General features: G+C 41.8%; 3 protein-coding genes across 5 annotated transcripts in view; 2 read left to right on the forward strand and 1 right to left on the reverse strand.

The window, feature by feature from the left end:
- Positions 1 to 8,628, forward strand: part of egfl7 (EGF-like-domain, multiple 7) — a 12,588-nt gene extending 3,960 nt beyond the window's left edge. Inside the window, exons 2-9 of the mRNA XM_073478084.1 lie at positions 1,154 to 1,418; positions 2,697 to 2,819; positions 3,752 to 3,864; positions 4,242 to 4,337; positions 4,431 to 4,637; positions 6,430 to 6,506; positions 6,812 to 6,974; positions 8,141 to 8,628. Of these exons, the coding sequence (XP_073334185.1) occupies positions 1,339 to 1,418; positions 2,697 to 2,819; positions 3,752 to 3,864; positions 4,242 to 4,337; positions 4,431 to 4,637; positions 6,430 to 6,506; positions 6,812 to 6,974; positions 8,141 to 8,160 (879 nt within the window). The 5' untranslated portion in view covers positions 1,154 to 1,338 and the 3' untranslated portion in view covers positions 8,161 to 8,628. The remainder of the gene's footprint in view (positions 1 to 1,153; positions 1,419 to 2,696; positions 2,820 to 3,751; positions 3,865 to 4,241; positions 4,338 to 4,430; positions 4,638 to 6,429; positions 6,507 to 6,811; positions 6,975 to 8,140) is intronic.
- Positions 8,629 to 12,241: 3,613 nt separating this feature from the next.
- agpat2 (1-acylglycerol-3-phosphate O-acyltransferase 2 (lysophosphatidic acid acyltransferase, beta)) lies at positions 12,242 to 28,943 on the reverse strand. The gene is made up of 6 exons (XM_073478079.1): positions 28,571 to 28,943; positions 20,544 to 20,677; positions 16,525 to 16,700; positions 16,214 to 16,309; positions 13,955 to 14,027; positions 12,242 to 13,817 (listed from the first exon to the last, which is right to left on the reverse strand). Exons 1-6 carry the CDS (start codon positions 28,756 to 28,758, stop codon positions 13,660 to 13,662), a joined length of 825 nt encoding a protein of 274 aa, XP_073334180.1. The 5' UTR covers positions 28,759 to 28,943; the 3' UTR covers positions 12,242 to 13,659.
- A 7,050-nt stretch (positions 28,944 to 35,993) lies between these two features.
- fnbp1b (formin binding protein 1b) lies at positions 35,994 to 105,677 on the forward strand. Of its 3 annotated transcripts, XM_073477691.1 has the most exons (18): positions 57,668 to 57,709; positions 58,993 to 59,108; positions 64,048 to 64,104; positions 64,436 to 64,583; positions 72,785 to 72,847; positions 75,310 to 75,414; positions 80,878 to 81,006; positions 82,332 to 82,478; positions 84,723 to 84,914; positions 86,477 to 86,665; positions 92,039 to 92,053; positions 92,337 to 92,372; positions 96,660 to 96,769; positions 97,500 to 97,632; positions 98,021 to 98,142; positions 98,271 to 98,443; positions 98,721 to 98,879; positions 101,752 to 105,677. In XM_073477691.1, the coding sequence occupies exons 1-18, from the start codon at positions 57,668 to 57,670 to the stop codon at positions 101,757 to 101,759; spliced, it is 1,944 nt and encodes a 647-aa protein (XP_073333792.1). In that variant the 3' UTR covers positions 101,760 to 105,677. The 3 variants fall into 3 exon arrangements, with proteins under 3 accessions (XP_073333794.1, XP_073333792.1, XP_073333793.1); XM_073477693.1 differs by lacking the exons at positions 57,668 to 57,709; positions 86,477 to 86,665; positions 92,039 to 92,053; positions 92,337 to 92,372 and adding an exon at positions 35,994 to 36,540; XM_073477692.1 differs by lacking the exons at positions 86,477 to 86,665; positions 92,039 to 92,053; positions 92,337 to 92,372; positions 101,752 to 105,677 and having other exon boundaries at positions 98,721 to 99,673.
- Positions 105,678 to 144,179: the final 38,502 nt, after the last annotated feature.

A 144,179-nucleotide genomic window follows, 5' to 3' on the forward strand; every position in this document is an offset into this window, starting at 1 on the left:
CGACTTTTTAATATTTTAATAAACTTTCATACCAACATAATAAAAAGCTATTAATCAGGCATTTTTGTGGGGGACACTGCTTCACCACACCCAACTAATATAAACTTCTTGGACATGCTGCTTCACCCTGCAGCACCTTCCTCAATGCCAATGTAATGATGCTGGATTGTGCTCTACACACACACACACACACAGACACACACACACACACTGTGTTTAAAGTGGCCCCCTGCTGTGCTGCGAGTCATAGTGATTTGTGAATGAACACACAGGCTACAGATGTGCGTGTCCTGTCTCCGGGCGTCGAGCCAGCAGGGGATCAGAGAGACATGCGAGCTGTCAGCCGAGGATAACCGAAGGCTCTGCTGCAGGCCCTTAACCTGCGATCGCACCCGGCTTGCTTTAACACCCTTGTTAAGAGGTTTCACCAAAGGGTTTAGTATCTGGTCTGCAGGTCCAAGCTGACTGTCATGCACTCTGGAGACGGATGGCTCAGTCCTGTTTTAATCCTGTGCAGTATGTAATAATCCAACATGGTGTGAGGGGATAAGTGAACAGTGCTGTGAAGGGACATTCTTTGTCTTTTTTTGCCCCGTTCTTTGTCTTGCAAGTCTCAGAGTCCGTTGCAGGTGGAGGTTAGAGAGAGTTTAACGTAATGCACGGATGCCTACAGATGTGGCCGGTTGTGTGCTCGCGTGTTGCTCGGTTAGGTCAGAAGTTGGGCTTGGCGGTTGTGCCAGTAGCCGGGCCGAAAGGATCGTTTAGACGTGTAGAAATCTGCCGATCAACAAGTTTCTGCTTCTCTCAAAAAGGCTTTTCTGTGTCATTTCACATGGACAGTCGAGTGTCTACACTTGAGATTCCCACGCAAACGAACCCTTGAGTTAAAAGCACAAACAAAACATCGGTGGAATAACTTTAGAGGACGTTATGTGCCTAAAAATGCAACATCTGGACCCTTTACTGCACTCTGACCTCTGACTTCTTCCTCTTTCTGACCTGGGAAAGGAAAAATTAACAGTTTAGAAACAAAAAAATGTCTCCCAGAACTATCATATAAATCATTTGTTGGCAGACATTTTAATTAAAGTCACTGTAATGCAACAACAGTGCTGAATCTCTGCTTTAATCTCACATGTCCTCTCTGTTACAGGTAGCTGGAGTCGCCCTCCTGCAGGAGAACGAACACTCTCAGCGTGAGGAGGACTTTGGCTCGGATCCACCACCCCCTCGCGCCCCTTCCTCCTCCCCTCCCTTCATCCTCCTCCTCTCCTCTTCCCTCCGACTGGCACAGTGTGTGAGAGCCCGAGCGAGGGGAACGTGGGAAAGAGGAAGACGATGTACCAAACGCTGCTTCTCTCCTCCTCCCTCTTCATCCTTCACGTGATGGGCAGTCCGCAGTTCCTCGCTCACCACGGGTAACGGCTCACTCGATGCTCTTTCCTGTGTTTATTATGGTCTGTCATCTGCTCATCTGACACATCTCCTCCCCGGCCGTCATTCAGACCTGTTTGTTTTCGCGACCTCCTTCGACATTCTCGCCCACTCTCGGATGTGTACAAATTGGGGGAATGACACTTAAGCATTTGCAGCGTGCACTCTCTCAGGAACCCAAGCGCTCCCCTTCAGTCCTGAGAGTCTGCAGCCTCACCTTGTCACTTTCAGTTGGTTTTGCACAAAGACAAAAATAAACCGAAAGCCAAACGAAGAGGTCAAGAGGTCAAAGATCGGCTCTTAACTCTGACACATTCGGGAGTGATTACACGGGTCGGTCAGTAGCAATTAGGCCGCACGCCAACTTTTTGGTGACAAACAGAAAGCATGAGGCTTTTAATCTGGAGTTGTTCAAGCTTTCTCAACTAGACTGGAGCCACTTAAGACCTATAAATATCTCTTATGAGCACTAAAAACTTCTCAGCTAAAATTAGCACAGCTTCCGGTGCTCTTTGAAGCCCAAAGTCTGTATTTCAGGTCACTTTTTAAAGGATAAGTTCACACAAGCGGTTGGAGTTTTGTGGTCTGCCGAAACATTTCTGAAGCTTTGCAACAAAACAGAAGTAGACGGGCACTTTGTTTTAAAACAAGTAAAAAAAAAAAAGGTTGGTGCTGAGATCCCAAAATAGATTTTAAAAGACAATATTCACACCCTGAACGCTCGGTCGAGCTCGTGCACGCAGGGTGGGTGACTTTCCATCGGCATGTTAATTAGTGTAATGTAGAGGTGCTGGATGTCTGTCTGTCGTCTTAAGCTAGGCTAAGACAACTGTCTCCTAGCTGTTATTTAACTTTCAGATACAAGTGTATTATCTCTCAACAACCAAGCTAGCTCTTGACCCCATTTCCAGTCTAAAGCTAGGCTAAGCTAACTGTCTCCTGGCTTTAACTTCATATTTAACTTTATTTTAGTAAAGATTTAGCTCTTAAAAGGTTGTACGTCTTTTCTAATCAATTTGGGATCTCTGGGCTTCTGGAGACTTGGATTACAAAGGACGAGCTGTATTGAGCCACTTAATAATTTTTTTCGGTTGTTTTTGTAGTCCTTATCTACTTTAGTTTTTAGGAGAACGCTGCAAGAAATGTTTTGTGGACTACGCAACTTTCCATCCGCATGAGGTTGAATAGATAATGACTAAATTTTTTTAATTTTTGGGTGAACTTGTCCTTTAACGTCCAATCACATGTCTCCCTTTTCTCAGGAGGAGGGTGTGCGGCCGAGACCACCGTCACAACGTTGTCACGGCAACAGAGTCGTACGTCCAGCCGGTGCACAAGCCCTACATCACCCTGTGTCACGGACATCGCCTCTGCAGCACATACAAGTGAGTCACAACAACGCACTCCTCAATGAATGACAATAACGCCAGCTGAACTGTACAGTCCGGCTTTAAAGCCAGGACTCGGGTCAGTGCGGTGTCAAAAAGTGTTTATTTCACGAAGGGGTAAACAATGCTCGACATGTTTAGGAAGGGAAATGGTCAGACGTGCAGTTGTAAATAGATAAAATAGACATTCACTCCCCCTGCATGCGCACACGTACACAAAAATACATGTTTTACACAGAACTGGGTCATGGTGGCACATATTTGGGTGGAATCTAAATATCGAGCACTTTGTGTAACTACGGGAAATGAACTGCCTGCCCGCAGAGACCGCGGTCATGTTTATTTTGGACTGCGTCTCCCTCCATACTTACACACTCTCCATCTCTCTCCAGCTCTGATGCTTTCGGGTCGTCCCCCCCCCCTTACATTCCCTCCATTTTAATCTTTTGTTTTAACTCTTCCCTCGCTGCCAAAATTCGGTTTCACTTTGGGATTTGTGTTGCTCATTTTGTGGGCAGACCTCAGACAACAACAGGCCTCTAATCCCATCCTGATTTTGATTGAATTACTTGTCACTTTTACTTTGTTTTTCAAGCCTTTGCTTCAGTTTTATCACCTTGTATCTCTCCATGCACAAACCAAACAAACCAGACTCTCAGCAGGCTCCAGCCTGGATCTTTGCATCTCTTATCCTGCCCCTCGCTCCCTCCCTCCCTCCCTATCTCATCTCTGACACACTCTTGGACGTCAGTGGTCTGTGGTTTTCGATATTCGACCACATTCCCATCCTCTCATCAGCGTTCTCTCTCTCTGACAGAACATGGAAAAGGCCGGATGGGCTCAACCACACACAAGATGGTGATGACAGCATTATGAATAATCAGGAAAACCAGACTGTAACTGTGTGTGTCTGTGTTTTGTCTCCACAGGACTGTGTACTCGGTGGCGTACCGGCAGGTGAGCAGGGCGGCACCTCCCTCGCATTTCTACCCAGAGTGCTGCCCCGGCTGGCAGAGGTTTCACTCTCACAACTGCAACCAAGGTAACCTGCAGGGGCGTGCGACGGCCTTTTGTGTTGATCCGTTACCTGTATTACCTCCATCTGTAATGTGGAAAGTGGACAAGGAATACTTTAATAATTAATTAATTCTGTTGCAGAGAGTTAAATGAGCAAATCGACACCACCATAGCAAGGAGATTGTTAGCTTAGCTTAGCATAAAGACTGAAAGCAGGGCAGAATTCTGGCTAAAGGTTCAAAAAAGGGCTTTAAAAAAGAAAAGAAAGGACAAAATGACAAAAAACAAAATGCATGTTGTTTTATGGCTGGTTTTGTGCTGGACTATTTATTTTCCATGAAGTCACCGTGCCAAGAAATAGTCCCGTAAACCGCTTAAACAAATGAAACATGTGCCTTGCAGCCGTGTGTGGACAGCCCTGTGTGAACGGAGGTACCTGCTTAAGACCCAACCAGTGTGCTTGTCCGCTTGGCTGGACGGGGCCCCGATGCCAAACAGGTGAGCCACACAAACACACACATCTACCTGCACACCCTCACAAGTCTCTGCGAGCATGTAAAACCAACTGCTTTGTCCTTTCTCGTCTGTCAGATGTGGACGAGTGCAGCGAGCGGCGGCCGTGCAGCCAGGAGTGTGTGAACACAGCTGGCAGCTATCGATGCACTTGCAGAGACGGCTTCAGGCTCACCGGAGATGGCCATTCCTGTCAAAGCCTCTCTCCTCCTCCTCTTCCTCCTCCTCCTCCTCCTACTCCTCCCTCTCCCACCCAGGCAACAGTGGGTGGTCACACGGATGCGGGTAAATGAGCAGTGTAGGAGCGTGTGTGTGCTTTCACATGGTGTAACTTTGTGTCTTGCAGCAGCAAAGTGTCTGGAGAGCAGAAGGAAAAAAGAACATAACCAGCTTCGCGGTCCATTATTACTTTTGGTACGCGCTATGCCACTCTCAACTCGTACCGTGAGTAATAATGCACTGCGACTGGTGCCGACTCCAGACAGACGTCTTGTGGTCCGGGCCTCATGCGGTGAGACTGGGACCACTTGGTCCTTGATAATGACTCGGGTTTAGTCCTGTGAGTATGGCAGAACATCTGAATCCAATAGAGCTCCCATGCTAATACAGACATATTTTTATCCCCGCACACTCCATTAGTCCCCTTAAAAAATGTTGCAATGTTGTCTCTCACCATGAAAAAAGTCCACTTTCGTATGTGTGTGCTTCCTGTATCTTAGCAACAAAACAATACCCCCCCCTCAATGTCTACAAACTCAGTAGTTGACCTCAGTTCAGTCCTTTTCTCTGTCAGCGTTATTGCTTTTTGGGGAATTAATGCAACGTGAAACCTTAAAGAAGACCTCCCTTTTCCTGATTTCTCCCAAATCTTTTCCACTTTTGGGGGATTTTTTTTTTGTGAGTCACCAAACTGTAAATCTGAAGCGGGATACAGTCTCATGTCTGGCCGCCTCCAAGATGAAATATCTCCATGTAAATGTGAGATTGCCAAAATGTTCTCAGGGCTCCGCTCCAAACTCGCTCCTATTTATCAGCGTTTTCTGTCGGGAAGCGAGACCCGAATTCACATCTAAATTGAGACGTTCGCCCCCGTGACTCCGCGTGAGACTCCTGCAAGTGTTGCACAGTCAGCAGAAAGATGGAAAAACACATGAAGAGAAAGGGAGGATGAGTAGCCAAAGTATGACGGATCTTTTCTGCGTGGTGAAAGCGACACGGGGGTTTATTTTGAGGAGCGTCCTCAGTTTCACCGAGATGCAAAAAAATGCAAGGCCAGCAGAGATGTTCTGCTTGAACTTGCATTCCTTTATCTGTGCACATGTTGATGGAGATCACAAATATAAACACCGCTCAAAAAGAGCAGACCTCCGCTCGGGCTCTGCCAAGCTGCTCTTGGAGGAGTGTTGGACTGCATTTCTGGATCTCCATCTCACTCCTTTTTTTTTTCCCCCTCCACGTCTTGGCCAACGCTTGTGTTCTCATTCCAGCTCCATCAACCCTGTCTGCTGGGGGTCATAGCCAGTCCCTCCCCCTCCTCCTCCTCACCCTCCTCCTCCTCCTCACCCTCTTTCTCAACTCATTCTTGTCTCAGTAATGGACCACATCTGGGAGAGATTGAGCCGCTTTAGGTCTGTCTGCTAAAGCAAGCAGCGAGAAAGCAGGGGGTCCCCAATTTTTGCATCCCAGCCTTCTCCGGGGACATTCCCGTCTGGCGGAGCCGGGCCGGACACTTCCCCAGCAAACGATTGCATTTTCACAGAGCGCTCGGCTATTTCTGGTGACCTCTCTTTCAGCCATCCGTTCCCATATCCACGATTCCCCCCTGTGCCCTAAATTCCCCGCTCCTCTTCCTGGTCGGTAGTTTTTAGAGAAGCTGCTGCGGCCATGAATCATTGGAGGCCGCTCGGAGGAATCTTCCGAGATATAAACTTTGGATCTGAGAGAGAGGATTAAGCATCGTTCCCGCCTTTGATCTGTGCCCTAACCCCCTCTCTCCCTGCCCCTCCTCACTCGGGGTTTCCTCAAATCCAATCGCCATCCTCTGATGTATGTTTCTGTGTTTGTCTGGTTCCCGCAGGTGGAAGGCTCGGCCTGGCGGAGAACGTGACGGAGGAGGTGCAGAGCCTGAGGAACAGGGTTGAGCTCCTGGAAAAGGTACACACATGTTCAAATAAAAGCCCCCCGACCCCGATACCTCCCAGCCTCGCTCACCAGGAGCACCGCTGGTATGAAATAAAATCCGAGTTGCTTTTTTTAATCCCCAAAGATTCTTTGAAATGCCAGACCCTCAAGATGGGTTTTATTAGACGTGAACCTGTGTTTATTAAAGCGAGCAGAAAGGGTAAATGTAGATTAGCTGCTGCAGTATAGTTTGGCTGCATTGATTTTTGTTTACGAGGTGAGTAATAGTCCCAATTTTTCCTCATTTCCCGCCCTCTCCTCCGCCTCCCTCTGTGCAGAAGTTGCAGTTGGCGTTGGCCCCCTTCAACAGCTTCTTCCCGCTGTCGCTGGACGAGGGTTTGTCCGAGAAAACCACCTTGCTGTCCCACTCCTTCCAGCAACTGGACCGCATCGACTCCCTCAGCGAGCAGATCGGCTTCCTGGAGGAGCGACTCGGCACATGTGAGTGACCACAGGGCTGACCCTTGATTGTTCGGAGCCGAAAACAAAAGCACTTAGAGGGAAAATCCCATTTTTAGTCGAGCACCACTGGAACTTTGTGTCCCAGGACACAAAGGCAGGAACATTTTTTTTAGACTTCTCCAAAAAGATCAGTGTTAAAGCCCAAATGTAACAAGTGTCCATAATGTAATAAAATAAAATGTATAAATAAAAAAATCCAATCACATAATAAAATCTTCTGTCTGTAACGTAATACACGTTCTGACTTTGACATATGAAGTTCAATAAAAACAATAAAGTGAAATGAAACCTGAAGACATTCATGATGACGGCCACGCTAGCAGCTCTGTGAGGCTGTACCTGACCCCAGTGTTGCTTTGAGGACTTGTTAGCATGCTGATGTTAGCATTTAGCTCAAAACAACACTGGGGTTCGGTAGCCGAGCTGCTAAAATAGCTGTAGAGTCTTAGTTGTGTCATGTAATCAAAAATGTTTCCATTAGGTTAAAAATTTAAGAGCAAATAAAAGATAACTCCACTAATTTTACACATTAAAGTTGTAAAGTTGCCTCCCATGATGTCACTTAGTGGCTTAGATGCATTATGGGTAACGTAGGCAAGGAAGAAAAGAAGATGTGGGGAATAATCTCTCTGGTTCTGCTGTATTGACTCACAGTGTTGTAATAGTGCAACGCTAGACCAATGGACTACACTACCCACAATGCAATACAAGGCTTCCTCTGGAGCCACAAAAGGCTTTATGCAGCTTTTTTCCACATATGCGATATTACTCCCCAACACCTGTAAACACACTTTAAATTAATTATAATATAATGATAAAAAATCTTGATATTTTGAAATCTCCTTAAAAGCAGTTCGCACGTGGAAACCTGACTCTAACTTTGAGAAACTCCACGTTGGAGATTTTTATTGTGTAAGGAGCTTTTATCACATTTACTTTATTACATTATGGCAAATTATTACATTCTGGGACTTCAGATTATGAAGCTCCAGCTATGAAAACATCAAACCAACTTTCTTTAATTCACACATTCCTCTCAGTTAGGATCACAGCAGGTATCATGAGATCAAAGCGTTGTGTAACGTATATAATACATCACATTACAGTATATCGTGGTAACTCTCTCTGTTTCTTCTCCTCTGTAGGTTCTTGCCAGGAGAATTAGCCACAGAACCTGGCCCGCTACACTTCCAGTTAATAATGACACAAACATGCCAGAGATTGTACGCACCGAGATGGCTGATGTTTGTAAGAAACGGGACGGCAGAGAGCACAAATCATCTGTGATTGTGGTTCACTGTTCCCAACGGCTTCATTTACTTTTCTTGTTGGATTACAGTCAGATTCTTGATTCTTGTAACACTACCTGTAAGCAGGGTCCGTTTGAGCATTACATCATCCCTGTACCATCTGAATCGAACCCTCCTGAGGGTCAAAGGTCACGTCGGCCACTTTTGTTTCTGTGTTTGTTTTACATCAGTGCAGCTGTGTCCTCCGTCTCAGCCCCGAGGCTGACGTGGACATCTGTATTTATCTATTTAAATTATGATTACGTTTAGTTATTTCTCAGTGCTCCAATAGACATTTTTACATAGTTTTGTAACATTTTGTAATAAAAACTCCTAATCAAAAACACCTTGCGTGCTCTCTTGTATGAAAACATTGCTGAATAATGATGTGCATTGAGTCATTGTGACTTGTTTCGATGACTTGCAGCTTGACTTGACAGAAAATAAACAAACGACTTGGCCTTGGAAGTTACAGAAGTCATTATCATACTTATAACATACTCTTTATAATTACAGAATACTGCAGGTAAGCCTTTTGTATCTTGAAGGCGAAAAGGTGACTTCACTGACTCTGGCTTGTCCAAGAAAAATTACTTACCACTTGCTTGAGACTTGGACCCAAATGACTCGAGTCACATGTCTGTTACATTTTTAAAATGCTCCATTACAAGTAAATGAAGTCATTTTGCAGGAAGTTCCTTTTCAGAGTGTTTTAGTATAAAATCTGTTGATTTTTTAAAAAAGATTAAGGAAGTGTTTTAGGATTTAGGAATCATTGTTTTCTTTGAGTTAGAATGAGCATCTTTTACCTACAGAGGGAGCAGTTAGCCACGTTGCTACAGTCGTCAAGAGCGTACAAACCAAACACCGTCTCCAGAGAGGGCTGTTCACGTTTATTCATTTATTTGTGTTTTTAGCGCCCACTGTAGGGAAGGAGGGGGAGATATGAGGCTGTTTGCAATCTGCAACTTCACTGCTAGATGCCAGTAAAATCCTACGTATTAAACCTTTAAAACCTGTTAGCAGGATCGTAATGTCAGCTGATCGAGCTGGAGAGGATTTGAACTTTCTATGTTTATTTCTTAAAATTTGTTAAAGAGCATCTGCTAAATTTGACAGAACTCAACTTTGTTTCAGTGACATTTTAGAAATGAGTTTGAGAATCTTGAAAAGACGACCCGTTGTTTTCACCTGCTTAAAAAAACAAAAGACGACTTTTAGGACTCAAATAATAGACACAAAATACTTGGTAAAATTATTTGCATGATGCAAAAATATTTATATACAAATGAGCAATCAGAAATGCATGTAGTGGAGTAAAAAAAGTACATTACTCCCTGAAACGTAGTGACGTATATGTATTATAAAAATGTAATACAGAGTAACTGCAATATAAATATCACAGATGAGGCATTTCAGTGCAACTTAAGAAAAAAAAGAATGAATGTTTATTTATTCTTTTGCAAGGCATTCACGTTTACCCAGAATACTACACCATCGATGTTAACCAGGTACTATAATGGGCGTCTATACCATGTCTGTATATTCACACACACACACGCACACACATACAGTATGAGACCACACACACACACACACAAGGCTCTGCAGGATGTCAGCTCTGTTTCTCGTATCCGTCCAACGCTACCGACAATTACACTTTAATAGCTTCGGTGAAAATCAGAGAAAAAAAGTCCTTTCTTTTTATTTTTCCACCCAAACTCAGCATGAAAAGTGCTTTATTAAGGTTCAGAATACTTTGAATCTTTTACAATATCTTACATTACATGAGTTCGTAAACAACTGCACCCCCCCCCCCTCCCGAAAATAAAAAGAAAAGAAAAAGTCAACCATCAGGGTTGTTGCAGAGCCGGTGAGCCTCCAGTTCAAGCTCGTGACACAAAGCTTACAAATCACACATTTGGATTATTACAAAATAACAGGAAATAAATGGATAAAACACTCCATTAGCAAAAATGTTTATGGTATAGTTCATATTTTTTTTGGAAGAAATCAATTTGGTAGACTACTTTATAACATTCAATAGGTAAAATCGGCTCTTAAAGATCAGAAAAAAAGTCAATAAATATATTCAAAAAATACAGAATTTGATTAATTATAATTAGTAGGGGCATATATTCCATACTGGCCTTGAGTATTAATGAAACCTCGACCATCACGTGCCCACCAGGTGTGACTAAAACTACTGTTGCACTCAACTATGAACAGCGGTGTACAGGCTGAGTAACAAAGTATTAATAAATCCATCAACTAGATGATCTCTCCTCACAAGGTTTGTCTAAATTTAACATTTAATGGTCAAATAAATACATTTCTTAGATGTGATGCTGAGACAACATCCCACTTTTAATACAATAACGTCATAAAATAAATTAAGATGCAATATCCTGAATGCCTGAATACATTCTGAGATGGTGTTTGATGGGCAAAAGAGAATAAAAGAAAATAAAAGTGATTTTGCGAACAGTGTAAAGGCAGTGAGCAAAGTGAAAGTTAAGACCTGGATGTAAACAAAAATAAAAAAAACAACACACAACAACAGCTCAGTCAGTTCTACCTGGTTTAAAGTCGTCGCCCGCACGTGTTCGATCAAACTTAAGGCCAAAACGTCCACAACTTTTTAAATAATCTAATATTCTCCTGTGAGTTTAGGCAATAATCAGAACATCTCAACTAAAACAAAGTTATTCACTTTCATATCAATTAAAAACAAAAAAGTGGGACAACCCTTAAACTCTTCTGAGATGTCGACTTTTGAGAATTGATTTGAGAATCTTCAAGTTAATCCGGACAAATAAAAATCAGTCACAGTTCTTCTGTCAGTCGTCCAACAGCAACGTTACCTTCTATTATTGGTCGTTACCGCTGCAGAGATAAACTGAATACAAGTTATCGGTCAGTGAGTTGAAAGAAAGTTAACCGTTGTCTATTTTGGTAATCAATCGTTTAAAGGGAAAGTTCACCCAAAAATGAGAATTCAGTCATTATCTCTTCGTTCCCATGCGGAGTCCCGTAGTTCATAAAACACTTCACAACTGAAGTGGAACATAAAAACCAGGCGTGTCACGATTCTCCCAACCCACACTTCGGTTTGACTTTTGATAGGGCTGTTTTTACAACAACAGTTTGACTTCATCCTGGCGGCTTCTCGCAGGTTAGCGTCAAATAATATTCGATAAAAACAAAGATTCCAGAGTTCAACAAAACATGCCACCCGTCAGTGGTTCAGCAATAAAAACAACGAAAGATTGAAATTCAGTTTGTTACAAAAGTTTGGTTTCTCAAATCTGTCCAAAATAAATGTACTGTGCGGAGTGAGCCCTCTTCTCAAAGACGGGTTCAGATTAGATTTTAAATGGGAGTCGTGACACCACTAATAAAAACACAACCAAAAGAAAAACACAACATAAAATGGCTCTGCACATCGATGTAATCCTAGTCTCCTGAAACCCAGAGATCCCAGATTGATTTTAAAAGGAATTTATTTACACCCTTTTTTTTTTAAAGCAGAAATCCTTACCGTCACCGCTAAGCTAAAAGTGTTAGTGCTGTGTCGTCGGTATAAATCACGTCTTTTCCACTTAGTTTGAGATCTCATGGCTTCTGGAGACTTGGACTGCAGCGAACAAATCGTATGGAGCCATTTTATGGTTTGTTTTTGTTTCTTTTTCAGTTTAAAAAAGTCTCCATTTACTTCAGTTGTTCAGGAGAAGGCTGCAACGATATTTTGCTGTGAAGCTCCAGAAGTGTTTTGTGGACTAAAAAACTTGACCCGACTTTCCATCGACACGAGGGCGAGTAGATAATGACGTAATTTTTCAAGCAGCTATTTGAAAGATTTGCTGGTTCCTGCTTCTTAAACGTGAGGATTTGCTGCTGTTCTTTGTCTTTGATGTCATTAAATGAAGAGTCTTTGGGTTTTTGGATTTTTTTTGGACAAAACAAGCAATTTGGCTTTGGACTCTGGGAAACTGTGATGAGCATTTCTCAGATTTTTTTGACATTTTATAGACTAAACAATTAATAGTGAAAATAATCGCTGATTAATAAATAATGAAAATAATGGCTATCGCAGCTCTGTTGGTGAAGGGAAAGTGAAATCGGTCAGTGGATGACTGATAACAGTCATGGTGACATAACAACAGGCTCACATTGGAAAACTTCCCAAAAACACTCGGTCATGGCACAGCAGGTAGCTTGCACTTTGGAGCAGTAATAAAACAGTTTGACATTGCACAATATGAAATCACCCTTTTGACACGTCTTTAAATAGGTTCGCTTGTGAGTTCCTGTCTGAGGAGCAAAAAAAAAAATCTCTTTGAAAAAACAAAAACAAAACTCAAGATTAACCGATGTAGAAATAAATAGAAAACAAAAATACAGAGTAAAGCGAGAAGACACTTGCTGCTTGATGCTGCACGCAGGTTATTTCTAATCTTTTTGGAGAGACGTACCGAAAGAATGCACAATGATACACCAACAATGCACAACATTGAAAACTGATCAGTCCGCTTAAGTCCATTAAATCAGTACAGATGGGTGCTATCGTTACACACTCTATCTTGTAACCTTGAATTCCTTGCTTTCTGACATCATGAAGCATGTCATGGAGCGATTAGTCATTGAGCTGAAGAGCCAACATGGATATAGAGTTGAATTCGTAGCGACAGAATCAAAGAAGTCCGTGGCCGACCTGCGTCGACCTCTCACCTCCGCACACTCCACCGCTCGTGGAGACCCCGCTCCGTTTGTCTTTAGGCAAGAGACTGGAATGCAGAAAAGGGGGAGAGAGCACGGAAAGGAAAGGAAGAAGATGGGGGAACTCTGAATGTGTGTGTGCATGTGTGTGTCTAAAACAAAGGCAACATGAGAGGAACGCGAAAATAAAGAGATTTATGAGCGAAACGGATGGCAAACGGAGAAAAAAGGAGCAAAAAAAGGCCAAAATAAGAGTACAGAATGGTGATAAAGTAAGACAAAAATAAAGCCAGGCTTTCCGAAGCCAGAGAACAAAGCAACGATGCAGGTGGACAGAGCCATCCAAAAAGGCATGCATGAAGAACAACACACATCCATACTGTTCGGCTTGCCGTCCGTCACTCCGCTCACGGCGTGCAGAGCAGCGCTGCTGCTGCCGGTGCTGCTGCAGACACAGTGAGGGTCGGGACTGACTGTGCTGTATGGTCGGGCCAGAGGCGGACTGGACCAGGCGTCAACTAGACAAGAAGAGATTTCATGACAAGAGACCTGTGTCATGTTGTTTCCTGGCCAGGGGAGAGCGGGGAGGTCTGGGGGAGGAACGGGTCTCAGACAGGGACATAGGAGAAAGTAGAGGTGGGAGTGTGGTAAAATGTTCAGTGCCTCAACGGCCCGTTGCTCTGGGTTACCGAGTCAGAGATGTTCAAGTAGGCAGAGCGCATCAGGTTGAAGGATTTGTCAGAGAGGGATGTTATATCGTCTGTCGTCATCCCCTTTGTCTCGATCTTTGGGAGGATCTTCAATCTGATGGTCCCTGCGGAGGCAGAACAGAACTTCACAGTCAGAAGTTAACAGAACATCAAGCAGCCTCTTGCAGACAGATAAGGATGGAAATAGGACTGCTAGCAAATTACAAAAATGAGGAAAAAAAAAAAATCCAGGACCATTTACCTGATTTGAACTGCTTTTCTTTCCGTAGGTAGAAGTTGCTGTAGGAGGAGAAGACGACAGGTATGATGGGTACCTGAAAAACAAAGAGAGGAAAGGCGATCAAACACACCATCCAAAATATTATCATCACTAGTGATGGGTATTAAAATCTCATATCAGACACCACAATAAAACTAAAAGCTTTCTGTATGGCATCTAACTGTTTAGCTTATCAGCCACAAATCTTAAGTTTTGGCAAATTCTTGCAAGTTTAGCTGCTGGCTGAGACGCACCAGTCCCTCATCCCTCTACCAGCGGTACCAGCAGGCAGTGATACCGATACTGACTGATGTCTGTGTTCTTCATCCTCTCTAAAACAAAGTATTTTGTCAAGAATATCAGTTATTTTTAGGACATATTACAGTTGACTCCAGTGAGTTTGTAAACAGCGTTGCTGCTCTAGAAAACTTTATTAAAAACATTCATTTCTACTCCTGTTGTGTCATTATTCTTTTTGAAAATAATTAATTTTTACCTTCGCCAAGGGGGTTATGTTTTGCCCGTGTCTTTTTGTTGGTTACTACAAACTACAAAGATTTTGACAAAACTCGGCCCAGAATAGACCCCATTAACTTTTGGTGTGGATCCGGATAAAGGGATGGATCCAGGAATATTTCCTTACTTTCTTTAACATTGCAAGAAGACATTTTCATTAAGTTCTCAGGCAGTATTTCATGGATCTTGATGAAAAAAATCTGGCGTATTCAGGTGGCTGGTATTTATGAGGGAGTACAATTTGGTCCGAATAAAATAGCCAAATAAAAATCTGCATCTAACAGATTTCAGTATTTTTTATATATACTGGATTACAGCTGTTGGGTCTTGGCGGAGGTATGCCCTCTACTGAGAGCCATTCTATCTTAAAAACCAATTATTTAGTAATGAAAAAGAACAGATAAGAGTATCAAATTTCCATGTCCAGCATACAAACAAAGGCAAGCTGACCCTTCAACTTTCTCCTGAGAGAACCAAAAGATATGAAACAAACCGACAGAATTGCTCGACTGAACCGACATCGCATTTTCTCTCTCACACACACAATCGGCACGACACTAGCTATCTCCATCTCTTCCGCTGCTGCTAATAGAGGCCGAGTTGCTCTCTCGAGGCTCCCCCGAGTGGCCCTTCATTGGGACTGGCTGAGCCAAACGTGGCTCCCCCTGGGGGCTGTCCTGTTTCTACTCAATCTGGCTGGCTGGGCACAAATGGAAAAGGCTGCGCTGGAGCTCGGCAGAAGCAAACACAGAGAGATAGAAATAGTCCACGCTCACGCAGGAATGGTCTCGAGTGTAAAGCTACAGGGCCAACGGGGACAACAAAAACACAGATTGTATTATCCAGACCTCAAATGAAGTTACTCTGCAAACGTCACGCCAAAACACGCACAACAACTCTATCTGTATATCATATAAGCAGCCTCTGAACCGCAGAGCTAATACAGCCCCTATAGAAAAAGTACAGTATGAATGTGTTTGTTAATAAGGAGCAGCAGGGATTTATTTTTGTAGCCCCTGTGCCTCGTTGCATATCTGACCCAAACTGATATCAATCTCTGGCAGCCTGAGGTGAACCACGTTGCCGTTTCTCGCCAGATTCTCATTCAGCAATAATGTTTTTTTAATTCATTCCACCTGTCTGACCCGAGTGTGTGCTGCGAAACATCAGCTCGGGGAACAGAGACCTCCCACCTGCACGCACGCGGAGATAAAAAGCTCATAAACGCACACAGCTGAGGTGAAGATTACTCCGGAGTCGTTCTGTGTCGGGAGCAGCGAGGAGATTGGGGAGAAGTTACATCATGCTGAGCACAACCGAGGACAGTTTGAGAGAAGACCGAAAACAGAAATATCACGATTACTATTCTGACCACTTCTAAGCATTCCTTAGCAGAAGCTGTGGCTGATTCAGTGCCGTCTGTGCATGTCATCATCTGTGTATTGGATATGGTTGAATCATAATGTTACCTTGTGCCTCATAAGGTTGCTAGCTCCCCCATGTGTCTAGAATCAGCAACATTACCCCCTCTCTCTCTCTTTTAGGACACAAAAAGTTAGCAGAAGTCTCCAGTAGCATCTCAGCCCCTTTTTGTCAGCATTGAGAAGTGAACAAACTGCATGAGGGTGTACATGGCAGTACATGAAATGTTGACTAAACTCACATGTATTGATAGGAAACAGAGGCGATAGGTTACATTTGCTCTATGAGTGAAAAAGGACTCACTTGTGCCTGCACTGCCAGGTGGAAAGCTCCTTTTTTGAAGGGCAGCAGGTCGCCTCTCTGGTTTCTCGTTCCCTCTGGGAACACCCACAGACGAATCTGTAGAGGTCAAAGGACAAGAGTTGGAAGATTTAATCATCCCATGTCGTCCCTAATGTGTCAGCAGTGCATTTTGACAGGTTAAGTGCAAAAACAAAAACAAGGAAAGAGTCAACTTGCTCTGACATATAATCTCCCTTTAAAAACCAAACAGCCTGAAGTACAAGCTCTTTCTTAAACACTATAAACCATTCTGACTACACGAGCCGCATTACCTGGTCGTCCAACATGGTTTTGGCAGCGTCGGTCATGACACTCTTCGCATCGCTCGTCTTCTTGCGGTTGATGAAGACGATGCCACCCAGCCAGCAAATGAGACCCACCGTGCCGGCGTAGATCAACTCCTTCTTGGCGATCATGGTGCAGCGGTCCGGTAAGATCTCCATCAGGCCTGAGGAAGAGAGGATAAGAAGCTCACTCATTAGTATACAATGCCATATTTATTTTAATATGCCATAACTGAGAACTACAAAGGTCAAACACTTCAGAGTTAAGATGTTTTCTAATACCTCGTCTCTATGTAAAGTCACGTCTGTCACTCAAGCCTGAGTCTGTGCGGTATGTGACCATGACCACGAGACATAAGACTCGATTAATGAAAAAGCTTTGGGTTTTTTTTTAGCAGACTAATTAAAAAGGTAGCAGCAAAGGAAAGACATCAAAGCGCTATTTAATGAAAGATTATCCCAAATTTCTCACTTTAATCAAAAAATTCCTAAATAACAAACACAAATCTAGAAACACTGACTGACGTAGTGATTAAAAATAGAGCTGTAAACAAATGGGACGCACTTTATTGGAGATTACTTTCAGCGCCAACGTTAATGTTCTCTGCAGAGACGTATGAATGGATTATCCATATTAATATTTTAAACCTTGTAATAGTTTTAAATTCAACTCAGGAAATCAAAATATGAATGACAAGCAAACCTGTAGTTTTGTTAACATAAGCAGTATTAAGGACAGGACGTGGTGTTTTTGTGTCCGACTGCCGATAAAATAAGTTAAGTTAAAAAAACGCTACTTTTCTTTCTCTGTCTGTAGTCACTCAATGTCCCGCCCACTACACCATCTGATTGGTAAGATGCCACAAGTAATCTGCAAAAGTAACTAGTAACTAAAGTCATCAAATTAATGTAGGTGTGCAATAATAAGTGGCAAAAAGGAAATACAGAAGTAAAGTATCTCAAAATTGTACTCAAGTACAGTTACTGAGTAAATTGTACTTTACATTCCATCACTGGCAAATGTGTGTCAGTTTCTCTATCCTAATAGTCAGTTTGCTTGCTTTATCCTCGGCTGTGAAGCCTGAATTATACAATAATTAGTGTTTTTTTCTAAATTTAAAGCATGAAACACTTTTCACATCTGTTACCTCGAGATACGGTGTCTCTAAGGGGGTGTGTTAAAAGATGTCTCCAACATATGCCGGAGTAGAGCCGGACCAAACACAATTTTTGGGCCCAATGATGATATTATGGAGTAAAAGATACAGAGAGATATATTGGACCTTATTTCTGTGCAATGATCCCTCAAATGTGATTTTTTTAAAACAAATGTGACAAAGATATGCAAGAAAGAAAGGCTGTTTTACAATTTAATTATTCAACAGTCAGACTCACTGGGTATAGAGGTGTAAGGTAAAGGTATAAAGTCTGCTGACGTAATACTGATGCTGGAAAAGACATCAGACTTTGTTGATTGGCGTTATCTCCATGAATAGCGCTTACATTATGAGTCAGACACGTTTGATTAACCTACGTGCAAAGGCAGGTGGTGCAGAAGATGCGGCAGTGCAGGACATCAAACACACAAAATATTACAGACAGGAAGTCAAAGTGTGAGACATAAAAGGTATACACACATAAAGTAGATGTGTTCCTACGATGGAGATGAAACAAAGCGGACAAAAGCAAAGTTACACAAGAGAGACGGTGCTTGAAACCGAGCTGTGGAGGGGAGGGATCCTCGTTCCTTATCGTATCACATCAGCTCCGGGATGAGCAGCTATTAATGGCTGGGTGTAGCAGTTGGCATGGCAACTTGGACGCTATATCAGACTCATGCTGAGTTTTCGGAGGACTAATTAGGTGCCTTGCTCTCCCCCTGCTGTCACTACCCTGGCCTGGAGCCTGCCCTCATCACTCAGCAGCACTGAAAAACACTCTCTCCCTGGTACTGATGGAGAGAAAACATACCTCTGTTAAATATGAGTCCGCAACACTCACGTTTAGGAGCAGGATAAAATCAGACAATGCTAAAAAGACTCACCCACACGAGCTGAATCATATGCAAACACAACACAACACACTCTCAACTCAGTCTACATCGACTTTGAAATGGTATCCAGTACATTTATAAAACAGCTTTTAAATCAGAGTGGCTCCTGCGAGGCCAGTGATGTTTGATTTTCTTTTTATTGCCACATGCATTGATCAACGTGTTCTTGTTTGTTTGTCGGTGCCAAATCAAAACAAAATAGGTTAAAATTACATCTGTGACTGCATGGTAATTCATTCTCCCTTTAGTCAAACAGTCCTTGTCACCACAAAGCTGCTATAGTCTTACATTTGTCCTAGTTTAGCAGGACCATTACCTAACGTACACTGCAATCTGTCTCGGCAACAGAAACAAGGAAAGGTGGTTCTTCCACGAATAAGTTATTCAAGAGGCATTTTGTTATATTTTTGTAGAAAATCTCTTTACATCCCGACAATCAATAAATCAAATGTTCTGACAAACAAACAAACAAAAAAAGGAAGAAATGTGGTGCCTGTAGCCTCGTCCAATCGTCTCATTTGGATCCTATGTACCTGCCTGTGCACTCAGCTCGGCTTGGTGCAAATATTGCCAAAGCTAAGCGAGCTGGTTGCACAAGAATGGCAGAGAATGTGCAGCCAAAATGTCCCAGTACTAACACGCTTGCTAGACAGCAGTGAGTACTAATAATGTCATGTTTGTGGTTTACATTGATTATGATTATGTTACGTGCCTTTTCTAGGGATGTACAGATTAACCTATGTGAATCGGCAATCGTTGTTTTAACATTACAGGTGCCAGTGCATCGATGTGCGGGCCCCAGTTAGCGCACTGCTTCAGTTGCTATTGGATCCATGCTCGTGAGGTACAAACAAAAGCAACATGTCTGACAACGCTGACACGGTCTGCAGTTTGGAAGACGTGGATTTTAAAAGAAAGAAGGAAGACTGACACATAGGTCTGTTCGTCTGTAGAACAGATGTGTATCAGATATAGTTAATAAAAGACCAGGGAACCCAAAGTACATGTAAACTGTGTTTCTCTGCATTAGTTGACTTCATTAGGACATCTGAGGTTGGAGCAGGTCAGGGGTGTGTGTGTGTGTGTGTGTGTGCGGGCCTATCAACCCTACAGTAAAATAAATTCAGGTCATCAGCCAGTTGTCAATTGTCTACAGTGTGAGGGGACGGTTTCCTGTGTCAACGGTGTCAGTGAGCTCGCCCAGGTCAGCAGTCAGCGCGCTCAAAGCAGGCACAGTATTTCAGCAGTTCTTTGTCTTTTAAAATACTCCATGTCATGGTAACAGAGTGTAGACCGTGCCGATTATCTGGTCAGCCAGGTGTCGCAACATCTTGCTCACACAAGCTTGAAGTTGGATGTCAACATTGATGAGAATAAAAGTCAGCTGACATCTCACAAATGTCACTTTGACACATCCAATCACATCAAGGCAGATTCTACCTCCCCTTGTTTTCTCTGATAGCTCTGAAAACTTTTCCATTTTATTGGACAGGGAGCGAAAACACGCCGCATGTATACTCAGGAGCAGATTCAGAAGTCCCCACTGTCGGAGCTTAACCAGCTCAACAGCATACTTCTTTTATCTGTGACTCCTGCATCTGCTGCAGAGGATTGCTGCTCCCTTCAACTAAAATGTTCAAAAAAAGACTCCCTGTGTGCGTCAAATCGGGTGTCAAATTGCTCAGGGTGAAGTGCTCAAAGTACAACACCTCTTCCCCAGTAAATCTGTTCTTATTCGAGTCCCAGAAGACAACGGATAAACAAACTAGAAAAAGTCAGTGCTGAGGAAAAGCTGCCAATTGCACAACCATCTTGCATCATTATTAGTATGAACACACAAAATACAGACAGTAGACAGTATCGAAGAATAGATATGTGGTATTTCCTAACCTCTCAACATTTTCACAGTATCAGCCTCATTTTTAAACCACAATATATGTAGTAAAGTACCTACCCAACACATCCAGGGAGCTCTGGTGGTTGGAGATGATGACGTAGGGTCCCTGTGTCTGCAGATGCTCCCAGCCGCTCACTTGAAACCGAAGACCCAGGAAGTACTTCACATGACGAACCAGAGAGCGGATAATCCTGAGGGGGCAAAAAAGGTTGATTACTGAATAAGCATAGGTTACAATCACAGTCATGTGAGCTTAGCATGTAGGCTGCATACCATTAACCAGAGCTCTACATGGTAAGGTGGGAGGTGGTATGTATGAAGCCTTTTAAATACTAGGGTACTGAAAGGATGCCAGCTCTGATAGTTAAATGCGACCTGAATCAGAACATATAGACTTGACTATCCTCAAAATACATGATATAAGGTGTATAAATAGCCCTGTTTGTTCCTTGGTGGGTTAAATAATTGCCTGTAATAAGTACAATGCTCCAATAAGCTTCTAGAAAGACTGTCCTACCATCTGTCTGCCTGTCTGCAGGCAAAAAAAACACTAAATCAATGTTATGGCATCCGAATACAATTTCATGCCATCAACGTGGGTATTTATGAAATCTAATCAATACTGGGACTTTCTATACTCTTTAAAGCAGAGTGACGGTCATGGTTTCTTGCTTTGGGCACTTTCAGCTGAGTGGAGACAAAACTGTTCAAATAAATATGTTCTGTATCAAATTTTAACCCTCGACAATGTTTAATCTGCCAGTTACTGTCACGATTCATTGTTTTGTCAAAAAATGTCAGAAAAATAGTGGAAAAGCGTCTTATAATTTTTAATAGTCTGCCATTTATGAGCACCTCGAGGTGATGTCTTCAGACTTCTTTTATTTAACCAACAGTGAAACTCCAAGCATCAAAACCTCACATCTGAGAGGAATATTTGGTATTCTTGCTCGTAAAAAAGAAATTAAAATCAATATTGTTACAAACGTATTCTGTCTATCAACTAATCAACTAAATAAACAAACATAATTTTACAGGGGAAAATATTAAAGCTGCACTACTATTTTTTGACATCTAGAGGGCAGAAAAAACACACAGACTCCCCTACTATTATTATTATTATTATTATTATTATTATTATTATTATTATTATGGCTAACGTGTTGGCAAACAATCGCCTACTTTTGCATTTAGCAGCCATAAAGCAACATTAGCATTAACTTGCCCTATCCATACTGCCCTGATGAAGGCCTTAATGGCTGAAATGCGTAGGCATGTCTTTACTGTGAATCAACAGCCATGATTAATTAAAGGCTTTTTAACTCATTACCCTTTTGAGTGCCTCAGACTTTTCTATTAGCATTCACTTGTTGCACTTCCAGCCACTTGGCACATATTGATCTTCTAGCTCTGGTTAAGTCTCCATCACCGCCTGAGAGAAAATATGTCTTAAGCTTGTTGCTCAATGTTCAACTCTTCACTAGAGAGTTTCTAACTTTCTGTGCCGATTGCACTTTGGCATTAACTGTGTTCAGGTTTATGTTAAATATTTCTCAACATGATCAACATAAAAACACATTTCCACACTGATATTTCCTCTTTCCACCGTCTCTCTTCAGGGGTTTATCTTCGGGGACTTAACCTCGACCTTTGTGAAGACAAAGAAGATAACAGCTGTGAACTCTGAAGACATATTCAAGGTAACATCTTGTCACACTTGGAAGAGTTTCAATGCGTTTCTAAACAACCAGCTCTGCAGCGAGAAACATGTCACAATCTGATAATGCAGGTTCACATGCTTTTACTCCCATCAGATGAGATCCTTTCTGACATAGCACTATCAAAAGCCTACCCTGTCCTCAATCAACACCATTTCTCACCTCAGACACACTGAGCATGGCTGCCAGTTTCAACTGCATCTAAAATCTGGTGTTCATGTGAGAGGCTGGAGAGAGAGCCTTGATATTTTATGTGCAGGCCAGCTCCACTCTACAATCAGCTACTTATCTCTCCATTCCTAGCTGTTATCTAATCATCATTCGATCAGGACTAACCTCTTTTCCCTGTTGGAGCCAAAGACAGAGGCAGTATGACAGCAACAAAATTCAATTTGCGCAAAACTGCTGCTAAACTGGCGTCGCCCACAGTGTTTTATCAGTAAATATAAGTGAAAAATAAAGGACTATCTGAACTGTGAGAAAAGGGGAATTACGTCAATGAAGATCTGCAAGTGTTTTCTAGAAGCAAGAATTTGACTGTGCAAAACTGGACCACAAACTTTGGATTTAAAAAAACAGCTGTTTTTCTTGTGCAACACACTGAAGCTGGCTACTGTTACATCTCCAACTTGAATGACCTTCCCTGTCAGGGAAAACAACAGAGTCACTCCCCATCTTCTGTCAGCGCCAGAGAAATCATCGCTCTAAAAACACCTCGTGTCCCTTTCTCATCAGTGACTCATATCCCCTCTCCAACTTCTTCTTCCTTTTGTTCTTAAGTGCCTTCGTCCGTTCTCCTTGTAATGTAGAGTTTATCCTTTTAGACTTTGCTTTGAAGCTTTGTTACGTCAGTGTTTCCCCATGTGATTTATTATTAAATAAGTCTGTATATAAGTTGCTCCACAGCAAATATTTTACCGTCTCTCTTATTTGCTTGCTCAAAGCACTGGTACCATAACAGCACGAATACACGTGCATCAAAGTCCAAGCTTCCCGGCTCGCTTGACCACCCTTTGGAAATGACTGCTCCCTTGACTCCAGTTAGCCTTACTAGCTTGGCTCCAAACAAACTCGCTAATAGCCAACTTCAACAGTTGGTCTCCAAGATTGACAGCAGTGTTAAAATCAAGTGTGGGAAGCACTGAGTCACTGCAACCTTGCAGTTATCTGAAGTTAAATACACCTCGAAAGGTACATGCTTATGACTTGCAAATCAAATATTTCCAGTTTTAGCCCACAAAGCATGCCGCTGGCTTTTTGTTGACAGTGTGCAACAGTAAATGACACAAAAACCAAACATTTCCAATCATCATTTTTCAATATCCTGTTCCAGAAAGAAGGGAATTAAATGATCAAGGCTCCTGCTGTGGTAATTCTCTGTGGCTACGCTCACTGTTATTATGGGACTGAGCACAGCAAAGCCACTTAGTACATTATAATAGCCTTAATTTCCCCCTGATGCCAGAGCTGATTATTTTTTTTACACCCAGTCACTTGAGGATGGAAAAACCAAAAAGCATTTTTTTGGACGCACACTTGTTTGGAAAGGCAGCTGACCTGCTGTAAATGAGGAGTTTTATCTGCCACTGTTTGATCGTACGAGTCTGATCCGTCACAAGTGAACAAATCTCTCATGGATTACTTTAACTCAGTTTTGTTTTGATCTGAAACAGTTGATGCCTTAGGGATGCTGTGGTTTGATTACTACAGACTTGATCAGGATATAATCCAAATCCTTTTAGACTCTGAACTCATGGTACATAATCATGGTACATAATCATGGTACTCGCCCACAGACAAAGTTGTTGCTCCACATTCCAGTCAGGAGTGAATGCGGCACAATGTAATTACGGTGCACCTTATACATTAAATAATCTGCAGAAGGCCCTAAACTTGGACTCTTTGCCACCACTAAGGCAGCTCAAAGCCCCATTTCAGATCCTGTGAGATTTGATTGTAACTGCTTTTAACTATACTGTAATTTCATCCAGCCATCACTCTTGTATTTACTTTTTTTCAGTCTACTTTACACTTGATTGTTGTTATTTTCCTAGTGGTATTTACTCCACAGCATGTTGATCCTGTATTTTAACTTTTAGCCCTCTTACATTGTTGTTTCTGTTGTTTTGCTCCACATCTCAACACTGTTGTAAATGAGAATACGCCTTCATGTCTGATTGTTTGTAATGTCCAATGGAGCGCATCGCTGAAGATGTACTGACCACCATATCTGAGCAATTAAGCTGGGAAGTAATATGTTGTCATAATTGATTATACTGATAATAACTTGTTGTTGAAGATACTGCCTGCACAGAACTTGATTTTTGGGGGCTGATACAGATATTAGGAAGTAAAACATGTATATCTGCAGATGTTCACACATTTTTTCTGCAATGATCCCTTTTAATGTGGTTATAAAACACTTGTGAAGTTGGATATTTCACAGTTTAACAATAAAATGTATTGTCTAAAATTATGACTGAAACAGTTAACTTACTGGGAATTGAACAATAATAAATTATAACACCTTTTTGTGCATTAGGAAGTTTTTCTGTAGGCGCTATCGGGCCGCATACACTGTATATCATTATATCTGTTATAGGTCAATATTAGTCAACTGATCTATCACTGGCGCTTACTGAAAATAATAAAGTCCTCCTAAATCTGACATTATGTACACCAGAGTTTAATTCCTTATATGATATAACCCTACTAACTCTTGCCACGCTTTAGCTTTCTCAGTATTTGTACGTTAGGCTGGATCATGATGAACCGGCATACATCGTACCTTGTGGTAATCAAATCAATGTGATTTTAATTACTACATCAAAAAGGGTTAAAGTTCACGGTGTCGTAATAATCAAAGACACGAGAAAGCTCTTGAACTCATCGCTTGTGTTCATTATCTTGTGACTCTAATGCAATCATCTCTCAGCGATGGCTCACTTGAAGCTCAGCTTGCCTTTGCACATGGGAGTACAATGCACGTTTGACTGGTTTACTACAGTAAAATAACTTTAACCTTTGAACTGGAATGCACTCTTTGGGTTATCTTTCAACCCAGCAGTACAGTGATAACACAACGGGTTATGCAATGGGCTCAGCCAGTGTTGCAGCGATTGTAAGATTGTTCGAGGGGAATGAATCGGCCTTGGTTGGATTCTTTTTATGGCCAATTCTCTCAGATTTTGCTTTGGTTCATTTCATTTTCAATCTCTGAATAAGTTCCTTCCGTGCCTACAGGGCATAATGACATTTAGGCTGATCTGTCACCAGCATAGATTCAATACAACCTGGCTGGTCAGGTGAGCTCGACCTCTAATCCCTATTGTACCAACAAACAAAGATACCAGTGCTGGAGCTAATTCAGGTGCTAAAGGTCAGAGGGCTGTTCAAGACAGGGACATGGTCAGTGGCACAGCAGAGGATTCATTCATTCAGAAAAGGCATGAAGAGTTTAAACTATATAGGCTTTAAAAGGTCAGTCAGTCCCCGAGTGGTCTGAGTGACAACATTACCGCAGCTTAGTCAAACAAGACAGCGTCGCTGGTGGTCTCCCACCGCTGTGAAAAACTGTTACACAGCATGTAACCTGAGCTCAAGCAATTGTGAGGGAGGAAACTAGGCCTCCGTCCTTTATCTGTTGTCATGAGATCCTTCCTGATAATTAAAGTTCGAGCCGGAGCCAAAGTAGCCATTCACAGAAGTGACAGGCAGGGCTGTGGGCGGTTAGTCGATTAAACGTTGTAGGGCTGGAAAATAAACTGAGATTAAACAATTATTGTGATATGAGACACTACACAAGAGCTTAGAATTTGGATGTTGTTACATTATAATGGATTAATGTTGTCTTCTTCTGGTTTTAAAGGCTGTATTACAGTAAAGTGATGTCATTTTCTTCTACTTGACAGACTTTTCTACTTGTTCAAATACTTTCCTTTACCAGTTAAGTCATTATATCCACATTACTGATGATTATTTATCAATAATCTCAATATTGATCGACCTAATGACTTATGATTACCTTATTGAGCAATTTAAATGCATTACATGAGTAGATTGTCACATGACATGTAAAATGAGACCTTTCCGGTCTCTTTGGGTTGTCAATACGAGCCTGTGGAAGATTTGTTTAGGTAGTTTAATGCTACTGGAATGTGGATTTCTTTGTGTATGACTCGGGTCAAAGGATGTGAGTTTATGCATCACTTCAGTGCCTCTCTCTGCTCTGCTAACAGAGAGCTAACGTTAGTTTATGTTAGCGGACTCCCTTTAATGGTTTCAATTGGCTCTCAAACAGATTTCTGACAATGTTACAGATTAAATTCTGCTCAATTTTGACTCATTTCTTACTTTTGAACTAGTTTACTCGCCCAAGTTTAAACTTCCTTATAAACGTCAGGGATATTAGTCGTTGGGGACGTCACCAGTCTGTAGACACGAACCCAACAAGAGTGTTTCAGGAAACGCAAGCAGAACATTAACAGTAACTTGAGTTGCGTGGATGCTTTTGACTTAGGAGGCCTGTTTGTGCCCACCATAGTTCACTGTTACATTCAAGTCCTGCAAGTCAGCTGTGAAGCAAGCAGTCAAGCCTCGAAATCAGGCCTTTGTGTACCCGTCAGACAGCAAATGTCTGTGACAGACTGCTCTGTCCTTGATGAATCACTGAGCTCTTTCTGCCAGAGCTGGCTGGTGTGTAAAATGTGCATCCAAAACTCTATTCACTGCCGGTGCAAAGTCTGACCCCGATTGAGTCCCTTTGTCACAGTCAACAGGTCCAGATAACCTTTGAGCTGACAGAACGGTACACTGGTGCAACATGACACCACCGACACAGCTAACGTGACTTCGAAACAGTTATTCCTAGAGCAGCCAGGCAGTGAGAATCTGCTGTTGTAACTGACCGGGCTCGCTGTCAGATCAAGGCCATGTGAGGTTGCAATGAGGATGGGCCTCATAACTATTCAGCAACCCGACTCTAATCAGGGGGAAACTTGCCATCTGGCATCCTTCTCTTCAAGGTAATTACTGGAATGCAGTCATTTGTGTCAAGCGATCCATCCTCACTAGCTAGATTTAACCACTACAACAAAAATCCCCCCCTCCTTGCTACAAAGCGGACACTGACACTGATAGGCGTACAAGATTTCAGGTATCAGTTGACCTGGTCAGCCTGTGTGTCCAGTATGAAATGGCATATTACCTCCAGCGGGTAAGGTCAAGGGGTCATTCCTATAGAGAGCTGGAGCTGTTGTTAGTGGTGCTGCATTAAAAGGGGCTCAGAAATGTAATATTAATGAGGTAGTAATACATTTATTTCTTCCATAACTGAATAAACAAGCTGTTCTTGGAGGAAAATAAGGTCCCCAGAACACTGTTTACATGTGGCGGACCCTGCCACCGCCCTAGCTTCAAACAAAGTTAAACCAAAAAACCCAAAACTACATAGTGCACCTTTAAATGTTAACTTCTTAGTTGTAATATTCAGTCATCACCTTTGAGCGTAACATTCATACAACTATGGCCTCGAATCAGACACTTCCAACTTAAAACTAAAAGGTAAAACACTTAAAGGTAGGATTTATTGCAGGGGCTATTACACATTGACAGTGCACATGTGTACCTTAAAACAGCCCCACACTGACAGCTCAGTAGATACAGCCTCCCTTGTATTATCAGAACTGATTTAGCACGCCTCATATTTTACCATTTCTCCCCAAAAAACCCAGCTCTGGCTCCACAGCCAGCTAGCAAAAACAATGATAGCCTTGTGTGATTATACTTGTGTGCTCCCCCCTCCACATACTCATGCAACTTAGCTAATGTCTGGCATTTGCCTGGAGGGAAAGGAAGTTAGCACATTCCTACACTGAATATAATAAAGATAATTAGCGTTATCAGAGGCTGGTGTTGTTTAACACACAGCTGGGACAGTCACAACATGTCCTGACTCGGTGTGCTAAGAGCTAACCGAGAGCGTACCGTTAAATGTTAGCATTCTTGTTTTCAGCTAACACGCTCCTACAGCCAATGTGTCAAGGGGGGGGGGGCTAACGTTAGCATGTGTGATTAAAAATGCATATGTATTTATTAATTTGTCTTTCTTTTAAAAATGTCGGACAAAGTGGTTCACTCCCCCGAACAGTCAGGGTGTTGTTAACGTTAACACAACCCCGAGCCGGCGGTGGTAAAACCGGGCGGCGTTGCTAGCAAGCGTAATCTGAATGTTTAATATGAACTAACGGCTGCTAGCCTAGCCTAGCCTAGCCTAGCCGAGCCGAGCTAGCATGCTAACGCTGGCTAGCTGTCAAGACGAGCGACATTTATTATGCAAACAACAACAAAAAAAAAACAACAACTCACCTCATGTTTTCAACGTCTCTGCCGCCGCTTTTCAGTATGCACAGGGGGATCGCGATGAGGGCCAGGCACATCATCCAGGCGACGTAAAAGCACTTTTTGAAATAAAAAACAAACGTGCTGCTGGTCCACATCAGGAGTGGGAGCAGCAGCAGCAGCAGCAGCAGCGGTACCATCCATAGCGCATCCATAGCAAGAAAACTCACCGCCGGCAGTAACACACACGCGGTTCGGCGGTGGTGGTGCTGCTGGTGGGGAGGAGGGGGGGGATGTAAAAAAAACAAAACAAAAAAAAAAACGGTGCCCAGCTTTTTACGGTGCGAGAGAGACGGGAAGCACCGCGACCCCGACACACATTACACAGTCAGGAAGTGGTCCTTCAGGGGCACCCTGGCGATGCTACCTGCTCGTCTCCGGCTGCCCCAAATGAGCGTGAAGCGCTGCTCATCTGTTGCTAAATGGCATCATGAGGTGGAGTCGAGTCGTCATCGGTTGTGGGTTGTTTTTTTTTTTTTTTCTATTTCCGGTTGCTGGACCTGGTATGTCTGAGGTCACCATCACCATCAGTTCTGTCAGTGCATCTGCATCAAAAATGTGATAAATTATAAAAGTGTATGTGTATTTAAAAATGACATGTACTCTCTCCTCCTCTCAAGTTTTGCAGGACCAAACATCCCACATGTCATTTTTGCTCACTCTCTCTCCAAAGGGCTACTATTCCTTTGACAGCAGATTACACAGCAACATTTTGGTAATTGGATTAGCAGTGATAATCCAATCCTTGGACATAATCTGACGCTGCCCGGTCGCCTCCACTGTGAAGCCGCAGCCATGTCGAAGAGCTCTACTTGACATGATTTGGGGGGAAGATTAGGATCAATCAGTCATTAATCCTGATTTAATGTGTGCAGTGATCCTAATCATTGGCAGACGCCGCACTTGGCGTCGTTCTTCCCATTCGGGAGCAGAAACGAGACTAATTTGCACACAAAAAATCAAAGAAATTCAAACTCAGAATGTTTATATTTACAATTTTAATGAGGTAATAATACAAACTCATACATAACTGAATAAACAAGCTGCTCTCGGAGGAAAATAAGGTCGCCAGAACACTGTATGATGCTAGAAAGGTGGCAGGGTCCACCACATATAAGCAAAGTCAAACCATGTCATATTATAATCATATTAAAGCGTCTTCGTTGGTTTGTCTATATGGACTAGAAAACAAAACAATGCTTTGTTTGGGTAACAAATGGAGAAAATATAAACATACAGCTTTAAGTTGCATTGTGGGTAATGTAGGTGCCAGGTTTTGAAAAGGAAGAATGATTAAAAAGACAAAATCTCTGGTTCGGCTGTATCAGTTTTGATCATTTGTTTTATTTCATTTATTTCATTTGTTCATAATCCACCAGTGGACTGCTTTTCTAAACCTGGCGCCTACATTACCCACAATGCAACATAGCCACTGAGTGACATCACTGGAGGTAATTTATCAGATTTCATGCAGCTTCCTCTGAAACCACAAAAGGCTTTATACTACTTTTTACCGCATGTACGAGATCTGTTAAATCACTTTAATGTGTAAAAATTGTGAAACTACCCTTTAAAAGGTGCAATGTGTAAGAATTAGCCAGCTGTAGATGTAAAGAGAAATACGAGGCAGGGTATCACCTGAGTAACCGCTAACTGTTGCTGCCCTTAGCTAGTTAGCTCAGTTAGCCGTGCAGCTACAGATTTGGACTGGGAGCTCGAGGACGTGGTGTTGGTGTTGGAGCTTCGGACCAGGACAGGCTGGGTTAGCATGCTAGCGTCAGTAGATATCTCTGCAACACAATACATAGACATCGTTATTATACTATTTTTTCACATTCTGTTGATACTTTTAGTTAATTTTTGAACTTTTTCAGCTAAAAAATGTACATATTGCCCCTTTAAGACAGGATATAATACCACCGCTGCACCAAATATACTCTAATTTAGCACGATCATACTACTTCTAAGTTTAAATATAAACATACACTATATAAAATATGTCGGTAATGCACTTTTAAAGCTGATAAAACTGTCATATCATGTCATGTGAAGGGCGATATAAGGGATGATCAAGAAATGTTTTTTATTGTGTGTCCATAATCTGCATCGTGATACATATTTACTCCAGGTGGACTTAATTCAGGGCTGTTAATTGTATGCTGCGCTGACATGGGGGCATTTGATTGTAAGATCTACTCTCTACTGCAGGATAGACATTTTTTTCCATCAAGTTTTTAGTCCAGTTCAAGGTTGCAGTAGTGGATCCATATAACTCAGATAATTGTATTGGTTTCACGCTCCAGACCTGCTGTAACCTTCCTCCACGAGTCGAATTATGTCCACAGCTCAGTCAGACCAATAAAAAAAACCTCTGCGGCACAAACTGTCCTCCTTTAATCAGGAACGGGAAAGTTTGCCTTTCAACCAGTATGGTGTGATGGTGTTTAAGCTTAGGTTTAAGTCAACAAACTGGAGTCATGGGTGCTTGAAACGTGGAGCACAGCCCACAGCTTGAGCACTTGCTGGTCCGTTGCATTCACTGGTAACACGTTTACAGATATCTACACACATTCATATTAAAGGGCTTGTGTTTGCATCCCCATTTGTTGTGTGTTTTCCAATTAGGTTCAGTTTCCCTCTGTTTAGGCCTTCGGCTCCTCCTGGGAACAAATGCTGCAGCTGACTGGTCCTCCACCGTCCTGTGTTTTCTGTCTCTTTCCAAACAGCGACTTTTCCATTGTGGGTGGCATGTTGTCTGACCTAGCAATTTCCTAAATCTTCAGCAGGCTAAAGTGTTTACCCTTTGAATAAAACAAACACAAGAGGCGTGTTTATGGGGTTCTGCGGAGGGAGCATTGATAGAGGGGTGAATGATGCAGGAAGTTGGAAGATGTCTTGCAGGTGGGAGCAAACAGGAGGCCGCTGTAAGATCTGTGTTTGTTGAGACTGGACAACATCACAGTGCCTTTTCAAGCTGAATGCACATACCCTTAAAATATTCACATTTTTGCTTAATGGATGCCAGAGTCCACTGATACAAGGCTTTCAGGACGTGTAACAACACGGTGTCACATGTGGTTTTGTTGATATAAAGTCCAGTCTGACACAAACGACTGTACACAGTCAACACCCGTTTTATTTGGAGAGATGTAAAGTTTACTGAGCAGCTGAAGTGTCGTGACAAGATGTAATTGAAACTTGTCCGACCGATACGGTACACTGACGCTGGAGATGTCTTATTGTTTGAGATATGGGTGTGTTTTCAACAGTTACGGTAAAATCACAAAAACACATCCGCCTAATTACGTAGCAACAAATATTTAGCTTTTCCACGCACATTATGACAAATGCAACAGCAGATTAGTGGAAAATCTGATTCAAGATGCTATTTCCTTTTTCTTGCTATGCCACCACAATGCAGTCTGTTTCAGTTCTGCTTATCGAGACCAAAAGTGTGAGCAGCAAAAACCAAAAGCTATTCAGGGAAAGTTTCCACGAAGAAATTAAAGAGATACATACGAATACATGATCTGCATTTGTGTCCTCAACCCTAGAGAGTAATTATCAGATGGCTTTAAACGCACAGTAGGCGATGTGATTTCTAGAAAGTAGGTGATTAGAGGGGGGATGAGGGAGGAGGTCATCCCCCAAAATGCGACCCATTGTTTTTTAAATTTTTTATGGCTTTATTGTATAGAACTGTTGACAAGTGACAGGAAGCAGGATGAGACTTGAGGGGATTGCAAGCAGCAACGGGCCATCGGTCAGATTTAAACCCTGGGCCACTGCATTGAGGACTCACCTTTTATAAACGCGGGGCGTCCCCCTCGTTAACCCGCCACTCAAATCTAAACTGAGGAAATAAAATATTTTATATGGCACTGAATCATAACGCACGTTAGAAATTATGATGTTCGACACCTTTGCTTTCAGTTTCCTGTTAAAAATGAACAAATTGCCTTCTGTCACCAGGGTTGATGATAATGTCGTAAAGGTGCGTGGGATCATGGGAGTCGCCGTCTTCGTTGTTTTACAGCCACTATCGCCGAAAATCTATCTGCTGTGACTCCGGCAGAACGGGGTACGTTTTATTCACGTTACATTTAGTCATGTTCACTTCCTTCTTCAGTCTTGAGTGTCATGAACGCAATTGCTCTGGGTTTGAACGTTTTTGGTACACAACTCAACAAATTACAACAAAGGTCTTGTTGTTTTAAATGCAGAAATGTTACGTACTATATCTTTAATCAAGTGTGAATGTGCAGTTCATATGGTCAAACTGAAATCCCTGTTCATCTCAGCTGCACACCTGCATCAGACTAGTGTAAACCAAAGATTTATTTGCGATGCTGTGGAAAAATAAGCCACCTCAACTTAGCTAACTGAAACAGGAACAGCTCTGCATCTGAGCCCTGACTCACTGGAAACCTCTAAAGCCCAATGAAGCATCAAGGTGAGAGGGAGAAGTGAGAGTGCAGACCTTATTGAGAAACCGGTGTGAAGAGACTGAGAGGTTGGGGTCACATCCAGGTTAGCTGTTCACTCTGGAGTCCAACTCCTCCATCTGGAGTGTGTAATAACCTAAGAAGAGGAAGTAAAGCTCGCTGCCCACGCTGCAAACACACCAAGAAAACCTTCAGAAGAGTGACTAAGAAAAACAGAGCTTCGGTTCTGATCATGGTTTGTTGTGATTGGACATCTGCGCGGCGAGCCATGAATTGTTGGAGCCAAACATCGTCTTTGAAAACACAAGAGGGTTCACAACTGTACATTGAATCAGAGGGCTCGGGGGCGAAAGGTGATGTTGAACTTGGAGCTGTTTTACCAGAGCCGTGCACTCGGACGAATAAAGAGCGGAGCTCAGAGCGTTCAACTGACCACCATCTGGTGTCGTGTTAGATCAGAGGAACTCATGATCTCATCTGGTAAAAGATGTTGATATCATGACCCTCAAGTATCTCATGTGGCTGCGCTCACTCTCCTTTTAGAGTTGAGCCAGGAAGCCCTCAGATTCAGGTCAGTGCTCCTCCAACAATGAGATATTTTCTTGATATTAAAGAAATGATTGAATGCTTTAATATTGTAAGTATAAGTCTGCCCTGTTAATTTATCGTTTGTGCTTTAATCTCAAAAAACTTGATGTCAGTAGTTTATGATTTTGTGCACAAACCGTTGTCAGTGAAGGTCCTTGTGCACCCCCTGCTGGAGAAACCACCTTTTTTTCAAATGATGTGATGTATTTTCTCCAGAGCCTTTTCTTTAAAGGGTAAGTCCAGCAATTTTACACTTTAACGTGTGTTTACTTGAGGAGTAGCTACTACTGCATATGTGAAAAAAGTAGTATAAAACCTTTTGTGGCTCCAGAGGAAGCTGCATGAAATCTGATAAATTGCCTCCAGTGGTGTCACTCAGTGGCTAAGTTGCATTGTGGGTAACGTAGGCGCCAGGTTTCGAAAAGGAAGAAAAATGCTTGGAATAAAAAAGGCGATATCTGAGGCTCTGCTGTATCAATTTTCATCATTTGTTTTTAAACTTTCCATATAAAATTGTTATAGTTACCCTTTAAAAGGCCACAATACAAAAGTTTCCCCATTATCTTGACTGAAAAACACGAGAATGGGAACTGTTACGACACCCGAATTGATTACTTCAAAGTCATAAAAAAATGTTTGACTTACTTAAAGGTTTTATTTCAGTAATGTTTGTTAACACAATAGTAAACTATGCCTATAATTTAAATCAAGAACAGTTTAAAGACAACTAAATAAAATCTTCATTTGTATGCAAATAGTTGACCTTTTCTTACAGTAGGTAATGTTATTTTTCGCAGTTGAAGAAGCACCAGATGTAACTCAAGAAAGTGTTTCAGTAAAGTGTGCAAAATCCCAGGACCTTTAATCTGACACACACGAAGAGAGTAACCACATAACTAATATAATTCATCACACCTGTCTTAGACAAGCAAACATGTTTGCTGTGAGAACAGTCAACAGTTACTTTGGCAAGTCATCACTGAACAGCTTTAACCTCCCTGCATCTCTCTCCTCTGCACTCAGTGGCCCCAGTGGTGCAGTTACACTTCCAACCACTAGATGGCGGTGCTGTTGTACAAATACAATGAATCACTTTCTCATTTCAAGCTAAACACAAAGTAATTATTGTCATTAAATTGAATGCTTATGTAATAATTCACATAATGAATCACAATGATAATGATAGCTGTTCATATGATGATATTTCTTATGTCTGGGTGAGATGTAGGCCAGTATAAATGCAGTGTATTATGTGTCTTAAAGTCAGTTTATCTTCAATAAAATCAATTGTTTTTCACTGCCCTGTATAATTAATTCAATTATTTGATGCCTTTCATTTTGTCTACTGCAGATATTTACCCATTCATTCTTGTTTTAATTACTTTTGTCAACAGTTGTTTACACATGCTCTGTAAATACATGTGACTTGACTATTGAACATTTCATTTCAATTTTATTCTTCTGTATTTAACCAGGTAAATGTCCTGTTGAGATTAAAATCTCCTTTTTAAAAAGAGACCATGACCATGAACAGACTAAAACAACTGTTACACACTACAAAGTTATATACACAATATCCAGTTGTTCATTTTGCAGACTAAATCTACAGTCTGTGACGACGATAGTAGATTTTTTTCACCTGGATGCGTGCGAGGTTAAGAAATATTAAAAAGGAACAATCTACCCAAAAATGGAAGTTCGGTCATTATCTAGGCCGCTCATCCGCATGCAGATGGAGAAGTTTTGTCGAGCTTCACTCTCGAGCTGCATTCTCCTAACCGACTGAAAAACAAATCAGGAAATGTCTCCAGACAAGCTCGCCCACCGCAATCCGAGTCTACGGAAGCCCCGAGAGTCCAAATTGATGCTGAAATCTTCGCTGTAGCTTCTGAGCTAAAAGCGTTAGCACTCATTTGAAGTAGATGCAGGAGCTTGACCGTGCTTCAAGGAGTGTAAATAACCTCTTTTTTTAAAATAGACGTATTATCCGTATTGATTTTGTTTACATTTTAAAACAAGTCCCCATCTACTTCAGTTGTTAAGGAGAATGCTGCACCACAGTTTTTGCTTTGACGCTCCAGAAGTGATTTGTGGACTCCAAAACTTGGAGTAGATAAAGGCTGAATTTTCTTTTTTCTTTTGAGTGAACTTATCCTTTAAGTAAATCTGGGGTGTTGTCAAAAAGCCTGCATCTTATCAGGGAGAGAGAGAAAGGCAGGAGAAAGCAGGGTTGGCTGACCAGAAGTTAGCATTAAAGCCTCTGGGGGGGTATTCAATGAAACATCTGCCATGGGTGGTGACCTTTCTGAACCCCCACCTCCACCTCCTCCACCTCCACCATGCTCCCTCTGCATGTCAGTCTCAGCTGCAGCAGTGAGTGAGTGAGTGAGTATTTGTAAAGGCTTTATTGGACACCCCCGCAGAGATTCACCCCCCGCACCACCACCACGCATTTTTTTTTTTTTTTTTTGTTGAGTGCGCGCGCGCGCGCAGGAGCAGCTGTCATCGGGGTCGAAAGAAGCGCGTGCCCGCCGCCCCGCGCCGCGAGACTCCCCCCTTCTCGTTTGAAGATTAGGCTGCAGCTCCTGGCCATCTTGTGTGAGACAGGATGAGGCGCTGAGAAAACACGAGTGTACAAGCTAGCTAGATAGATAGAGAGGAGGAGGAGGATCCTGGTGTGTGTGTGTGTGTGTGTTTTTTTTTTTTTTTTTACACATCGTTTGACAGGCGGACTGCACACCGAGAGGCTGGGAACACACAACACAACAACAACAACAACAACAGCAACAACACAGATAATCACGTCTCCTCGCCGCTTGTGTGTGAGCTGGAAAACACCTCAGTTGTGGATTACTCCGAGGACATCGTGCTGCTGGAACCATGAGCTGGGGGTCGGAGCTATGGGTGAGTGTCGGCTGCACTTGTGTAGGAAATAACGGACCTCGGTGATGAGACGGCGGCTCCTGCTCCGTGTTTGCCCGCTTAAAAAAAAAAAAAACGTCGTCTGCTCTGCGGCTGTTCAGCCCCTTTGCGACGGTCAAGCCAACTAATTTGTTAAAGCAGCTAATCACCGCCGCTGCTGCGTTATGTACGTTTCCATGTAAACCGTGATGAGCGTTAGCTGTACGCGACGTTTGTTAGCTAGCTAACCAACCGTCCGATTTTTTTTTTTTGGCTAACGCTACTAAAAACCACGTTTCGGCACACACCCCCTCACAATGTAACACAATGTCTATTTGCGTGCCAAGTATGTTCATATGGCATGTTAAAAAAACAAAAAAACGTCGTGGTTTTATTACATGTGTAACGAGGCACGTCCATTAGAGGAAGTAGATGAGGGCAAGTTGTCTTTATTTTATCCGCACAGAGAGGAGACTGAAGCGCCGAGGACGGTGCACGGATGAGCAGGAGCTGGTTATAACCACGCTAACAGCCTGCTAATTATTGTTTTACTGCCATCACCATGAGGCCAAAAATCATGCGTGATGTTCAATTTTAAATCACAGTCGATGAAATGTAGAAGTGGCAGAAGGCAGATGGAGTAAATGTACCACCACAGTGGCAAAATACTCGAGTATTTTCAAGTTAAAGTGGAGTAAATGTGTTATCAGCTAAATGCACTTTTAAGTTAAAGTCTGACCGATATATCAGTTAGTGGATTAAGTCGATTTAAGTGTAAATGTAACCTGATATATGTCGATTCATGATCGTTAAATTCCCATTAGGTTTACTACAGTGGTGTCATTGTAGATAATAACTTTATTGTCACACCATAAAATTTACTGCCTCTTGTATGTTTTGTGTTTGATTTTTTAAAAAAAAAATGTGTGTATCAGCCAGTATATTCATATTGTAATGTTTTACTTCCTGGTGTAAGTATTGACATCGACCCTAAAAATAGTATTGGTTTGGGCTCTGCAAGGTATCAAAAGTAAAAACGCTTATTGTGGTATTTCAGGGCCGACACTGATTATTTGTAATCAAGGAGACTGATAACAGATATTTTGAACGAGTGAGATGTACAGATCAGGAAGAAGTAGTCGAAGTCTCTGCCAATTTGCCAATATAGGCAATATGAAAACATATTATCCAGAGATTATATTGCAGTAAAACATGCAACATTCTTAAATTCCCAGTGAAGTTTAGTGCTTCTGCACTCCGATGTCATTTTGGACAACATATCCCGCCTCCATTACGTACATATCTTTTTGATAACCGCATTTCGGTAATGAGGGATCATTGCAAAAAAAAATGTGTGTTTATGTATAGATTCTGTTTTTTAAAGAATATCCGCCGATATATAGATTTTTTTGCCTCCCAGTATCGGCACTGTCCACAAAAATCCAGTATCAATCAGGCCCCGATTGTATCTGATTTTTTTTTGCATCATTATTACGGCTGCATTAATGTGTATGTTGCACAACTGGTAATGGAGTGTAACTAACTACAAGTATAGAGCCTAACCGATATATTAGTTGGCCGATATAAGGTTTTCAGTGGACTGGAGCGGTTCAAAATTTGTAATCTGTACAGTAACTAGTAACTAAGGCTGTCAGACAAATGTGGAGTGAAAAGTACAATATTTGTTTATTTATTTCTTAAATGTGGTCAAGTAGAAGTATAAAGTAACTTGAAATCGAAATACTCAAGTAAAGTAAATGTACCTTGAGTCAATACTTCTTCTACCACTGGAAATATAGCACCCTTAATCTGGGGCAAATAAACTATTTGCATTTACAAACGGAAGTATCTGACAGGTTAGTCGAGTTAAGATTTGACTACAAATGGCATTTCATTTGACTGAGTCACTGGAGCTTCTACAGTTTTATTCACAATGTTCACAAAGTCACAGGGCCTCGTCAGATGAACTTATATCTTGTTAATGCTATTAAGAAGATATAAAGTATGTAAGGTTAATGTTATTAACATTAATGCTTTGGTTCATCACTCCCATGTGAGCAACAACAGAGGACAAAGTTGAGGCCCAGTGACCTTACTACAATAAATTCCTGTGCAGTGATGTCACTTTTCATCCCACTTAAATTCACTTTTAAGGAGTGACGATTCTGCCAGTATCCTTTATCAGGCCAGCCGCTTTATCAGTGGTATTTTGCCATATTCAGACACTGAGATACTCTCACACTTGGTGATGTGTTGTAAACTACACCATCGGTTTAATGCCGATTACAGGACTATGTCAAACTATTTTCACAACCTGATAATAAGCAGTTGTGGCGAGAGGAATTCCTGTTGTCTGGGTCTTGTTTCAGTGGCTCGTGTTGTTATTTTGTTGTTGAAATGATCCAATGGAAAAGCAGTCATTCTGCTGTCAGTGTGCTGACATGTTACATGGCAGAGGTGCTGGCTTGTTGTTACAGGACTCTGATGGTATGTTTTCAGTACATGTGCACTTGTGTCTCAGTGCAAACACGCACAAGTGTGTGCTTGCAAGTTACTACATGGAGCAGCTTCCATTTGAACCGGCAGGAAGGGTCACATTTTATTGACTTAAACTGACGTTGCACCCTTTGTGGTTTACAACAACAACAGCTCAATTCTAACCTGTAGGCCATCGATTCTTCACAACACCTGATCACAATACTTGCAGCATGGGGCACTTTATTTCCCTGATAAAACTGCAGTTATAGCAAAGTCAATATTATGAATTGGATCTTTTTTCCTTTTCTACTGAGCAGCAAAAGGGGGTCTGGAGATAGTTAAATCATGGATGTGTTTTCCTTTCTAAGAAAAAAAAGGAGGTGGAGAGAGGCACTCCTGAATTCTCCAGTAATTTACCTGGTCCAAAGTTCACCAAGGAAACCAGCAGTACCCCACATTCTTTGCATTTTCCCAGTGATGTCAGTGTATTTTTGCTTTACTACTGCGATGCCTGACCGAGAAGCACTCCTACCCAGGTAGTCATGCGAAGCGAACAAAGCCTCAAGGTATTCCACAGGCTTTCATGTGTACTTTCAGTCTGGAAAACATTTGAAAAGTTTTTTAAACAGAGACCGAGCTTTCGCAGAGAATAATGTATTACAACCAGATGCTGGCTGAATGGAATCCAGACACTTGTTCCTTTAATCTTAGTCGCTGCAATGGGGCAGCAGACAGCGCAGCAGTGCTCTACAGGTGGCTGTTGCCACTGGAGAATGCACACGGCTTATTTTTTGTCGTGCCAAACCAGACCAAAGAGCGAAACATACAGTGACACGAGCGCTGTTACTGTGGCAGCACCCACACTTTCATGTAGGGCAAGGGCAGGATGTTTGTAATTCTTTGCTTGGTAAATGTCTAAACCGATTAAGAGTTTAATTTTCTATAGATCAGCTCATTAAATGACTTGTCATTGCAGCTCTAGTTATGAGCCTTTCAAAATCTGAAATTACCGGTAATTAAGCCTGATTAGTCAAAAGTAAATGTCAAATTCTTGCAATTAAATTATTTTTAAGTGGAAAGATCCAGTACTTTGAACAAATTTTATAGCTGTTTCAGCGTTTACGATCCCTTTCTTTGAGGTTAGCTTCAAAAATTGGATGGTGCAACATGACAGATGAAGGATGAGGCACCATATGAGCCGCACATTTTATCATGCACATCCTGTTGTTCCTCGTCGCTAACAGGAAAGTAAACGATATTTCAGGAAGTGAAGTCACAGTCGAGCTGGGTTTCTCAACCTCTCACGTACACTGCTCTGCCGAGGTTGTGCAAGTGTGCTGAATCCAATTACATTCATCAAAGTAGTTTACTTGAGTTGAAATTGTGAATGTTGGGTTGGTTATGGCTGCGATGGCTGTTGTTTAGGGTTTGTGAGTCACCGTGAGTAAAGCACCACAGTCAGTTGGTAGACTCCAAAATGTTGAATGCCTTTGGTGCAACATCATAGCACTGATTATAGTCTTCACCTTCCACATAAAGACAGACTCTAGTAGGAATGTTTGCTGCCATGAAAATTATGTCCATCACTGGCCTGTCCTTGTGGCATTACCTACAGAAATGTTACAAAAACATCCTCCATTAACTTGCAAATGGTCCTGTTATTAAACCTCACTGTATTTTGTTCTAGAGTACTCGAAGGATGGAAATGCCAGTTTTTTCTTTTTGTGCAAGCAGAGAATGAAGTAAATGAATCAGTATGCTTTAACAAGCATGCATAGCAAAGACCCTAAACCCTTCCAAAAGAGGCATGATGTACAAACGCTACCAAGGAAGAAGGAAGTCAACTGTGGTGAAACATGTGACTGTTTCTCAGTGTAACAGGGGTCAGAAAAAATAAAGAAATCATGAACAGCTATTTTATAACTAACTATAGAGGCATTACACTCTAAATAGTGGTGGTAAACCAAGTAAGCTGGAGACCGCAGCATGTCTGATGTATTTCCTCTTGGGGCTCGGGTGTTACAAGCTGGTACTCTGAGCAGCAGAGGTGACACTAACCAGGCTTACAGGTACCTTGTCAGATCTAACAGATTGGTGGTAATTATACTACATACACAACGTTCACAGACTATATGTCAGATGTGCATAGTAGCTTAAAATTAAAGAAGCATGAATTTGCAATAGCTGTGACTACATATGTGCTTGCCATGGGACAAAATACAGAATCGGAAATCCGTCATTTCATGTCTACTTGTGATGTAACACCCAATTTCCACATATTTAGATTTTAATGAGGCAAACTTGTATCCTTCCTTGAAAGGTGCAATATTTAAGATTTCAACATTAGAGAATCAACTAAAGTTATCAGCAGAATGTGAAGAAATAACAGCTTTGATGTTATGTCAAAAATGTCTGTATTGTGTTGAAGAGATATCTACTAAAATTAGCATGCTAACCTGCTAGCCCCAGGCCTTAGAAAACCTCTTTCTCTCAGCAGTCTAAAGGTCCTGTACAAGTGGTGTCAACACCAACATTTCCCTTGTAGTCTGGCAAGCTGAATGGCTAACTGAGCTAACTAGCTAATGGATGTATAAAAAGAATACAGTTAGCAGCAGTTAGCAGGTACTCTGGTGATATGCTGCCCCTATTTGTTGGGAGTATGAATTCAGGTTTGGCCAATTCTTACATATTGCACCTTTTTTTTTAATTCTCATGTCAGCAGTCAGTGTGTGTGCATTTAAGAGGCACTAAGCCAAGACTATATGCACTTTTTTGTACATTGTTTCATTTAGTTTGTCCGATTATGTGAACCTGGCACCACGATGCAGTGAATAGATACATTATTCTTTATTTTTGCATATTTAGAGGGATTCTTTCTTCCTCAGTTACACAGACATCGTGATTTATCGTAGATGATTGTCTTGCAATTTATCAAGAATCACAGGATCACTGTGTCATGATGCCATCGTTATATTGGGCAAGGTACGCATGCATCCACATGTTCGTGCATTCAGGCTCACAGACAACCTCACAAACACTTAACTGGTTTGGCCTTGCCTTTTTTTTTAAAGTATTTTTTATTTTTTTGGCCTTTTATTGATAGGACAGCTCAAAGGGATGACAGGAAACAGGATGAGAGAGAGGGGGGATGACATGCAGCAAAGGGCCACAGGTCGGACTCGAACCCAGGGCAGCTGCAGCGAGGACAAGGCCTCTGCACATGGGACGCCCGCTCTACCGACTGAGCTAACCAATAATATTTTGTCCCACCCCTATGACCAACCGACATAGTTGCTGGTCAGAGCTAAAAAGAAGTTGACCTGACTCTTTCTCACTATGACACACCTTGAATGTTTCACTTCTCTCGTGTGGTTTATTTTGGAAACTGGATGCAAGCTATTTTACACATAGTTGCACGTAGGAGCTTACGTGAATCTCTGTAGGTTGGCGAATATAAAAGCGTCTTTTTCTTGCACCCAACTTATTGATGAGGCAACATGGACAAGGTTGAAACTCTACTCAAAGAGCAACAGCTTAAGGTGAGTTGAACTACGCAGTGGTCTTTAGTATAGTTGGCAAGTTGGCCCATGTGTGGTCCTTGACTGGTAGATGAGATTGTCCAAATGGTGTGTTACTTTGTTCAGTGTCAGTCGAGGCATGACTATCTGTACTTGTTTTGCCATAGGGGACAGTTTGAGAGACGATTGCTCTAGTTTGTCTTGTATTTGTAATTGTAGGCACATAAGCACCTATCTATTAGCCATCGCCCTTCATGTAATTGAGAAGGGAAAGTGGTATTGTCTGTAGAGGAACTTGTTTGTTTCGTGTCGTTAAGAGGTGCTCCAGACTTTGCCCGAGGGGCACAGACAGAAAAGTTCAATCAAACCCTCATGGTCTTGTTTGTGTGGATTCCAGTCATGCATGTACAGCAGTTACATATCAGGTCTGATCTCCTGGTATTGCATGAAACAGTCTGGTGTTACAGTGAGATTTCCTCAGTGTTTTCTGCTGTTGTATCTCATCTCAGCTCAGACTCCCCCAGGGCCCCGCAGCCTCATCCCCTGCTGCTCACTTGACATTCAGGGCCACTTCCAGGATTGAAACTCGAGCCAGTCTGTTTCCTTCTGTCAGTGTGCTGGAGTCAGGGGGGGTCAGCGACCGAAACCTTTGCCAGACTGACACCCCTGCAACCCCCCATTAAGTCTTCCACTCATTGCCACCCACCTGCTGACTCAGTGATATCACCCATAGCCCATTTTCTCCTCACCTCTTTCTTTGAACCTGCCTGACAGTAAAATAGTGATGAATGGATCCACATCGGATCTGTAGGCCCCAGACTGCCCCCTGGGGAGTGAGAGGCAGAAATAAAGGAGGACGAGGGGGTTAGGTGAGAGGGTATTCAAACAGACCCTTTACTAACAGATACTATCTTAACATGATAGTATACTGAATGTCTTTGGGTTTTGGAACAATTTTAGCCATTTTTTTAATGTTTTATACTCAATAAACGAATAATTTAGACATTCTGTCCAGGGCGTTTTCTGACCACAATTGTTTCTTCCTCTTCTTCAGAGCTGAATAGCAGAGGAGGAAGCTTTTTTGTCATCTTGTCCATGAAAAGGTGACTCAGTGCTTCCCACCACAGACTGTTGAAGCCTCTAATCTTGAGTCATTGCCTCTTCTGTTATTTGTAAAGTCGGCTTCTAATCACTGCTGTGACATTGGAAATTATACCCCCCTCGGGTCACATGACCTCTGACATATTGTCACCTGAGCCCCAAAACCATTCCATGTCCTCCTAATTACGGCTATATTGTACTACATACTGTAAGTGTCATTTGTTCTGCGGCTCTGACAGCATTGAGTTTCCCTCGACAGAGAAACACTAGCACGGAGATTGCCTACACCGTTAGCTGTTTTACGACTATTCAAGGTGAATTATGGTGGAGAGAGGGCAACAACCTCTTTTCCCTGCAATGTCTCCATTGACCTACCCAAGCATTAGTGTACCTCACCGTTCGCCAAACTGTGTAGCTTATAAACAGGTAGTGATGTCAGTGATAGCATGCACATAGAAAGCAGAATTGAAACAATGAAATAATACTAAAGGATTTACATTTATTCGTGTAATTTTTACCTAAAATGTATGAACATTTGTTGAATATTGAAGCAATTGTAACAAAGAACTCAAACTAGAGTTGCGAAAGGTAGTCGATTAATCAATTGGTATGGTAAATATATGTTCATTTAGTTTTATTCATGCAGATTTCACCTCTAGAGTGTTTCTCCAGTCTGTGTTTCTTATCCTGAAGAGCACCTGGATATGACAGCCCAGATGTTTGCTGCAGCTAGCTTGTACACATACATCAACTGTGTGTGTGTGTGCCGAAGATGCTACTGTAAATTTTATTGTCTCTGTTATTTCAGTTCTCCATCTGTCCTCTTTTGTGATCATGTAGTAAGGGGATGTCTCTGAGGCCAAGAAACAGTGGTTCTCCTGACAGCTAGCTGTCTGTCTTTTTGCTTCTTCGTTGTCAAACGATACCAGATGTGATCAGTAAACATGGTCGGTACCATGTAAACCTTTTTTAGGAGTTATTTTTATGGCTGCTTAATGTTAAATGATACAAAGCCATAACGAAAACTGGCTTGTGCAACCATGCAGTTACCACACATTTATCTCCCACTGCTTGAAATTATTCTAACTGCTGGAGATCCAGCTTTCACTCCAGCCCACTCATGCCTTGCTTTACATTTCCTAATTTGCTCTGTTTTTCTTTTCTTCTCTTCGCTTTCATCACACTGACTCACTGGCTTTCCCCTGTCCTGTAATTGCCTTTGTGGGGCAGATGTTAATGGATACAATCATGTTACTTCAAAATAAAGCTGTTTTTTTAACGGTTGTTCAGTGTTTCTCAGCTTAGATTTTTCCTTTTACTGTGGAAGAATTAACCTCACATTCTTCTGATTATTGAGAGGCTGTGTGGGCTTGAGGAGGCCTCCTGGCAAGATAGTACATCATTGTGGTCTGTTACTGCTCTTGAATCTGCAGGATGCTGTATTAAAACTTCTGTTAGCTGGAATATCTTGCTTTATTAAGGAGTTATTACCACCGTCAAAGAAGTTTGTTTGTTCGTTGATTGGTTGGTTGGTTTGTCAGCATCATTACACAAAAACTACTGAACATATTTCCATGAAACTTGGATGGAGGATGGGTCTCGGCACAGAATAAACCCCATTAACTTTTGGTGTGGATCCGGATTGGATCAAGGGTTTTTTTGTCTCACCTTGTTTTGCATTGCAAGAAAGGGTGTTTTCTGACATTTTTGTGAAAAAAAGATCAATCATATTTACAGTTGGTGGCTGGTTTTTATAAGTAAGTACAATCTGCATCACATCCAAGTAAAAATCCAGATCCAGTGGATTTAAATATGTTAATTTGATATTGGGTTAGGCTTGATTGAATTTAAGGGGGACTGTTGGGCCTTGGCGGAGGTATGCGCTCTACTGAGTGCCATTCCAGTTTATAATGGGGCAATGTGGGGCGTGTGGACATTTACTCATGCACATAATGCCAGACAGACGGGGCGGAGGTCTTTGATTGTATTAGTAAATGGTTTTGGCAATAAATGGCCTTTGAAATTATATCTATCACTTCCTCTGGCTTCATTCAATAACAAAGACTGTCTTCCTCGCAAATTTAATAAGTTTCCATGTCTCCAAGAGTAGGTGTTACCCCTTAGAATATTGTACATTAGCATGGAAGATACTGAGAGATCTAAGTCTTTCCCAGTTGAGCAAAAGTTGTGCCATCTTAACTCATATCCTGCGATGAGTAATGTCAGGGTGGAGTGAAAGTGCTGCCACAGAATTCAGAGAACTTGTCTGAAAAACTGTGATACCAGCCAAAGAAACAGAACCACCTAGAGATTTCATCTCATTTTGATGATAAATAGAGAGTACTTCTATACCCCAGGTCCAATGAGGCCTTCCCCTCTCACAAACGGATTGTAAAATTCTAGCATCAGCATAAAACCTTTGCGTTATTTACAAGAGAGATTAAAGCTATGGCCTTAGAGTCCTTTTGGGCTGTTAGTAGGTTACAATGTTGGCTTTTCATCCAGTAGAATAAAAGTAGCTGAGGGACTCAAACTGTGTGTGTGGTGTAAGAGGAGATATACTATGAGATCTGACATAACATCTTCCATCGCTAGAGCCTCTCTGGCATTCATTTGTGGTAAAATGTTGCTAAAGTGTTCGACAAAATCATGTCTTTAACAGTCAGTAATTCTTCTGCAAATATGAGTGAGGGAGTTGACATAAATTTCCCCAACAGACTGTCGAAATTAAACATCAATCTGAGGAAACTCATGCCATCAACTACAGCAGCACTGGTTTAAATTAGCAACCCTGCTAATTCGCTGTACCATCCATACTTGCCTGGCTTTTGTCATGTCTTATAAGACCGTTCTGCAAATTGAATTAATTGTTAAAGCAAGCAAGATTACCTGGAGAGGAAAACCAGTGATCTAAGACTCAAAGGAAAAATGGGCCGGCACACAGTCTTACTTCAGTATGACTTGATCCTCAAGGGAGAGATTTGACTCTTGTTATTTGAAGCTAGAAGTTATTAACTTGTTGCTGTAGTGAGTGAAGAGCATGCGCAAGAAGAGAAGCCTTACATGACACTGAGGCAGAGTGTCACACAGATCTATTTATGAACTGAAACTGTAAGCTCTGAGACTGACAGTCGGGTATAAGTGTAAAACACATAAAACACAAATATATTTAATCTAGTCTCTCATTTACTACCATCATGTTTGCCAGCAGACTTAATTATAAGCTATTGCTGTTTTTATGTAGTTTAGTTTTTCCCTCAATGTTAGGTTCCACAGTATGATTAAATTCAAAGACTGACACCTATTGGCAGGGAAGTCTAGTAATCATTTGACCCTCTGTGAGAGACTGTGTAGTTATTATGTTCAAATCATGGTTGTCTTCAGTGGAAAAAGAGTACATGAGACGTGTCATGGCAGCACATAGCTCGAGCGCCTGGGCAAGAGATTCACCTGAGCCATGTAAAGCATCTATACTATTAGTGGACAGCTGAGCAGGGGTGTCATTTACAGTAACACTGAAGTGTTAACCCACCACTTCTGCCGCTTAACATGTTTGATGCCATGTGTTACAGTTTACCTACTGGGCAGCAAGACCATGGCGAAGCCAGACTGATAGTGGATTTTTGCGGCTGTTTCAAAAACTCATTATGACATATTACATTCAGCCTATTAGGCGATAAAATGGTGGTTTATGTGGATTACATAAATAATTAACTCATGTTGGAAAGCTTTTATCGCACTGCACAGTAACATTACAAGTTGTTGTCAACTTGAGTTATGTTACCTTCACTTCACCTCCTCATGTACAGAAATAGCAGAGAAAGTGCAGCCAAAATTTCCCAATACTAACATGGGTACTAAGGTGTTTTCTGACACGTGAATGAGACATGAGGTAGCATTAGTTGGATATGATTAGCGATGACATCGATGTACTGCCCTCACAGTATACAGTCCTTGAACCTGTGGTTCAGAAGCACAAATAACAGAGCTGCTCCGACAGCAACAGAATTGTTCAGCGACGACCACAAAGCACTTAACCTCAGCAAAGAGCATTAACTGCCGGGTCGAGTAGCCTTTTTAGACTGATGTACGTTTGTGATGACTATCTTGAATGTGGCATTCGACAGTTGTTCATGAATTTATTTGAATAAAAAACCTAAAAGAGCTTGTCGAACGTAGCTAACTAGCTGCTAATCTTGCAGCTGGCCAGCGCGAGCTATGGGCAAGTCAGTGTAGTCAGGCGGTGCAAGTTCATGTGTTTTGGAGGAATGGCTTTGGAAATTACTGGTTGGATACTTTTAAAATTTAGCTTACTCTCGCTGGTTCCTACAATCTTGCAAACCCCGGCGTCAACACTTGAAAAGTGTGTTACAACATATAAACACGAATAAGATATTTTGTTTCTATCAGTGGTTGGGGAAACAGTGACTGTACACCAATATGATATATCTCCAATAAGCTAATTTAAGACAGTATTCACATGGGTTTGATGATTCACTTAATCAGCCAAAAATGAGAATTTCTTTTTAAATTGTATGCCACCTTTAAGTGAACTCTCACCATGTCAGTCAGTGCTATGTTATTCAGTGATATGGACGCATTTATCTATCAATACCCCACTTGCTTCAGCCGCCCATATCCATATTATGTTTACAAACTTGTGGCTAAATTGCTCACTAAATCCTTTTGTCTGAGATAAAAGTGACGCCCTCAGCTTGTTATGTTGTAGCAGTTCAGTATATGAAGTGTCATGGCGGTTCTCTCATATCGGCCATAATCTTGAATTCAAAGTTACCCCTAATTCCAGAGAATGTGTTATATAAGTGTTTAAGAGCTTTATCCAGCAAAAAGAACAAAAACAGCTCAACAAGAACAATGGCTGAAGTGTCTTTGCCGGCCTAGCAGGATTAATCCACAAAACAGCTGCGTCCTATTGGGTGGTTAAGGTAGTTAGAAGGGAGGTGTAGTAATCAGATTAATTACAGCGTCATTTAATCAAGTTCTGTGCCGGGTACAACATTTCTGTTGTTCACTCTCAGTATACTTTTAGTTCTGCCTGCATCTGATGTGCTTCGATTGATGAATATGTTCCTGGATTATCAGGATATATGATGCGTTTGGATCAATCTTTGCATTGCTATATGCAGGATCTTAAATCTGTTAAAGCGGCTCTGCTTGACCACTTGTTCTTCAGTCGTGCTTTACTCCTCTGAGATGGATTAACTTCGTCTGGAGCTCCTTTTGTCTCCTTTGTTGTCGCACAAAACCAGTGGCCATGTTGCGTCGAAAGAGTGAGTTTTTCGTTTTCCTGGGCAGTGTTCGTTCTGTGAAATCGGAAAAAGAAGAGCCAAAGGAAGAGGACCAGCTGAGTCCTTATGAAGAGTATCTGCAGGTGCTACTGCAGATGAGAATGACAAGTGCTGTAAGTGAGCAGAAATTATTTTTCACAATCAGACTGGGGATGGGGCGAGTTGATTGGTTGATCGTCATGCATTTTTGTTATTGGCATAATTGTGAATATCCTCACATGAATGACTTGAAAAACTGTCTAGCTTGCTGATACAGTCCTATATTGGTTTCCTGATTTATTGTGAATTCCTTAAGCCTGTCACATGGCTGAAGGCATGGCTTGCACATTGTATTCCCTACAAAAACAAGTTAAATTGGATGTGTAAATACTGCCTTATGGACCTTATGATTTATGAAAACTTATTTAAGATTCTTTGATGTTTATACGATCTGTGATACAACAGAAATATTTTTCTGTTTTCTAACAAACTGTAATGTTAAAGTGATTCGAGTATGTTTTAATGCTATTTTAGTTTTCATTTTAAAGTTTTAAGATTGATTACAAAAAATTGAGATAGATGCTCCTCACTAATCCTTGGAGCCCAAAGTGACGTCTTTAGATGGCATCTTTTGTCCTACCAACAGTCCAAAACCCAAAGACTCTTCGTTTACTTTCATATGACAAAGAAGAGCAGCAAATCCTCACATTTAAGAAGCTAGAAACAAGCAAATGTTTGACATATTTGCTTGAAAAATGGCTGAAACGATTAATTGATTATCAAAATAGTTGGTGATTAATTTTTCTTTTGAACAACTAAACGATTAGTCGATGAATCGTTGGAGCTTCAGTGCCAGTCATAAAATGTCTGTGGCATTGAACATGACAAGAAAATTGTGAAGTTAAAAACTCGTTAGATGCCAGCTTGTTGGAGGTTTTTTTTTTTTATGTCCATGATTGGGTGGTCCACCCTTCCAGTTACTATGACTCACAAGTGACAGCAATTTCCTGTTGCCTAACTGCTGCAATATGGGTGGGTATTTCTTATCCAGTTAACAGACTACTCATATATGATACTGGTGCTGCATGCAGGCAGGCACAGGGAAGACATGTTTTATGAGCACAGAGGCATGATACACGTGTGCAAACGCCAACACACATTCTTAAATTTCAGACCAGCAGAGGCGTTTGTTTCTATAAATACCTACATGGCATGCAAACAAGAGCTCTTACACATAAGGTCACTCACTGCGCCAAACAGCTGCTCATATTCTGCAAAAAGTTTGTGTGTGTGAGTCTGTACATTTCCTGTGGGCATGTTTTGTTCTGTCAGTGAAGTATTTTGCATAGAGATATCATCCTACATCATGCCAGGCAGGTGATGGCAGTTACGAGTTACATTATTAGCCTAATTTCCCTGTACCAGTTCTTAATTAGTGTGAGACAGAAGTCTATTTTGACACTAGTGGAAATTGTCAGAGCCTCTCACATGAAGAGATTGTTTGTTTCTATTCATGTGTTAAATCCTCATTTAGGGTGGGTGGGCTGGGGGCTGACAAACCCTTTTCAACCTTTAATAACCCGAAGAGAGAGAGCCGAGGAAAACTATTCACTCAGCGGTCAAGCACATGATCATTGGTCTTTGTTTGTGTGTGTGCACGAGCGTGTTTGTATGTGTGAGTCTACTGTCCGGTCTTCCTGCGACTCCTCTCTGACACTAGGGTTACACCGGGCTATGGAGGCATTGTTCCGCCCCGCTTCCCTGTACAAAGCCCAGTGTGTGTTGGAGAGAGGGTTTGGCATCTCCCCCCAAATATTTGTCCTTGCTGCTGGACGCCCACCGTCGCCAGACACAGTGAAGCGCTGCATTGACGGCAGTAGATTTGGTGTGTCTTCTCTCCTGTCGTCAGTAAGAAGCAGTGTATAAAGCTTTACCAGAAGATCAACTCCAGAGCTTCAGATATTTTCTGCCTGCTTTATTCGGTGGGGTAGGGCTACTTTTGCGAGAACAATCGGGCTGTTTGTTTATTATTTGAATTGGCAGGACGCTCACAGCCTAATGAACAGTCCTGGATGAATGCAGTTTCTTCCATTCTCATTTTCACTGCAGCGCAGGGTTTGTTAGCTAATGAGGCTCCTGAAATAACTCCTTCATGTTTACCGTAATGGTCCTAATAGAAAAGCGGCAAACTAAAAGGCACACTGAAACCAGCATATCTCTTTTTACTAATCATAAGAGATGTACTGATACCATTTTTTTCCTCTCGATACCAATTCTTTGATACCTGAACTTTGTGTATCAGCAATTGTCAATCCAATATATTTCTAAATATTTTCTAAAAGCTATAAATAGTTGCTACTTGTGCAGTAAAAAATCTGGTGTACAGGATGCTGCTGGGAAGTAGTAGGGTCCCGTTTCTAATAAATAAATAATATGGTATTAGATCAGGGCACTGAATCATGCACTAGCCATAATGTATCCAGCATTTTTGGCAGTATAAGAGGCATTTGGAACAATCCCTCTAATCAGAGGTGTATGATGCCTTCCATCAGTTTCTGACGCACCACTTTTTCTCCAATCTCAAACAATTCATGTATATGGCCTCCAGTCAGCTGAGAGTCGGTTCATGCTGTCCATTAGGGCTGCAACTAATGCTTATGTCACGCTGGAGCAGAGAAGATAGACCCAAATGCAGGAGATGGCAGGCAGGAAGTGCAATGAATTAAGGAACAGGCAAACACGAATGCACAACAGATGACTCGACAAAGACTGAACTAAAGACTGGAATTAAATACAAACTAAACTAACAAGCAGATGAGGTGCAGGTGGAGTGAGGCTGATAAACACAGGTGAGGGTAATGAGTGGAAAAACACGTGGAACAGGGCTGGGTTAATGAAGAAGATGCAAGACAGGTGTGGAGGGAAAGCAGGCTGGGGACGAGTGCAAGAGCACACGAGGGAAACAGCACAGAAGACACAACACATAAAACACAAATAAAATGAAAATGAAGCAGAAATGACAGGACCATGACAGCTTATTTTTATTGGCAGTAATCTGTCAATTATTTTATTGATTAACTGTTCAGTTGTGTGGTCTATAAAATGTCAGAAAATGGTGATAAATGTCAACGCCTCCTCTTGACCCAAAGATATTCAGTTTACCGTCATAGAGGAGTAAAGAAACCAGAACATAGTTACATTTAAGACACCACATAATCAAAATAGTTGGTGATTAATTTAATAGTTGACAACTAATCTAATCATGCAGCTGTACTCTACATGAGGCAGTGAGGCACAAGAGGCTTCAGTTAGTCTTAAATGTTTTCAGCACAAGCCCCCTACCCATCAAACTCAACCTACTGTCCTTGCTCAACCATTACAGAAAAAGACAAAAGCATCTATACGGCTCTTGTCCCATTGTCCCCCTTCCAGCAGAACATCTGTCCCCTCAGGCTCCCCCCTACTCTGCCGTGACATCTGCTTTTCTTTGGCTCAACAGGTTTCCTGTCAGGGGACTATAATTCATATAGAAACCACTGACACAACTTGAAAGCTTGATGCCAACATTCGGAAAGTTAAAATAAGGGTTTTTTTTGTGTTAGGCAGGACTTGAGTCATACGACTGCATCAGTTTCGTTGTTCTGTTGGTGCATAAAACTTTGCTCTGAGTGGATTTTGATTTGAACGTTTGGAGGTTAATAGTTAGATTAACCTGATTATGAAAGTAAAGCCACAAATGCGATTTCCATCAATTATACGTTTGGGGTCACCTCATTTCAGCCGATGCAGAAGCTAATCAGGAACACAGTGCACTCATTGGTGAAATCCTCCTTAACATCCATTTTGAAATCTGCACACTGTTACGCCGCCAATTAAATTAATGAGAGATCTGTTTATAGAGACTTTATTGCACTAGATGTTGTAAATATTTTGTGTTAATGTTATTTTTGCTCAGTTGCAGTCATCTTTTAGGGAACATGTTGGGTGTTTTTATTTCAAACACTTTGCATATGGAAGGTTTTTGTGTTTCTTTGTCAATGGCTGAGTCACATCTGCATTTACATCTTTTTACCTTATTAGTCAGCGATTTCCTGTAAAATTCCCTGAGTCGACAAATGAAACGGCTCCCCCTTTCTTCATCCCTTGTGTTTCTAATGGCGTATTGATTTTTGCTGTGATCAACGGAGCAGCAAACCGACCTCTGCAGAGGTGGCAAGGCTGTGATAAAACAAGAAGTGTCCCCAGGAGCCTTTGTTCATAGTGCAGTCCTGTTATCACCAACACTTGTTGTGAAGTGTTTCTACACTCTTTGCTGCTCACTTCCTCTGTATCTGGTTACCTCACACTGGGTCTGTCTGTTTTTAAAGTTCTCCATCCATGATGTCATTATGTTCCCTTTATCTTGACCATGTTAAATGAGTCTTATTTAGTATCATCTGCATTCCTGCATCATGACCCAACATGCTTCTAGGGTGACAGGTGCATTATTACGTGAAACCCATCTGTACTTAGGACAAGTCACGGAACAGTTCCTCCACATGCTCCATTTATTCCACAACCTGTAAACAGAGTTTGAGGTGAGAGCCACTTAAAGTGGCAATAGACAAGTTTTCTGCTTCAACATATCATTATGAAGTAAATGCTGAATGCACAATGTAATGGACGTATAATAATGAAACCGTCAGCATCAGCACAATTCCAAGATGACATCCTGACATCCTTTGCTCATAGAAGATCGTATTCTCTATAACTAGAATGGCACTCACTCCCATTTTGTACTCACTCATAGATACCAGCCACCTAAATATGCTTGATTTTTTTGGACAAAAACGCTATCTCTGGCAAGATAAAAGAAAGGTATAAACAAATCCTGGATCCGTCCCTTTATCCTGAAATGCACCAAAAATTATTGGGGTCTATCCTGGGCTGAGGCCCATCCTACATCCAAGTTTAGTGGAAATCTGTTCCCTAGTTTTTGTGTAATCCTGCTGACAAACCAACCAACCAACTAATGGACACAGGTGAAAATATGACCTTATTGGCAGAGGTAATGAATGTATCCTCACTATAACCTCTGCTGATAGTCACCTGCTACCATTAACAGTAATGTTATTACTTCATACTGCCTTCTGTGGTAGAAAGGTGTAGAACAGGAAGCCACGTAAGACTGTACCTGCTTCCATGTTGGTAGTTAGTCATTGCATTTGGTGTCAAGAATCACCATAAAGAATACAAAGACCTAACAGTCTTAAGATGTATTTCACACTTGATAAGCTATGAACAGAAAGGAAGGGAAGTTATGAATATTTAATTGTTTTCACATACTGCAGATGGCTTTCACAGTGAAATGTTTTAGTGCAATAAATCAGCTGGTATTTATATTCCAGGCTGTAGAGAAGAGGAAAGAGAGAAAACCTCAGTGTTGTAGGGATGCAGGTCAATGGGCCCTCAGTGTGGGTGAGCTCACGTGATCTGATCTGTAATGGTAGCTAAATAATGTGCATTAGTTCAGATTAACTGGCAGTCTAATACATTAAACTGCACCATAATCTCCATCACCGGTTGGAAAGGGGTTGGAGGTCAGGAGGCTGATCCTTAAACAAGCATGTGTTTGTTTTCTTACAGCACATGTACAACCTACATATATTTAGTAACTGTTGAGGGTCTCCTTTGTTCTCTGTTTGAACCTGTTCCCCATTTCCTGGACTATCATAAAATATTTAGCTACGCAGCTCTATTTATTTTCTTTCTTGTACTACCACAATAGTACATGCATCACAGCGAGCGGGACTGTGTCCTGAAATAACAAGCAGAGCAGGGCGGGTTCGTCTCCTGAAGGGATCCCCCACTTTTCCCCTCCTGCAGGAACAAGGTCAGGTGTCAGAGGCCGCAGATGACAGAACGGAAGAGTCGGAGCAGGAGTTATTAGTCTTTAGTTCGGGGGCCATAGAAGGAGGCTTTACTAAAATTCCTCTGCAGGGTTGAATATGAGTGTAGTTATTGTCCAGCCAACTGTGACACTGTATAATTTGCATGTGCAAATGTCAGCTTTAACTAACAGGAAAGTGGTTACATTTTACAGAGTCAGGTAAATGAAAAGTGTTTTACCAGAAGAATCAGAGCGGTCACATCTATTATTCACACTGCTGCTTCACAGTTTGTACAGGGAAATCATTTTTTCTTTACATCGATCTCTACATCGGACAATCAGACTTCTCATGGCAGGGATAACATAACCAATAATATCACATTTTTCTATTTTGAAAAGAAGTTCATAACCTGTAGTTTCTGCACACCTGAGGGTAAGAAAGGCTAAGATGTCTGCCCACACCGACATGTTTGGCTTTCTAGTCTACACCACGTGGCTCTACCTAGGTGTAGCATTTTGACGTCATGAGCGTGACAACAACATGCTGCAGTATCTACACACTTGTATCACTGTGTAGATACTGCACTTGTCAAGTCTATGAAAGCAGTTTGGCTTTGTATTATCAGCTCTATTTACTGGCTTTAATTTCACAGATTGTGCTAAATGGGAAAAAATATATAACTCCCATTATTTGGACAATAATAACTATTTCAGTATTGATTCATCTGCTGATTGTTTTGTCTGTTAACAATTAATCGTTTGGCCTATTAGATGTTAGAAAAATGTCAGTGTGTGCTCACAGATTCAAATGGTTTGTTTTATGTTGCTGGTCACTTGCCTGTCGATTGACCAATTCTCTCTCACTACACATGTTGGTCTGCTTTACTTTCATATTGAGATTATTTCGACAGAAACAACACTTGCGATATGATTCACAATTAGTGAGAATGATCACTTTTGCGTCACAGTTTCCCCTTTTCACTGAAAAATTTAAATTTAAATCATGATGATGTGACATTTGTTGGGGTCTGTACCAAAAAAAATGTGTTTCCTTACATCTTGAGGACAAAATTCATTGGTCAGGTCACCTCTGCAGCACTACAGTTGTTACCTTTATTTTGACATCGCACTTGGCCATATTGCGACTTCGATAATAATTCAATGAATTATTCAGCCCTAGCCTATGCCACATCATTGACAAAATGTATAAAATGCACAGGATGTTTCTCAGGGTTGATGAAATGGAGCGTGGAGGCTACAAGACTGTGTGCACTTGTCTGACACACTTTCACATAATGTGTTGTTGTCTCTCGATATTTCCCTCACTGCGATTCATAATTTATTAATCTGCTCTTTCTATTGAAGCTGCTTTGTTGATGACTTTTCCATTTAGCTCGAGCAGCTGCCTCTTCAAAGCCAACATTCATTAGTTCAGAGTGACTCATCATATAACAGATCATATTTGTTATATATTATATATATTTTAATTGATTTTTACGATTAGGTAAAACAAAGAGTTCCAAGAGTTCATGAGGTCCCAGCAGAGCAGGATAGTCCCCCCCTAAATCTAATCCCCTCCCATGTAATCCCGCCTCTTCTGTCATTTCTGCTCCTTTCAACCCCCCCTCCCCTCCTCTCCTCTCTGTTTTTCCGCTCTCTCTCTCACTATCCTCCTCTCTCATCCCACTTATTCCACCTTACGCCTGATGGAGCATTAAGCCTGAATGCTGTGGGCAGCCGTGGCCTCAGATTCAGAGTGTGTTTGTGTGTGAGCGAGCCGGTGCTGCATCGGTTCCCCCCCTGCTCTTCTTTTGGATTCTTCTTCCAGACAATCGGAAATTACTTGCTGCAACTGTGCATTTTTCTTTGTTACGGCGTGGGAGTGGGGTCAGCGGACATTGTTCCCAACCCAGGCACGCTCTTGCTCCGCTTCGGAATACCTGCGAAATGGTCTGGTGGCCTCCTCTAACCTAACCTCAGCCTTTTGCTGTGCTGCTTTGGACTTTGATGGACATTTTCTGGATTTGGATATTTCAAAAGGGTACAAATTCCACGTGGAGACAAACTGGATAAGATGGTGCCCCTGCAAAAAAGGGTAATCTGAGTTATGTGTGTTGGAGGAGGGTTCATTTGTGGGTGCAGTGACGTGTGCTTGTCTGTTTTCTTCCAAGAATGGTTGGTGCTTTCTAGGGATCATAAAGTATTTGATTACTTTAATTGGCACTTAGCTCAGAGAGTGCTCTTAAGGTATCAAATGAAAAGGGAAGTGTCTTTTAGAAACAAGAAAAACAGTGGATATAAGAGTGGTGAGGGCAGAGGAACTGAGGGAGAAAAACAAAGGCAAGAGATAAGGCTGAGGAATCTCCTCTGTATTTCAGTAGAAATTACAATTTTTGGGTGGTTTTATCTTGTCAATTCTTCTGTTGAGTGGCTCGTTGATGAGTGATTGGCCATTGAAACTGACAAACAATGCAGACTGGAAAGTCCCCTCACACTCAAAGTACTCTCTATTGTTGTCCTTGAGTGCTTCAATTGGGAGTTGTTTAATTTGCGAATGCTGCTTCAAAGGTGTTCGAGAGATTTTATCACTCTTCATACGACATGATCCAACTTCAATAATAAAGCTTCAATAGTGTATTGTCTGGTTGTCTGTCGGCTGTACTTTCAAATGCCTCAAAGCGCTACAAGACTGTAGGCTCTTAGTCTCAAACTTTTCATCACCACAACCGCTTCCTGTGATATATAAATGATTTTTGTGCAGAGCTGCTTTGAGCACTCATTGAGTACTCATTTCTCGGAGGATCAGATGAACTTCCTCGAGCTGATGCTTCACATGCTTAGAGGAACTATTAGCTGGACTAAGGAAGACTACAGACATGGTAGAGGAGAGGATGGGGGACTGTTGGAGCCACACCAAGGTTGTTTCTTTTTCGGTTTATCTTTAAAATGACACCCACGCTGTAAGAAGTTGTCCGGAAGTAGCCATGTGACCGTCAATAGTTATCAGCTGTGTGTGTGTGTGTGTTTGCTCTTCCTCTGAATTTCAAGACGTGACTTCAGCCAACTTGAGGCTCATTTTTTCCTCACAAGTCAGGAACAAATCATGAATAATGAGTTCAGCTGCAACAGCTGTGTTTGGTTATCAGTAGTGCAGGCTGTTTTTACTATGAGCTGCACTCACCCTCTGTGATAGACCTCACTTTAAGATGAAATTAGCTTACAATGATTGCATCTTGAAGGGGACAGTATCAGTTGTAGGCTGGCGGTGCCACCTTTGAAGGTCAATTGAGGTGGTGGGAGTAGGTCAGTTGCTTTTGTGTGATCAGTGGCTGAAAATAACTACATTGACTGACACATATATGCCTGATTGCTTTGATTGAAGGGAGGCAGATGTACAATATTCCTGCAACGAATGAGGCGAAGTATAAGTTAAATTTAAAGAAGACAATTTTTATGATTTGTAAGAATCTGTTTCTCAAATACTGAGATGGATACTTGGTAATATATGATATAAATTTGATCTACACTGGCATTACATTTTAATTCAGGGTTTTCAGGTTTCAGGTCCTACAATACTTGAAATATAATGTGCTCATCAGGTTGATTTAATCTTTCATTATCTTTTGACTTCCCCTCCTGTTTTCTGTATACTTGATAGATAGCTATTTCCCTTGCATTTGAATGATTTAATCAGTACTAGTGTTGTCACGATACTGGATTCTTGTTGTAAACTGTTGCTGCTGTTAGCTAGTTAGCTTAGTTAGCTCATGCATCTATTGGTTGGGACAGTGAGCTTGGAGTACCAGGTGTTTATGCCTCTACCATGGGAACTTTGGACCAGGATACATAGACCCCATAACATTAAAACTGTGATTCCTTCACATTCATATAGATTTAGGTTTTTTTGTGTGTTTTAAACTAAACTAGTAACATATTGCACCTTAAAAAAATCGTAAAATTACATTTAAAAAAAAATCTGCGATGTTAAGACTAGTCTTGCATTACACTGGCGGAAATCCTGATGTGTTTGTGTGTCAACTCACTGTCGGAGAGAAGAGACAATGAGAGAGTGCAGCTATCACTGGTGTATCAATAATGTAGAACATGAGTACTGAAACTGTGTCAAACATTTAGAATCGATTTATATTGAGAATCGATATTTTTGACAACACTAATCGATACGTCCTCTTCTTTCTTGCAGGATCAGTTTGACAACTTGGAGAAGCATACACAGTGGGGGATCGAGTATCTGGAGAAGTACACCAAATTTGTCAAGGAGAGGTCAGAGATTGAAACCAACTATGCAAAACAAATTAGGTGAGTACTGAAGCCGACGCATGATCCTTATTTGGGGTTGCTGGGCTGTAATTGGGGTGACAATTTCCATCAAGATGGCTTCGATAAAGAAACCCCCCTTCCCTTCAACGGCAGGATTTGACCTACTAAAGTGTCCTTGAAACAAGAGACTGGATCCTTATAGGCTCGTTGTGTAGCTGACCGTGACCTCTGACCTCCCTGTGGAAGGGGAAACAGAAATGAGAATTCCCATATGGGGACCTGTACATTAGTGTTACATTAATTACCATCGTATTTTCATAGGAATGGTCCGCTTCAGGCAGGCGTAATGGCTTAATGCAAGTGTAGAGCTAAATCAACAGACCTGAAGAGCATGTCTCCATCTTTCTCTTTTTTTTTTAATCTGAAAAGAGTCTCTCTGTCTGCCTCCCTCTCTCTCCCTCGTGCATAAACGCTGTCCGTTGTTGTTGCTAGCTTCTGCTTCAGGCAAGAGGAAGTCAGGTTGTGGGGGGATGGGGTGGAGCTTGTGTTTCCATAGAGACTCGTAGGTATCAGCATTATCAACCCCACGTCTGACCCAGATTTTTTTTTTTTCTTTTTTTCTTCCAACCACAAGTGCAGGCCCCGCCCCCCTCTGATTCTCCCCACACAAACTCTGTTTTGGTGCAGTCACTGATTTTCAAAGGCAGTGATGGGAGCATGAGCAGCCTTGCGTGGCGAGGATGCATCTCCTAAAGCCCCCCCTTCATCCCAACACAGTAGGAGATACCCCCACAAATCCACAATCCTCATCTTTAAAGAGGCCTGGCAATATGGCTAATGCTCTAAGTATTGACCCCAACCCCCCATTTCATATTGACTAGCCAATACCAATCCAGTATTCAGATTGCAACCCCCGGTAACAGATCCTCTACAGACCGTACCACTCCTCTTTTTTAGACTTAAGTCAGCTTGAGATAATAGGACTAGTAGTCTGTGTTTACATGCGAGCATTAACCTTACAGCATATCCCTGCACCCATGAAGTTTTTGCACTTAAAGTCAGATGCATATAAGATAGGACTCTTATTGTGCGATGAATCAATTAGTCAAAACATTGTTAAAGAATGCCCAAAGTGACGTCTTCATTGCTTCTTTTCTGTACAGTTGAACAGTTGAAAACCCAAAGACTATTATGATAAAGAAAATCCATAAATCCTCACATTTAAGAAGGTATAACCAGCAAAAGTTTGAGATTTTTCAGGGCCCCAGGGTGCAACTGTTTTGGTCAAGCATGCCCCCAAAAACCTGTCAAGTGCTACCCAAACATTTTCATTGGTCGCACTGGTGTGCCTGAACTTAGAGTTTGCGTTGCATGTGCTGTGATTTAAATGGAGAAAAAAACTTTTATATGTACCTTTAGTCCTGATTCTTAATTTAGTCCAAAATACATTGCTTTAAAGCCAAATTTCAACAGTGGTTTTTACAAATATTGTGGCCCAAAAACATATGCACCCACAGATTTGAACACATACAGTGTATCCCGTAATAATAACTCAATTAGTCAGCATCTGTCTACAATATGTTTGACAAAAGAAGGGGTGGGGTAGACTCATCTCGCAGCGGCAGGTTGGCTTTCATAGAACTTCCAGCTCCACAGATGGTGCGGATGTTTTCAGTCAGTGTGCTTACACAGAGGGCCTGCTGTCAAACTGGGCCTGTTATCTAGTAGGACACACACAAACACACACACACACAAATGCACGCATGTACATGCACCATGACACACTTGTCAGAAAAGGACTGAAATGAGGAAATTAGGATGCAGAGACAGCATTGTGTGAGTCATAGGGTTTTCCTGTGTTCTCCACACACTGTGCCTCTTGTGTCTTGTGTCGTGGTGCTACTTAAACATACCTCAGGACTAATTAGCCATTGTAATCAACTTAGCTCATGAAATCAGGTTTAATCTAACGGGCACGCGCAAACCTAAAAAAACGCAGCGCTGTTAGATCCAATAAAGTAATTGCATTGACCCCTGTGAAGTAGTCCTTGTATTTCCTTGTTGTTGGGGAGATTTTTCCTTCTGTTCTTATGTTTCCTAACAGAGGTAAGAGGCCTTTTCACTGCAGACATTCTGACATGTGTTAACAAGTTTGGTGTATTTATAGACATTCCATATAACTGTGCAGATTTCACAGCTCTGGTTTTGCTTACTGGTATGGCTCACTGAGACATTAAAGGTCATGAAATTTATAGCCGATTATCGGTTAGTTAATTGACAGAAGTATAATCAACTATTTTCAACGAAAGGTTAAAGCCGTTTCTCTCGCAAAAATGCTACGCATTTCCTGCATCCAACTTCTCAATTGTGAGGATTTGCTGCTTTTTCTTTGTTTTATGTGAAAGTGAATTAAATATATTCGGGTTTCGGGATGTTGATTGGATCACATTCGGCTCTAAGGGGACATTATTGTGAAAAATCTTAACTTTTCACTATTATTTGACATTTTATAGACCAAATGGTTAATCAAGAATGTATTCAGCAGATCAGTCATGTTAGTTTTGTCAGTTTGAGCTCTGTGCTATCCCTGCTATAACAAGTCAAAAAGCTATTAAGACAGATAGGGGATGAAGATGATGTCTATGTATTGTATTACAGACATATCTTCTGAAGTAAGCATGCTAACCAGCTAGCACCTGCCCGTCCCAGTCAGGTTTCTGTGCTAGTGGTGTAAACACCAGTACTTCCCTGGTACCCGAGTTTCCAGTCCGTACCAGTAACTGCACAGCTAACTGAGCTAACCAGCTAACAGCAGCTATAGTTAGCAGCAGTTAGCAGTTGGCATGCAGCTAACTCTAGCTCACGTTGCATTACTTACAATTTGTTAAGTAATGCGTCCAATTAGCCTAGCCATCTTGTTGGCTACATCACTGTATTGGTTTGTTCACGTAGCCTGGATTGACTGGTCTATGAAGTAAGGTAAAGTTTGGAAACAGAAGAAAGGGGACATTAAATACCACAACCTCTACTATTCCCTCACTAAAAAGTAGATTGTGGACACTATCAAGATCAATCCCTATCTAAAAACGTTAGATCATCCACCCAAACTGACAGAAATGGGTCAGTCAGAGTTGTAGTAAAATTATTGATCACCAAGTGTGTAAGTGAGGTTAAAGAGTTATTACACAGTAGCAGATACAGTAAGTCTGCTAAACTAAATCAAATAGCCTACATTCCTCACCAATTGAATGTCATCTATGCCTATTACAATACTTTGTACCATTTCTATCACCCTGCCAACCACACACTGCACTAATCCATGAATAATCCTCTTCCACTGCATTGGTGTAAACATGCACAATGCTTCAGTCTAGTCATCGTAGGGCAATGCATTAATGCCTCCCCCTCCTCCTCCCCCAAATTCCAGTCTGGCATAATCCATAACACAGTGGGAATAAAGTCCTGCTAACAAAAGAGAGACTGGGTGAGGGTGAAAAAGCGTCTGTCTTTACTGTGGTTACAGTGTCAAGCAGTATGCAGCAGTCATGCACTCATGTGGGATCATCTAGCACCCAGACACACAAACATACAGCCAACAGTGCTTGTTTAATCCTCCTAATTAAGCGCTCACTGCTACCCTAATTTTGCCAAGTTTGTCAAACATGTTATTGAGGGTGAGCGGACAAATACAATCTGACACATGACATCTGGCTGTGAGTGAATGAGAGAGTTAGCGGGAAGCGGCGCTATACTTAGAGATGAGGTGAGAATGACAGGCAGAGAGATAGACAGATAGATCTGCCTAGCAACAGCGCAAACACCACCAGGGAGGAGAGGTGTGGGGGATGTTGGCAGGGTGAGCTGGATGGAGCGCTGACACACATTACATGTAGTTATTTTTTTTTTTACATGTGCATTATTTATTTCAGCAGGAATTTTGTATGACCCTTTTACATCATGTACAAGCGAAGGCATTCAGATTTCGTCAGTGAATACAGTGCTGTAATCTCACAGCAAGGGAAGTGACCACGGCCGACTGTTAGCAGCTCTTTCAAAGCAATTTACATTGATTCAAAATTAGAGCTGCAGCCATTAATTGTGAATATGTTCTGGTTTCTCTCCTCCTCTATGAAAGTAAACTGAATACCTTCGGGTTGTGGACAAAACAAGACATTTGAGGATGTCATCTTTAGCTTTTGAAAACACTGATTGACATATTTCAAGTCGCAATATGACTTTTTGACCATATCATGCAGCCCTAGTGAAGCCTGTGTTGTTTGTTTCTGCCTTTTTTGTCTTCTTGCACCACTTGGTTGCTTTTCACATAACAACAGAGCTCTTTAATTAGTCAAAGGATCCTGAAGGCATAAGTACACAATGTGCACCCAAATCCATCAAATATAGTGCATGTTATTATGTCCTGTTGACAGAGAAGAGATCAAAGAGAGCATCAGCACAATTGGGCCGGGAGTGTGTCGGTGTCACGATGAGACAAACGTGACATGATGTATCGTAGCCTGTCAAGCAACACGACAGAAGCTAGGTTGAGAGAAGGACATTGAATGACTGTCATAAGGATAATAGTACGCATTCACCAACAGCGAGTGACATCTTTCATCCCTACACATTACATTTTTGCCTCTCCTCTTCACACTGCACTCATCTTGTGCCACTAACATGCACCCAGAGTCAAAACAAGGGCAAAGGCTGCATTAGAAAAGCATGCTTGTTTCTGGTGACTGGTTCTGCATGCATACTCCTGGGGGCGATGATTTATGACCTGAAGAGAGGAAAGGGGACGTAGGAGCAGAAAGCACTCTCCTGGATTGAATGGTGTACTGGATGATCCTTTGGCAGGTCCATAAGGGCAGCGTCAGGGAAACATAATGGGAATGGTGCACTACCCGTCTGCAGACTGTGCTTTTAAGAAAAATACAGTAAGAAATGTCTGACCAGGCTCAACTCTTTGTCCTCACAGGAATTTATCAAAGAAGTATCAACCCAAGAAGAACTCGCGGGAGGAGGATGAGAGCAAGTAAGTCAATGGATCTTACACACAAATAAATTAAAGGAATATTTTTTTCGAAACATTTTTGGAAAATGCAGGTGAAGGTTTTAATTTTCTGGGGAAGAAAACATCATTTTGGATTACTTTGAATTGGTTAGACAAGGCCAGGCTACCTGCTTCCTTTATGCTAAGCTAAGCCAACCAGATGCTAGCTTTAGCCTTGTATTTTACAGTCAAACTATTCCTCCACAGATCTGTTCCAAACCAAATCCAAACCATTACTGCTATTTCTGAACCAAATGACCACTTTGGCCACTACACCATCTTTCCTCTGACATCACTTCCTGTGTCGCCCCAGGTACACCTTCTGTCGAGCCTTCCTGACGACACTTAATGAGTTAAACGACTACGCGGGTCAACACGAGGTCATAGCAGAGAACCTGACATCTCAGATCATCGCCGAGCTTACACGCTACCTGCAGGAGCTCAAGACGGAAAGAAAATCGGTGAGTCACTTGTGCTCTTTCCATAGCCGCTGTTTGTTTTCTAGGTCTTTATCTGCATTTTGTCCACAACATCTTGTGATTCTCCCCATTTCTGTCCTTTAAAATCAAACATATACTTTAGACATGGATTCTGTAAAGGAAAACAGAAACACTGGCTGACAAGAAATTAAGCAGCGAGTTTCCTCTGCATCCTCTATTCTGCAAGAGCTGAGGTCATCGCTGGGTAAATATAGATACACCCAAAGGCTCGCCAGAAGTGCAAAACGTGACTGAATGAGTCCTTTTTATGGAACAAAGTCGTACTCTCTCTATCATTACAGGCCTATTTCTCTCTTTTAAACCAACTTACAATAGATTGGTCCACCACACACTATTCTTAAACGTTGAAGTCACTTTCTTCCTTGCAGTTATAAGTGATTTGGAAGAGCGGGTGAACCTGCAGCGCATGATTCACGGATAACAGTGAATCAAGCCCATTAAATCCATAAAGCAGGGAGAAAACTACCCAGCTGGAAAAAAAAGTACGTTCTAAAAAAGTCTGTCATGGTGTCACGGAAGTCCAGCTGAGGGAACTGGAGTGGAAAACCAAAACCAGAGGGCTGCTCAAAGGCACGGTGACCTTTTTTAGAGTATATTTTCATGTGCACACAATCCGTGTTGCTGCACTGGCTGCTAAATACAGGAAGCCCTAGGTCACATTTTTAGTTATCAGTTTTGATTTTCAGCTCGGTTTTTTGTTGCAAAAAACCCAGAGAGAGTAAGGGGATTTCCAACCGTATGAAGGGGAATTATCTATCCCCCCTAGGCCTGTTTTGCTCTTTTAGCTTGTCATAGCATCTGGGTCTCTAGTGTCCAGATAGAGGGTCCGTGGACAGACCCAGAGGCTGCAGGATGTCACTCTGACATCCCTCTTCCTCTTCATTTCGCTGCACTTTTTCCCTGCTTTTCCTCCATTTAAATCTCTTGTCTTACTATCTCCCCATAGTGTCTCATTCACAACCTTTGCACCCACAGTTTCTCAGCGTCTTTTTTTGTAGCTGATATCATGAATAGTTTGTCATGTGTCTTCCTCTCTTGACTAAACAACAGTGTTTCTTCAGTAAGCCAGTGCGGGGGGTTTCCCTTCGTAGCATGACCGTATAATTTACAGTGTCTTTACAGAACAGAGAATCGTTTCTTTTTAAAGACATTGAACAAATAGTTTCTTAGTCGCATTCAGTGTCCTCATAGGGTAAATGTAGTCCATTGAGTTTATTTATTTATCTCTAAGACACAGTCATGTCCTCCACACTCTCACGAATGATGGAGAATGCCACTCTTTGAGATGTTCAAGTGTTGAAAAGGCACAGTTACAAAGAAAAGACTGGCCTCTGCTTCTAAAATAACTTTCACAGTTTTATAGCAAGCCTGTAAAAAGAGAGTAATATTCTCAAAGGTGTCTCATGACTTCCCCGGCTTCCTGTCATTCTTTCCTCTGCTTCCATTCCCATGAATTTTTCAGCACCACTCAGTGCTCTTTCTGTTGCAGCTTTTTTGATTTGTGTCTACGTCAGACAAAGCTGCACAGGCAGATCCAGACAGTGGGATTAGAGTAGGGTCAGGGCCTGCCCCTCCTGGGTTTATAGGGAGCTTATTGGACAGGTAGAATCAAAACTACAAATCAGAGGGAGAAAAAAAAAACTTAATTAGTTTCTCACGTGGGGTTGTTTTGTAACTCTCCTCCACCTCCCTTTTGCTGTTTCCCTGAGCGGACCTCTCACTAAGCTCAGCTTGGGGTGGCAAAGGAGGTGAGGCCAAGAATGTTGTCCGAAGGGATTTTTTTTTTTAGCACAGAACCAGGTTTTTATACACCTCAGACCACTCGATGCAATGTGTCATGCATACGTAATTAAATCATTAGATGTAGAAAGAAAAAATAGAGATGCACCGATTGAAAGTAAGCCGATTCTGACTTTTTAAAAGTCTGACCTGCTGTTTCAGATTTTGGCCGATTTCGATTTTCTTTCTTTTGAAGAACTACACTGTAAATTCTAAAAGTTGACTTTTTTTGACTGGCCAGTTGATTGGTGCATCTCTAATCAAAATATGTCATGACCTCAATAACATACTACTGCTTGTTTATAGCATAATAGTATAATAGGCAATGATGAAGAGCAAGCAGGGTTAATATGGGATGAAGAGCCTAAGTCTCACTGGACTGAGATTATGCTGAGGAATCATAATAAGGTGTTCGGTCAGCATAGTGCTGATCACAGGGCTTAGGTATCCTCTCTAATAAGACCCTTAAACACTCAGACCTCCAGAAGCTGCTCATTCACTCCAACACTTTCATGTCACTATACTATATTTACTGCATACATCAACTGGAGTTGCTGTGGGAGTCCACTTGAGGGTTAGTTCAGTGCGTGCTCTTTTCAATCCACTTGCAGCCACAGCCAAGCACATAATTATATCTTTTGGTGTTGGGAGAAGTCCTATCTGTCTTATCCTGCTGCGATGTGACAGGTTCAACCAGCTATAATAAAAAGAAAGAAAAAAATACATCTTATTCAGTTGGCAGTGCCCGGAAAATAAGCATTGCATTTAGCGCAAAATTCAGCTGAAAACCATAATGCACTGTAAAACATCTTAAGGTGGGTTTGGCAGCGGATAGTGCCCTCGTTTATCTCTCAGAGGCAGAGCGGCCCAAGTCTAACGCTGTAAGAACAATGTGTCTCCCTGGAGTGGCCTCGCATGCCTTCTTGTGTCGAGTGGAAAGACAAAGCAGGGAGGGAGAATTGATCTTCCCACCATCAGCACATGCACATCTCACTCCAGAATGCAATATCACCCCGTTTGAACTGCCGCCTAATGGTTTAAACATGAGCAGAGTTGTCTCAGCAGAGCCTTCATGAGTTTTAATCATCTCTAGATCTTGTATGACTTGTGGCTGTTCCTAGTACCTAATGATTATATGTGTGTTGACATCTGTACATGACTGCAGGTGCACATTCCTACGAACCGAGTCACCTCAATGAATGACTAACAGATCAGCTCGTGTGCACTCACAGATGAACATGTGCACCTCTTCACACGAGTAAACTCAAATGCAGTGCTTAAGTTTTCGTCTCTCTTTTGTCTGTCAGACAGCAGAAGGTGTTGGTTGATTTCCACCTCGTGTTTGCTTTGCTTTAAACGTATTACACAGTTTCTGAATGTATAATGTGCAGTACATGAATGTATACATGAAGGGAAGAGCTTGAGTCACACAGGGCGTTTGTTGCACTTAGCCCCATCAGAGCATGTCGGACACTTGCACTGGAAAATAGAGAGGCAGATTAAGGCTGGGTAATATACTCATATTAAATGGTTATCGTGATATGAGACAATATATTATCTTAGATTTTGGACATCATTACATCGTCATCTTCCATAACTGTTGTCTTTTCTGTTCTTTTATTTCTATTAGTTCTAATACTTGCCTTTACCCACTTAGTCGTTATATTCATATTTATGTTTATCTTAAAAATATTGCAATATTATATAGTTAGTTTTCTTCATTATCCTTTCAGAAGTTCTTTAGATAAAAGATAAAGAATAAAAATATGCAAAAATGCAAGCAACACACACCTTAGATCCAAAGGATTTGTTTGACAGAGCTATATTGGAAGATAATCTTGTGGAAGGATCTCTGGGCACAGGTGGTATCATGGTTACAATTCATATTCACCAAAGCGAGAGTGTGATACATCACTGAGGATCGCCAGTCCTTGTCCTTCATCTCACAAAGCAGTGTCATACTGTATTGTTGTTGCAGTCTTGCCAGACATATTACCAGTCTCACTGAGACTGTCCTCGTTAACTACAGACAGTCGAAATTCCAGGCAATGAAGCATGAAGTTAAAATACCTTAGACCATATCGCCCAGCCCTTAGGCAGACAACATAGACAGTAGACAGATAGCCAATGTAGTTCATGCTTGAGACACCATAATAAACAACAGTGAAAGCTGTATTGTTTGTGTGTGTCTATGCAGAGTATTGATAAAATTAGGGCTGGGCAATGTGGCCTTAAAATAATATCACAATAAACGATATATATCTTAATATAAGCACTTCATAAATGCTGGGACTAGGCAACAAAATCAAATGTCATGATATTTTTGACCATTTTGATTATTGCGATTATATTGTGGAGAAGACTATTACAACTTTCACACCAGGGGTGTTAGGACAAGAAAAAGCTGCAATAACAGTTAACTGTTAGCTAGTTGGTGTGTGACTGCTACTCATTGATTTACTACTGTGTTGCAAACTCATGTTGAAACAACAGACATTTATGGTGACATAGACTCTCTCTCCACCTCCCTACATTTGTATAACAAATGTTATTCATTTGTCAAAAAACAGACAAAACACACAATAAACTAATTTAAGATTGATTTAACTTAGAACTTTTCTTCTTCTTTTTTGTTTTTAAATTATCGTATCGTAACAGCCCTAATTAACACAATGTGGGTTTTGACAAATAATCATCAGTAATGTGGATATAATGACTGGAACAAGTAGGACAGTCTGGTAAGTTTAGAAAATTACATCACTGGACAGTAATGCAGCCTTTAAAACCAACCAGAAAAAGACAACATATTACAATGTAACATATCCAGAATCTAAGACGATATATAGTCTCATATCACGCTAACAATATATAGCCCCTATATTGCCCAGCCCTAATTGAAACCTGTCTAAACATGAGGTTCTGTTTAAAGTCTTACGGTCACTGGAGGGGGTCTGGTGGTCTGTGTTGTACCAGGAGCTGCATAAGAGCAGGGACTAGCATGAGGAATTAAGTCACAGCACAGAGTGCTGTCCTGCTTTGTGTTATTAAGTAAATATTAAATCTGCTGCGTCTGAGCTAATGTGCTTGGATGGATAATGATCATATTTTCCAATCCCACTTTTATTACAGTTAATATATTGATGTAGTTAAAGCTTGGACGGTTTCTCGGTGTGTTAAGTCCAGCTTTTTTTCCGCTGTCACTGAATCTTGTAAATGCCTGGGTAACTGAGAGTGGCAGCTTTAGGTCACCAACCTGTTGATGCAACCCCAGATGTCCCTGACAGTGCCAGCAGTCTCATGCTGTTACCGAGAGGGATGTGTGGGAGAAAGAAAAGACGGGGTGTGTCTGTCTACTCTTCGCCAGGCCGAGTGTATCTCTGCAGTCTTTGTATCTAAACCCTGCAGAACATCTGCCTACATGGCTGCAGCATCAATACCTGCATCACAGATGGCTGGAAACAGTGATGCACTTCTTTTTATCATGTTTGAAAGTGACTGAGCTCATTCATCTTCCAGCAGGGTCTTGTGAAAATGGCGGAGCTGTTTGGGAGAATGTGTCAGCGCAGTTTGTTTATCTGCATGGTGATAGAAGATCTGTTGATGCAGAACGCATGAGATGCTGGATATTTTTCAGATATGTTGTTATGGAGACAAATATTTGGTCGAAAGCATTCTCCACAGTAACAATGATGTCACAGTCTGGTGCTGCATGTTGAGAAAAGGCTTTATGGCATCCTCACTGTATCTTATCATCATTTATCAAGACATATTTTCATTGCTGTTGTCAAACAGGAATTTGAAGGTCAAGGTCTTCACAGCAGTTGGAAAAAGAAAATTCTTGATTATAAAGTCCGTTGGCTCGTCAGGACTTCTTCCACATTGTCCCATTCTCTTTTTGAGCTTGAATACTTCCCCCGAAACACTGGAGCGCTTCCTCATTCTGCTCAGCTTCCCTCGAAACCTTTGGAAATGAGAAGTGTGAGTGCCTGAGGTAAACCAGAGCACATTCTCACTAACTGCTCTCATGTTCAGCTTTATGCAGGTGAGATTAACCTTCCAGGCTTCTTAATTTCACATCTCTTGCCTGTGTTGGAGTTTGCCCAGAGAATACTGAGGACTTCCTTGTGCCTTTCCAAAGAGCTGAAACGCAAGTGCAAGCAACAGCTTTCTGTTCTTTGTAACGGCCTGTGTCCGTTATTGAATGGCAGCATCGATATTCAGCTCAGCTACTGACCCTCGCTTCCGCAGTCTGTGTAACCAGGGGATACCTCATTGACAGTCAAGTCTTGGAGTCATTTTCTTTTCGAGTTATTTAGCAGATAAACGTGACGGCAGGCAATGAAGGGATTATTTGCATGTTTTATGAGTAATCACAGTCTAATTTTCAAACAACAAAGGATTAAAAGTGGTGCTCTATGTTTCCAGGGAAGTTGGCTGCGATCCATACAGAGAGCTATGCCTCAGGGCCAAGTGCTGTAGTCCCCCGGAGCGAGATAGGCCGAGCCAGGCCTTTATAAAAACACACAGCGTATGTGCAGTGTGAGTTCAGACCAGCAGCTGCCACCTAGCCTTGTCTGATGTGCCACACTTGACAGTGCCAAAATCCATTGTGACCTGTCTGTCTCCCCATAGATTACAATATCTGGCTCCTCAGTGTTTGTTTTATCTCTTGGTTTGTTCCTGTGAGCTTCTCATCTCATGTCCAACCCTTGTTCTTACTTTAACCGTTCGTCTTTTGCTGTTTCTTATTCTACTTTCTCATCTAAGAGTTGTAACTGTCATGTTACTGGTATTTTATATCCTGTTTGCTCAGGGGCAGGTCAGTAACAACCCTATCAAACAATACTGTCAGTACAATGGTTACAACAGTCACAACATGTGTTATTTATTCAACAAAAGAGCTAAATGCTTACAATTACAATGTTAACATGTTGATGTCAAACATATATTGTTTACAATGCTTATCATCCATCTTATTTTAGTGTGCTTACATGCTAACATATGCTAATTTGCACTAAAACAAAGTGCAGTTGAGGTGACGGGATTTGCTTTGCATGCGTTTGGTCATAAATCAATGCCAATACTATTTCTATTGTTATTCTGTTAGGCACTGGATTTTACATTTAAAAATGAACTAACTATCAACAGAGTGTGAAGAAACAACAGCATTAGCATTATATCAAAGACGTCTATGTACTGTGTTGCAGAGATAACTGTTGAGCATGCTAACCAGCTAGTCCCTATCCACTTTGTACCTCAAGAGGTGACAGTCCGATAGTGAACAACACCAACACTCACCCCTGCTCCGAGCTCCCAGTCCGAACAGAGTCAGCTAATATGACCGCTAGCTGTACGGTTAACTGAGCTTACTAGTTAATTGCAGCTATCTCAGCAGCAGTTAGCGGAGTATGAATTTGACAGGTGGCTGATTCTTACATATTGCACCTTTTAAGAAGGTTGAATCAGCAAATGTTTGACATTTTTGTTTGAAAACTAACTGGAACGATTAATCAATTATCAAACAGCTGACGGCTCATTTTCTTTCTTTCTTTTATACTGCGTTATTTGTTAAATCATTATATTAGAGATGACGTTGAGATTTGCTTTAAATAGATAATATTGAGTGTCTTCCTACTGACAACTGGTTCATTGTCTTTTAGACTAAATACAGTTTCCTTGTATCGAGTCTCTTCTGTGTTGATTTTCCTTGTTAAAGAATTATGCAGATTCAACTCACTCTCACTCTCTTAGGACTTTTTTCTGCAACACAAACCTTGCCGTTGGCACCATGACATGTGACTTTGCCACTTAATAAAAGCAGCGTCTGTTCGGCTTCACCACACAGTTATTGGTCCCTTGGTTGTCATTGTTACTTGATCTGCAGCATGTTTGACCTTCTTTTATTTCCCTGGAATCTCTACTTAGTATAAAGCCTTCATTCAGTTGCTTTTTAGTATTGATGTTGAATGAATGTTGAAATTGTAACACTTTTTCTTTGGAGCTGTTAAACACAATGTTGGTGCACCTGTGTTGAACTGGTGGGCTGTGATCTGGTTGATCTTTAATCAAATAGACTTACAGCCATTTGCTCCAGCATGTATAAATCTCTGAGAGTTAAGCCTGTGCTCGTAATGTTTAATGTAGCTACTGTATAGTGTCTATTTGAATGTGCCCTACTTTCTCAGTTCACATTAATACTGTCACAGTGTGAGTAATATTCATAGTATTTAATGGTTTGGTTGAGACCCTCATTCCAGCTGCTTCTAATTTATTATCCTGACTATGTCAAGGTCAGGTTCACCTACTTTTAAATCCCCTAAGCTTGTGAATAGTCTGGTAATATTTCTAACGTTTTTTTTTTCTTTCCCCTACTCCTCTGGCAGCACTTCCATGATGGACGTAAGGCACAGCAGCACATCGAGAGCTCGTGGAAACAGCTGGAATCGGTAAGTGACCCCATCACTGTGCAGTACCAGTTGCCATTGGTCACAGTTTTGGCTCAAGTGAGACAAAACTAGAACATAATACCTCATGTCATAACCAATTATCTCATGACTTAGTTTTACAGTTCACTTTATCACTAAAACGCCACAGCAACTTTATTTTTACTGTTGTTATTTATTATTATAGTGTTATTTATAACAGTACAGCGATTAGATTAGATTACATTTTTGAATATGTTGACATTAGCTGGAGAAATTTGTTTACCTCAATAAATTCAGATCCATCTTACAGGGGGTTGAGACAACAAGTAAATATCAAATATCAGTTGATATATGTTCACTCTAAATCAATAGATAAACTTCCAATTTTAAGAAATACTAAAAAATACTGACGCAAAGTATTTAGAAATAATATAAAATTGTGACTACAGTTAGGGTTTGATAGCATATCTAAAACAAATCTGAATCCTTTCGAGTCCCTCATTTAATTCAATTAGGTTTTATTATCGTTTTTATTTGCAACTCAAAGTTTCTAATTAGATCTGTAATCAGTTTTTGTTGGCCCTTACCCTAGCCCAGAAGCCAGAAACTGTCTTTTGGTGAGCTACTTTCTCCGATTCCGATGATGAAATTTAGATAGAGGAAGTGAAAAGCAGAATGGACGAGATAGAGGAAAGTTTGTTGTTGTTGCTACGTGTTGCTGTATAATTACAGGGGTACAAACTCCAGCAAAGGAAAGAGAAAAACATTAACTTTTATGTTACAAAGTGAGGAAATAGTTCGCTAGTAGCCAACAGCAAAGGTTTGGGCAACCGTCAATGACGCAAACCATAGGCATTTGTGGAGTCTGTGCAGTTTGCATTTTTAAAAACTTTTTAAAAAAACTTTTACATAAAAGTTTGACTGTGATACTCTTGGATGGCCTTTGATGAACAGAGTTCAATCAACCGCCACTTTTTTTTAATCCTTTTGCAGCTGCAAAACCACAGTTCACTTGCTGTTTTAGAGTGTCGTTACAGAGCTATGTTCTTTTAACACACACACAATGTTTGGCTGAGAACAGATACAGGTCATTGTCAAGTCAGCAACAGTCAGTGCCGGCTGAAGATGAGAAGCTTGCTAACGTTGCCTGAATGCTTTCTATTTTGCTATTTGCTGATACAAAAGATGAATGAGAAGTCAAAAGTTTGATAAGAGATATCGGGATTGCAGGTATTTTGTTGTTATTTTTCATCATTTTATCCAAACCTAACCATCGTCATGACATAAAATGCAGTATACACAAAAATACAGTAACTTGATTTTAGCTATAGTCTTCAAGTTGCTGTTGGTGTATATTAAATCACACATCAAGGTCTACCATTGCAGAATAAAGGTAAAAACATCTATGTGAAACTGTGCACTGATTGTCTTTTGACCTTAAGTGCTTAAGGCCTTACAAACAGTCATTAAAATCAACACCACAATAAACACAAGCACATGCTGCAACACTTAAAGGGGGAGCCATGTGACTATTGAATATATCATCAGCGAGAGCACATACAGGAGGTGGCAAACAATGCGCCTTTAACTGGAGAGGAAAACATCAACAGTGGGCCGGTCACAGAGCCCTGAGGGACCTCCTGTTCAATCTTTACCGGAAACAAACAATGTACTTTTTATTTTGCTCGAAATGGAAACAGGGCAGTGTTTTAAGTACAGGAAGAATATAGAGGAACGCCTTTTTATGTCTGGATGGAGTTATGAAAGATAAATAATGAGTAAATCTTTTGCATGATTTATGTTATCCTCTCTTTGAGTGGACGGCTAAGAATGTAAAAAATTTGAAGGATCTGATAAGTAGAAGTAGAAACAGAAATACAAAACTAAGTTTCACTTGCACTTCAGCTGTGGATTCTTTTAGTCGTCTATAGCACACGTAGGCCAGACTAACATTAATTTAGAGATAAGAACAGATCCAGGAGTGGTTTGTGTTTTCGTGAAGGAGCTAAAGGAGAGATTGCACAGAACACCACTTCTTATCTCTGCCTGGCCCCTTTGACGGGGGAGAGAAAGAGTGTGAGAGAGAAGCATAACTGCCTTGTCCTCCTCAAACTTCTCTGCGTTCAATGATCCCATTGTGTGTGGGGCAGATAGGCATAGTTCAGAGTGCACGCTGGCCCAACAAACACTGATTGTTCAGCTAGAGGGGTCGAAAGAGGGTTGGATGAATGGTTGTTTTTCTGTACACAAATGGCCACTATGAACATTTGTTTAATCTGCAAACTACAGGCCTCACTGCTGTGTCAGTGACAGACTGACCTCTGTCGCACACAATGCTGTGCCTGAAATCCATATGACGCATATGTACATGTTATGACGTTCATTACTATGCTTATTTAAAGGTCAGGTTGTGTATTGTCTCATGGCTGGAAATGACTGATTCAGTGACTGATCATGTTTGATTTTTTTTTTTTTTTTTTCAGTGTAAAAGAAAGTTCGAGAGGGATTGTAAAGAGGCAGACAGAGCGCAGCAGTACTTTGAGAAGATGGATGCTGACATTAACGTGACTAAGGCTGACGTGGAAAAGGTATGTGTCATCTCAGCGCCGTGCAGAAGCCACCAATCACACGAGCTTGTCCTATACCCTCCATGCTAAACACTACTGCCTGGCCTTCCTCACCACCCCACCACGCACCCTCCTCTTTCTTTCACCATTTTTTCTTTTACATTTTTGTCCCCCCTCTTTGCCCTGACTCCTCATGCCACTGGGCCCAGCAAAGATTGAGTGACCATGTGTTTGTTGCCAGTGGCTGTGTGTAAAAGCTGGCATTGTATCAGCAGCACAGTGATCTGCTGCTAAACAAAGCTGATAGCAGCCCGAGTCCTCATTATCACTGTAGAGCAGCCACCCAACGCTCTGCTCTGCTGAATGGGCCTTAGCAACAGACAGGACTGTGTGTCCGTGGTGGTGTTTGTGTGTGTTTTTATGTGTGTTGTGGATTATACACATCAGTTGGCTTTTTTAAATATACAGTTTGGTGTTTCTGTGATTATACGTCCTCTTCAATAAATCACACGCAGCGTTCATGCGATTCTCAGGCCTCGTAGACCAGAGCCCCCTGGGCCTGTAGCTGATGTCATTTCCTGTTGTCATAACCAATTAGAAGAGCCTCTCAAAATCTCAGCCTTTAACCCACACAGCTCCCACGCCCGCAAGGCATCATGGGTCAGCGGCGCGTGCTCCTGCTGCTTCATCAGCTGTTGGAGCAGAGCTCAGGCTCAGAGTTGACACAGTTCAGACCCGATTATTATGCAAATATAGGCTGGAATAAAGAGCCTTTCTGCACTCTGGACCTACAGCCAAAGAGCTACAATAGGCTTAGGCTAACACCGAACTCAACTGGAAAGAGCAGGCTCAAGAAACTAGTCTCAGAACAAGAGTGGTGTTGTGTCTGATTACAGTTATTTCATTTATTCAAGCATAAAAGACTCATACACTTAATTCAGTGCTGTATTTCCTTGCTCTCATTTAGTTAGTAAAAGTGTGATAATGTAAGCAGCTCCTTAGTATGTTGTGTAGTATGTGTTTATTTACATTACTGCTGACGATTTTTCTGTGGCTCGTTCATGCCACTGGAAAACAAATTCAGATTAATCCCTGTTGCAGCTTTAAAGATGCTCTGACACTGAGTATATAATGAAGAACTGCTACTGACTAGTAAGCAAGAAAGTGCCAGATTGAACTACCACATTATGCTTGTGGCAACGTTTATTTTTCTTTTCTCTTTCTGTCTTTGTTCTTTGAAGAGTAAATGCGGTATTTTTCAACCGTATTCTCACCATTGTGGCAACTGTCACTACTGGTAGTAACAACTTTGCACTTGCCATCATTGTTGCAGAGATTTGGAAAGAGCAGACTCAGAGCATTCAGACGTGAAACCTTTGAAATGATTTATGTAAAACCAAAATTTATTTTGAAACCCTTAAGAGACTCATACTGCTTCCCCCCAATATTCAATCAGTCAGGTTAGACTCAGGTTTCAAAATTAGGAAGTAAATCCAAAAGCCTCTGTTATGTGTTATGTGAAAATGTTACGCAGCATTAGAATTGTAGTTTATGGGCTGAAACAAATTTGTACGTTCCTTTAATTTAGAAACACTTAACACAGCTTTAAAACTCATGAATCACTCTCTCTTTGGACGTTAAGCAGACCATACAATAAGAAGCTGTGGCAAACATTACCACATTTATATTCATAATGAATATGCAGGCTTTTAGTGTCTCACCCTGCTTGCAGAGGTATAGATCACCGCAAAAATATTCACTTTCTCATTTGCTATTTCTTTCTGTGTGGGTTTTCTGAACATCTCTCTTTCTCACCTACTCACATTTCCATTATTCAGAAATGAAGAAGTTATAATAGAAACGATTGGATTCCCTGAAGATCAGTGACTGTGGAAGATGATTGGATTTTCTTCCCACATGGTTTTTTTTTTCTTTTCTTTTCCATGTGTTTTACTAACAGGTGAACGTTTTGCCATGTTGTATGTGGCGTCAAGTCTATCAGCTGTGATTTTGTAACAAGATTCTCGCTAAATTGTGGGGAAGTATGACAAAAGAAGGGAGTGTATGTGTTTGTATCGTCTGTCAGTTTTGCGAGTCTGTCTGTGGTTTTAGATGCTCAAGCTGTGATGCCACATCACTCTTCCACAAGCTTGGTGTTAAGATTTCTTTAGCCCAGTAACATGTAGGGGGTATAGGCACACATTTGCTGCATCATGTTGAAAGTAAAACAAAGGTAAAGTGTCATTTTGACAGTGCTTGGTGTGTAAAGAAATAGATATGGTCATAAATCTAGTCCCCAGAAAATAACACATCATGTGTCTCAAAATGTTTTTGTCTCTGCAAAAGCAACTGTGCTTCACCACCTGCAATGCCATGTCACAACCACAGCCTTGTTTGGTTAAAGCCTTTGGGTATAAGTAGGTCTGGGTTGGACAGAACAGAGGTATGGTAAAGGAAGAAGAAATAGGGAGTTTATATGTCTGTGTATTAGTATTCGGCAGCTAAAGGCCGCTGTAGGATTCAAAGTGACAAATGATATATTAACTTTTCTCAGTGAAGTTGCTTGTCAGTAATGATAAAAAAGAATCTGCCATAATTTGAGATATATAGTCAAGCTCCAGGAGATTTTGTCTGTGATGAGATGTCCCTCTGTAATGCAGAAAAGCTGCTGTTTGTTCAGGCTGAGGTATTGCGGTTTTCTCTGCAGCTGGAGCAAACCTCTAAGTGTTCCCTCTCCTCCTCTGGAAAACAAATCCCTCAATTTGGGGTTTAGGATTCACAGCCCAGATATCCACAAAGCCTGTCACAGTTCTTTGAGGGACCCCTGGCCCTCACACTCACTCCCAGATTTGTAAAGATGTCAGAAAGCATTAGAAAAATAACACATGGCACACACACTCTCTCCACTTCTGTTTCGCCTGTACAGCCGTTTACAGTGCCCGTATTTCAGTGGTGGTTGTTTATTTACTGTGATACCAACTTCCCTTTTTTGAAATGATGACACGCCTGGTGGTCCAGGAAGTGCATCTATGGCAACTTCTTGTTTAGCTGGAAACGGCTAACAATCCTCTTTTTGTGTGTGTGTGTGTGTGTTTGTATATTTATTTTTTATGCAATGCCTTGAAGCGAAGTTCCCACAAGGTAGGTCCAGCGGGCAGAGAGTCCGTTACGTCTGTGGGAACACACACTGTCTCGACTCGTGTCTCGATAAACACACAAACACGATCTCCTGTGCAGTCTAACACACAGTCTCGACCAGGTCCCTGTTAACACGCCCTGTCCTGTCTGACTGTGATCTGCTCCCCCGTACAGTGGCTTCTTGTCTCGCTGTCTGCAGCCGAACGCTCTCTCACCCTGAGGTTTATATGTGTGATGTAACAAAATGTAAATGAGAGAAATGCTGAATATGTTGCGTAAGGCGACAGCTTACATTCCAACTTTCATTCCAAGTTTCTTTTTTGTCCCTATAGATCTAAATATTTAGATAGATAGATAGATAGATAGATAGATAGATAGATAGATAGATAGATAGATAGATAGATAGATAGATAGATAGATAGAATGACATTTTTTGTCTTTGTTTCTTTGATTGCCAATAAGATAAATTAATATAAGAAGATGCTACTTTGGCTCTGATGCAGCTGCCTCCCCGCTGTCTGTGCTTACTAATTATCCCGCCCACAACATTATCTGATTGGTAACACATACTGAGCAATAGCCTAACTGTTAACACTACAGTGAATAATCTGAACCTGCAAAGTAACCAGTAACTAAAGTAACTGAATAAATGCTGTGGAGTAAAAAGTACTATATTTGCCTCCAAAAATGTAGTAGGATTACTTTTTTCTCAAGTACAAGTACAAATTTGAATTGTTCATACTTGAATAAAAGTAAAGATATTGTGCTTAAACATACTAATATAAAGTAAATTTTACATATAGTTACATGTATGTATATACTGAATACTATTTATTGATCATCAGTTTTTTTTTCTCTTATCCAGTTGCCAATAAAATAAATCAATTTAAATTTGTTCAGCTTAGACTGTGATGCAACATGCAAACTGCAAAGCAAATATTGACTTAGATTATCAATATTTGCCTGTGAAAATAGTAGAGTGGAAGTAATCAAGTAAAATACCTCTAAATTGTACAGTACTTGAGTAAATTATATTCCATTACTGAAAAAAAAAAAAGTATTGGTCTATCCCTATTAGATACAAATTTTTATGTTGTCACACATGCATATGAGTAACAGTTAAATACAGGTAATTTCCAGAAACTGACAACAGGATGTGATGGATGTGGCTGCAGGCACAGCAGCTTGTTACGAGGTTTCGTTATCTGCCAAGTTACCATGGAGATGATGTGTACCCTCATCATTACTAAACACCTTGCATGCACCGGCTACACCGGCACTGCAGCACATATCCACAAATGCATGCTCACAGGCCTTCACGTAGATCTCAAACAGCTGCTGTTTCACATGTGCTTTTTAGCTTTTGTCTGGATTTCACATTCCTTATTTTTTTTAAAAGGCTGTGACGATCATTTTCCACCAAAGTATTAGCTGTCACCCCTCCTGTGCTGGAAATAATGTACCTTTGTGTCTGACGAGCGTCTCCGCTCCGATGTCCTCCTCTTCTTCTAGTATGTCATCTATTACTTACCCATATGTGTGTGAGTGTGGGAGACTCAGAGTGGTGTGTGGGTGAGAACTGGATGAGGTCCTTTAAATGTTTCCCTCAGGGCTATGACATATCGGGGTTATGTTCCCTCTACTGCCCAGTTTTTTTCTGTGCATCTGCATCCAGTTGATTAAATGCAATCAGGGGTTCAAAAGGTGACCCTTTGTTAAAAATGACCCAATTAAAACAGTTTTTACATGTGGACAGGCTTCAGAGGAAGCAGATATGAGTACTTAGCTATACAGACGCGCATACACACACACACCCCACATGCTGTCTAGCTGAGATAATCTCATCTCCATCTGCTTGCCTTGGATCTGTAATAGGCTGCTCCTGCTGCGTTTCTGACTGCCTGCCTTAACCCCCTCAGACTGAACTAGCTTAAAATAATCAACATTATCAACTGTAGAGATAGACCAGACTGGGCGGGCAATCAAAATCCAAATCCCTCCATTCCGGTGCAGGCTGTTGTTTCTCTTTATGTATGTTTGTTCTGGCCTACATACTCTACAGTCAAATGCCAATGGCTGTTGCTGCTGGCTGACTTGGATTTGCACCTGCGACCGCACGTCCACGACCTTTATGTTTATTTGTGTGCATGCATGAACACTCGTATGCACAAATGTGTCAACTCATGTAGGTTTTGATGCTCTGGCTGTGTGTGTGTGTGTGTGTGAGAGTGTGTGTGTGTGTGTGTGTGTGTAACCCATATGTCTGTGTTAATCAGGGGACACTGAGGTTTAGTGAGGAGATCGTCTCTGATGTGCATGTTTGCTTTGTGTTTTTTTCCTCTATAGGCACGACAGCAAGCTCAGATGAGGCACCAGATGGCTGCTGACAGTAAGAGTGATTACTCCTCCTACCTGCAAAAGTTCAACCAGGAGCAGAATGAACATTACTTTACAGTTATCCCCAACATATTCCAGGTAAATATTACAACATGTGGCCTGTTTCCTTTTTGTTGTTGTAGCAGATAATTGCACTGATAATGTTGTTACACAAACCAATTATTAACCAGTGTTTCCCATACATCAAATTTGAGTGCTCTGATACTGATACCCGTATTGCGAATGCCTCCAATACTACCTGAAATGCTGGATCCAGCATTTATGCACGAGTAGCCAATTTAAACGACAAATGACTTGTGTAACTTTGGGCACGAATCAGCAAACTTACATTTGTCCTTACAGGGTGAGTTAAAAGTGCAAAAAACCCCAAAATAAAATCAACTTTAAAGCATTACACAGCCGTTTTCTCTATGTCTCTGTGCCAGGTATAGCTGTGGCCAGATGCATTCATTTTTTCGGGTTGTCCATATGTACATCTTTGTACGATATCTCAAGAACGCCTTTAGGAAATTTCTTCAAATTTGGCACAAACATCAGCTTGGACACAGTGATGGAGTGATTAGATTTTGGTGGTCATAGGTCAAAGGTCAAGGTCACTGTGGCCTCACAAAATACACTTTTGTCCATCACCCAACAATTCATATGATAATCAAGACAAGATTTTACACAAACAGTTTCAACACCAGCAATCTTATAAAGCATTTGAAGTCACATCATGCGAAAGAGCAAGATGAGTTCACTTAGGCAGAGGGGGGAAATAAAGGACGAACTGGACTGACTGAGCCAAAACAATAATAGCAATCATATCAAACCCATACAGGGTAAGTAGTATACAGCTGTTAAAAAATAATAATGATATATGTATTTGTTCTACTCCAGGTGTCAGAATTAGTATCGGGAAGGACAAAATGGTATCAGAACATCTCTAAAATGTATTAAGGTCACCACCCAGTTTTCCTCCATCAAGAAATATATATATTTTTATGTTTTTTGTTTATCCTTTCTGCCTTTAAAAGCTCTGTGCAGCTAAGAGTGCAGACTGATTGAAAAGTATGCCAGAATGGTGCATTCATGTGCAATCATTAGTGAGTTAATTTGCAGCCCACCACCCCCGCTCCCCTCGGGGTCCACTGCTAAAAATAAATCCTCAACATGTGAGAAACGCTGAGCCGTCTTTATGAGGAGTGAGGTTATTTTGCATAAGGGATTTGGTGTGTTACAGTATGAAATACAAATAAAAGATTGCAGGTCAAACATTTAAAACAATGCAAAGTGCATAAGAGATTTCCCAGATGGTACGAGAAGTCTTTGATACTCTTTATCAAACAACACTCAACTCTTACTCTATAGCATAAGCTAGTAAAACTCATATTTACATAAGAACATGCCTGCTTTTGTTGTAGCAACTTCAAGACATGGAGGAGAAAAGAATCGAGAGGATAGGCGTGTGCATGAAGACGTTTGCAGACGTGGACCGCCAAGTGCTGCCCATCGTGGGGAAATGTTTAGACGGCATGACGAAAGCCGCTGAGTCCATCGAGCCCAAGACTGTGAGTATGCAGACTGAGATATATATGGACACACACACGCCACCATATGGGACATATTACTCACTCAGCCAGGGTGTCAGTCACAACCCACACACGACCGATTAGGCTTTCATCCGAGCAACAAGTGTGCCAGTGGGTTGGTAGTCTTTCGAGGGGCTTTTTGAAAATAAAAACAGGCCACCTGTAAACGACAAAATGCTGTGGGAGGAGAGTAATAGCTGAACAAACTAATTCCATTTATGTGTCGGCCTCCCCTTTGTAGTAAAGCGACTCCTAGGACTTTGTGTCGCCTAAAAATACATTACATAATCACCCCTCAACGATAAATGACAAATAAGTTTCATATGAACACATGAAAGATTTCCCCTCCAGTTCCAGAAATGAGCTAAGCACTGCAACAGCCTGATTTTCAGCCTCATGATGCTGAAAGTCTGAGGAGAACAGTTGCAACTGAGGATAAAAGGACTTGATGTATTACTCACCAGATGTAGACTGTTGGTGTAAAGCCTGCCATTGGCAGAGCTTTTCAGGCGGCATTCTCCTCCTCTATTGTTATCTGAGTGTTAGCAAAATCCCCGTCTCTACAGGAAACAACAACAACAAACTCCAACCTAGCAACATGCATGCTGACAAATTACAAGTTACCCTAAAACTAACCCGGTCACCAAAGATAGGAACGTAAACAAGTCAACAGCTGTTACCTTTTCTTTTGCAGGGATTTAGCTAACTAGCTAACCGTGGGTACAGTTATGAGCAGTTAGGGGCTGCTGTGGTGATACGCTGCCACCTATTTGTTTGGATTTTGAAAGTGACAGGTGGCCAATTCTTACATATTGCACCTTTGAGCTAACGACTGCTGACTGTAACCTTAAATTTAATAGACAGATATAAGACTGGTAACAAGGGAAGGTGAATAAGGTAATTTCCCCAAAATGTTCAACTGTTTCAACGTCTCTACCTGTTCTGGAAATAGGAGGAAGTTGAAACACTGTGCTTCCTACAGTTTAGAAACTTTAAATGTTGAATAGAGTTCAAGAGAACCTCTCTGTTTTCAGTTGACACACTTCCACGAAGCTCGTACGCAGGCGCTGGCGTAGCGTCTGTCCCATGGCTCATATTTATTTATTATTTGGATGTTGAAATAGAAGGCAGCCTTCGCCTACGTTCAAGAGAAAATGAGCCGTGTGATATATGGAGATGTCACATGTTGGCTGCTTGCTGGCACGACAAAAAAAACAAGTCTATCCCCAGGGATCGCATAGTGTGTGTGTGTGTGAGAATGTCTAGCCGTGTGTATGGCTCAGCTCCAGGGAGATGACTCCAACCTCCAGCCTGTGACTGACTGCTGCAGTAAACAACTGATCACATGCCCCGTCCCTCTCTCTTCCTCTCATAGTCTTCCTCTTGTATACAGTGCACATCAGCAGATCTTTGACCCCTGATCCTAACTCAAACCAGACCCCTCTGCTCTTATCAGTTGAGATAGCCTGATGCACACTTGACTTGATTAATGTGCTCCTTCCTGTGTCTGAGGAGACTGGCGGTGTCCCTGACCTCAATGTGTTTGTCATAACTCCTGCCTGGCAGATTTAGGTCTTTTCCTCTTTCTTCTGTGGCCCACAAACTGAACAACGTCAGTCGCTCTCCCTCTTTCTTTTCATGAGGTGTTATCAGGCAAAAAACTACTGTAAACAGGAGAGTCACCAGGCCTCTATTGTGTTGCATCTTATCTCCAGACCTGCTGATTAGCTGGACAATCTAAAGAAACAGACAACAACATTTCCCTTTTAGTCATTGTCTTCTTTTCTATGATTCTCCCAATGAAGTTTAAAGTCTGGAAATGTGGCTTGAAATAGTAAAAATATATGGTATCAAAGTTGAGTGTCTCATTAAGCATCCACAAAAATTGGAGTGAGAATAAACGTTTATACTGATTAGAAAACCTAGCTAGAAAAAACACTCATTTAGCTGTTTAGACCATTTCTCAAGACTGTGTAGGTGTGGCAGAGTAGGTTTTGATTGATATCTTCAATAAATATCAATGTTTTTCACAGGTATAGAGTATTGCGACAACACTACAGGTGGCCACTTGCTGCATATCATCCTCTCGCTCTCTCATCCCATTTCCTTTGATATCTCTAGGCTGTCCTCTCTAATAAAAAGGCCAAAAATCAATAATAAAAAAATGCATCAAGGTTAAGGCTGTCACTGATTGCTGCAACATCTTGTCCCCCCACCCACTAGGACTCGAAGCAGGTTGTGGAGTCCTATAAGTCCGGGTTCGAGCCACCGGGAGACGTTGAGTTTGAGGACTACGGCCAGGCCATGAAGAGGACGGCATCTGAGACCAGCCTGTCCAACACCAGAGAGGGCAAGGAGAAGCCGACTACCAAGACCAAGGGCAAACTGTGGCCTTTCATTAAGAACAAGAACAAGGTAACACATGAATGCTCACACGGAGCCACAATCACACGCAAGCGTTTATTGCTTTTTGGTGGAGGTCACCTTTCACTGCGGGCAGATTTTTGTTGGAGGGCTGGAGGGGTATCTGTCATGTTATGGCGGTTCTGTCTGTGTGATACAGTGGCTCAGAAATATATGTGTTCAATGTCACATTTGTAGTCTCTGTTTCATTTGCAGCACTGGTTCTATGTTTAATTTAGTTTCATTTTCGTGTAGATTCTTTGACTTTTGTTCTTTTAAGCTCAAGAAATTTGTTGCTAGTTCATGTTACTATTTGCCATTTTTGTTGTTATTATTATTCGCCACCCGTTTCCCCCCCTCCTCTGGCAATCACCCTCACCGATTATGGGAGCCTCCCTTCCGTAACACACACTAATGCATTTCTACCTTCATCTTGTGGACGGACTCAACTGGCAGATATTAACTCGATCTGAAATAACAGTCTCCCCTCACCGTGTTTTCCATTCACTGGTTATCAGCCTCGAGTAGCCTCCTTGGGTTTCCTGCTTCAGAACGGCAAAACGGATCTCTGACGGTCCTGTGGGCTGGTGGCACTTTTGGTATTGCATTAGATGAGAGCATGAGTGAGTAATAGGGTGTGTGTGTGTGTGAGAGAGAAGTGTGCAAACTCCCAAAACTGAAGCCTGCAGAACAGTATGTTTCTATCATATTTGCTTGATGTAATCAGGCTTATTTTCTATAGTGAGTGTTTGGGAGCACAGACAGCCGTACAGAAAGGTATTTCTACTGTACATGCACACTCACACACAAGCATGCAAGCATTGAAGAAACACATACCAAAATAAAGCATTATAATTCAGTAAAAAAGCACTATTATTGACTCACAGATCCAGGGTTTTTAGGAATTTCTGTCTCTTTGCGCTTGAAAGAAGGGTTTCTGAATCACTTGGCCTTGCATGCGCATCGTCTGGTGTCTGAGAATCATCACTTCAGCTTCACTCTCTAACTCCTCCACTACTGGTAGATGAATAATGCAGTCAGATGTTTTAGGACAGCGATAAGCAATTAGATTTCTCTGATGATGACCTCAAATTCAGCTGCTGCTATCCATGGGGATGTGGTGAATTTCTCATCCTGGCTGGCATGTGACGAGGTCGGGAAAGAAAAAGGATTTCCAAAATGGACGCCTGCATGCGCTTTGACTGAACCTCTTTGCTGTTCGCTTTGTCGCAGCCGCTTGCTTTTAACACGCTTTCTTCTCACTCTGGTTTTTCTTCTTTTTAACTGTTTTTCTTATGTTTTATATGTTTTGTATTTTATTTTCCACAACATAACAACTGATACACTAGGTTTGACATTCCTTTGGTTGTCTTTTATGTTCTGTTTGGGTTTTCTGTTATGTGTTTATTTTTTAATATTTGTAGGAGGCTTATTTATTTCGTTTTGTGTTCCCTCCTCCTTTTCCTCCTTTTGTCTTTTTTCGTTGGATTCTTCTTGCCCCCTTCTTCTTCTTCTTCTTCCATGTTTTTCCTCCTCCTCCTCCTCTCCGTCACGGCTCCCTCTCTTACTGGTAGCTTATGTCCCTGTTAACGTCCCCCCACCAGCCCCCACCTGCCCCCCCAGCCTCATCCCCGCCCTCACCCTCTGCTGTTCCCAACGACCCCCAGTCTCCCAAGCAGCACAAGGAGCCCCTCTCCCACCGCCTCAACGACTTCATGACCTCCAAACCCAAAATGCACTGCCTCCGGAGCCTGAGGCGAGGGGTAAGTGTGTGTGCCCGGCAAGCTTTGTGCACGTGTATGTTTGTCTCGAAACCTGTGTCCGAGCTGTGTACCTGCAACACTGTATGGGCGAAGTGATACAGAGGCCTCAAAGGTCACAATGCCTACATGGTATCCTAATATAGCAGGTGATTTAACGACACCTCTGTTACCCTTAACTGAATGTATCTACATGTAGGCAATGTGACCTCAGTTAGAAAACAGTGCAGTTAATTTTGACATTTTCCTATTCAGAACTCCCTTTAAAATTTGCCACATTTTCACCACCAGCAGTACAACATGCGTCTAACCTTCACTCATACAGTGTTCAGCCTTTTTGCTTCTCTAGCATGCTTATGTAGCGCATAACTATGACTCCATGATACTTGTCTGACTCACCAGCAGTCTCTCCATCTCGTCCCCTCATCTTCCATATTAACTCTGTGCTCACAACAACGACAGTCCCTCTCATCCACCTTCCCCCACTTTGAAAGAAATTAGCAACAGCACTCTTGGCAGCAGCATGGAGACTGCAGTCGCTCCCTGCGCACTTCTCTGCAGTCTCTGCTGGAGGCGGATTGTTTTTGTTTTGTTTGTTTTTGTACAAGAAGAGGGTTAAACCACACAATATGAGCAAAGTAATGGGTTGTGGATGTGGCAGCAGGCTGTTTTCAAGGGCTTCCTGGAGGGTGGTTTTATCAGCACCAGCTCAGGATCCTGATGGGTGTCATCACCAGGTCCCTTTCTAGCATCCAGGGTGTGTGTGTTGTAATGGAGTTGCTGGGCCGGGGCAGGTCATAGCACGCCTTCCTGTAATGCACTCGCAGCCTCCAGCTCTCCCTGACCTCAGGACTGGGCGGCACCTCACGTGTTCCTTCCGGACCCAGCAAATATAGCTTTTGTTTACACTCATATTTTGAAAGGGCAGCGGTTTCTCAAAGTAAAAACATTAAAATGAATTGGTGCTAACATGACGTCTGAAAAGAAGAAATAACAATGCGGTGCAGCAGTGCAGTGTGCAAGCGTATCGTAGAGGAAATGATTGAAGGTCGGCTGAAGAAAAGGGGAAGCGCGTGTTTTTTCTAGCGTCACACAGACCTAGCAGGAAGTGCACGTTTCTGAAAGCGGAAGTGCTGAAACAGCGTTGGAGAAGAGTGATAGAAAAAAAGCATAAAGAGTCAAATCAGATGCATTGTCTTTGAGTCGACACAGATTAAAAAGATTGAAGTTTGACCTTACCGTAACATTTCGCAGCACAAGGATGATGTTTTTGAATGTATGAGAAGTGTCAGAGTAGAAACCATAAACTGTACTCATTCTCATATCTCATGACTATACATTTAATTATCTTCCACACCTCATTCCTCATGGCAGTAACCTGTTTATGTTTTTCTTGTATATAGATGTTGTTTTTACATTATATTTCCTTAATAAGTCTACCGTATATGATAGGTGACTCAAAGGAAACAGAAGGTGCATGGTTAATCCAGTAAAATAACATCACGTCTTTTAGGGACACCAGCACCCGCTGCCTCACTGACACACAGACAGTTTGGGCAAATGCCTGTGAACAGCTGCTGGTAGAAGGTCAGGCCAATTCCTCAGCTCATGCACAAACAGGCCTGCATCCATCTGCTCAAACAGAGCTAACTAGCAACACTTTATCCCCAGTGCTACAGGATCGTTTTGAGTAGAAAGGCTTATTTCTAACGGGTTATCTGCAGGGCTCGGAAAGCTTCTAATTCACTTAGAGAGTCTTGGTTTTAATTTACTAAAGTCTTCATTATTAAATGTGTTTGTATCCGATTCCGGGATACGTAACACATACTTACTCACTAAATTAAAAGTGAGATTGTGCGACATCAGATTGTTCTCGTAGTAGGTTGTTCAGTCCTTTCGCTGAGCTTCCAACAGTTGTACATCTTGGAAGTACATTTTGCCACTACTGGCATTCCATTATACTTTTGTATTTTGGCTGGTATTCATCCATGTATTTATTTAAATCCTCAGAGAACACAGTGAGGGACAACACTAATTTCACATGGTGCTGAGGTACAGGCATACAATAGACAGGATACAGCTAAAATTGTTAAAGATGCTCGGAGGTAGCATTTAAGGAAGAACGCCTGGTTAAAAGAGGATAAAATTAAAGATATTGACGATGAGGCGAGTAAAAGAACAACAATTACAGTCAATTAAATTTCCAGCTTTCATGTAGGACACAGTTACAGAACAGAACTTACTCAGTATGATCATAAAACAGGTTTTCAGTCAAATTCTATCTGGTGTTAAGAAGTCATACAACTTCAGTTAATCCTGCAGAAACCCTGTAAAAAGACTCAAAAGAGCAAAAGTGAAGATGTGTCAGATAAAAAGATGCAAAGCCTACTTAAAGCATGATTTTGACAATCCAAAAATGGAAATTCAGTCATTGTCTATTCACCCTCTTGCTGACGGAAAGCGAGGTTAAGTTTTGTAGTCGACAAAACATTTCTAAAGCTTCACACCAAAACACATAAAATATCTCCAAACAGGTCCTCCAGTGCAATCCAAGAAGAATCTGTAAGTTCTGAGAATCCAAATTGATTTGACATTATTTACTCCCAGTTTGTGCTGACAGGGTGTACGCTATCACTTTAGCTTAGCAGCTACAATCAAGATTTCAGCTTTTAAAAGGCGTGTAAATAACTCTGAGCTTCAGGATTATTCTTTGATTCCCCATCTACTCCAGTAGTTTAGGAGAAGCTCCAGAAATGTTTTGTGGGCTACGAAAACTTTACCCGACTTTCCATCGGCGTGGAGGTGAGTAGATAATGCCGAAAATGTTCCTTTTTGGGTGAACTTATCCTTTAAATCTAGAAAATACTGTATTATATTCCTCTCCCACCTCCTGCAAGCAGAACATAAAATCACATTAGGGATTAGTTGTGACAGTGGAGGTGGGGTGTTGTGTCTCTACGCACAGTGGAGGGATGTCTGCCCCTGCAGGAGAGCCTTTGTGTGCTGCACATTAGCTGTCTGATCCATCCACAGAAGCTGTGTATGTGCGTATGTGTTCTGTGTGGGCTGAAATAGAGGAAGCGTATGTGTTTTGGGAGTCAAATTAAGGCCGTATACAGTATAAGAGCTTAAAGACGTCAGTGCTGTTTTCTGTGTTCTCTCTGACAACCACCACAGCAGCAATCCCCGCGCTCGCTCAGTTGTCACAAAGAGCTTATGAAGAGGACTCTGGGCCGACCCACATATGCTTTCGAAGCAAGGCAATATGTTGTAAGTGTGTGTGACGGGCGTGAGTACCAGCGGTGTGTGTGTGTGTGAGCGCGAGCAGGTACGAGATGTGGATGAATATTGAATGTGTGATTGGTAAAAGCCATGTACAGCACATACAGTAGCCTCATTAATAAAATTCAGCCGTGTGACACATTCACAGGAAATTGTTCGTCACAGTTAACGAGGCTAAATGTCCTCACAGACGAGGCTAGTGTCTGTGCCTGTCTCGGTATTGATCACATGGCTCTGACGCGTGTAGAATCGGGGCGAATGATCGGAGAGGATGATGACTTCATCCCACATCACATGTTATCAGCTTGAAGTTTGTTGTTGCTCGCGGCTGATTCAGGGCTTCCCCACCGAGCATCTAATGGGGGTCAATTCACAAAGTGTCACAAGCACCTGAGGCTGTGGGGGATCATGAGTGTGAGGATGCTTCTTCATCCAAGCAATCACCCCCCTCCTCGCTATTTAAATCTCACCCTCGGCTGGATGTAATATTGGATGAGGTGTTGTCACACTTTGGGTGTGGGTTCAGAGTGCAGTACCCAGAATTCACCCCTCCAGGGCTTTCTTTGTGCTGGTGTGCCATACTGCAGCAGTGTTATCTGTCTTCAAGGGCTGTAATATACCTGTATATCTGTGTCTGTCTGGGTGGTTGGAAAGGGTTCAGGTAGATCTGTTGACCAGGTGTCATTTACACTGGGGACACTGTGGACACTGAGGACATGTCCCCACCATGTTTTCTTCTCCACCAGCACCTGCTGAAAATGGCTGCTGCTGATTCTCGTGCGAAGTAATGACAAACTTTTCAACCCAGGACCTACAATATAGCAGCTACAACATGTGCCAGAAAAGTAAATTAAATACTCTTCAGTATATGCGATTTATGGCAATATAACGGGCGGGGTCGGTGCTTGGTCCCCACCAAGTTACGCCTCCGGGGGCCAGTGTTTATGAGCCGACCTCAACGTTACTGATAGTATAGAATAAAACACGTTTATCATGTGCGGCTCTCAAGTGGCATCAGTGTAAAAGTGTAAATTAAATTATGTTTTTGAGCTCTGTTAGTGAAGCTTCACACGTAGAAAATGTAAGAAGGATCACAAGGCATCATAGCGAGGACTGTAACAGGCCATTCCAGGTGGATGACTCGATTAGTGGACTAAAGTGAGTCGAGCTCCTCAGTGCACCAGCCTCTGAGCCTTTAACAGGATTACAAGTCATCTGCTCCAGCTCTACCAGCCAGCCAATGGTTGTTAACCTGCTCTCTACTGTTCTTTGTTTTTAAAATATACCCATGTCCTCTCTAAAGTCAATCATCTAATTTTTTCCAAATAAGCTTTTTAAGCATCATTTCTTTTGATATTTTGACTCCACTTGCCTTTAAGCTCATGATTGCTCTTATTTGTTTTGGACCTTCCTTTAGCCACTTTGATTTCAGATGAGTCTGTATAGAATTTTGTGTGCAACAAGTGAGTTTTGTTTTGGTTTTGAACGCGTCTCTCCAGCTTGTCTTGTGTACAGTATCTGCCTCCATGTCAGCGAATGGATCTGCTAATGTGATACATGCTTTGGGCGCCCTCTGCTGTCACTTGCGTGTCATTGTAATGGCAGCAGAGAGGGATCATGAAGTAAAGGGTACATCCGTTCCTGTCGTGGCCACTCTCCCTCTACTTCATTCTTTACATTTATTTCCATCTGTCTCCCCTCAATGTTTTCCTCATTCTTTACTTCATGCTTGTGCAGTAGGTTGGCCTTTTACGCCAACTTGTTTTCTCATTTTTCATTAATCCATCATGTTAGAGATGTTAAACTTCACCACACGAGAAAAGAGTGGAGGGGTTTATAGCTGAAACTGTCGCTGAAAGCTTTTTTATGGCACGACCAGCATATAAATCCAAAACCTTCAGCCGTTTTACCCTCTTTTCCTTAAATGGTGAAGTTTAGCAAAGCAAAGCGTCATCATAAAACCCATGTCAACTATTTTTGTTTGAAGGAAAATGAAACGAATGGCCGCAATATTCTCCAGATGTTGACTTTTGTCTGTTGTCTCTTTCTCTCTCCCGCTCCTCGCCATTTCTCTCTCCTCTCCCCCCCATGAAGCTTTCTCTCAAGCTGGTAAGCATGACCGTATAACCGCACGACCATAGCGGCATGACCATAGCACGCATGTCACGTCCTCCCAGTAACACATTGTTAATAACGTTCTGTACGCCGTTATGTTTTTGTTGTGCTCTTGGATTTAAGTTTGTAATTTGATTTTTTTTTTATTTGCCGTGACACAACGATGGACCTCGAACTCATGTCGTTGTCTCATTTACATGTTATTTTTGTTGTTTGTGTTGTGGTTGTGTTCACGTCATGTCTCTCCCAAACTGTGTCTGTGGTCTCTATGGTGCAGATCACACTCAATTCCCACGTCCGGAATCTCATTGAGGTGATCAGATTTACTCTATGTTTTGTATGTCGTCTCGTAGTCTGTCTCGTAGTCCTCCTTGTCTCGACAAATTGTACGTCCTCGTAACAAATACTAATCTGATCTTACCTAGCAGTTGCTCACTCATGTCCTCACACTGCATGCCAATTTCGTTATTTTTACAGAATGCTGTTGTGTATGAATGTCGACTATAGAATTATATTTTCCTCAGAATGTGACACAGTATTAGTTTAATATTTTGGGATATAAACTTCTTCATTTTCTTGTTGAGACTAAATGAGGAGGTAGATACCAATTACAAATCTTTGTGCTAGATATGAAGCTACAGCCAGTAGAGGATTAGCTTAGCTTAGCATTACGACTGGAAACAAGGAAGCAGCTGGCCTGGTTCACTCCAAAGTTATAAAAAAGTGCCTATCAGAATCTCTAAAGCTCACTCATAAACATGTTTGGTTTTTTTTACACCTCTGTGACATTAAAGTCAATATCTTTTGACATTAGATGACATCATCTTAGGCTTTGGTAGAATACTGATCAACATTTTTCAACATTTTCTGACATTTTATAGAGCAAACAACTAACAATTGTAATGCATCAGCATTTACAGATGCCAAGAAGACTGCTTTGAGACTATACACCTGTTAGCATCAAAGCAAAAATGATGATTAATAGGTGTCAGTAAGGTACTCAGTTACAAAAAGAACATTTTGATTTCTGACTGTTTAGGAAGTGAGTAGAAAGTCGCGGCTCCTGATTTACCTTTGGACAGAGCCCGGCTAGCTGTTTCCCCCTGCTTCCAGTCTTTATGCTAAGCTAACGACTGACTGCCAGATTTTCTTCATATTTAGCACATAGACGTGAGAGTGTCTCTCTGCAAGAAAGCAAATAAGCATATGTCCCACAATATTGACTTTTGCATGATTTTTGTATTTCCTTCCTCTTTTAGGTTTTATTCTTATCATGTAAATGTAAATATAAATATCAATCAATTTGTAAATTCTTATCCATTCTAAATGTATCATACTACAAACAACAAATGACCTAATGGCAACCCATAGTTTTAGTGTATAATAGTATTATAATTGTGATTTTGTTTTGGGGTACATAGAGAGCGTAAACACTAACACATGACTTTATACTGTAACTTAATCAACCAGAAAGAAGCATGATGCATGATGATTGACGAGTCTTTGTTATGTTGCATGCCCGGTAAGAGTTGCGTGCCGATACAAGGGAATAGGGTAAGGTTGCCATGGTAACCTAGTTGCAGTGTTTGACCTGGCCCATGTGCAGTGAATCCTGACCTACAGTAGCTCCCGCAGTTATAACCCGTGGTGCCGCTGTGACCCATCTCAATGAGATCCAATCAGGCCTTCACCTACTCAGTCAATGCAGAGTTTATGTCTTAACTGACAAGGCTAATAAAACAGTGAAATAAGACAATCATATTTACTTTTTTGTTCATTAAAAAGGCAACAACAGACGCTATGGAGCCCCAAAGAGCTCATTATTGAACTGATAAGTATGATGTTTGTATTTAATAAATACTTCTTCGTAATTTACTAAAAATCAACTGATTATGAAGCTATTTTATCAACATTTTTCCCCTAGCAGCCTCATCAACCCCCAACTAGCCTGCAGATCATTGGCTGGGGCGACCACCGACAAAGACTGTGGCTCTCTGCTCTGCACAAAGTTGTGTGTCTTTCTCTGAAAATACATTCTCAGAACCACATGTCTGTTCACACTTCTCTGAAATAACCACATAGCTCGGGTCGCCATTCACACAATGGTTCTTCACCTTGATGCTGAGTAGAAATCTAAACTCACAAAGCAAGCCAGCTAGTTAGCTTCATAGCATGTGCAGCATTGTAAGTAAACAGAGAGGTTAGGTATTCAGAATAACTTTGGCATTGTTGATTTTCCAAATAGCAAAAGCAGACTGAGTAAAAACAATATGTGATTTTTTTTTTTTATATTAAAATTATGAACTTAGGGTCACACGAGGACACGCAGATGGATAATTGCACATGTATGCAATTTTGAACTCTTTTGGCCTCCATACAGTCCAGGTAGCGAGCCTCAGAATGCTGATACATTACGTCCACAGAAAGTTTGAGAGACTGCCGAGAAGTATGACTCATCAGTTCAGTGTTACGGACTGGAAACTTTCTCATCAGGAAATATGACCCTTGGCAAGCCACAAAAACCTCCATTTAAAGAACACACAGTCCTGTTAGAGAACAGTCAGACCCATTAGCGAGCTCACACTGAAACACTATACGAGCAACAATAGGATGTAACAAATACGTTATTACACTTCCGATGGATTCACAGAGACCACTAGATTAGCCGCAGCGACTGAATAGGTGAAAGGCCTCAAGTGTATACACTGACAAACAACCCAGCTCTTAGTGAGTGTATGCTAGAGAGCAGCTGCAGTATCTCCTCCTTCAGGTGAATTAGGACAAAACAAGAGCTCCATCTGCGGGAGCCGTTATCCATTCAGTCACAGGGAGATACTGCACCTCAAGGGCGTAGGTTTGGTCTCAGCTTTGGTAGTGACATTACCAGGGGTGGACTGGGACAAAAATTCAGCTCTGGCATTTTCTGTCCAGACCAGCCCACTATATTATCAGCGGACACCACGAAGAAGTCCACAAATCTCGTGGCGTCCTTTCTCACACATACTACAAAGGAGAGTCATATTCCTTGATAGCAGTTAACAAATAAAGCACGTAGCTATGAACTCAAGGACTAAAACTGACAGCTATAGCAATCAACCAATCAATCTTTGTTCATTATAGTGTCAAATCACAACAGAAGTTATGTTATGACCAGGGGTGGGACGAGACTAACGGGAAGAACCCAAAACCAGAGACGGGGTGGAGTTTTTCTCACATCATTACTTACATTTGCACAACAGTTGGTGCATTTCTCAAAACAATTAGTACAAACTGCAAAACCTTGTTGATAACCTGCAAAAGCATGTCACATGCTCAAAATAGAGGTCATTCCTCAAAACCAAGTATTCCTATCAATGAAAGTGTGTGTGTCATAAAAAAAAGTCCTGACACCATCATTTATGAACAAGGTAGTCAAATGGCTTTGTCGTGTTTTCATTAGGACACTTTACTAGTGTTTCCCAATGCAAAAAAGCCAGATCTTTGTGACCTGAAAATGCTCAAGACTATACACTAACACTATACACAGCCATTTGAAAACTACAGTAAAAGTAACACATTTACACACAAATTATACCTATTAGATAGTTATCACCTCAGTAAACAATAAATGAATTGAAAGATTACAATAAATTCAATGGTAAATATTGCAAATTAAATTTATTATTTGCTACAGGTTTACTTGTGTTTTGTATCTCTGTTTACAGCTCATCAGGCCACGTGAATGTTTACTGTTGCTATGGCAACAAGAGACCGCTGACGTTAGCATCTGTTAGCTAGCTTAGCTAAGTCATCTGAACAATAATAACCCATAATATCACAATTCGGCGTATTTGAACAAAATCAACCACAACTACCAACAGTCACAGCCCTTTAACTCTGGGCTGATGTGCTGCCACATGTTAGATTGTCAAAGTTAGAAAATAACGACTTCAGTCCCTGAGGAGCTACGTTAGCATTAGCGGCAGCTGCGTTCATCAGTATGCAGTTAGTGAGGTCGCATCACATTCAATGTAAAAACGTTTTTTTACTTTGTTTTGGACGTGTCTCAAACATTCAGCCGAGCCAGCCCCAGGCTAACGTTACTGACCCTGTCTGCCTCCACTCGCTCATCATCGTCAGGTCCTCCTCCCTCGTCTCCCGGCGCAGCAGCACCTGTGGCTGCTGGCGGGTCGGTGTCACTGGTCCCGGCACCAAAAAGCTCCGTCAACTTCGCACATTTAGCAGCCTCCACCTCCAGAGACTTCAACTTTTTAATCGCTGTTTCTCAGCTGTTTCTTCCTCTTATCCATTTCAAGTAGCGGACACAGTTTGGAAGATGCTCACTACTACCACTCACTAACGTTACTACTGGCTCAGCAGCAGACAAATATTGGTAGTGACTATTTTGCAATCCTCGAACATTGGTTGTGACATGTCACGACCATCTATATAGAAACCTACGCCCATGCTGCACCTAACTAGAAAAACATCCCAGTTAAAACAGCAACACAACAAATTAATTATTGAAGTTGCTTCTGTTCATCTTGTGGACTCTCTGCGTCTCGTTCTCATTTCTGTTTTTCTTTTTTGTACCTCTCTTCTCCCATTTTTGCTTTCTCAGGGCTCCGGACCAGAAGACTTCAGCCACCTGCCGCCAGAACAGAGGAGGAAGAAGCTGCAGGGCAAGCTGGACGAGCTGAATAAGGACATTCAAAAAGAAATGGACCAGAGGTATTTTTTGAGGTTTCCTCATACTATGATATCGTATTTACCCTCTACCTTTTATTCATTATCTGCTCGCACACATGCCGTTTGAAAGTCGGTCGAAATTTCATAGTCTACAAAACGTTCCTGGAGCCTTAACAGCAAAACAACAACTGAAGTAGCTGGAGGCCTGTTTTAAAACTTTAAAAAAAACATCATCCCGTATAATCCAAGTCTGTGGAAGCCACAAGATTGCAAATTGATTTGAAAAGACGTCATTTACACTCTTTTTAAAGCCGAAATCTTCACTGCAGCTGCTGAACTAAAGACGTTAGCACTAGCTTTACAGCACGTCTAGTGTATAAACAGGCTTGGGGAGTAACCGAAAGGGTGCGTGCTAACACTCATAGCTCAGCAGCTACAGTGAGGAGTTCGGTTCTAAAAAGGGTGTTAACATCCTTTCAAATCAGTTTGGGATGTTAGTGCTTCAGGATTCTTCTTGGATTAGTCCAGATGCTGTGTGGAGCTATTTTATGTTTTTATGGTTATCTTTTATGTTTTAACACAAGTCCCCAGCTACTTCAGTTTTTTAGGAGAATGCTGCAACACTTTCTTTCTGTGAAGCTCCAGAAATGTTTTGTGCGCTTTCCATCGACATGGGCGTGTGTAGATGATGACTGAATTTTCACATTTGGGAAGCTGTTCCCTTAATATGCACTCAAAGACTTGTACTGACTTCAGTGCTGTTTCCTCCCAGGGACGCTCTAACTAAGATGAAAGACGTGTACGTGAAGAACCCTCAGATGGGCGACCCGACCAGCGTAGACCCCCGGCTATCAGAAATAGGCCAGAACATCGAGAAGCTCCAGTTTGAAGTTCAGAAATTCGAGGTTAGTTGCGGTGCCAGTCTGAGCTCCCATGTCTGTGTGAATGTTAGTGTTGGCGAAGCTGTTTGGTTTATATAAGACAGTAAATAATGAGGAGTTCAAACACACGTCTCCAGCTGGGGTAGGTCCAAAGAGGCCTGCCGCTCGTCCATATTAGGAGAAGACGTGATGCAGCTGCAGGGGCTGGCGGCATGTTCCTGCTCTGTGCAGGGAGAGAGGAGTCCCAGAACAATGTCCTGGTTTAACCTCGTAAATAAATAGGAGTGTAAGGCTGAGGAGTTTCTCCTATGAAGGTCATCTGATTCCTCAATGCTGAAAATACATTTCAAGTCGTCGCACAGGAAAAACGCCGAGCTGCAGCACACACATATATAATAAATGTGTGTTTCAGGGCTGGTTAGCAGAGGTGGAGGAGAGGATGCCATCCAAGAGTGATTCACATCGGAGAAGTGGACTCTATGAGACCCAGAACAGCACAACAGTGGGCAACAACTGTGCACAGGACAGAGAGAGGTATGGTATACTCTGACAGACGAACAAACGTCAGACCACAGAGCTGTTACACACCTCGTTCATTCGGAAGAAAACTATGTATGTTTTCACAGTATATTTACTGTGTGTGTGTGTTGGCCCTTGAGCAGCCCGGATGGCAGCTACACAGAGGAGCAGAATTCAGAGACTCAGGTCAAAGCCAACATCAACCCCACACCCCCCACCAACCCCACCTCCACCACGCCGGAGTTCGACGACGAGTTCGACGACGAGGAGGTCCTGCCCACCATCGGCACCTGCAAAGCCTTGTACCCATTTGAAGGTAACGCCAATGTTGTAAACAGCAAGAATCAAACCCTGTACAGACATTTTAAATATATCAAAGTACACGTGACAAAAAGTTGTGACTTCCTTCAGTAAGAGTTGACTACAGTCCTATTGTGCAGGTTGTTATATTTGATATCCAAACTACTGTGGTATTTTTTGTTTGCTTCCTCTTGACTTTCAGGAAATTTGATTTACAAATCAACCTTTACCTGCATAACATTAGTTCAAGGTAGTTTCCCCAGGCTTCATCCTCTCTTTCCCTCTTCTCACAGGTCATAACGAGGGCACCATCGCCGTGGCAGAGGGCGAACTGTTGTACGTCATAGAGGAAGACAAAGGAGACGGCTGGACACGAGTGCGCAGGAACGAGGACGAGGAGGGATACGTCCCCACGTCCTACGTCGAGGTCTTTTTGGAAACAAATGCCAAAGGTGCTATGACATACATTTAACTCAGCAAGTGTGTTTCTCATGCTGTGAGTGTACAAGTTTCCATTCACTGCTGTCAGAGTGGGGCAAGTTATGGAGACAGATTGTAACTGGGAGCTCAGATAAGAGAAAAACCCCCCCTACAAACAAACTTCAACACACTTCCTGTCTCAGATTTGTCCATCGTGCCTCATGACATTTGTGACGGTTTGTGTCAGATAGTGTGAGTCACTGAACACTGTTGTTGAGCTCTGAGCAAAATGTTTAGGAATTGACACTGAATGCAGGCTGAGCCGGGCGGATGTTGTGAGAGAAAAGCCTGTAGTTCCTCACCTCCCATTCACTGCAGTCCCACCTAGTGGACATACAAATTAAAACACCCTCCAGTCAAAGCTTAGCATGCTGGGACAAATCCCCCACTGACAATGATCACATGTACAGGACATTTCACACATGCAGTACTTGATTCTTTTATAAGTATTTCTTTTTAAAGTTTTAAAATGTCAGATTACTGTATTCCACTCAAATTAACGCGCTTTTTAATCGATATTTGAGTCAGTATGGTAATAAATCAGCCGAGTGAATGTATACGCACCACCTGAAGTGACAACGAACATCAACAACAATGAAAGTCGAATCATCACGCAACTTATTGTGTGTTTTGGTCACTTGTTGTACCCCCAAAAAAGGAAAAAGCATGCTCCATGTGCAATCATGCAAATGTAATTTAAATCTGCTGTAAAATATGAATACATATTAAAAAGATATTTTTGTAGGCTAAACCTGAAAAACAAGGAAATAAAAATTGCCCCTCTAAAATGTTGCATGCTGTAGATTAATCATAGTGCTGTTACGACATGAAGACGTTGTTAAAGTTATTATTCTGCCCTGGTTTAGGGTAATTTTATAAAAAAAAATATTAATCAGATTAGTAACTAATATCCCCCTTAAGATGTGTTTTCTTTTCTTTTATGATCAGCTTTTTGATAATGATAGTGTTGGGCTGTTCTGGTCCTTTTCTCCAGGCCAGTGGTAAAAGGAATAAAGGACTGAGAATTAGCTGTACTAAGCGATATGGTGAGACTGGGCTGAGATATGGAGCCGGTTGGATTTTGAAAGCTGTGTGGTTTCTTTGCGAATGGTGCATTTTAATTTTTTTTTTACTGGAAGAGCATGGTCTGTGTACGGCCTCTGTGCCATTTCACTTCACCGCTACTCTAAGACATTCTGTGCTACTTTTACGAGATTGGCATCGAGTCAGAAATCATCTCTTTCATAACTCATTACGTAAGCCTTTGTTTAACATCCTTTCACACTTTTTAATCAGCTTTGATGGCTCGTTACTGGCACAGCATGGGGTTCTTATGTGCAGGATGTCTCTATAAATACACATTTCATGCCTCCTGTGATTGTTGTTGAAGAGTGATTTGAAATGTGGTGCATGAGGCAGCGTTTGAGATTTTTTTGTGTCTTGATCATGACGTGATTTCAGCATGTTGTGATGAAGTAAGGTGGCTGCATTTTAACGTGCATTCAAGCCAGATGAAAAGTGGAATAAACTGAAAGGTTCATAGTTTTAACATCTTTGGGTTACTGAAGGTCTGTCACACATACAGTACGTGCAGATTACATTCATGCTGACACCACAATATTGTCTGTCAGTTTCTAGGGGTGTCACGATTCTCAAAAACCCCAATCAGATTTGATTTAAAGGTCATGATTCAATTCCATTTTCTATTTTCAATATTTTTTTCTCAGCACTGAGTCCTATGCCATTGTAAAGGGCTGTCCACACCCAGAACAATCACTGTAACAATAACAATGTGAGCATCCACACTGATGAACGATAATGATCTGTAAACAGCGGCGCCAAGCGCACGCTACGTGCTCCAGCTGTGTTGGCGTGGATATTGATGACCTGCTACTGCCGTGCTTTGTAAAAAAGAAACAGAAAAAGAAAAAACCTCCAGAGGGATATGGTTTCACGAAATTCTCCAAAGACGAGGAGTTCGGAGAATCCAACATTCTGTTAGGAGAGCTGTCGTCTTTTTGAAGGCAAAAACGTATTAATATTTTTGGCTGAGTCAACATTACTTATCCTGGTGATCGTTTTAAAGGACATAAAAAAACAGACTGTTTGGCATTATGTCTTGTGATGTCTAATAATTGTTTTTTTATGTGTAATTGGCAGACTAATATACGTTATATAAGCCTTTAATAAGTTGGATAAACATCCAAGACTGAGTTATTTGAGTAGACCATCTAAAGTGTTTCCTAAATGCCATCGATTACATAAAAGAGGTCAGGGAATGGGGAAACCAATATTATAAGCACTCCTGCAACATTATCTGGTAGGAAAACGTCCCCAAAATAGAGCTAATTGAATCTGAAAGTGATCCCAATAATATCGTTCCCAACTGTCGTTGTCGTTATAGTGTTGGTGTGGATTCAATTATTGTTGTAGTTATCGTTCTTGGTGTGGACTTTCACATCTGGATCAACAGATAATTGGTATTCTGCAACAACAGATTGACATTTGCAGGTTAGAAATTCAGTTCTTTACAAATGTTGGTTTTCTCAAGTCTGTCCAGAGTGAACCCTCTTCTCAAACAAATCAATAAAGGATCTCTGACAAAAAGAAAATAAACCGAAAATCTTCTACGCTTACTGGAATGATCTGCGATGATTAATTTTCGATTTCAAATCAAAAATCGTGACACCCCGAGTGGTTTCATATATGCTATGTCTTCTCTCTTCCTCCTCTCCATATCTGAATATTTGGGTTTCTGTCTTTTTCCTTTAAAAGCTGTCTAACTTTTCTTTTTGTCACTTTTTCTTTTTTTGTTTGTTTGTATTTCCCTTTTTTGAATTGCAGATTCCTAAAAGTGCGAGGCTGGCTGAGGAATGGCAGGGCAAGCAGCCTCGGATGAAAACCACCACGCGCTCGCAGAGTCAGAGAGAGAAAGTGAAAGATGACCCGAATCTAAAAGAAAGAGAGAGAAAGACGGCCGATTATCTCAATTTTCCAAACCATTGCAAAAAGATAAAACAACTTATAAAGCGGTGTTGCGCTTCCTCTGCACACGGTGTGAAGCATCGATAACAGAAATCCATCTAAATTTTAGCGCTCATAACCTTTCTCCATTGTTAACACCCATACAGTCACAACCACAGTATACAATTTGCTTTTCTGTTGTTTTTTAGCTTTGCTTTCTTAATGTGACTAACTCCGCTTGCAAACGCGCGCGGTCATGAACGTGGCTGTTGGCTTCCTCGCTCTGAACGCCCCACCCCTTTCCCCTCTTTGCCCCCATTGCACACACACACACACACAAACACACACACACACACAACAGAGGGTGTGGTCAGAGACAGGACGGAGACCAGCCAGGAGCCTACGGACAAAAACGCCGCCGACACCCAGCGGTGTGTATGTGTGTGAACTCTCCATCATCCAGAGCTCATCCGCCGACATGTGGGGCTTTAAAAACCTCATGTTCACCCCTCCTACTAAAGCTCCATGTTTTCATCCAACTGCAGGTGGAAGAAGTGAAGGTGCTAATCATTTTTCTGTATGTTATGTGCTTCTCAAAAGAAAAAAGAAAATGCCTAAAAGTATTTTAATTACATGTATATTTTCCATCTTATTTCATACACAAGTTCAATGTAAAGTTTCACATTTAATGCAGAATTTTTCTATCATGTTGAGTCCGTGTGATTAAATCGATTTAATGCAGACTTACACATAAACTTTGTGTTTATTCGATTATTACGTACAAAAGTAAGAGTATAATTTGTAAGAACTCTGCTTTAAAATGTCTAAAAACGACCAGACCTTTATATACCATATATTTTGTTGAGTTGAACAATGTTGGAGCCCAAAGAAGCGCACAAGTTCACTCTTCACCTTGTCCTCGAACATTTGCGCTGTGGGAAAGAAAATCTGTTACACAGTTACATTACTGAAATATTACTCACAAGTAAAACTGTTACAGTATTAAGTATTATTCTAATTTGAGTAGTTGTATTTAGTTTCTTTTGTTACTTTTATTAGTTACTTACACTCCTGAGTATTTGTGCCTGAGTAACATCAGATAGTCGGTTATTTAATGGTGTGTTCAGCACCAGAGAAGTGAATTTGAACACAAGATAATTTGTGTTTATTCACATTACGAGAGCAAATGTGCAATTCAGGTCAACTCCCACTGAATTCAGCACTAACCAGAGACTCTGGTTCTCTCGCTCTTCTTTTTCCCTTTCCTCGCTGTAATGTTATGTTGCATTAAGATTTCCATCCAGCTCCAATCAGAAGTCAACCGGTTGCAGTCAGGCTGATAAACAGGAGTGAAGATAAATCTGTTTTTTTATCCCAAAAGTTAGAAATCTTCAGTCTCTGAGCTCTCCTCCAATCAGAGCTGAATCTGATGTGATTTTGGGTGTTAATTCCTCCAGGGGGTCTGGCTCTGTACCTGAATCTCTCCTCCAGAGCTGGCTGGCTTTGAGCCCCTCGAGGCAGAAATTACATGTTGCGTGTTTAAGGGGAACTTTGACTTAAAAGTGTTTATTATTAAAGTATTATAGAAAAAGTTCTGCATTTCACATGAGTTATTCTGTCTCCGGTAATGAATCACATATCTAGTTAATACATTCTTACACATCCACTCGACATTTTCAAAACACTTTGCATTTTAAGTGACCCTTTATATTGAACTGAAGTACCAGAATTTAATGGAAAACTCACATGTGATTAAAATACTTAGCGTCAGTGTTTTGAGTGTGTCTGTGTGATCTGAATGCTCGTGCGTGCGTCTTATTTTGAAGGTGTGTTGTAACGTCACCCCCCTCACATCCAGGACCAGCTTGGAGGGAACAGAGATTGATGATGGGCTCGTTGCACCATCACTCATCCTACAACTTCTTGTCTTGTCACTGGTGTCTGTTCCTCTCTCTGACCACACCCCCTCCACCTCTCCCGACCCCGCCCCTTCCTCCCTCACCTCCCACTCCACGGCCCCTCCCTCCTCAGGCGGCTCAGGCTCTCCCTCGGCTGCTTTGAGCACCCCCCCACGCTCTTTTTTTTTTTTGTTGCTCGGGGTGGGGGCCTCTCAGCGTTGTGGTGTTGCTGCATGCTTGCCCTGTCTTCCTCCTCGCCTCGTCCCCCCGCTGCTGGCAACCTAGAGGAGGTGGCGGCGGCGGCGGCGGCGGTGGTGGTGGGGGTGTTTGGTCAGCTTACGCCCCCTCTCCTCTTTGCCTCCAGCCTTTCTGTTCAGTTAACCCTCATTGCCTGGTCGTACTGTTTGAATTAACCTGAATGCTACTGTTTGGGTTCAGTGCCTGTGGTTCTTTTTTTTATTTTTTATTTTATTTTTAATATCTCTTTTCTTCTGTTGGTTCAGAAAGCATGATTTATAACAGCGAGTGAGTGATCTCCTCCTCCCGGTGTTCCCCAGTTTACTCTCTAAACTGTCAGTAAAAGGACGATAGGGACCTGTTTTCTGAAATGATCTTATGCATAGGTAGGTCATGGATGTCTTGTGCATTTGTTTTACTGTAAGGACACAGTACAGTATGTATGTAAAAAATGTTAGTATTGTATGTTTTTGATCAGAGTGTCTAACGCAAAGTTGTTGTTAGTTTGCAGTCAAATCACCGGTCCGAGCAACAGTTCACCCCCCAAAAAAACAAAACCTATGAAGAATTACACCTTTTTAGGATGGTCCACTTTAACTGTTCTACTGTATATGAAAATATACTGTGATACCACATTTTCCTGTGAGTTTGTGACTGAAATGTGACCCAGAATCACCTGTTGTGGGCCTTAACTGGGTTTTTAGAGAGACAGGATGACGGCGAGAGGATTAAGTAAGATGTGATTATCTCAAAAAAAAAAAGTTTGGGGGCAAATTTGAGAGTTTTTATAATCAAGAGACTGTCAGAAAAGAGAAATTATGTCCACTGATTTCCCCTTTACTCCTGCTCAAAGGCACATAACGTACGTGATTTTAACATTTTTGTTTTATATTTGATGATGTTGAGATTTTCTTTCTTTTTTTTTTTTCTTTTTTTTTTTAAAAGCTGGAAATCTTTGTTGTAGCTTATTCTGCCTGAACGGGACTAAAATCCCTTAACTGCAAATATGAGTGAAGATAACATTGTTTTGGATGAAGCCATTGTTAATATTCATCTGACGCATCATGTTATGAGTGATGCTGTGCAGATTTGTAAAAAAGCCCCATGAGGCAAAACAATTGTGATTCATGATTCTGGGCTGTATAAATAAAAATTCGGACTCCTGATGGAAGGAATGATCAAATCAAAACCTAAAAAGTATCACGTTTGCTTTTCGCCACCCGTCGCTCAGTATGTCAGGAGCTCAAACAAGCCACTTTTTTGTTTGTTGAATTGTTTTCGACAAGATAAATCCACCGCTTCGAGGGCTTTACTGCAGCCTTCTGCCTGCCAGCTCTCCGCAACGAGACCACCAAAAACCTTTTTAGTCGACGCCCCCAGAATAACCCGCCTGTACAGTGGAAAATGGCACGTTGGAATTAGAGAGAATATATATGAATATATAAATAAAAGTTTAAAAAGGAAAAACATCTATTTTAACTATTGAGAGTCTTACCATTACTTTATCTGCTTTGCAAAGTAAGACTTCTTTTTCCTTTGTGAGGTCTACCAAATGGTGTGTTTTGCACTTTTTCGTTTGTGTTCCATTTGGTAGCCCATGCTTGTGGTTTTGGAGCACTGAATACTTTGTATTGTGTTTACTGTGCCAATTAAATATGCCTGGAAAGTTGATGATGTGTTACTGTGTTTTTTTTATTCTTCCCTCGGGGATCGAGATGCAATCAAGAGCCACAGTCCCACAGTGTCTCATAACCAACCAACAAGCAAGCGAAAGCGCGATAATCCATTTTATATTATTAATTCTGTGGTAATCACAACACGCTATAGATGTGTGTCGACCGATCCAGTCTGATGATAAAGATTAGCGATTTAATTAAATGAAGATTACGCTCGACACAAATTGCCAGAATGTCCTGAGTCTTTCCGTCTCTCTTGCATGCTGTATGTCTAACAACGAAAATGAATTTATTATCCATTAATCTGTCAGTTCTGTTTAAGGAAAGTGTTATGGAATGAACTGTATATGTAACTCCTTTTTCTTTTGTCCAAAACTCAAAGATATTCAATTTTAAATAACAGAAAAGACAGAAAAGAAGCAGATCTTCAAACATAAGAGGGTCGAGCCAGGAATGTCGGTTTTTTAACAGTGTCCGTTTTATGGTTGGTTGGTTTGTCAGCAGGATTGAACAAAACCCTTGAACAGAGGATGGGTCTCAGTCCAGAACAGACTCCATTAACTTTTGGGTTTGGATCTGGATCCAGTCATTTTCTCTTTAACATTGCACGATATGCCGTTTTCCGACATTTTCCTTAATTTCTCAGGGACTTATTTATGGTCGTAAAAGGCGTATGTAGGCAGCCGGTATCTGTGAGTGAGTACAAAAGTGGGACTGTTGGGCCTTGGCGGAGGTATGCGCTCTACTGGATGCCATTCTAGATTTCATTGTCAATTAAATGTCAGTTATATTTAGTCTATGGAATATAAATGTAAGTCCTGAGAGGCCAAAGTGGCGTCCTGTTGCCTATTTTTTATATTTTTGAACAACTCTGATTGATTTGCTAATTATTTCTCCTCTAGTAGTATCACTACAAAGGCCTTCCTGGTAAAAACACAGGATTACTGCATTGTTGACAAGTCACATGAATAAACACATTTCACAGATTTGATGAAAGGCCTAACTTTGATATTTGCATTAATGCTAAGTCAAAAAAACTAATGCACAAAAACAATTTCTGATTCTAAATTCACAGCGGTCTGTAGTTTTTCTACCACGTTGAGTCAATGTGAGTAAATTAGAGAACTTAGTCTGATTAAATTACTTAATGTAGACTTACATACATGCACATGTACGTAAATACATAAAACTTGTGTTTACTAAATTATTGTATTTATAAATTAAAGGGAGACCTAAATGAACAGTTTTTCTAATGTTCATTTTACAAGTATTAAACACAAATGCATTTAAATCACACCTCTAGTTATATGTAGTGTGACCCAGTTGGAAAATGTATATGTAGGTAATTAAAATACCTAAAGTCACTGTTTTAGATAAATTATCTTTTTAGTGTATCAATCTGCTGCATCAGACTGTAGTGGGACTGTATTGCTCTATAAGGATTTGTTAATAAAATAAAATGAAAGGCAGCTTGGGGGACTTTATTTTGAAGGCATCACTTTGACGGATCAACTGTTTTGATTGAAGCTGCTCATAAACTGGACCAACACGGTTCTGATGCAGTCCCCCTGTCGTCCATCAGATGGTAGTCATGTTCCACCAAACGCTCCACCTCTGGTACCTTAACAGAATGATCCAGGAGAGCTTCTCCTTCCTTCTGTCTTTTTCTTTTTTATTGCACTGTTTTTCACTGACAATGCAGCACTTCTTCAGGGGAAAAAAAAAAAAAAACCCACAGAGGTGACTGTTGAATTATGCAAACTGCACCTCAAAAAAAGGCTCTTAGCTCTGTGTTTGGATCCATCCTCCTTTATTTTAGTCTCATAGACTCAATAAAAGCCTCCTCCGAGACAGCTCTCTCGCACACATTGTCATTACTCTTACTAACTGCTCTGCTGTTGTTGGATTGCGTTGTAATCGATCCGGCCCACAGACAGATCTGGGATTGGCACAATCGATCGAGGCCCAGCTGAGCTGCAGCTGTGATCGGGCGCAGTTGCCCCACAGAAATATGTGGGCGGCCTGCTGTGCGGCAGATGCAGCATTCACCTCCTACAACTTGCTTTCAAACAGCCTTAATTGGCCTTTTTGCTCCCTGGGACCTCCGACACGCCGCAGCCCGTGCCGCCGCTTGAAAAACGGCTAAAGCAAAAATGAATGTCTTCAGTGAATCCTGCGGAGCGAGTGAGATCTCCAACATGACTCAGAGATATTTTCACTTTGCCCTCTTAATTGGTTTATTTGGCAAAGAGAGTCGACTCATCAATTTACATTATTTGAAGGAGTGAGCCGAGAGAGGAGTATTTTCATTCAGGCCCGTTGTTAAAAATAGCGAGGGAGAAATGAATATTTAAAACTTAGAAACACACCGTACACCGATTTTCCGTGTGTGTGTTTCAAGGGGAGGACAGGAGCTCTTCAGGGGGAGATAGCAGGTCAACGTGAGGCCTCATCAATCCCACACGAGAGCTGGGATCCTGAACACTGATCCATGTATACCTCCTTATTGTCAGTATACCTAGAAAAGCCAGACGTCCTCTGAGCGCCCTCGTCTCTGAGAGCAGCTGGTTTATTCAGTTATGGAGAAGATAAATATTTCGGACTTTGTATTATTACCTCAGTAATATTGTAAATATTGAAATTCTGAGTTTGAATTTCTTTTCCAAAACTACGTAGTGCCCCTTTAACTAGGTAGATGTGCTAAGTAGAATATGTGAACAGTGGGTCTCTTAGTGTTTTTGATCTTGGAGGAGAACAAAGAAGACGAGGAGGACGAGGAAGAAGAAGAGGAAGAAGAAGAAATACTTTATTAATTTCTTGAAAAAAACATTTGGTTTTCACTCTGTTGTTAATTTTAACACACAAACACGACCTGCATACATGCCTTCATGTATATGGAGATGTGTCAGGGCGAGGGGCCTTCAGTGCCTTGCTCAAGGGCACCTCTGCAGTGCCCAGGAGCTACTGTCGCTCCCCACAGTCAAACAGTTTGAGCACTCTGATATCTACTTCAGATCCCACAGCAACAAACCCTTTTATAAAACAGGAAACTGCTTCTAACTTCATTTTGAGGATTGATGAAACCTGCCTCAGACCGATCCTCCATCTGTCTTTAGGCCCAAATAAGTCAGAGAACAATCTCTGCAGACTCGTTCAGTGGCTGATGAATCATTCACACCTTTGTTGAGGAACTTTAAAGCGCTGGATCTGCAGAGACACGCTCCAGATGTTCACCGATTTAATTAAGGATGATTTGTTACTCGAGGCAGGTACAAACCAAACTACAGGTCTAACGATCTCTTGTATTCAGCGCTAAGACTGTGGCCTCACGCTGCTGATGACAGTTTGAGTGTGAACAACCTGCAGAGAGTGGAGGACACTTTACTCCATCTGAGACACCACCTTCCTTTTTCCCACATACAGTGCAGCAGAGTGTGACGGGACGGACAGCCATCGCTCAGTGCAATCCAAAGAGAAACATATATTTTGGATGGACTCTCAGAAGGACACTGGTCCGTCCACCTCTCTGGCCGAAATACAACAATTTGATGGGTTGCCACAAAATGTCACATTCTTTGCAGACGTCCGTGGTTCCCGACGACTTGATGATACGATCCTTTGACTTTCCTTCAGGCGGCATCACAACGATCACGTCTGTGCTACTGAATGAAAGGAATCAAATCAAAAAACTTGGAGACAAAATCAGCGTCCCCCGTTTTTCAGGGTTGTAAAAGCTTTTCTGGCCGGTCAGCACGGTGTGTTCTACCTGCTGGTTTCAGTCTGTTCCATTACTGGTATGTTCCTGTCTGGCCTGGTGTGAGAGCAGGCGGCCTGATGGGGAAAGCACACCTCTGGAGATCAGCCCAGTCTGCCCCGTCATTAAGGGCCGGTGGGGGCCGGCGTCCGTCTGTGAAACGCATCAAGGCTGTCACCTCGTGCCCTGTATGTGTGTGTGTGTGTGTGTAATGGTAAAACAGCGGTATGATCCGTACACAACTGGTTTATTGTTTTGTGTTCCTGGACTGAGGTAAAGATTTGATCTTGCAGCGTGTCTTTTAAAAGGTATCTTGATGCGTACGCAGTAACATGATTAATATGATTCCATACAGCCAAAATACCATGAGGGCCTCGTGGACCTCGTCTCTGTTTCCTCTAATGTTACAGCTTAGATACAGTACAGGTGTGCAGGCCGTGGACGGCTGTTAGTCACAGTCTTTGTCAAATCAAACCTGGAATGAATAAACATCTCTCGGCTCCGAACGGCACTCAGCTGTTGGAGCGTCGCCTTCTTCACTGGAAGATCTTCCAACTTTGGTGAACATGTTCAGAGCCATAAATCTGTTGAAAGCGGGAAGACGCGGACCGCAAGTCAACGTGGGACACTGTCGCTTTTTGCTTCCTCGGACTACCTGGATTTTAAGCTTCATATCATAGTCACAGGCAGAGACGCCATGATTTAAAGGAAGTGTTCACCCAAAAAAGAAAATTCGGCCATTATCTACTCACCCTGATGCCAACGACAGTCAGGTGAAGTTTTGTACTCCACAAAACAACTAAAGTAGACGGGGACTGCTGCAACACTGTTCCGCTGTGAAGCTCCAGAAATGTTTTGTGGACTACGAACCTCCACTCGGCTTTTCATCGGCACGAGGGTGAGCAGATAATGACTACATTTTCATTTTTGGCTGAATTTGTCCATTTTATATTAGAGACAAACACGATGGCGTCCACAATGACGTCTCCTAAAGTGAAAGGTTTCGCCGGTGTAACAAAGAGGGTCTCTGAAAACCAAGAAAAATGCAGAAAAAGAGGTCAGAGGGAAGCTGGTTCCTCCATCTGGAATAGATATGCTGTCAGCGGGCCCTGAGCTGAGCTGAGATAATAGCTGGACTTCACTTTTCTATAATATTCTGCACATTATGGTCCCTACGCACAGCTCAGCACTGTACAGCCTACTCACAACAACACTGTTGACTTCCATCTGGCAATGAGTCCTCAATATTGTCAACAATATAAAAAAGCTTAGTGGATAAATTCAGTTCAGTAAGGAGAAAATAAGCTCCAGGTTTGTCTGAACGTGCTCTTGATTTGTATTCAGTTCGGCAGTCAGTCATAACGTTCTGGGAGCCGTAACAGCGGGAGGTGACGGCACCACAAATGTGCGCTATATGTTTACACTGAGCCTGGAGGGGTGTCGGCAGATACTTCTCACTTTCCCCACAGCGAGCTGCTGCTGCTGGCCCACTCATCTACGCTCTTTAATTAGCTGCTGCTAATTAGAGACGAGGGCGTACAATCGTGGGTCAGAGACCGTAAAACACCTCACAACCCGCTCTGTAGATGCATTCTCACTCTCACTCTCACTTTCCTTTTCTCTTTTTTTTTTTTTTTTTTTGCTCTCTTCAGGCATCAGCAAAATGGTGATGGATCCCATTTACTCTTTGGCACAATAGTGGAAAAATATGCTGCCACTAAGTGGGGAAAACTTGAGCTCAGAATAGCTCCCTGTACCAGAGTGGCAAACTCAGCACTGCTGCGTTTCTGTTCAAATGTAAAAAGTATTTTTTGCAGAATGATCCGAATGCACTCGATTAACAGAAGCCTGTTCTTTGGGAGCAACAGAAAAGTATGTCACTAATCGAAGGAAACCAAAGCAGAATACATAATTGTGGCTCAGAAACGTTGATTTTTCCTCAGCTCCCTGGATGTTTGAGTCCTCCCTATGTGTGGTTTTGGAAAAAATGTGTGCTTGAGAGCTCCTGTGAGAAAAGAAGGCGACAATAATCTAGTTGTCACCTTTAAAGAAACCCCCCACCACTCGTAAAAAAAAAACACAAGGCTGACCCGACAATGAAATTCCTCCGCTGACCTCTCCACCTTGAGTTGTAATTTGGTCTCAACAGTGGCTCCGAGCCACACGGCCGGATTGCAGTGTGACATTTTTACCAGGGGGACGGTTCGTATGGTGTTCGCTCAGTGTCATCGTCCTCTTTTAGATCCCACAGTAAATCACACACACATATACACACACACACCACTATGGAAAATGACATTTGGAAACACACGTTAGAGCGTATTCACAGTAAATACCGCAGCGCATGAGTGTAAGGAATGCCTTCACCGCAGCACAAAGGAACGTCTGTTGCTCCCAGCCGTTCTTTGTAATCTTTGGACAATTTCATGAGGTCTTTTTTTTTTCTACCCCGGTGTGACTGCAGCTGTGGCAAACGTCCAGACCATTTGACCACCTCTGACTCAATCCAAGCAGCCGTAGCAAAGAGAGCTCATCTCGCAACCAGAGATGGTCCGACCGCGCTCACGTGGATCCTGCGACGAACCCGGTGTACTTATGGATAGATCGTACCCGACCCTTCGAAACCAAGCACATGGATACGCAGAGATACCCACTTACGAACTTTTAACTTACCCTCGCCTCCAACCTTAGCGATCACACACATTGTTGATAGTATTTAGCGTTCGTTAAGTGTTTTTTTTTTAACGTTTTGATAATCAGCTCAGTGTCTTAGATAACCGTTAGCGACATTAGCAAAGCATTCAGCTTGGCTAACGTTTTGGCACTCAGTGCTTGGAGGAGCTTCAAAAAACTAGAGGGACGACGTACACCTTCTTGTAACTGACCTCATTGCTCATAAACTTGACGATGCCTTTTTTAAAATTTTGGTAGCCGGCTGGGCTAGCTGACTGGCTAACCTCACTAGTTATTATAAAAACAATCAAAAACGCAGAAAACACGGTAAGTAAAAACAACGGTCTATACTGCTAAAGCTAACTATGGTGAAAAATGTGCCTTGGTTCCCAATAAACCTTATTTTCACTATGCTATTCGGTGCCCCCCAGGCAGGATTTTTACCAGAAAAACTAAGGTCGAATGACAAGACAGCACAAAGGTAGCGCGTCTGTTCTTGCACAACCAAAACAGGAAGAGGTTTTGTCTCCCTGGTCGGTTATCCTCAGGTGAGGGTGGAACAACTGGAATAACTGTGGAAACTACACTGAAAAAGATAAAGAACCAGCTGATGGGGGAGGCGAAGAAGGCGAAGCGGGAGAACGATAGAAACCGAGTTTAAAACGAGAGCGAACTGATGAGCATTCACTCAATGGATACTTTGCATTTTCGGTGTGTAGGTTGTTCGCTCGGAGATTGTCTGCGGGAAGAAGCTTGCTGTGGGTCGAATATAAAGTGAGTCAGACTTGGCAAACTCTAATCGAGATGAAGCGTTCCTTAATAAAAGTTTCCCTCCCATGAAATACTAAAAATAAACCGTGAACTAAAGTTTCACTGGTTTGCTTTAGCCTCTACAAGTGTTCATTCTATTGTGTCCATCACTAGTAAACTAGTTTAAAACATTCTATTAACTTCTTTCTGGTGTTATTTTGCTCGACATTGTTCCAATTATATTCGGTTTTCTTCCCGAGAAAAACGTTTGACGAGCCATTTGGGTGGACAGTGTCCTATATTCAGGAGTCCTGTGGGAAATTATGCTGTTGTAACGAAACACCGACGAAGTCAACGTGACCAAATAGGTGCTTTCTGAGATGACTCAGGGTTGCTGTTATGAATCATACACTGAAGCTGGATGCCAGTCCGGCTTCTGAGGGAGTCTGTCTACTGCTGAGAGATGGCCTCCACCCCGGATGACCCAAAAACACGTTTTAATTAAGAGGCCCTGTCACCAATGAAATCCCAGGGTGCCTGTAGGACAGCAGATCTCATTTCTTCTCCAGTTAATTCATGAGACGACTCTTACCGCAGGGTTTGTCTCATTTCTGAACTGATTACCAATCACAGAACAGATTCCCTCGGCGGCGCTAATGAAAATCTGGCTGAAAGCGAATCAGTACATGCATTTAAATGAGGGATTACTTCATTTTTATTACTCACTGTCCTTTGAGAGTCAAAGAGAGAAAAGGTTGGATGTATGATTTAGAATATGTCTAAACGTTATCCTTATCTGACACCTCCTTTGGCTCTTCTTTATTCTGTCATAAGTTTCCTGCAGTCTTTGTAAATGGCCACAACTCGACCTTTTCCAGGAACTGGTTCAGTTAAAACATTGTTGAAAAACACTTTATACACTATATATCACAAAATCAGGTGTCAGTAATATACTTTAAGTACCGTTCATACTGGCCACCTGTTGATTTTAAACTCCAAAAAATAGGAGGCAGCATATCACCAGAGTAACCGCTCACTGCTGATAACTGTAGCTGCTTTTAGCTAGTTAGCTCAGTTAGCAGTGCAGCTAGTGGTGCTATTAGCTGACTCAAGCCTGCGCGTGGAAGCTCAGAACACCAGGGGAGTGTTGGTGTTTAACAAAGGAGCTTTGGGGCATCGGAAGGAGGAGGTTTTCAGGTAGGAGGTGGTGGGGGCTAGCTAGTTAGCATGCTAATTTTAAACTAAGGATTATCTTGCTTGATAAAACATTTAAGTATCATAAACTTTTTGGATAATTGCAGAAAATAGAGTCTGTGGCAAACAGTTAAAGTTCTACTTCATGCTTGGGCGAGATTTTTCTGTTATTGAACTCGTAGGATGACATTGTGATAAGTATGCACACACTAAGGAGGATTTTAAAATGCACTCACAATGATTAAAATGACATCTTACCATAGCAAGATAAAGACATCGTCCTCAAGGTAAGCTCATCCTTCAGTCGACATTTGCCTCCGCAGACGTTTTGACTCGTCAACAGAAAAAGCACCGGCGTGATTAATTATGAATCATTTCTTACATGGACCAGAGCCGTCAACAATGTCACAGAACATTTACAGAGGTATCCTGTGGAAATATTTATGTGACTTGTGTCCCATGTTGGTTGAAATATTCACCCTGACATGTTCATCACATGAATCATTTATAAAGAAGGTGTTCTCTTATATTCGTATGCAGACGACACTCAACTTTACACACAACAAAAACGAATCATATGACAGCTACACATCCACGATCCTTTGTTTTTGTGTGTGTTTATGTCCTTGCTTTTTGCAGGTTTGACTCGCCTTTCTTCTTTGACAATCACATGAAGGCAAAATCCAAAACAAGCACATTTTTCCATCTGGGAAGCGTCTCCAGGATTACATGCTTCCTCTTCCTTTAGTGACCCAGAAAAACTGATTCATGTTTTTTTGTTTCTTCCAGAATCACCCAGCAGCGCAGTGTCTCTGGCTTAGCCCTCCTCTGTGTCAGAAATGTCAGATCTAGTCAGGATTTAGCAGCGTTGTGAGATTACTCAGCAGAGCAGGAAAACATGAACGCATGTCTCTCCTGTCTCAGCCATAAGAACCATCTCATCCGTGGATTTCAACAAACATCCACCTTGTCTTTAAGCAGCAGTTTCAGTGTATGATTTCCTTGCGTCGTCCCTTTTCCGTCTGTTTCATAGTGATTCTTGTGTTGTTGTTTTGTGGCTATATAAACTTGTGGAAAATATGGGAAATGATGATGGTAACTATTTCTTCATTGAGGATTAATTCATGAGAACTCAGCCCTTCTTTCTCATTCACTGTGGTCCGACAGAGTGGTGCTGACCCAGGGGAAACGAAAACATCTCTTTTACTGTGTCCATGGCAGTTTAAAGGCACCGTGTGAACGTTCCTACGACACATTAAGTTAAATTTACATTCACTGCTCTCCATCAAAACACATTGTTTGTATTCCTGAGGTCCGTCAGACACGTTGAGTGCATTTCTTTCCTCGTAAAACATTTTCAAAGCCCTTTTTTGTGGATATATTTTGAACGAGTGTTGTTTACATGTTTATTAGCTAGCGGCCCTCTTCTTCTTCTTCTTCTTCTTCTTTCTTTCCTGTCGCTGGCACATTGCTGTGTTTCTTTGCATGCTACCGGCATAGCATAAAACCATTGGCAGGAATTTGTGTCATGTTTGCCATTTGCTCAGGCAGCTAAACAAGAATCTGTGTGTGTGTGTGTGTGTGTGCACGAGATTCAAACTGAATGGGACCTGGCTCTGAAGAGCCATGAGTGAAAAAATCCACAAGGCGTCTTTAACTCAACCAAAAATGACATTTATTTTCAGCTAAGGAGCTCTGTTGTTGTATTCTTTCTTTTATATGAACACTATGGTGACAAACGTGCACATTGCTGCACAAAACTGTACAGCTTGTTGATTTAAATAATATATTGTATGTGTTTTTATACTATTTTTTTGCATATTGTTATGCTTCCTGTGGTCAGAGGCATAAAAACATCCATTAAAATCGAGCATCAACTGGTTAGATTTGGGTGGTCAGAGGCCACTGTGACCTCACAAAACATGTTTCTGGCCCCAGAATTAATACAGTAATTATAATAGGATAAAAAAAAGATGAAGTGATGACATTTTATATCTTAAAGATATAAGGGTCAAAGGTCAGCTTCACTGTGACATCATATTGTGTTGCAAAAACACTTTTCCTAACTCAGGATATTCATATACTGAGTTGGTGACACTAAACTCGGGTGCCCACCCCAAAACTTGGATGATTTTATAGATCATCTGTGCTGCAGGGTTTAAGATGTGTGCCAGGACAGGAAGCAGTGTTCTTTTTTAGTTGATGACTTGCGTGAAAGAGTGAAGCTAATGGCATTGTGTTAACACCGGGATCGCCACAGTAACACAAGAGAAATCGCCACAGCTGAAGACGCCATATTGGAAATGTCTGTCCGTAACGTAAACACCATCGATGACAACTGATGACATACTTGAAGGGTTGTCCTGTTTCATAGGGGTAGAGATCAAGGTAGGGGGTAGGGGTAAAACTTAAGAAATGAATATTCTTTCTACTTACTATATTTATTGTCGTGCACCAAAACACCATGCAAATTTCTTGTATGTGAAAAACTTCTACCAAACAAACTTGATTAGGATTATTATCTGATTTAACAAACTGTTTCTGGGTCTGTAAAAAAAGATTTTAAATCATCTGAGAGCGCAGTGGAAGACGTGAATGCTCAGAGGAGGCGACTTAAAAAAGTTGACCTACTGGTAAAAAAACTATTCCCAGCCGAGGAGTGTTACATTCATGAATGCTGCCATTGTAACTCTGCAATTACGATGTGCGGTGGACGTGATTCAAGTTGAAATTCAACAACATTGTAATTGAAAAGAGTGAAATGTGAGTAAACGGCTTTTTAGGGGAGCACAAAAAAAAATATTCCACCAGGTCGGGGGCCTATTGGAAAAAGTTAATATGTGAACTATTGATATTGGCGCGTGTCTTGAAACTGTCAGACTGAAAATGGCCGGCTTCTTATTTTTTTACAAATCCTTCTTCCTTCTAAAAATACAGCCGAGTGTTGTTAAATGGAGCAAGACCAGCTACTTGAGAATGTTTGGAGGGATTTCAAACTGCCTCTCAATCTATCGCTCGTATGAAGCTTAAAGAAAGCATTGGTGAAAGTGCCCCGCTGGTGGATGCTGCAGTCGCTGGTGCAGTTGTGATTTTCTCAGCCAGACTCTGAGGTTTTTTTAAACTTCAAAGGCAGATCCCGGCCGCTGCTTGAAGTCACTCGTCACTATCGCAGGAAACTAAGTCCAGGTGCGAGATCCTCTCTGAAACTTTTTGGACGATAGCGAAGCCGTCGTGTCAGAGTGGAATCCAGAGATTACATCTTAAATCAATTGAGTACCAAAACACCATTTGATTATGAGAATAACAAGAGCGCCCAAAAGGTGCCACACAGATCAGGACAGATTAGCCTCAGCCGGGAGATCCGTCACACTGCCTTTGTAGTGAAACCACCCAGCAGAGAAAAAACAAGAGAGGGGATTTGGATTTAGACGGGACTAAAGCCAAGATTTGGTCTTATTTTTAATCACAACAGAGAATCAAAAGCAATTGTCTGTGAGCTTGTTGGATCGCTCGCTTCGAGTTTTGTGTCCTCACAAGATCTCGTAATAGAAAAAAACGAGGAGAGGTTCAGACGCCGTGCTGTACGTGGGTGGGCGAGGGGACCTAAGCTTCATGACTTAAGTGAAGTAATCTGATTAAAGTCGGCGATTAGCTGCTAAATTGATCCACTCAGCTGTTTTAAACACATCGGGCTAATGCTAGAGGGGAGTCATGTGCCAACGCTGCATCGCATCGTCAACACTGAAGGACGGCAGTGATACAGGATTACATGTTCCTCGGAAAATGTTCAAGACGAGGACTCTACGCCGTTATTAAGACGGAGGAGGTGGTGTGGAGGCCATGTGGAGGAAATGTGTGGAACTAATGACATTACTAATAGACTCACAGCCATTGTTAATGTTATTAGTTACACCTGTGGCAGTCAGGTCAAAATGTCTGCCCCAATTTCAGACCATAAACTACTTTTATAGATTTTATACTCAGTGTCACAGTATATCGTTTCTGCAGTTATAATACAGGGGAAATAAACTGCTTACTCAACAGGAAATGAAAAAAATATGTGTTCATCTAACAGCTACAGATGATTAAACTTCACAAAGACAAAGCAACATGTTTTTCCACAGATTTAATAGTTATTTTTTGTTTTCAGAGGTGTTCCTGGAGCTGTCTCACCACCACAGTTTGTTTTTAATGCTCTGCAGCTGTGAGCATCTCCTTCATCTCCATGTGCATCGTAATGTGGGTCAAACACTTAAACCTGAGATGAAGGAGCTCTTGGCCACTTGGGGCAGCGGAATCAAGCAAACAACATGCAGGCTAATGTGGTAAGTGTGTTACCAAACAGTTGCGTTTTCACACATTCAGCATTCATATGAGGTCATGTTTGTGTTCACCTCGTGATAAAAGTCTAATATTCACTCTTCTTTTGTGTTTGTTCTGTTTCGGTCTCCACTTGCGGGAAGTGTTTGGCTTTTTAGCGGGTAGACGTGTCTCAGTGTTCACCGGCTAGTCGCTAGCCTTTGTCTGATTGCTGTTAGCTGTTGTTAGGCAGCGGACGTTTGGTTTTCAGAGCTTTTCTGACTTCTGAAAACAGCTGCCTGCTGCTGAGAGTGAACTAAAACAGTGAAGTTGTGGCCATGAAACCAAAACAACGGGCTGAGAGACACTAAAACGCTCCGCCGATGGTAGCCCTCTCTCTCTCTCTCTCTCTCTCTCCGTTGATCTGATTGGTTGAAGCTTGCCCATAATAGACAGTGATGGACAGATGGTTTGTCTAATCACCTGCCAAGTATTTCTTTGAAAGTGGTTGCCCTTTTGTAAACAGTTTCCAAGGATGACTCTCCAGATGGCTCCATGTAACAAACCATCTGGCGAGACAGGTTAGAATAAACACAGTACATACTCCAAACCTGCATGGATGTAGTTGTAGTGGGGAGCTGGACACAGAAATTGCCTAATCTATAATAAATATGTAGATAATATAGAAATGCCAACCTGAGAAAGAAAGTCTATTAACAGAAACAACAATGACCAGCACAGCTGTCACTTGTCCAAAAATCCAGGCTGAACAAATTTGAATTGACACACAATTCGTTCCAATGAATTCGGACGCCCACACTCGAATATTAACTTTTCACCCCACGTTCGAACAAATACACACATTTCAAATAAAAACTGTCAGCCCTTGTTACCTTCAAAAGATAAAGAATATCAATCAAGAGTCCTAAATTCAAAATGTGGAAAGAAATAGAGTTGAAAATTGATTGAAGTACAGCATTGCCTCCCTGAACAAGATGCTTAATTCAGCAACACAAAGAGTGTTCGTTTCTTTGCATGACCTGTTTTATTTTTGTGCTAAAAGTGCTAAAACAACAAAAAACAAGGGCGTGATGTTGGCTCAGTGGCACCTCGTGGGAGTCCTGAGTCAACCCCCTGTCGGTGCACGGCTTTTGCATGTTTTCCTCATTTATGCATGTGCTCGCTGGAACTGCATGTTCGGTTCATTTTCCTGTTTGTGCCCTGGAGCAAGTCACTGGCTTAGAGATTGATTTGGTCCCTCGGGGAGCTGCGCAATGACTGCCCGCTGCTCCTAACACTTAGGGTGGGTTAAATGCAGAGAAGCAAATTCATCCTCATGGGGATAAACAGAGGATAACTTAATTATTTTTGCTTGACTTTTCCTGACAGGGTGGAAGGTGAGGTCCTTCCTTCCAGCTGGTGTCTGAGGCCCAGATTCCCGTCCAGCTGGGGAGTGTAACAGGGTTGGGGACAGCTCATGTTATCCTTCAGTCATCCCCATTTTCACCGTCCCCTGGAGATCTCAGACAGGCCTCTCACTGAGGACCAGCGTTTACACGGCCCCCTTTTTTTTGTCCTCCTGCAATTTATTTACGCTGCGGTCGTCGTAGCAACCACCACAACACTCACCAACTCCTCCTCCTCTGTGTGTCATCTGTCGTTAACCCCCTTTTTGAACAACATCTGCTCAGGATGTACACATGTTTCGGGATGTTCAGGTACCGTTGGTAGTCCGGGGGTGTGATATGAGCAAAAAAAACACAAAACACGCATGTAGACACACTTATCCAGCTGCCGTGGGGTCAGATGGTGGATAACACAACAGTGGGGAGGCTGTGAGTCAGAAAAACCGACCTGCTCGACTAATCAGAGGCAGATAAGCTGTGCTTTAAGGACACTGTAAAGTCACAATGTTGTCTGGGAACTTATCAACGCTTCGCTCTTCCGCCTCGTGCTCCCTCGTCTGCGATGAATGTTTTCTGGAGAAAGAGAGAAGGATCCGAGTCCAATGCCTCCGGTCTGCCATGACATCATCCCCGCACACATCTGGAACCGTTAGAGCAAGTGTGTGTGTGTGTGTGTGTGTGTGTGTGTGAAGGGGGGAGCTGCAGGAGAATAGGGGGGCTGGTGACACATCAGCAGAATGGAGGAAAAAGGGGGAAAGAAAGAAAGAAGAGGAAAAAAGAGAGTTTATCTGGAGAACATAAGACAAAGATAAGATGGATGACCCATTTGTGTATACACATTCATTCCTACAAGAGCAATAATGAATCAGAAAAACACTTATTATGATTTTGTTTGGGGGAAAAAGAAGCATATGTTCTTCCTCAGGGAAATACTTCAAAGTTTTAATTCATTTTCAAGTGTTTTTAAGATTCATGCTCAAGATGAGTGACACCACCACATGTATTGTTCCCTCTCACACTTAGTTTGATGGTTTTGCTTGTTGTGTCTTCATGTCTTGCTTCTGGAAATTATCTGATAAGGCAAAAGGAGCAAAAGGAGACTTGGCACCGTCATGCTTTTGTTCTCATTCTGACCACTAGGGGGCGACACTTTACCTACTGTGCATTACAGTTTGAGATCTGAACTCATGTAAGTGACTGCCTGTCAAATCATGAGAACTGGACCCTTTTATTGCCCTTATGAAACTGCTGAAGAAGAGGAGGTCGCTCTTAATCACACTTCCTGATTCATGCCGTTCTCGTGCTGCACATTTATTGGATCATTCAAATCTGTAGGATGAATGCGGATAAAAGAGTATACAATAGCTCTACTTCCACTTCATGTTCATACAGAAATGTAGAGATGTGAAATGCTGAAAAGAAGGAAATACAAGGAAGGAGAGAGCTTGTTGAAGGGATGTGGAGAAAGCTGTTTGCCAGATGTTTGTTCCGAGGCTGCAACATGCTCTGGCAAACAAAATCCGAGCCTGAACCTCTAATTTACAACACCCAGACCGGCTCAAAACTCAAAATGCTCTTGTGTCCATTATTTCTTATTCTTCACCATGCCATAGTCAGGTTTAATGCTCCAAAATGGAAGGAGGAGAGTTTACAGTAAGCTGAAGTCCAAACATATGACGCAAGAGAACATGAAATGGAAGGTCAGAAAACGAGAGAGGAGGGAGGGGAGGGAGGGAGGGAGGGTGTTGGATATACAGTAGTCTCCAGAGCCCACGTGTACTGTAAGTTCAGGAGATGATGGAGGCGTTTTGTCTCTGCAGCTGAGTGCAGCGTGACCCACTAATCCAACCACAGGAGCCTGTGATGTCTCCAGCAGGGCCTGTGGAGCACAGCGGACCGCAGCAGAGCGCGGCTCTCCAGAACCCTGATCCTGAACTCTGCTGAGTTGGGATGCATTACCACCAGATCCACTGCCATGCCACATAACCAGTCTGTCTCTCCCTCCTCCTCCTCCTCCTCCTCCTCTTCCTCCTCCTCTTCTTCTTCTCTTTCTCCTCCTCCTTCCTGTCTTGTTCTGGGTACCATGAGATCACTTCTTAACTGACCATCATGACAAACTTGTCTACAATGTTCCTGCACACTTTTGATGCTCACGTTTTTTCCGTGACCAAAATCTGCCCCACTTGGTTATGAGTCTCTCCTGGGGAGGGGGGGAGAGTAGAGGAAAAAGGCTGAAGTAGTCTGGAGGTGAGGTCGTTTGCCAACTCCCACCCCCAGCTAACAGTCAGAACAAGGCCTCCCTCCACCCCCGGTGGGGTTATCCTTCCTTCAGTCTGGAAAAGTGGAAAAAGGTCTGACTCACTGGGTGATAAATTCCTTTCCTATGTTGAAGGATTCCCCAAGGAAACCATTACTAGCATGCGTTGCCACAAGTTGCCAGAATTGATGAGTTAAAGTAAATAACCTGGCTTTAAAACTACTTTTTAAAAAATCAGCAAATGTTAGCTAATTATACCTTTTCGAGTTTGACTCCACTTTGTACTTTTAGTGCCCAAAGATGTTTGATTTGGCAGAACAACATGTTGAATCCTGCTTTTTTTCCTCTTAAATATCTCCTGTTTGAGATTTGAACACTGACTTGTTTTTTCCATATTGTTGGAGTTTGTTCCCTGTTGATTTATTACTCTTCAATCTGTCTTGTAGACATTGAAACACTTGTGTCAGAGCTTGGACTCTGTAGGGTCTTTGCACAGTTGTGTCATGCTATAGACTCGGGCAAAGTTCTTCACGTCGCTTGGTTTGAGTTAACACTTCTGACTGCTATTGATAGCTTCGCTGTCTTATATATGAGTTGTAGTGAGTTGAGTTAGAGTTTCTAGCATTTAAGTGTCCCTTTTTCTAAGTGATTAAACAAATAATGTCTTGAACATGACAGTGCTCCATCCATCCAAAAAGAAACCCGTCCAATGGCGAGCGAGTTATACACACAGCTGTGAGTTTATAAATCATCTCTGAGAATATCAGCAAAGGGCCGTGGAACAAAATAAGTCCCAGCTGCAGTCTTAAGTCAGCCATGCCTTCATCTCTTCTCAAAACATCACAGTAATGAAGACCAACAAGCTGTTTTCAATCAAACAACACAATCCACACTTTCTGCCATTTCCTGCTGTTTTCCACTCCTCCATTCATATGGGGGGATTGTGAGTTGTAAAAAACGGCATTCTCTTGTTGATGGAAGGAGAAAATGAGCAGAGACTGTCTGGTGTTGAAGGTTGAGTAATGCTCAGATTCAGCACCAGGAAAGAGGGGGGGTCTGTTAAGACTCAAGAGATGACGCAACCCGGGTCCATCACTGCCGCTTGGATCAATAACAGAACCTCTGAATCATAGAGGAGCATTTCTCAACCCAGTCACCAGAATAAATGTTGGCAACACATGTTTCTGCAAACCATGGACATGGTGAAAATGTACCTTTCCTTTAAAATGGCAGCTATACACCCATTTTTTGCAATGATGAACTGTGAACTGAAACAGTCTTTACTCAATATCGAAAAATTATAAAAATCACCCCAAGTGTTCTTTAAAACCATAAAGTTTTCATGAAGCCCGTTACTGATAACATAAACCCTGATAATACAAAGTTAACAGCAAGCTAGTGTGTTAACTGACTCAGACTTTTCCAGAGAAATTATTAAACACTAATCATCTCATTTATTTTATTCCGACAGCTGCTTTTCTCAAGAAACAACTCCCTTGTTCTCCCTACGCTGCCGCTGTCTAAGAATGAGATCCTCCTACAGACTGAGTCAACAGCAACAGTCATCGACCACAGGAACTCTGTAGAAATGTTAGACCCTTGGTTTTATTGGTCAAAAAGGTCAGGACAGAGGCCAAATGGTTTTCTTTACAAGCATCACATCAGGGTTGGATTTAGACTTATAAGGATAGAGCAGAAGAATATAATTCTCGGTTCTACTGAGAAGAATCGAGTACCAGGATAGAAATTATGATCTGTTTGCCCCATGAGAAAGTCTGGGAAGTTCTTTCAAAACTGACTTGAATCTCGCTAGATCCTGCCACATATTATCAAACATTTTCAACTTTTGTCTGAAAAGAAACACACCTCAAAGTATAGTGTTAATGTGTATGTAGATTTGGGTGTCATCAGCATAGAAGTAAAATTATAGTAATCGCGGATAGTTAAGCCCCTCTCAGGCATGGACCTTTTTAAGTAGATTTAATTCAAATTTAACACATAAGCCGCAGAGTCACTTTCGACATGGCACAAGTGTGCCAGATTAACATAAAGGCTGCACTAGAACAAGGTTAAATTCACTAAAAAGATTATCATGTTTTGCCTCCGAAGTTCATTATGACACATTATCTCAATCATCATCCTGAATCCACAAAGAAAAGACGTCAGCGTAGCAAACTGGATCTCTGTGGAGATCAGCTTTCAAAAACTGTTTTTCCTCTTGCAGCTTGACCAGTCCAAGCTGCAGCAAATATTAGTTCGCCACTCCCTCCTTATTGTTTCTGTTTTCATCCAAGACATTGATGTGAGAATTGGAGACAAGCCGCCATTTGTTAAGGCTTCAATGGAAAAATATGTTTTTTAATACTCATCAGGGATGCAGTCTGTGAGGAGACAGAAAACAGTCTAATTCTTTGCTGTCATAATATTTTTAAATCAACACTGTTCTCTTGCTCTGTCTCTGCTCCCACTCGCTCAGCAGGCGCCAGATATTGCTCAGGTATTGTCAGTCTTTCGTTAATGTCCAGTCATCTCTAAATTAATCCGTAAGGAACATTTATATGAGGGAACTTCTGTACATCTGAATGACAACACTGAATGACGTTAGTTTAACAGATGGATAAAGACAACACCCAGGAGGCATCCTAATCAGATGCTTGGACAACCTTAGCTGCCTCTTTTCGACGCGAAGGACCAGTGGCTCTACTCCGAGCTCCTCACTCCATCTCTAAAGCCTTGGTACTGGTCACATCGCTGTAACCTCACATTTACAACCCGGTTTCCTTCCGACTTCCTGTCTGGCTTGATTTCCAGACATTTCTGTGGCAGCCAAAACAGACATGCTATTTAAGCCATACTGTGATGTTTTCCTAACAATAACCAACTGGTTTTTGTGCCTAAACCTTAGCAGACCAAAAGCACAGTCTTGTGACGAGAGAGAAATAGAAAATTGAACCCAAACAAACGTGAAGTAGCAACATAAAGTAACATTAAGTTTTAAGGCATCTGTAATCCAAACATGGTGCAACTTGTGGAACCACAAGAATTGTCTAGAACTGCTGCAATCAACTCAGACAGCCGTGCCTGGTGTTATCTGGCAGTAAGGCTCAGCCTTGCTACAATGGAGGAAGCTCATTTCGGCCACTTGTATCGGCGTTATCATTCTTTTGGCCAAGACCCAAATCTCAAGAAGGTTGAGGGTGAGGGTTTGAAAGTAGGTCGGTTGTTAATGTATGGCACGTGTCCACGGGATCCTTCGTTTCCACACTTCCCAATTCATTGTCTGTTTAGAAAGCCATGCAACAAAACATTGTCAAGTTAAAATGAAGACAGTTTCTGCAACTGCATGGCTCATTTCTCGCCAGAACCAAAGTTTCAAAACAAGCCACCATGTTGGTCTAGTTTTAAACCCTGGAGCAGTGGACCAAAAGTCAGCTGCCCAAGGTCCAAAGTCAGCTGCTCCAAGCTAATGACCATAGGTGAGGGCTGGAGCGTAGGCCGAACGTAGGTCAGTTGTTAACTTAGGTGTACGGTGCATAACACCATGGACAACATGGAGTTTTCTCAGGTGAATGTTCTGTGAAATGCTTCATTCAGCCACACAGACAAGAGTCTAACAAAAAGGTGCTTCACATTTTAGTGGAATTCAAAGATTATTTGTACTCAGATCAAGTTGGATCAAAAGTGAAGAACAACTGGAATGTAGAACAAGGAACTATTCCTTTACAATACTTGAAAATGTAGTCTCACGCTTTGGAGAGACCTGTACCCAGTTCAATTAGACCATTTGCGGAGAGATCATCTGTGGAAAGTATCTCTTTCCAGGACTTTAGAAATTAAGGGAAAACATTGGAAGCTTGATTGTGAAGGATATTAGGATCAAGCTTATCGCTCAACGCTTCAATCAGTATCTCTTTATAAGGACGCCAGAAAGGAGGACGTACGGGGATTTCCCAGCAGATCATTTTATTGGAATTGGCAGGCAGTTTGTGAATTATTCCATCATTAAAGCGTTTTACTCTTTAGTTTATGTCAGCTGTAGATTTTTAGTGCTGATAACAGATGGTGTTGTGCTTTCATCAAGCGGTGCAAAAGAAATATGAACGCTGCTTCTCTGATGAGGTTAAGATTCCTGATTAAAAGGCAGTTAAAAGATTGTGCTCAGTAAATAGATTGTGAGCTGTGCAGGACGTTTTGGTTGCATTTTGCATTTCTACACCTCTGTTTAGTGCCCTCTTTGCCATAGAAATACAGATGGCAGCAATTAACGATCACCATACGTGGAGGGAACAGAATCCCGTAGGCAGCCAAAGTTTTATAAAATTACCCATCTCCTGTGTTTCAGCCACTTTTGTTTTTCTTTTCTATACCTACTCCCCCGCAAATCCGTGGGACCTCTCGGCTCAGCTCGGAGACATCTGAACCAATGTTTTGAGCCTTTCAGGCACCACTTTTGTCGAGGCTTTTCTGTTGGATTCGATTTCTTTTGAAAATAAACAAAAGCACAGTATACCTACTCTTAAAGGAGAACCACTGTTTTAGTTTTCTCATCGTCCTACAATCACGGCTCGCTCGCTTAGCTTTAAACAGCTAGATGCGTGTCACTCAACTCATGTGTGTTATTACAGCGTATGATGAAGTGTGTTATGTCTGAGTGTGGATTATAAAGGACTTAAAAAGCAGGAAAGATGAAGTATGCTCACTCTTTTGTGACGGAGATGAAAGGCAGAGAAAGGAACTGGGTGCTTTCTCATTACCTGCTGATTTTGGTAAATGCTTGTCATTCACCCCCTCTCCCTGCTTCACCCTCAGCCTTCCTCTTCTCACTTACCCCTGACCCCTAGCCTTCCAGGACCTCTGGCGAAAAACAAATGAGCACACCCCTTTCTCTTTTCTCTCAGGTTTGTGTGTGAAGAGAGGTTTGAGTTACCTCAGATATCAGTCAGGGCGATCTGACCCACACTACATCTCAATAAGGATGCATCTTCACTGCACATCTCCGTGCCCCACAGCTCTTCCTCACGGCTCCTCGAAGTCTGGCAAACCTATTGAGATCACTCAACTCATCTTGTTCTCGACTAGGGTGTGTTTGCTCAGCCCAGTCCCGAGGATAATATGTTAGCATTTGATGTTCCTGCAAACCCAAGATTTGTTCAAATTTGTACAGGTCACAGGCTACGTGCCATACTGAAACCTGTCATATCACGTTCACAGTACATGTTTATTGCCCGACTTTCATGTCGGGAGATGGCAACGTTAGAGGCATCCAATACGGTGACAGCGATACGAGGCAGCGTTCCAGCATTCGTAAATGTGAAACCACTGGATATATTCAAAGAGACTTTGTCTCCACAAACACAGCTGCACATTGTCCCAAACGCCTAATGTTTTTCGGTGCAATGTCGGGCTCTCTGCAGTCGTGTTTGTGGCAAGAGAACCGGGTGTTTTAAATGACACCTCAGGGCAATTTGCAGCCGTGATTGTGGAGATAAAAACCTGAGACTTTTGACGTGATGTCGGGTTATCTGCAGCCCAATATTCAGCCCGCTTTGTGGAGACAGAAACCAGAAGTTTCTTTGCGATTTCGAGCTATCTGCTGCCATGTTTGTGGTGACCAAAACATAATGTTTTCCAAACCCTAACCAAGTGGTTTTTGTGCCTTAACCTAAACAGAGCACAAGAACAGCGCCGAAACAAAAGAAAAAGAAAATTGCAGTCGAAGAAAACATCCTTAGCTAACATTTCATCTGGTTATTGTGTTGGTTTGCTCTTCACAAACCTCCCTGGGGACAATAAAGTTTTGCCACATCAAAGATTCATGACCAGCTCGTCCTGTCCAAAACTTTGATCCAAACCATTCATGCAAATCTAATAACGGCCCGCAGAACAAGAGGCTGTGCTTTTTCTCCACTCACAGTTTTTAAGCTCTAGATTTCTTCTGATTGGTTCTACATGGCAGCTGTTGGATTGCCTCTCATCAGGATTAGTCAGTGTCTGTGCTCGGGTCCATATTGGTGATTACTGGGAAAGATAAACCCACAATGAGGGAAATGTCTCCCTAAGCGCCCTATGACTCATCCCTGTAGCACATACTGGACATTATGTCTCAATTCGCTGTCTCACGGTGGCTTTAATTCTGCCGTTCCTTCAGTTGTGTGTGTGCTGAGGGGGAGCAACGGAGGAGATATCCCACTTCTTATAAAGTAAACAAACCGGCGGTGCAGACTCCACAGATGTTAAAAACAGAGACGGTCAACACTCTCCAGATCTTGTCTCAGCTGTGAAAAGGATTTGTATTGCTCATTTGACGGCATGTGTTGCTGTTTGTACACGTGTGACAGAAAACCAGAAGCAGACATGTTTCAGAGAGGCCTGCATTTATTGAAATCCAGCGTTCGCCATCCTTTCCCCTCCGTCCTCACTCTTTCCACTCTGACCACATCTATCTCTTCCACCCCCTCCTCCTCCTCCTCTTCATCCTGTGTCTTGTGTTTTAGCTGGCAGACATAAATCAAGTGTCTGGAATGGAAACACTCACGTTACTGGTGTGCCACATATGTTTATATTTAAAGCCTTTTCCTCTTTATAACTCTTTCGCAGAAAGAGAGAAAGAGCACCTGAAAAACACAGGAGGGGGAAACCGCTGGAAAGTGTGATTCAACTGAAAATGTCTGCCCGGCCCTCCTCCTCCTCCTCCTCCACCCCCCGCCCGCCCCACTCCAGCAGCTCAGATCAGTGTATGAACCAGGAGAGAGGGAGCGAGAAGGGGGAGAAGAGGAGGTATGGTTCTGCTTGACCCGCGAGGCCGACAGAGGTGGAAAGAATGTGCTGTCCAGCCGGTGAACACGTTAACACAGAGGGGGAAAAAAACTTCCTACAAGCAAAGCTTTCCCACCATCCCAAACCCCCTCCACCCGCCGTTTACACATGCAGGGAAGGAGGAAGGGAGGAGGAGGAGGAGGAGGAGGAATGAAGCGGATGGGGAGGAGGGGAATGAAAACTGCAGAGAGATGGAAAAGGTATTGAATGGCAAGAAAGTGGGTGGCCAGAAAATGAAAGAAAAAAATGTAAAGGATGCATTTTAACCTGCATTTTAGACAGAAAAGTGTGGACACGACGTCAGGTTCTGAGAACAATACAGTAATATGAAGAAAGAAGTGGTGCATGTTAGCCAGGTGGACCGAGTCAGCTCTCCGCTGAAGGCCAAGACACAAGGAATAGGTCATCTTCTTTTTAAATAAATACACTCATCCACTTTCTTGAAAAGAGTTTGGTGACCAGATGGAAAGCACTTTTGTATTTTTTTGCACCAGGAGAAAGTTAGCTTAGCTTAGCAGGAGGCACTTAAGCTTAGATTAGAATGAAGATGAAGCAGAGGGAAAAGGGCTCGGTCCAAATGTCAAACAATCTCAAGAGCAGTGCCTCTGAAGCTCACTGCTTTAACATGTCATACATGGTTTGTGTAATCTGTAAAGACTACAAGCTGTGCCGTCAACCAGAGGTGACCGCTCGCAAGAAAGCAAAGCGAATTTCCCACAATGTCACTATTGTTTTAAATGCAAGATTATTTTTTAAAGATTGAAATGACGAGGCTGGCTGTATTTGATATATTCTTTTTAGTTTTTGGTTGGGCTAGGTTTAGGAAAAGATCACTGACGTTTGATTTCACACACCCCTCAAACCCTGGTCTCCTCGGTCAGGGTCCTGTGTGTGACCTAGAAATGCTTTATTTGATATTGGATGAGGTTTTATTGAATTATAGGAGACTGTTGGGTCTTGGTGGAGGTATGCACCCAGTGAACTCTCATACAGGTCACTGTAACTGAGGATTGGCTTAAGGCTGGTTTCAGGTCTCAAATTTCAAGAGTCTGTCAAATGATTTTTGACAGACTCTTGAAAACTACATAAAGGATGTTTTGCAAAATGCTAAGCTGTGATATGAAGTAAAGGATATATCATTTGTAGAAAATTGACTAAAACTTATTTGACATTTTAATTGACACAATATCTTGGGACTTAAAATGTTTGGAAATATCTGTATGCGAGTTCTGCATTTTTTCAGATTTGATTCGACAGTAAGTGACAGGCAGTTTTATTGCAAACTGAAAAATGGCGTAGGCTGGAGGAAGCCTTCTGCACGGAGAACTTTAGAGGCCTCTCGGCGATGGAAAAACGTCTGCCTGCCAGTACTTTAAAGGATCACTGAGGCCTTAAAGGGTCACTTCCAAGTAACGGGGACACTGCTCCTGGAAAGACACGTTGAACACTTGAAATACATTTTTTTTTGTCTGTTGAGCAGGACAACCTTGAGTCTATCTGTACGATTAGGCACTACTGGGTAAGTTTTTTGGGTGCACCGTCTCTTTAAAAGTGAAGCTGTTGCAAAAAGAAGAGAAAACAGGGAGAGAAGCTGAACTACAAACACAGAAACAAACAGTCAGAATGCTGAAATGTTGACAGCCGTGATGTTTCCTGTTGTTTCAGTAAACAGCAGGCCCACCCAGCCGGCCTGAGGTGTGTTGTGTGTGTGTGTGTGTGTGTGTGTGTGTGTGTGTGTGACTGCAGTTCCACACATGTGTAGGTGTCAGGCCTCCTCTGGGGGTCCCTGGCCCTGTTAGAGGCAGTTTATGGGGAACAGACGCACACCTGTCAGCCAATGGTCAGCCTCCGTGTCCCAGCGAGGAGACCATCTCGAGTTCCACACGGAGCCAGCCTCCTACCGGGGGGGCCGACTCTTTCGTCATGATTCGGGATTGACCTCCCAGGAGGGGCGGCATCCAGCGTATCTGTCCCTCTGGAAACCCGGTGTAAATCAGAGGCAGGGAGGAGGGCGCCTGGGGGAGGACCACGGGGGGGTCAGAGGGGTCCAGCCTGCCCAGGATACGGCTCCCTCTGCCTGGGATGACTCAACTGCAAAGCATCTCTTTCCAGGCAAAAACATCCACGTCAGCAGACTCCCACAAGCCCATTGGGTGTTTTAATTACAGTCTGGACTGACTTTCCTTATCTGCCAGAATCATTTTATCCAATCCATAACTACGAGTTCCATTAATAATACGTTATAATGTTTAAATATGCCTTCGGATTGGTGGAAGTGTACTTAGTCTTGAACGTGTATGCGTGTAAGAGCATTAATGTGAGTTGGTGTGATGGAGCTTATGCATGAGCCTTCCTGGAAGTGTTGATAGCTGAGGGGAGAGGGCTCTGATGCCTTCAGCAGACTGTGGTTTCTGTAAACAGGGCCTTTCAGCCCCCTGACCGGCTCACCCCTGCACCCCCGCTACCAGCTTCCTGTCCTCCTGTCGGACCCTCTCTCATTACTTTCTCCTTTTCACATAATCTATGCTAGTTTTGACCTCTATATGCATCTCTTTCTGTATCCAGCTCTTTCAAAAACACTCTTCAGAGTAGATATATTTAAAAAAAGGCTTGTGTGATTTTGTAGTTTTACAGGAAAACTGAGGTCTATAAAATGCTGATCGGCAGAATATAATTTTGGCAGGTAACGTTTCTGCAAACTGGTGACGCAGCAGCATTTGCATTGACATTTCTACATTTCATATCACATGTTTATGGCCCCACTTTTATATAGGTGGAGCGCATGTTGGAGTAAACCTAGGTGAAAAGGCTGCCAAGCCAGCGGCCGCAGTGTAAGACTGCGTTTCAACAGAGACCTCTGGACAATTTCCACCCGCATTTGTGAATACAAAATTCTGATATCTATAATGAGAATTTGGGACATCTCCCGCCGTGTTTGTGGTGACAAAACCCAGTATTTTAAGCCAAAATCTTATTATTTCCCAACCCTAACCGAGCCCAAACCTAACCCTAACCCTACCACAACAAAACAACTAAAATTGAACATTAAAAGGAGAACTATGTTGTTTTGGAGAAGAAATTAAACTCAGAATTTTAATTTTTACAACATTCATGGAGGAAATAATACAAACTCAGAAATATCTGTATAAACAAGCTGTTCTCAGAGGAAAATAAGGTCCCCAGAACACTGTTTGAAGCTAGAAAGATGGCAGAGTCAATAAACAGAGTAAACAAGTATGAAATCGTGTTGTCCTTTAAGATTCAGTCAGGAAAAAAGTACTAAAGTTTGAAATCTGATAGGGAGGCACAGGCACCAGGTGTTTTATTCCACAAACTGACCGGATGCACTATGTCGGACTTCGCATCTGGCTCAATGTGCTCTGTGCAGATTGACATGGCGGCCGTCCGCTTTCGTCAAAAATAGACTTGGTGTGTATTCACCTCAGAGAAACGTGCTGGGGGTTAAATCTGACATGCATAGAAAAGTTGGGTCTCACCTTGAGCCAGAGGATCTGCAGATTAACTACCTGATGTGTTATGATGCATTAAAGTTAGAGACAACACGAGAAGAATAGATCCCAGCTTCTGTTATCTTCGCCACCATCTTGACTGTGAGCCTGGTGGAGATCTGCACTCTACTGAGTGCACTCTTCTAGTTTTGGGTCTTTGTTGACTTATTATTATATTATTTTGGCGCCTTCATGCAACCTTACAAGATAAACTCCACTTCGCCTCTGCACCCTTCCTTGCAGCGTGCACAACTCATACTGTTAATCACGTGTAGAAGGCCGTACCATCAGCCTTAACATGTCATAATGACAATGAAATTATAAAAATTTGACAACAAAAACATAAATAACTCAGTAAATAGCTCCATTAAAAACAAAGAGTTGAAGTAAACAAAACAGAGCCTCACCCTGCAGAGAGTAGAGCTCACAGTCATGCTAAACCAGATGATGCTAAAGAACGAGGAACATGTTGTCTGCCAACAGAAAGAGGAGGAGAGAAGAAGAAATGCTATTGTTAGAACTTTATTGTCAACATTGAACTCTAAACGAAAAACGACTCGAAAACCATCAGTGTGGAGAAAATCTTGCTCGAAAGCATTTCCTCAATTTATCTTCATTACAATGAAACATTGGTCGTATGATAAATAGATCGTAAGCCCTCGATTTCATGAGAAAAGCGATGTTGTATTGTTTGGCTTTACGGCTCGCTGTAAAACAGGCAGCTGAAAGTTGAGGCTCATTAAGTGGTGCTTAAGACCGTGTCCTGGAGCTTGGGAGAACTTCAGAGTGAGGGCTAAAACATGCCTCCAACAGCCCACATCACACATTACAAGGCTGGAGCCACAAGATGCCTATCACCGTACGTCAGAGGCAGCCAGTGGGGTAAATTAGGAGCAAAAGCGCACAAAAAGATTTTGAGGATTTTTAAGTGATTCAGGCGAAAGCATTTTTTGCTTCGACCGTAACCGACTGATAAAACCGTCAGTTGACTCATTTATTTTATTGAAAAGTTGCATGTGACTGCCGTAACTGGATTGTAAATGGAAAAGAACAAGTCCGCTGAATCATGGAAGAAACTTTATTGCACCCCCCTCAAGAGAGTTTTCCACTAAGTACAGGATGGTTTCCCGAGAAAACCTCAGTTTTCAAACGCTTCAAAACCTAAAGTGATGTGTACTTTTTCTCTGCACTGTAAGAGAGGAAAGGGAAGGGTTTTCTGCACTGAGGTAACTTCTGTGGCTTTCGATGCGATACCTTAATGCTTTTAGCTGATGAAAGCGACGCTATAGGCTTCGGTGTAATGGCTTCAGGGAGCAGAGAAGAGTGGCGACGGCCGATGTGAAAACCTGACCCTCGCAGACCTCCTGTGCTCCGTCTTGACCCGAGGCTTTACCGAGACAGAGCAGGGACAAGCTCAGGAATCCAAACATCCACCTCGGCTCAGACAGAAGACACATTATGATAAAATCCATTCTCTCACGAGAGTGTGAAGAGACTTTCACGTGATTTTCTTTTTTTTATTTAAAGCTGTGGTCAGACCCACCTTCAAAAAAATGTTCTTGGCAGGCCGCAGTGTTTCCATAAGTCAACTTTAATTTGATATCACCTGACACCTAAATTGAGCGTCACCTACCAAAAGCTGTGGCTCAAAACAAAACAGGCAGCATCCCGGGCCACATCCATCCACCGTGACCACAGTGTCGGGACAGCGTTAAAGATGAGCACCCACAAGGGCATGATTTAGAGTCTCGTTCGCCTCAACCTCACACGGTTCCCTCTGTCATTTGCTAAATTTGGAAACGGTCCCTAAATAGATGGAGGATGGTTGGTTTTTCTGATCAGAAATGACTACTTAAAGCCCCTGAACACCTTTCAATTTTAATATATACTTCTTTCTAACATTCCCAAATGAAGTCAAGTTTTCAGAAAAACAACCTTTTAGTTATCATTTCGCTGAACTAAAGTCATTTGCTGGATGTGGACTGTGTGGGTGTGGTCTCATTTAATTTGACTGACAGTGGTTTCAACATAAACAAACAACCTTCACACTTTGAATACTGCCAAACCCCCTCAGCAGGACGTGACTTCACACCCATCTCAGACCACATAGGGGAGCAGAGACACGAGCACAGATACGAAAATCTCTCGAGCGAAGGAATCCAAACTGTTCCAGCTCTGGCAGATAATTGTGTGTTCATGTATAACCCAGTGATTAAGAAAAAAACAGTTTCAGAGCCCTTAAAGTCCAAATGATTTGTTTTCACTATAGCATATATACCTGCTCTGTACATCACATGTCATTTTCTTCTCCTGTGTCCAAAACAATTAAGAAATAAAAGGGAGAATGTACTTTAACTATGTTTTGGTTTCATAACCGTCAACAGTAAAACAGTAAATAAAAAAGATGACAAGGATCAGTGGTGTCAGTAGTTGTAATAGAGACTATTAATACAGCGGAGAATGACGGTGCATCACAGCAGCGCTGCGACAGACAAAATAAAGTGGGAATGGTTTGATGTCAAGTTAGATGCTAAAAAACATCTTTCAAATGCAAAGTAGTCCATAACAGGAGAGGCAGAGAAGAGGACGTGACAGTCATGGATATATTAGGCTGTGGGCGGTGTTGGGTGAGATAGATGGTACCAGAGATAAACCTGCATAAAGACCCTGAGGCAGCTGTCAAATTTTCCGAACAAGCTTTATAAGTTGCTGTATCAAAACCATCATCAATCACTTCAATTATACATTTCATTTTAGGTCATTTCAGTATCATATCAGCTCAAAGTATTCAGTCATTTACACATATTTATTCTTACTTTAACAGCCCTTTTATTCATTGTGGCAGCAGGCAGTCTATTTGTACATGACTCACAGTTGGGACTGTTAATACCGATCATAAATTTCTTTGTATCAGTGAAAATATAGAAATGCAAATTGTTGAAATCACTTGTATGTGCCACTTAAGTGCAAATCGGTTTGTAGGAGTGGTTATTGCATTATTTGTTATTAGACTACAGCTCAACTTTGTTTAACTTGTCATTCCCCTGCTGGTGCTCAGCCTGCCAGCTGCTGTCAGTCAGACGCAGACACAAACGCGCCCCTGCAGCAGCTGCAAGGGAAAGGAATATTTATAATATTTTCCTTTTCCCTTTCTTTTAGGAATAAAACAATTTACAACAGATTAAAACATATTTTTGACTGAATAAAGGCAGACTTCATGATATTTTAAATTTCAGTAGTATTAAGAAATGCACAAAGTCTGCCACGATTTCGATTCAGGGGCCTGCGATCGATATGAGATGATATCATATGTCCATTTAACACAATAAGTTACATTTATATCAACTCAAAAATAGCATATGAAATATTTTATTACTGAACTCTGCAGTGGAAATATTATTTTATCAGTGGTTCCAGACATTTAAATGGAAAACAAACCATTATTTTTAATAAAAAGAAAGCACTGTTTATAAAGGAGTTGCACATGGACGGAAACAGTGACACAGACGTGCAGTGGGAATGTCAAAATAAAGGCGTATCTTAACGATGGCGGCGATATGAATCAGTGTTTCCACTTTGCATCGATGCTGTTGGATCGTTGATCATTGAACCGAGTGTACGATTACACCCCTACAGTCTACCATTCATATATTTTATATCATCTCTTTTTATTAATGTGGGAATGTCTCTTATTACAGTACCACCACACTTAACATCATTGAGAGGAAGTCTTGAGAAAATATAGTGACATACTCTTGTAAAATGCTGCTGTTTACATTCCCCCCTGGAACGAGTGAAGGGCATGTCTGTTTCTTATCCCAGACTCCAGAGTCATCCTCCCTTTTTTAGTGAACACCCATCGAGCCAAGTATAGACTCATGAGACAAACCTGGAAGAAAATGAGCCGCCATCAAGCCGCGTCAGACTCAGCTGTGACAGGCACTTGATTTAAGAGCTCTTGGTGTCTTTGCGTACGTCTGTCCCAATTTTCTGTCCCGATTGTTGATAGCTTTTACCTCCCCGTTACCCTTAAAGTCACACCAAGCCTCACCCTGATTAGTTTAAATCATGCTGACAGTAGGATATTGGATCATGGTCACAGAAAATGACAATTCTCATCATCCAAGACAGAAATGGAAGCAAAACCAACCTTCCGGATGGGTTGCAGAGAGGGGGGAAGGAGAATAAGAGCAGAGACGTTACCAAAAAAAAAAAAAAAAAAGGAGGTGAGAAAAGTGGGGAGGAGGAGGGATCTGGAAGGAAGGGGTCATAAAGTAGGGGAAAAGAAAAGAGGGGAGAGTTAAGAGAAGCTTTTGAGGGGGGGGAGAGAGAAAAAAAGAGTGACGGAAAGAGAAAACGTGGGAGCTGTGAGAACGTGAGGCAGACGGAGCAGTGAATGATGCAAAAGGGTGGGATGGAATTTGCTCAAAAATAAGAGCCAAGGCGAACGCGCAGCTGTCAAGGAGTGTTGTTCTCCTTTTAAAAAAAAAAAACATCTTTCGGTGTGCGACTTGTTTCAACTCAGAAAGATTCGACGATTGACAATGCAGGACAGAGAGGAAAAGAAAGAGGGAGCAAAAGAAAGGAAGCAAGGATTTTAGGGCTTAATCGTAAAAAAGTAAACAGAAGTAAAGTCGAGTTTGGTTACGTATTGAACAGCTGTGGAGGGTCATATAGGGGGATATTGTAAGTCAAAAAGGAAGAGAACAACAACAGCAGAGAGGAAACCAAAAAGGAAAACAGGAAGAAAAAAAAGGAGAGGAGGAGAAGAATTAATAGTATTTTTTCAGTGCACCATGTATCCCTCACCCTCCCTGTGGACCCAGGGCCTGCGCACATGTCAGCTCACCAGTGCGCATATGTTTCTACTATTACATGATAGGCTGCGGGGAAAATATAGGAAAACCGTATCTGTGTGTGCATTGGGAGGGGGCAGGGAGAGAAGGGGGTGGAGTGATACCGACAAAGCTGCCTTTTCCAACAATGAGCTCCACCTTCGTCTAGTGTATCTGTATTGCCTGAAGTTTTCCAGCCCCGGTTCAGGAGCCCCGCCCTGTCCCACCTCCCACCTCCTCCCTCTCCCTATTGCTTTTTTTCCCTCTCACTGAACAATGACAGTATAACCTCAGAGACAGCATAACACATCAGAAGTATTAACTCCTTTTTCTGTTTTAGATCATGACAGCTGCTCTCCACCTGTCCAGACGTAAAAAAAAAACTCACTTAAAAGGAATAATACTTTATTTTGAGATTTGAGCATTGAGGCGAAAATGTGGCTCCAGATGTAATATCACATGTCAAACCTGCATCACCATTCACACATCATCATCATCATCACCATCATCGAGCTGGTATGTGGCTGTGTGTCGTCCACATGTGAGTCCCATGTTGCTGATGTTTGGCAGAGCGCTGGGTACGTTGCAGCAGAAGGAAAAAGGGGACCGCTGTGATGTCACCCCATGGTGTCATCTATGACCTCATGTTATAGAGGGTTCCTGGTGGACCAGCGGATAAAAAAAACTCATGCGTGACATATACTGTAATCGCCCCTTGTTGTATGTCATTTCCCCTGTTTCCCACCATTTACTGGCGAGTTATGTTGTGGAACATTAGGTTATGTTTAAGCGAGACGATGGATCAGCGGGCATTTTGAGGTAATGGTGCTAGAATGGTGGACGCTAAAATGTGGCGTGACATCGGCACAAGCAGAAAAGAGTCACAAAATCAATATCTATCTAAAGTTTGCTGACGTTGTCCACCAAAACCTAGTACCTGGGGGTGTTTGAAGGAAGACACTTTGATTTGAGAGAGGAAAAATATGCCATTTCTGCTTTTAAGCATGGAACTTTTACCTAGTTTCTGTAGCCTACTCGGTCGCTACAGTTGCATTGTTGCAGAGTGGTATTATTGCCGTCACAAAGACAACCAGATCGCTTTCCAGAGCCTAGCACCTACCGACAACACTAGCAACAGCATTTATAAAAAATTTCTATGAAAACAATTAAAGCTCCACCGAGAGCGCTGAAATTTGTAGCACAGCAGCTTTAAAAAAAAGGTGCCATTTGTAAGAAAAGTTGTTTTGAGTCTTATTCTCAACTCGTCAAATAATGATGCACTGCGTTTCAAAAACGGACGCTTTGGGCTTTTGACGAGTTGGGGATGACACTCAGAAATCAATTTTTCTTACAAATAGAAGCTGTAACACTATGTTGAAAATGAGGGAGAAGAAAGAAGCATGCTCACTGAAGAGAAAAGCTGAAATTGAAATAAACTGACGGAGTAATAACATACTACAGGGCTACTACAGGAGTCGGTGTCGGGATTGAGGGAAGAATAAAAGAAATCATTTAGAAAAATGTGAGATGATTCATCCATTTAGTTTATCATGAAGGCATGAAAGCAGACCAGCCTCAATTCAAATAAAGATAGAAAAGAAAAACTATATTTAAGCAAAGAAATCTCAGCAGGGCCCAAAACAGAGCAGACTTTCTGGCTGACGATCAGTTTGGATGAGGGCTGCAGTGTGTCAGGGACAGAACCAGAATGAGAATCAGTCCTTCACAAAAGGGCGTCGTCTCACCCTGATTGGCCGGGAAGGGAATGCCCCGAGCTGCTGTCAGTCATTAGACAGGAGCCAGTCTCCACACCCTGCACACAGGTGATCTGAATCCACTGCAATCAGTCCAGAGGGACCAGGAAACTCAGCTAAAACAAAGACGATAGCCAGAAGTACGACACAATGGGACTGCTACAGAATTGCATAGTGTCATTGGTCTCATTATTTTATTCCCGTTACACTTTATTACAGTTTTCTACTGCCAGTTTAAGTTAAACCCGCAGCAGAAACAAACTTCTTTATCTTCTTTTAAAGGAGCACTATGTAGTTTTTAATTTTATTTTAATAGGAAAATCTTCCTCAATTCATTTTCATGCCTAAAAAAATCAAAATAAATGAACAAAATCACTTTGTTTTCATGACTGAATAAACTGGATAATTTCCTACTGTTTGACTTTGTTTATATGTGGCGGACCCTGCCACCTTTCTAGCTTCAAACAGGGTTCTGGGGACCTTATGTTCCTCTGTTTATTCAGTGATGGAAAAAATAAATATTTCTGAGTTGGTATCATTACCTCATTAATATTGTAAATATCACATTTCTGAGTTTCCAGAACTACACAGTGCATCTTCAAGTTGAGATGGCAAATTTTTTGGCACACGGTTTATTTACACATCCAGAAGGCAAACAGGATTAGCTTTAATTAACAGAGTCTGTCTCTGGCCACTTGATGAACAGAGGTCTGACATTTACTGTCTGTTGTTTGGTTGTGGACAGCAAGTGTACAAGCGGGATTTTAGAGCTTTTTTCACTGAGTTGCCTGCTACAGCTAAAAACGGTAAAGTTGTGTGCCATAAAACCAAAACTCTGAGCTGAAATACACTAAAATGTTGCATAGAGCTGGGGAGAATTGAAAAAAAAGACTCTTTAGATATTTAGGTTATGCTGCCTTCATGTTACGTTTAAGTTCTCTTATCTTATCTTCTGCTATCTTGTGGTTGGTATATAAAAATCATTATCAGCTGCAGATCTTTTACCCGGGAATGCACATCCTTTGACACCCTTTACGTTTTGAAAAACCCCAGAGGCAAAGGAAGGGAAATACTTTGTTACATCCACTTGTGGCTGATGAGCCTGTCAAACAAACTGTGGGTGGGTCTGAATGTATACGAGAGACAGAAACAAAGAAATTCCTCGGCTAATGAGTTTATATTGTCAGATTTTAGCATAAGTGCACAAATGTACATATTTATGTAAATGCGTAAGCAAGAAAAGCATTTGTCTTCGAAATTCATACATTTGTTTTAAACATACCAAGCATTTCTGTGTGTGTATTTGGGGGGTGGGTGAAGTGACAGGCAGACAGTAAAAGGAGGGAAAGGTTATGTGTGTCCCATGTCAACAGATGTTAAATTTAGCTAGTTCTTGTATATATAGACGGACCATCCTGGATAAATCTGAGCTGACCCCCCTGACTCCTCTCTTTATCTATCTCTGTCTTTCATCAGAGAACCAGCATGCTCAGGTGGCACTCGAGTATGTTATCATGCAGCTCGTACAGCAAACGGGGCCCGTCTGATTTGTGATTGTTGCCGCGGATGTTGTGGCTGAGTGGTGAATCATTTGTGTTGGCAAAGACAACAGCAGGGTTGTTATTTCATACTATCACTGTCGCAATATTTCAACAATGTTCACATCAAAAGGTTATCAACAAAAATGTAAAAAATCTGCAGCCATGCCAGCAACTCTCCGAGGCTAAAGGAACAGCTGTGATTGGAGCTAAACGCTAACATCGGCATGCTAACAGGAGAAAAGCAATGTTAACATCCTGATATTTAAGGATGAGTTTACCCAGAAGTGAAAATTCAGCCATTATCTTCTCACCCTCATGCCGATGGAAAGTCAGGCGAAGTTTTGTGGTCCATTAAACGTTTCTGCAGCTTTACGGCTAAACAGCATTGAGGCATTCTCCGAGACAATCAGAGTAGAAGTGGAGTTTAAAAAAACAACTGAAAAAAATAAAAATGTCTCCACATATCTTGTCTGGCATAATCCAAGTCTCCTGAAGCTGATTTGAAAATATGTTATATACCCTGTCAACATGTGGTCGAGCTTGTGCACCCACTTCAGACGGGGTGCGCTAACACCTTTGGCTACAGTGAAGATTTCAGCTTTAATAATGATTTAAATAACATCTTTTAAAATCAGTTTAAGATCTTGCAGCTTCTGGAGATGAGAGTTGAACTGAAATGGCTGACTATAATTTTTATTAAATTTTTTTTACATTTTAAAACACGTTTAGCACGTTTTAAAGGACTTTCCATCAGCATAAGTGAGTAGATAGTGACTGAATTTTAAGTTTTTGGTTCACTGTCTTGGTCTATAGTGTTAGCATGCTAGTGTAAACAGTACAGACTATCACTATGTTTGTAGGCAGCCTATTTGGTGATTTTGGTCACAAACCAAAGCCAAAATCAAATTTTGACATGCTTGGCGTACTAAAGAATTGCCAAATTCCCTGCTAGTTTATCTTATAGTTGTCAAGGCATTTTCCTAAAAACAATTACAGAAATACAGACAAAGTATTTCATAGCCCTCGTCACCCATTGATGATTCTGTGGCGGCAGAAGTAACCTAGCAAAATAATAAAAACATGTAATAATTGAGTCACTATCCCATCAGCTGTTCACACCACGGTTCACATGGCTCACTAGTCCTGTAAGTACATCAAGTCCTCAGACTGAAGGAAGTTCAGTCATAGGTGGACTAGTAGACACAGTGGAGGTGGAGAATGAGACAGTACAGACTGACCACAGGGCAGTGAGTCAGCCAAAAACACAGCTGCAAAGATACAGCAGCTGTTTTTCATAATGTACGTGAATTGAATATATTTCATTGACCTTTTCAGTGGAACTTGAAGAAGTTATATTTTACTCTTACTCATGGGACAGTTGATATAGCCTGCTTGTCTTTAAAGGGATAGTTCATCATTTCGGGAAATCGATTACTAGCTTTCTTACCCCTTTCATGTATGTGTGTTGATCGGTAAAGTTTAGAAGTAAGCAGACAGAGGGAGGCTAGTTGGTTCCCTCTGTGCTAAGCTAAGCTAATACACTGCTGGCAGCAGCTTCATATTTAGCGCATAGTTATGAGAGTAATATCGATCGTCTCCACCAACTCACGGGGGGAAAAAAAGTGAATCTAAAGCAGGTCTTTTCGGTTTCTCCCAGGGTGGAAAGAACTTCCCAGAACCCCATTTCTTAAAGGTGCACTATGTAAGTATTGACCCTGGTTAGCATGCTAACTCCAGTATATATCTTTGCAACACAATACACAGAAGTCGTGTGAGTTTTTCCAAAACAAAGCTTCACTGTGTAAAATAACCGTTGAGCCGCTATTCAAGCTTTCAAAGCCAACAAATTGTTGGCTATGCGCTTGCCGTTTTGGACCACTAACACGTTGCAGCAGCTCAAGTAAAATGCTGAACGATGGAAGACAGTAGAGGCAGGTGGATGCAGTCATAGCTCTCTACGCCATGGCTGCCAATAGTGTTCTACTCCACTCCACAAGCATTCTTCTTTTGGCCCGTGATGTGTTCAAGACACAGGTGGCATACCATTCTCAAATAAAACTCCACTCTTGAGGAATACAAATGCAGATTATTTTAAAAAGAGTACACCCAGCCCCTTGAGCTTTAAGGGAAGCACTGGGAGTATTTCGATCTGCATTGATTTATTGATACAAGAATCAGATTTATGTCCAGAAACCCTCTCACTGAAAACCAGTCGGATAAAAAAAAAAAAAGTTTCAAAAGTGAGTGGTTGAAAGATCATGATGCCAAACATATGGTTTTTCTCCATAAAAATCTTGGAATTAGAGGAAAAGAATAAGCCAGTTGGCCATTGCTTTTTAATTCCTTGCAGCACACGATGACAATATCTTGATGCCTTTATCGATTTTCAGCTACACTCGCTCTATCTCCTGCTGCGGCCATCTGCCTCGGCTAAAGATTTTTGGATTGGCTGTGTTTTTTTTTGCTTTCACATAAACAGTGCCGAGGGCGATTTGAGAGCTTTTGTACACCTCTTCAAATCAGCACTATTGGAGTGGCAATTGACCCAGCAGTTTGCGTTCCCATCGAGAGAACATCAAATGATGCCATATCCTGTGGAAGAAAATGGGTTGCATTCCTCCACCACAGTTCCAGATGGTCGCACAATGAATGCCAGCCTGTGCTGCAGGTTTCTGGCAGTCATGGTGGCTCACAGTCTGATTAGCACACTTTTCATTCCACGGCTCTTTTGTGTCTTTTGATGGCTACCTGCTTGTGTTTAGATAAAAATGGTAGAGAGAGACAGGTCACTGTGTTCAAGCCGAGTTCAATGTTGCATCATCATCATCGTCTAGTTCGGTTCCATAGAAAAATTTCCGGATCACTTCACGGGAATTTCATGGGTAATTCGTGTGACGGTTGATACAGGAGATCGGTGAACCACATGAGAATGTATGATCTTTTTAACAGTGCACCCAGGATTATTGCAGCGCTTGCCAGATCTAATTGAGGCACATTAACACAACTCATGTCCAACATGAATCAATTAATTCAAACCTTTATTGTTCACGTTTTATCCAAATGTTTCTGAGAATTTATTGAACATCCTAGATTTGTTGAAAGAATAAAGAGTTGGAATGAAAACAAAAGAAAAACAACTGATTTCAGGCTGTTTGGTGCTCATCCAGCACAAACAAAATCGTGTTCTCCATCTTTGCACATTACTTTTGCTGGGATGGAAGGATCATCTACCAGCATCGCAGCTGACAGTCCCACCTGCATAACAAGGAACCTTAATGTTAATTCCTCCAGAACATTTAATACCATCCAGCCCGTATTTGCAAATTTGCGCCTATACAATCAGGCGGAGCAAATGATGTAAATACACAGAATTTGCATGTTTGCACACATTGAAATTATTGAACTTTCAGCGAATATTTGCTTGTGTTGGGGGGCTTTGCCATTTGTCATGTGAGGAGGGACAGCCACGTCTCAGCTTCTCAGACCTCTCTGGAGGACAGAGTCGTGTGCAGAGCCTAATCTTCTGGAGGAATAAACACCCAGTGTGGCACCAAATCTCTGGAGCCATTAACCAATGGGAGGAGAGCTCAAAGATTACTTTTACTTTTTTAGCGGAGCAGCGGAGGTCGCCTCCTTCTACAGAAAATAAGGGCAGAAACATGGTTTGTACAAATACTCAAAGCTATGTATGAATGATTTTATGTTTTTG

The sequence above is a fragment of the Pagrus major genome, chromosome 12 (assembly GCF_040436345.1).
Source record: "Pagrus major chromosome 12, Pma_NU_1.0".
Lineage (NCBI taxonomy): Eukaryota > Metazoa > Chordata > Actinopteri > Spariformes > Sparidae > Pagrus > Pagrus major.

Coding starts and splice junctions, on each gene's coding strand:
- fnbp1b (XM_073477691.1), top strand. CDS start 57,668: ATGGTAGAGGAGAGGATGGGGGACTGTTGGAGCCACACCAAG. Junction 72,848..75,309: donor CGTGGAAACAGCTGGAATCG/GTAAGTGACCCC, acceptor TTTTTTTTTCAG/TGTAAAAGAAAGTTCGAGAG. Junction 96,770..97,499: donor CAAAAAGAAATGGACCAGAG/GTATTTTTTGAG, acceptor GTTTCCTCCCAG/GGACGCTCTAACTAAGATGA.
- agpat2 (XM_073478079.1), bottom strand. CDS start 28,758: ATGGATGCGCTATGGATGGTACCGCTGCTGCTGCTGCTGCTGCTGCTC. Junction 20,678..28,570: donor AGAGACGTTGAAAACATGAG/GTGAGTTGTTGT, acceptor TTGCCCCCTCAG/GATTATCCGCTCTCTGGTTC. Junction 16,701..20,543: donor GAGCTCCCTGGATGTGTTGG/GTAGGTACTTTA, acceptor TCTCTTCCTCAG/GCCTGATGGAGATCTTACCG.